The 129,035-nt window shown below is 46.8% G+C and overlaps 4 protein-coding genes and 1 pseudogene across 6 annotated transcripts; 3 read left to right on the plus strand and 2 right to left on the minus strand.

Annotated features, from left to right (window-relative positions):
* Window positions 1-15,315: 15,315 nt before the first annotated feature.
* MAP1S (microtubule associated protein 1S) lies at window positions 15,316-48,323 on the minus strand. Of its 2 annotated transcripts, none has more exons than XM_066635650.1 (7): window positions 48,267-48,323; window positions 34,168-34,269; window positions 26,535-26,617; window positions 25,652-25,792; window positions 20,626-23,863; window positions 17,214-17,428; window positions 15,316-16,796 (listed from the first exon to the last, which is right to left on the minus strand). In XM_066635650.1, exons 5-7 carry the CDS (start codon window positions 23,705-23,707, stop codon window positions 16,641-16,643), a joined length of 3,453 nt encoding a protein of 1,150 aa, XP_066491747.1. In that variant the 5' UTR covers window positions 23,708-23,863; window positions 25,652-25,792; window positions 26,535-26,617; window positions 34,168-34,269; window positions 48,267-48,323; the 3' UTR covers window positions 15,316-16,640. The 2 variants fall into 2 exon arrangements, with proteins under 2 accessions (XP_066491747.1, XP_066491748.1); XM_066635651.1 differs by lacking the exon at window positions 48,267-48,323 and adding an exon at window positions 35,868-35,914.
* LOC136659300 (zona pellucida sperm-binding protein 4-like) lies at window positions 47,653-72,346 on the plus strand. The gene is made up of 11 exons (XM_066636435.1): window positions 47,653-47,728; window positions 48,204-48,617; window positions 58,815-58,936; window positions 59,903-60,002; window positions 63,141-63,296; window positions 65,961-66,156; window positions 67,623-67,709; window positions 68,198-68,325; window positions 69,892-70,081; window positions 71,427-71,574; window positions 72,176-72,346. The coding sequence occupies exons 1-11, from the start codon at window positions 47,653-47,655 to the stop codon at window positions 72,344-72,346; spliced, it is 1,788 nt and encodes a 595-aa protein (XP_066492532.1).
* Window positions 72,347-89,847: 17,501 nt separating this feature from the next.
* Window positions 89,848-89,967, minus strand: LOC136659672 (5S ribosomal RNA; annotated as a pseudogene).
* A 770-nt stretch (window positions 89,968-90,737) lies between these two features.
* Window positions 90,738-112,844, plus strand: LOC136659413 (inactive serine/threonine-protein kinase PLK5-like). Of its 2 annotated transcripts, none has more exons than XM_066636573.1 (12): window positions 90,738-90,942; window positions 97,095-97,202; window positions 97,861-97,977; window positions 98,825-98,954; window positions 101,123-101,210; window positions 104,229-104,324; window positions 105,653-105,851; window positions 107,132-107,270; window positions 109,380-109,453; window positions 110,242-110,344; window positions 110,508-110,588; window positions 112,662-112,844. In XM_066636573.1, the coding sequence occupies exons 1-12, from the start codon at window positions 90,829-90,831 to the stop codon at window positions 112,826-112,828; spliced, it is 1,416 nt and encodes a 471-aa protein (XP_066492670.1). In that variant the 5' UTR covers window positions 90,738-90,828; the 3' UTR covers window positions 112,829-112,844. The 2 variants fall into 2 exon arrangements, with proteins under 2 accessions (XP_066492670.1, XP_066492671.1); XM_066636574.1 differs by having other exon boundaries at window positions 110,511-110,588.
* Window positions 112,845-113,095: 251 nt separating this feature from the next.
* Window positions 113,096-119,649, plus strand: LOC136659414 (serine/threonine-protein kinase PLK2-like). Its single transcript, XM_066636575.1, has 3 exons — window positions 113,096-113,220; window positions 115,833-115,943; window positions 117,473-119,649. The coding sequence occupies exons 1-3, from the start codon at window positions 113,170-113,172 to the stop codon at window positions 117,656-117,658; spliced, it is 348 nt and encodes a 115-aa protein (XP_066492672.1). The 5' UTR covers window positions 113,096-113,169; the 3' UTR covers window positions 117,659-119,649.
* Window positions 119,650-129,035: the final 9,386 nt, after the last annotated feature.

A 129,035-nucleotide genomic window follows, 5' to 3' on the forward strand; every position in this document is an offset into this window, starting at 1 on the left:
CCCTTTAGAACGTTCACGTCCAAGACATCCAATGGACTGCCTAGGGCACTGCAGCAGCTCTTAGGCATGGAAGCAAAATAGAACCTCCATGGACAGGGGCAGTCTACCTTCAAAAACCAGTTTCTGGGGGGACAAGAAGAAGGTGCCTGCTGCCTCAGCCTTTTACTCTGGTCTTGGGTTGCCTTACTGAAGATTGATTGGAGCTTGGCTATTAGGAAGAGGAGGCAAACAGAGCCTTCAGGTTCAGAGGCAGTGTACCTCCAAACACTCTTCAACAACACCCTTGTAGGGTAGGGCAGAAATGGCTTAAACAAGGTGGGGGGTAGCAAGGGAAGATGTCTATCTGCAAGAAGACAAGAGAAGAACTCAATTCTGCTTAGCCCAATTCAGGAGGTTGTGATACGGTTTAAGCGGGAAAAACAATATGATGCTTCTTTTAATCTTAAAAAAACATTAATAACCTGCCTGTCTACCCTCCCAGATGTCCTACAAAGAGATCTTTTCAGGGATTTTTCCATTGCTTAACAAAAAGAAAAACTATTAGTAACATTTCTGCTCTCCCCCCTTCTTTTATGCTCACAAAGGTTATTTTTTTGCTTACAGATTTTGTCTCTGGTCAAACATCTTTTGCAGATTTTGAAAATGAGATTTTTAAAAACTTAAGCATGTTATTAAATAATGGGATTTCAACATTCTGTTGACTAATCAGATCAACCGATTTACAACAAATCATTCAGATCCAGGTCTACAGAGCTTGCGTCCTGAGTACACTTCTGTCATGGACTCTTCACTCACAACAGGAGAGTAAACTGAATGCTTTCCACATGCGCTGCCTCCGACTATTCTCGGCATCACCTGGCAGGACAAAGTTCCAAACAACACAGTCCTGGAACGTGCTGGAATCCCTAGCATGTATGCACGCACTACTGAAACAGAGACGCCTGTGTTGGCTCGGTCATGTCGTGAGAATGGATGATGGCTGGATCCTAAATGATCTCCTCTATGGAGAACTCGTGCAAGGAAAGCGCCCTAGGTAGACCACAGCTGCGATACAAGGACATCTGCAAGAGGGATCTGAAGGCCTTAGGAGTGGACCTCAACAAGTGGGAAACCCTGGCCTCTAAGCGACCCGCTTGGAGGCAGGCTGTGCAACATGGCCTTTCCCAGTTTGAAGAGACACTTGGCCAACAGTCTGAGGCTAAGAGGCAAAGAAGGAAGGCCCATAGCCAGGGAGACAGACCAGGGACAGACTGCACTTGCTCCCAGTGTGGAAGGGATTGTCACTCCCGAATCGGCCTTTTCAGCCACACTAGACGCTGTGCCAGAACCACCTTTCAGAGCGCGATACCATAGTCTTTCGAGACTGAAGGTTGCCAACTACTACTATTCAGTCAGCTAAAAAAGTGCTTCTGATTAATTGGGTAACAGATTTTTAATTTTCTGCTTTTTATACATGCACTCAAAACTGCAGATATCGGAAGACGTTTTCTGAGAAGGCATCTATAGAAGAGCCATTCCCCCTTCTCTCACTTACACAGAAGAGAATACGGTGACACATACTTGTGCCATCTTGCAACATTAGTGGGTGGGTATACTCCCTTCTCTTAACAAAAGATGGAATGCTTCTTCTGAGATGATGCCTACGACAACACACATAATCCCAAAACAGAGTATATTCAGAGTATATGTAGGTATTTTTCCTACATATGCAAATACAAATGTGTAGATTTGATCTAGTCTCAGAGGATTAATCAACTATATGCCTGACAGCCATCTTAAATTGTCATGGCTATGCTGTGGACACAACCCCCATTATAATGTACTCGTTTTCCATTGAGACAATAGATGGCTGGTCCATCTACAATGGCCAAGGTGAACTATAATGTGAAACCAACTCAAGTGAACTAGAGAATGAATGAACATGAGGACTTATGGGAGGCTACAGGGAGGTACAGCAGCACTTGAACAGAAAGGGCTGTCAATGTGTTTTATCATGCAGACAGGGTACACTATTCCATGACTCCCCTAGTCCCTTCCCCTTGCAGCAGGACAGACACAAAAAGTACCATACAGCCTTTAGGTTGTCTCTGTTTTTTCCTGGTGAGAAGCACAAATGCAACAGGTGTAGATTTCCCAGCCTAAAGATGCACTACTGGGGAGAGCTGCATCACTTGAACTGCTGCCTGCCACTTAGCTGTGAAAAAGCACACGCTGAGAACTCTAACCCTCTCCTGGATAAGTGTGTGTTGGATCAGTGCACCTGATCAGTGTGACACAGGGGGATGTTATTTATAATACCATTTCTAATATAATTTCATTACACAAATTAGTCAATTAAATTCTCTTACAATTAACCACATATATTGGACAGTGAATAAAACAATTCCAAGGGGGAAAATCCTCTCTTTTATGCCTACTATGACTCTCACATGCATCATCTCCAGAGAGGCATTCTTGCCTGCAAGAGAGAGAGAGATGCCTCTTCATAAAAAGGTGAGTGTCACCTATTGCTTCCATAACACACAATAACCCCCCTTATATTTGAAAAACAATTTTCTAGTTTTGTACCCAGTTCATTCATGGACACATTTTACGTGAATTAATCTATCCTGGTTACTCAACTAAACATTGCAGTCCTCTTGTGATATATTTTGCACTTCAGCATATTGGGTCCATTTTAGAATCTGAAGTGTCATTAACAAAATAATTAGCAACTCCATATAATGGGAGGAGAGGCGTTAAAGTTGAATCGGCTCTGTTCACAATCCCCAAGGAGAAGTTGTGAGGGAGTATATGATCCATCATTGGCAATCAGTTAAAATCACACCCTGCCCAAACTATTGTTGGGATACTGATTTTTAAATGCATTTACTCAAAAGTAAGTGCCTGTGAATTCAACAGGCCTTCCTTTCTAGTAAGCATGCTTTAAATAGAATCCCAAGCCTCTCCTGAATCAGGCAGACCCTACAAGCGTGGTGTGGGTTGATTGGTCCCTCTTTCTGGGCAGAGATGCACCGAAGTCAGTATCTTTTCCCAGGCTGTTGCCATGACAATGCTTTCTACTTCATCCCTTGCTTCTCCAGTTGCACAGCCAACAGCATCAGTGTCCACTGAGTTAAAAAGGGTGGAGAGAGAGAGAAGGCAGAATCAGAGCTGGGGAAATCATAATCAAACCACAATATCTTTTCCTTTAAAAAAAACAACAAAAAACTCCTGTCCAAAACACTTCACAGCATAGCCATTGCAGCTTCAAATGCTACGGACAATTGCTCTGAATACAGCACTGTGTGTTAATTGTGTTCTGTTTGTTTATAGCTCCGTCAGTGCTGTGTCATTATTTTCAATGCTGTTTTTATAAGATTTATGATTTTTATTCAAAGAGCTGGTTCAAAACAGACAAAAACTGGTTAAAAACCACCTAACTGGCCTAAATGAATTCAAGTCATTCAGGCTAGACAAACAGCATCCTAGAGTACTAAAAGATCTTGCTGATGTATTCTCAGAACCTCTGTCTGTTATTTTTGAAAAGTCCTGGAAGATAGGGGGGGGTGCCACATGACTGGAGACAGGCTAATATCCTGATCTTCAAAAAAGGTGGGGGGACCACAGGAAATTACAGACCCATCAGTCTGACTTCAATACTAGGAAAAATATTAGAAAAAAATTATAAAAACAGTCAGCCTGTACACATCTGGCTATCAATACAGTGATTACTAGAAGCCAACAAGGATTTGTCGAAAATAAATCTCATTTTTTGATCAGGTTATTAGCACAGCGGATGGTGAGCATGCTGTGCAGGTAATTTACCTTGATTTCAATAAAGCATTTAACAAGGTTCCCCATGTCGTCTTGATTAGCAAGCTAATAAAATATGGGCTAGATGTATTCACAATTGGTCAGACAAGTGAACACAAAGCATGCTCATCAATGACTCATTATCAGCCAGCAGGACAGTTTCAAATGGAATATCTCAGAACTCTGTCTTGGACGCAGTACTCTTCAACACTCTTATCAATGACTTAGAGCAGTGGCCTTCAACCTTTTTGTGCCACTACCCCAATAATTTTTTTTTAAACGTACAAGACAGGGGACCCACCATTGATCCTGCCCTCTCCCAGGACTCGATCCACCCACTCCCTGCCCCTCATTACACCCACCCAGCACTGTAAACCATAACCAAACATTCTTATTAGAGAGAGCAGAAAAAGTTGCCATGAAGCCTGGCAGTATTTTAGCACAATTGCTAAGAACCTGAGCAGGACTGGGACACAGTTTCCTCGTACCTGAAGGGGTTCACCAGATGCCTTCCCCTTTTAAGTGGTGGTGCCCCACTCCAGTGGTCTTCAATCTTTCGTTCCTGTAAGTTGCCACAACCCCAAGGTTGAAGAACACTGACTCAGAGAAAAGGAAAAAGGAACCCTTATCAAATTTGCAGATGCCATTAAACTGAGATGATGGATCTTGGTGTTGCAGTTGATAGCAAGCTGAACATGAGTCAGCAGTGTGATGTAGCTACAAAGGCTAATGCAATTTTAGGTTGCATTAGTAGAACCATAGCTTCCAAGTCATGAGGAATAGTGGTTCCACTTGACATTGTAGTGCTCAGGCCTCGTCTTAGAGTGCTGTGTCCAGTTCTTGGTGATGCACCTTAAGAAGGAAGCTACCAAACTGGAGCAGGTTCAGCGAAGGGCAATGAAAATGGTTGGGAGCCTGGAAAACAAGTCCTATGAGGAATGGTTAAGGGACCTGAGTACTTTTAGCATCCCTCTTGGTCCTATGGACCTCTCAGTGGCTTTCAACACCATTCACTATGGTGTCCTAGATTGGTTAACTGAGTCAGGGCTTGAATGCACTGTGCGCTGCTCCTTCTTGGTCGACAAGTTCCAGAAACAATGGGTACACCTGTTTGGCACCCTGATCAATGTCTTGTAGGGTACCGCAAGATTCTGTCTTGTCTTCCTTGCTGTTCAATATCCACATTAAACCACCGGGTGATGTCATCCAGGGATTGGGAATAGGGCGTCACCTGTATGCAAATGACACTCAGCTTTATTGCTTTCTTTCCACCAGCTTTGGTTGATGCAACAGCTGCAGCTGTATCCAAATCAGTTGGAGCTGGCCACGAAAGTCTGTGCCTTCCTTACATCTCCATTAGATTACTATAATGTGTTCTGCGCAGGACTAACCTTGAAGACGATTTGCAAATCCAGTACAGAATGAGGTGGCTTGTGCGATTGCTGGGGTTCTACCTTTTACTCTGCTGGGCTGCTACTCTGGCAACTGCACCAGCTGCCGATTCATTCCCAGGTCCAATTCAAAGTGCTGGTGTTAACCTTTAAAACCCTTTTTAGCCTGGGATCAGGGTATCTCAGAGGCCATCTGCTCTTATATGTTCTGGCCAAATCCTAAGCTCATTAAAGAAGCTCTGCTTCAGGTTGCCACTGTTAGAAGATGTTAGAGGGGAGGGCCTGTTAGAAGCAGGGCCTTTTCTGTGGTGGTGCCACAGCTATAGAACCCGTTCTCTTATGGGTTGGCATTTTTATTTCAGCTAACATTTTAGGGTGGGTGGAGGGCAAGTTATTTTTATACTTGCCTGCAGGGCCCACTTAATGGCCAAGGCCTCCCGCTCGATCACCGAATAACGGCGCTCCGCTGGGGTAGGTTTCCTGCAAAGATACATCACGGGATGGTTGTACGGGGGATCCCCCTGGGCCAGTACAGCTCCCAGACCGACCCCTGAGGCATCCGTTTGCACTAGGAAGGGTCGGTCAAAATCTGGGGCTTGCAGAACAGGCTCAGCGCACAAAGCTGCCTTGATGCTCTGGAAAGCCCTTTTGCAGGGCTCAGTCCACTCTAGCTGCCTTCCTTGCTTCCCTTTTATCAAATCGGTGAGTGGGGCAGCCCTCGTGGCATAATTGGGAATAAAATTACGGTAGTACCCTGAAAGTCCTAGAATCCGCTGCACCTCCCGCCGGTTTTGTGGCCTTGCCTGCCCATTCAGTACATGTACTTTGTCCATTACGGGCCGTACTTGGCCCCCCCACTACATGCCAGGAGTATTGCTTCTGTCTTAGCCCAATGGCACACTTGGCGGGGTTAGCTGTCAGCCCCGCCCATCTCAGCGCCTCTAAAACGGCTTCTAGGTCCCTCAGGTGCTGCCCCCAGTCTTGGCTGAAGACGATAATGTCGTCGATGTAAGCAGCCGCATATGCTTGGTGGTCCTGTAGCACAAGCTCCATTAGCTGCTGGAACGTGGCCACTGCCCCGTACAGCCCAAAGGGTATGCACGTAAACTGAAAAGGCCCTTGGGGGAGGCGGCAAATGCCGTCTTTTTCCCGTGAGGAGGGGGTCAGGGGGATTTGCCAGTATCCATTAGGTCGAGTTTAGACAAATATTGGGCGCCCCTAAATGTTCTAACATTCCTGGGACGGCGGGCATGGGGTAAGCATCGAATCTCGACACCTCGTTGACCTGGCGGAAGTCAATGCAGACCCTCATCGAGCCGTCTGGTTTGGGGACCATGACTGGATGGCTTCGCCAGGGGCTTCACAAGTGTTCAATCACCCCCAGGCGTCTCATTGCCTCTACCTCCTGGCAGAGGGTCTCTTTGAGATGTTATGGCCACCTCCGTGCAGGTACTCTTACCACCCGCACTTCCTCGGTTGCGATGTGGTGGGTTGCCCAGTGGGTACACCCAGGGATGGTCAAAAACACGTCCCTAAACTTGTTCTCGAGGTCCCTTACCTGGTTGATTTGGCTGGTGGTTAGTTCTCGCCCACCTCTGCTCCAGAGGGCCCAAACTCCTCCGCCTCAGCAAGGAGACATTCTTGTTCCTGCCATGCCTTCAATAAATTGACATGATAGACCTGTAATTCAGGATGGTGGTCTGGCCTGTGCAGCTCATAGTCAACGGGGCCCACCTGCCTTACCACCTCATAAGGCCCTTGCCACTGGGCTAACAGTTTGGAGTCTGTGGTGGGTAGAAGCAGTAGCACATGGTCCCCGGGATGAAAGGCCTGGCGCCTGACCCGGCGATTGTATTGACCCTTTTGTACAAGTTGGGCTTCCCTCATGTGCAGCCCTGCCTAATCGGCGAATTGGATCAGTCCTTCCCTCAATTCGGTCACATACCAGATGTAGGACTTGGGTTGCCCTCGTGGTCGCTCCCAGTCTTCCCTCACTACGTCCAGCAAGCCTTTGGGCCTGCACCCAAACACTAGTTCAAATGGGGGGAACCCAGTTGATGCCTGTGGTAGCTCCCGGACCGCAAACAAGGGGTCTAATAACTGGGCCCAACTGCTGGGATGCTCATGGACGAACCCGTGCAACATCCCCTTAAGGGTTCGGTTAAAGTGTTCCACCAGCCCATTTGTCTGGGGGTGGTAAACCAAAGTCCTCAGAGGCTGCACCCAGAGGAGGTCCCACAGTTCCCTGAGAACTCGGCTCATGAAGTTAGCGCCTTGGTCAGTCACCACTTCCCCCAGGAACCATACCCGGGAGAATACCCGTAATAGCGCGCAGACCATGGTCCGGGCCCGTCTTTCGCAGTGAGATGGCTTCCGGGTACCTGGTGGTGTCGTCCACTATCACGAGGATGTGTGTGAAGCCACCCCGGCTGCGGGCAGTGGTCCCACCAAATCAGTGCCTACCCTCTCAAAGGGGACCCCTAACACAGGCAAAGGAATCATCCCCCCTCCCAGTTGGCCACAGGGTTGTACCCGCTGGCATTCCAGGCAACTCTTGCAGTACCACTGCACCTGCCCGTGGATGCCGGGCCAGTGGAACCTTAGCATCAGTCTCTGCAGTGTGTTTCCTGCAGCTAGGTGTCCTGCATTGGGAACGCTATGCGCTATTCTAAGCACATAGGCCCAGAGGGGCTGGGGCACTACCAGTTGGTCCACCTCCCCGTTGACCTGGGGGTCATGGCCTACCCTACACAAGACATTCCTCTTGAACACAAATTTGATTCCCCCGTCTCCCGGGGAGGGTTGGCTGCTTGGGCTAAGGCAGGGCCTAGTGTGGGGTCCTCCTTCTGTAGATCTCACAAGTCCCTTCACGGTGGTAAAGGGGCCTCGGTGGCCCCTGCCACGCTGTTCCTCACCTCCTCTCCTAGCACTCCTTCCTGAGTCTCTTCTTTCACCAGCAACGTATTAAAGTGAGGCCAGTCCCTTCCTATCATGGCCCCATAGTTGAGCTGAAGTACCAGCCCAACCTGCAGGAACTGACACTTCCCTCCCCAGATCCTGGCCCACCTTAGGCAGTAGGGTCGGACGTCCCCATGGATACACCGGACTAACAGCGTGGCATCCAGAGGTTCGCCCTGAGCTTGTTGGACCAGGGTTCTGGTGCACCCCGCGTCCAACAAAGCCCATACGGTGCATCCGTCCACCCAGGCCTTTAACAGTGGGCCGTTTCCTCCCGGGCCCCCTTTTCCTGGGCAGCGACCCATGTGTCAGCCTGGGAACACTCCATCACTGGGCTGTCTCTCCACATGTGGCCCGGCTGGCCGCATGTAAAACAAACGATGGGGCTTGCTCGAGCTGGTGTGGGGGTGCTGTTCCTTTGGAGCCGTTCAGGTCAGTGTAGGGTGGTCGTGTTGTTGGGACTGGTGGTGGATCCCGCTCATCTTGGATCCCCCCCGTGTGCCGCAGGTGGTGGGTTGGCAGATCGCCCGCTGGACAGCCTTAGGTCAGCTCTGCAGCTCAATCCCTGCACTCTGCTGGCGAAGCTGGTGCTGGTATCTGCGTCATAGGTCTCCATGAGCATGACTGCTTTCTCCAACATGGTTGGCTGGTTGCAAAGAACCCAATTCCGGGCTGCTTGTGGCAAGATAGAGAGGAAGTACTTGATCATCATAACCTCAGCCATCTCTTGAGCTGATCGGGTGGCCGGCTTGAGCCATCGCAATCCGTTGCTGCGAATTCGATTAGCCGCCGATCAGACGCTGCTCCCCCAGGGCAGGTCTACTTCTTGTAGCCTCCTTCTATATGCCTCTTCAGAAACATTCAGGGTTCCCAGTATAGTGGACTTCACTGTGGCATAGATGGCCATCTCTGCAAGGGTAAGGGTGTCCATGGCCTCCTGGGCCATCCCCGTGAGGCACAGTGTCAAAATGACCGCCCATTGTGTGAGGGGCCATGGCACTGCTGTCACAATGTGCTCGAAGGTGTTCAGGTATGCTTCTGGGTCATCCTCGGGCCTCATCTTCATTAAGCAGATGGGAGGGGCGCGGTCCTGCCCACCTACAGGGACCATGGGCACTGCAGAGTGAGGTCCGGGCAGAGGGGCTGCAGTTGTCAGGTTTTGCACCAAGGTTTTTCGGTGGCCTGCCAATGCGGCAAGCAGCCGCTGCCACCCTTCAGCCAAGCTCTGTTGCTGAACCATCCACCACTGTATCCATTCAGGTGGTCCCGTCCCTTCAGGTGCCCCTGGGCCCACTGCCCGCATTCTCCACCATTGTAATGTCCATAGCGAGTGAAGACCCCGCCCCCTGGTGTGCGACCGAACGCGGGGGGCTTACCCTGTTGATGATGGGCGGTCGTCGGAACAGAGAAGGATGGGAGACAGACACGGTCGCTTTACTTGAGTCAGACATTTAACGTTCATGGGGCCTTTTACGTCACAGGCCCTTTTGGCTTACATAGATTTGTGCCGTCGGCGCACATCAGGATCGTTCCCCGACCCCTCAAGGTTCCAGGTGGAGCTACCCGGCTGGTGCCTGGTGCCCCGGGATATGGGTGCCCCAGAGGCTGTTCGCCTGCAACACTGGTGTTTGGGGTCAGCCCAGATGTCCTCAGGAGGGACCCAGGTGCCTCAGTGTTTGGACCTTGATCAGCTGGCCAGTGTATTGGAGAGTTGGCTGAGACTCCTCGAGCCTATGGCCTGAGGTCACCCCAGGGGCCCCGGAAGCCCAGGTGGGTCCCAGTCCCAGCTTGTTATCTCAAGGACTGGGGCAGTCAAGTTCCCTTTCAGGTCATGGACCGGCAGCATAATGCCGGGGTTGCTACCCCCTCTGGCCTTCCCTCCAGCACTGCTGCTGCCTCGGGAGGAGCAACCTCTCCCTAGGCTACCCAGGCTGCTTATGAAGCCTGTGTCTGGCTTAGCCGGCCCCACCCTTTCTGGCCACGTGACTGTTTGATGCTCCCAGGAGGCCCTGGGCCCTACACTCCTGGGGAGATGCCCTGCCTGGGGGCCCAGTCCTGGAAGTACTTGTGACTTCCCCCCCCAGGAGGCCCCTACCCATGAGGAGACCCCAGCCACCGGGGCTGGGCCCAGGTGGCAGTGAGATATAAATCACCAAAAAAAAAAAACAAGGGGCAAGCAACATATTATGTAGCAAAGGGGGGGGGGAACCTTCAACATATTTCATATAGGAACTTAAAAAGTCTCATCCCCAATATGAAAATGTAGCACTATTTTCTAGAATGCCAGACATGCACTAACAATAAGCTAACACATTAATTTTCAACCAGTGTGCCATAGCGCACTGTGTGCTAAGCATGGTCTGCAGGTGTGCCTCGGGAGTTTGGGGAGGGTGATTGATGAGTTGGGCCACTGGGAGGATGTCCACTCACCAGCAGCATGGCATGCCTTGTCAATTGTCAAAAAACTGATGGTGTGCCTTGACAATTTTTGTGTCTTGCCAGTGTACCACGAGACCAAAAAGATTGAAAACCACTGAGCTAACACAACTTATTTGCTCAAATGTTTGCACCTGTTGCACCGATCCTTACAAGGAGGGATTTCACACAGACATACCAAGAGGCAAGTTCCCACCTTGATACAGAATGCATGGCGATTGACTCTGGAACAGAAACCATCATTGCGTGGGACTCAGTTCACCATCACCACCTCAACGGCCTTGAAGCAGAGCATGCAGCAGACACAGGGGTCCCCTGTATTCACTGATCCGGTATCCATTCCATTCTCTGCGGTTTTTCACACACACACCCCCCACACACAGTGCCCATTACCTTGTTTTCTTCATTCACAAGCAGGCTTGCTTCTTATATGTACAAATACTAGAATAGGAAAGAAACACGCAGGCAGGAACTCCTGCTTCCTGCCAGTCGCCCTCTAGAGTGCAGGTTAATTTTGATTGCATCCTCCTTCCCTGCCTCACTTTTCTGGGAGTAAGCCTCATTGAAAAATGGGACTTAAAATTAAGTCATACATCCAGTAATATAGAAGACAGCCCCCTCTCTGCTCCCCAGGGAACACTGAAGCACTGTTAGCTTCTTCCTCCATCTCTTTCCCCCTTTGCAAAAAAGTATTTGCAAAGGACAAGCAAAAGCCACCTTCTGTCGTCTCTTCTACTCACAAGTAAGGGGGAGACAGTGACCCTTGAAAGCCAAAAACAAGGAGAGGGCAAGCTGTGGCAAGATTTCCCAGGAGGACAAGTCTAGGACCCCATCTAAACTACATAGCTCATGGGTATGGGGACCTATGTGGGTTTTGCAACATGTGGAAGACTGCAAACTCATGGATTACTGGGGGGGGGGGTGAATGGGAGATAGTTGGATATTCTGCGGAACAAAATCCATGGGATAACGAAACCCATGTGAGTACTGTTTCCGAATATGCAGCTATTAGATGAAAAATGTCCATTACCACGTATATTTCTGAATGTGTGGTTTGGGCCTTAGACTGTACTTTGAGGGAGTGGAATTCTCTGCCTTATGCCAATTTATTATCCAGTTCAAGATTCCTTTATCAAACTGAGCTGTGTACTGCACAGCACTTCATTTTGGGTTTCTCACTCTCTTTCACAAGCTCCAATAAAAGCTGGTTCCCCTGTGCCTTTTAAAGAGAAATCAATGTAATTACCTTTGCCAGCTCTCTTGGTAACAGGTGGAGACAGGTTGGTGAGTCAGCCCTGTCTTTCCTACATTCCTCAAATGGCACTCCACCACCAGTCCTCCTGATGTACATTAAGAGGAGGCCAATCCAGGCAAGTTTCCAAATTATTTCACAGGTTTGCTTGACAGCTCACCAAAAGATGCTTGCTATCATACCACAGCAGGTGACTCTTGCATACACATACACACAGGACTATCAAAACCACAGATTTCACAATACCCAGAATGCCTGAAATTAACTGCACAGCCCCAAGGCTTGCAAATTATTGACAGACTCTTGGCCATGTGGAACACCATACTGGATACGAAGAGTCCTAAGATGGACGTGGAGAAGTGTAATCAACAGCCTCAGATTTTTTTCATACAGAAAGTTTCTTGGGTGCAGGAAGCACTCACACAGGGCAGATTCAAACACATTGCCTGCAGAGTTCCCAACTCCACCATTTTGCGGCCCCTCTTCCCATCCCGGCTTGCCAAACACTTCAGGTCATTTAATCTGCCGCCGCCGCCACCATACAGGAACTGAAAAGTAGAAAGGGGTCAAAAACTGGACATCCCCCCTCCAGTTGAAAGTAGTCCTGAAAGAGGCATCCCTTCCCTTGTTTCTTGGTGAGTGTCCCCCTCCTTTTTAAATGGTGTTCAAGGTCTCTTATAGAGTAGAATGGCAGGATAGTTTTTCTAAGAAAGGCCAGCAGCCCATTTTATACATAGTGACAAACCAGATTTTTCTAGGGCAGGAAGGTCTGACCAGTCCACCAGCAATTGATATTCAGAGGTGGACTGCCTCTGGCCCTCTCCTCCCTGAATTTGTATTACAGGTTTGATTACCCCTTATATGGACGTCCAAAATCTGGACACTCTGGGGGCCATGTCTTTAAAAAAACAACCAAAAAAAAACTGTTCCCATGGCTAGCCAGCAATGCACCACCACTCACCCAGTGAGGAAGCTAGCAAGGATTTTTCAGGTGCCTGGCCATAGCGCAAGGTATTATGGGGCACAAGTCACCACGAACCAGCAGAGGCAGCTAGCTGTGCTGTGACCCCTGAACATGCAGAAGGTGGTGCAGCTAAGTGGACAGCACACCGTGGACTGCAGAAGCACTTGTGAAGTGTGAACACAAGAAGTCTGAATGAAGTGTAAACACACGGAGCACTATGAACACAATTGGGATCCCATCCCCACGATATCTAACTGTATTTATGCAAGTATTCCAAAATCCAGAAAAATCCAAAATCCAGACCACTTACTGTCTCAAGTAGTCCGGATAAGGGATACTCAGCCTGTATCCACATATCAAACCTGCAAATCTTGCAGCAGTGAGTTCCCTAAATCAATTCTGCCATATGTGAAGGTCTCTTTATTCTGGCCTCAATCTTCTGCCAATCAATTCAATTCACAATTCAAGTAACACAGATGAGACATCATGCATGCTTTTTACAAACATGTAACGTGTACCCTCCAATCTCTGTTCTTTCGTTCCCCCTTTCCTAAACTAGAAATTCTCCAACTCTTTAATGTTGGACACAGATACACAGATTAAAGCACTTGATGCTTCCTAGTGCCTATCACTGAAATCTTTCCACAACCCTCCCACCAAGGATAATGCTGAGGACTCCATCAAAGTAATTGTAGGAAGACACTGGAGCACTTAAAAAAATGCAAAATGCACACTAAAGGCACTTTTTAAAAAATGCGTAAGAGCACATAAGGGGGGACAAAAAACAAAGGATCAATGCAATCAGCTAGGTCTAACTAGGCTTGTTCCCTTTGATAGGCAAGTTCCAAACTAAAGCCGTAGTTATACATGAGTCAGCTTTTCAGTTCAGTTTTTTCTCTGGTCTTTTGTTCTGCTTTACCCTTTTCCAAGCAGCAGCAGCAACTGTCTTTCCAAGCCCATTTAAGACCGACTTAAGACCAACTTATATAAGAAGACACTAGATGAACCTACCTGGGAAGAGGAGTCAATCTGAAGTTGAAGTTTTTCTAATGTGGTTTCAGTTTATCACTTTCTCAAAACCATTTTTTTTCCCCAACCAGTACATTAGGCTTCTCTTTCCTGAGCAGACCCACTATTACCCTTTCTGCCTACAGCTGAACTGAAACTTAAAAGAACATCTTTTTCTGGAGGCAACCATTTCACAATGCAATGCATTTGACACAAATACAAAATGGAAGAAGCAGGTATGTTCCTTTACAACCTCTGGTCCTGGTTGCATCCAAAATCAATTACAGCACAGCACAGGCAAAAAGCTCAGATATTTGTTCAGAACTGGGGATTTTGAAGCAGACAGTTTATTTTGACTTAGGAACTGCCACCGCTGACAGGAGGTGCCCGGAGAAGATTGCTGGGAGTGAGGAAGCATTAAGAACAAGACAGAAAGCACTACACAGAGGCCTTTGTGGAGCTATTTCTCTCTTTAATGTTTTTCAATAGGTTCAACGCAGTGTGTATGTGAGTTATGTGCACGCAACATTGTGAATGTGTCGCACAGTTCAGTGTGTCAACAGCTACAACATATCACAACCTTCCTCCCCCAAGAGTTGGGGGCGGGGAGAGAGAGCAAAGAAAGGATCTCTTAGCACCCCAAAAAAGATTCGCAAGGGGGCCAACCACCTTTTCCAACCCTGACCTGATACTCTTAAACAAGTTTCCAAATAAGAATTATATAATGCACTAAAAGGTAATGAAAACATTCATGTCTCACCATTTTTTAAAACACATGGCATACAAACAATAGATACTGCACTGATCCCAAATAGATAAACAGGATGATAAGAGTGAAAGGGAGTTGAAGGGAGGGCAGTAGAGCAATTCTGTCACACCCAACTGCTTCCATCCATCACTTTGTCTAGCTGGGATAGGCAGGCATCTTGTATTTGTGATCAGATAAATTAAAAACCTTCCATATGTAACAGTTTTGGTTTCTTATTTGTTTTTTTAAAAAAAGTACAAAATAGACATTTAACACACAGTTTTTCCTTCCCTAGAAAACAAAATTTAGTGTCACATTGAAAAGGGGGGAGGTTCTCCCCCTAACCTTCCTTCAAATGTTGAGACAAAGGGGCGTGGGGGAAAAGACACAGAGGAACAGGCTGCAGAGAAATAAGGGGTGGGAGAAGGGCGGCTTTGGCTGGCTCTACATTTTCACAGAGTCGTCTCTGAGGATTAGCACATCTACTGGACAACAGAACAGCCAGTTTTCAAAATAAGAGGTAGAAGAAATCTGGAGTGTATGTTTGCAGGCAGGAGGGAGAGAGCACATGAATTCCTACATGGATAAATCTACCTTGCTATATTTCCCAGAACTCTTTACCCCTCCAGAGGGGTGTATTTCCCCTAACCTGTAACCCCTCGTTACCCCGTAACTCACCCCCTCGACAGACAAAGATAGTGTCTACTCCAAATGCTTCACAGGGCTGAACCATCAGGGCAGACAGCATACAGGTATGATCCTAGGATATGGATGAGGAAATCCAGTGGAAAAGAAAGCTGGTGAGCATCCACCCTCCTGATTAGCATAGGCAGCTTCTTAGCAAAGAAAGGGTGTTTAGAAAGAGTTCAAGGAAGGGACAGAATCCCACCCACAACTTATGCCAGCAGGTGAGGAAAGGAGATAGAAAGTTAGCCGTCTACCTCAAGAACAGGGCTTGGAAAAGACACCTTTGCTGAATTTCCCCATACCTTGAAGGAAACAGGTGCAGGTTCTGGAGTCAGGAAGAAGCAACCTGCCATCAGGAAATTATTTTGAAGGCCAAACAAAAAAGGAGGGGAAAAAAATGCTCCTCTGAGTCAGGAGTCGATTGCAAATGGAAATCTATCATGAAATTGTGCAAGGTATTTGAAAATTACATATAAATAAAATGGTACTGCAGTTCTACATTAGAGTTCATCCCCTCAAGAGACTCCTCCAATCAAAAAAAGTTATGGAGAAGAGTAGGGAAGAGCAAAAGGGCAAAACACAACAAGGATGGCCTCCAGGTTGTTTCAGAACTTCAAGTCACATTTCCATCTGAAAAGGCTTCCTAGAACCACGCCAACCCCTAGCAAGGGGCAACAGCAAACTTGCCTACCCTCCCACCCCCAATTCCAGCCTGATTCCCAAGCACTCCATCTGTCCACAGGATGTCAAGGGAGTGCATGGAAAGGCATCCAACACAAAGTGACACATGCACTTGAGCCTAGTTGCTGCATGGCCTTGTGGTTAGGATGAAAATGCTAGGGGCGAGGGCAGGGGGGAGGACGAAGAGAAACACTATCAGATCCATGTGGCAAGAATGGAGTGGAGACAAGGGCGCAAAGCCATTGACGGACCCCTTATAAGGCAATGCAGCCCAACTGCTCCCTCTTAACCCAGTGATGCTTTGTTTCCCACCCATCCCCACACACACCCATTCTACTTCCTAAAATCAGTGCTCTTCCATTCTTCCACCCCAGTTCTGCTATCTCTTTCTCCATGCTTGACCAGGGCTTGCTGCCCTGGCAGTGGACATGCAAAAAAAAAATAAAAAAATTCACAAACCAGACAGTGGATGCTGTTTGCTATACAGGCAAGCCTCCAACCCCTTCCTCAGCAGCCCATGAAGGCAAAAGAATCTCCTTTCCTGCCACCCAAGGAGTGAAACAAAACTTCAGGATGTGCCAGCAGTCATCCACCCAAAGGGAAACCTCTCCTTTTACCAGCAGCCAACAGCACCCAAAGGAGAGAGAGAAAGAGTTTGTGTCACCACTTTTCACCAGCCTCTAGTCAATGGCCCAAATAATCTCACTCATTAGGTGACACTCAAAACTCCACTTTGCATGCTGGGAAGGTCTCATCCTGCATGGCCACCGTGCTGTTGCTGCCCAGGACTGTGACACCCAGCTCCTGCTGCCGCTCCAGGGTCTCTGTGTACCACTCGTGCATTACCAGTGAGTCAAAGGTTGGGATCAGGGTCACCTGGAAGGGAGGAGGATATTGCAATTAGTTTATTTCTTCCAGAGGGTAGTCCTGTAACTGCTATGCTTCGCCAACAGCCAGAACCATATCAAGAGCCTGTCTTCCCTGCTACACTTGCAACAAAGTCTAGAAATGGTTACTTCCCATGATGGCTATATATTGTGTCCAAGTTTAGAGGCAGTATACAGAGGACAAAAATACTGCAGAAGTCTGGTGCCTTGCTTGTGGGCTTCCCAGAGACACCTGGTTTGCCACTACAGGAAACAAGATGCTAGACTAGATGAACACACTATGATCTGACCCAGCAAGCTCTCCTTCTCAAAGCCAGATACACCGGCAAGGTGGTGTCAGATGCTATTGACAAACACATGGCGCTGCCTCTCATTCTCCTCCACCTCTCTTAGCCTCCAGTCTCACCTGGGCGTCATGCACCCAGTGCTGCTTCCCCGCCAAGAGTGCATCCAAGATGCCCCTCATGACGCCTTCTTTGATGTGGTCCTCGCCGCTGATGACGTAACACTGGGACCGAACGCGCTGGAAGAAGTCCTCATCCACTCTTTGGGCACTTGAAGAACCAGGTATGTAGGCTAGCTCCAGGTAGACTGGTGGGAGCGGAAAGTTAGTCTTGGTCCCTAGAAAAGCAGAGCGAGTTGCAAGAGGTGAGGGAGAGTTTCAGTCGGGGGAAAGCAGGTACAAGATGGAGAAACTCCTCAAGAAACACACAAAGCTGCCCTATATGAAGACAAATCATTAGCCCATCCTTGCATATTGTCTTCTCTGAGTGGCAACAGCAATCCAGGGGCTCAAACTAACAAGAGACTTTTCCCTAGCTCTGCTAGCCAAGTTCCCTTTTTAGCCTGATACTAAACCTGGGACTTCACTTATCTAAAAACTCAACCACAGTATTCCAGTGAAGTTCCTAGAACTTCCCACCACCTCCATATATTTTAAAGTAGAGACACAGTTTTAGCAGCAGTGCCTAAAGATGAAGCTTACGGGGGGGGGGGCGGGGGAGGAGAAAAGTAAAGTCTATGGGGGGCATAAAATCCTAGCAAAAAAGTGACAAAGGGACAGATTTTATTTATTTAATTAATTCATAACATGCTGATCAGATGCCTGCGAAGTTAGAGTAAGCAGGATCTGCTACAGCCCCAGACGAACTATAGTCCACACTATACTGCAAGGACAAGGAACAGTGGCAGCCCTTGCCTCTCAAAACACAGAAGGACCCTCCCCCTATTTAAGGAACGCCACCCATCCAGTCTGCATTTCAATTTTCTGGGCATGGATTAAAAATTCATCTCGTCTAGACTCTTTGGGATGTGAAAGGATGTTCTTCTGGGACTAACAATCCAGGAAGATGCCACAACCGAGTGGGGAATGCCGATTTTTCTTCAGATCGTCTAGGCACAATGCAGAGAGGTGTTCCTTTCCTTCACCTGCTCACATTTTACTGTGAGGAACCACTCTGTGAGATAGACTAGGCAGGAGGCAGACAGCTTTTGCAAGTTTGGAGCTAGAACAATAGCTTTGTTCAAAATAACTAAAAAAATCTCAAAGTAAACAAGCATTCAAATTTGTTTGAGCTCTTCTTCAAGTTGAATATTAAGCACAGAACAGCTTAGAATAAAGGAATGATGTTTTGAGTCATAAAGCAATGTTTTGAGTCACAGGGCTTTAAAAGTTTAAAACAGTCTAAAGATGAAACAGAGGAGATATTATGCAGATTCACAGTGCAATCTTATACATGGCTACTCAGAAGTTAAGCTCAGTAAAGACTATTCGCAGGATAGCTTAAAATTCGATGAAGGTTGCAAGCACCAGAGGGAAGGAAAAAGAGGATAGTGGAAATGCACCTGGTGGAACCCTCATGTCTGCAATACGTGACCGTCTTAACATTCAAAAAGTTCTTGGCAGACTAATTAAGCCCTTTGTGACCAAGTGCAAAAGATCTCAGGTTGCACCAAAGTATGCTGGGACCAAAAAGCAGTGTCTGCTCCCGCTTTGAAAATATAAAAATGGCCAGCTCCAGTAATCGCCACACACAGGTTCTTTGAAAAGCAGAAGCAAAGAAAAGCTAGTCGTATGACAGAACTGGAGATTATATCAAGTAGATCACCTATAATTAATGTCTGGAGAACCTGCTTTTGCTCAGGGCCAAGCTGGAAAAACTTCAGGCACAATTCAAACACATACTCTTTGACTCTAGTTGATCCTAATGATTACCCTACTCTTACTTTAGGATTTTTTTTTCTAATGGCCCACATTGCTACCTGCACCTCTGCCCTGACAAGAGACCAGTTTGGCCTTATTATCATCAGGAAAGCTCTGCTGCTAGAGGAAAAGGAGGAATGGGCTTCCCATCCATCATCCACAAGGGAATGCCCAACACTCTGGCTGAATCCAAGAACTGCAGACAAATACCTGAATCCAATGACTGAAAGCTGCTGGATAAGGATGCAGTAGCCCCCTCCAACCAGTAGATGGGGGCCTTGGCATGAGATATACACTCTGCAGCTGAGCCACTTCAGACATTGTCACCGATTTCGCCATTATTTTATTTATCTATTTATTTTTCACATTTTCATATTGCCCTTCCTCCAAAGAGCTCAGGTCAGAGTACAGAGCTGCTCCCCTCCCTTTTGTCCGCACAACAACTATGACTGTTTATAGAAATTCTTTGCACCATCATAAAACTACAAAATTCCCAGGCCAATTCCTGCCCTGGCTGCTTCACTGGTAGCAGTTCTCCAAGGTCTCAGCACAGGAAAGGCCCTTCTCTTGCAACCCACTTATTTTGGCTAGCCTGAGCAGCTGGTTCATTATTTGGGATCAACAGACATGCAAAGAAGATAAGAGGGTAAGCCTCTAACCAAGCTGTGTGAGAGCAGGCTTAGAAACGACTGGGAGGGTTGTGTGCTGAGAAGATGGCCCTTCCCCTGCCCCATTCTTCTGGAAGAGTGAGGCTGTTCACATTGAGCTGGGACCCATTTCAAAAAAATCAAGAGTCACTCATGTGCCAGGGACGTGCTATCCAGAGAACACATCCTTTACCCCTTGGAGCCATACAATGGCCTGCTGGGACAGTGCAAAAGCTAAGCAGCTGTGGACAGAACTAGGCCCCGTAGGGGACACCATTGGGATCCTCACAAAAGCCATGGTGAGATATAAAAGGGCTGTCACCTGATTTAAGAAAAAGGACAAAAACGCATAAGACTGATATGCTTCAATTTACAGATGAGAAAACACTGACAAAACTTTTAAAAATCACATTTAAAAAAATGATTCACTCGTGTCACAGTAGACATCTTCTCTGGTGAGACAGGAAGCCCCACACAGGAGGGAATGGCTCTTCTAAGATGGCACCTGTGGTTTTCACAATCATGTGCATTCAAAATAACTTTTAAACATTTGGTTAGAGTTTAATCAGGAGAGCCTCAGACTTTTAAGAAGCATTTTGACTGAGAAACTGAGCTGGCCAAATGTTACAGTCCTAAAATACCTTTTCACCATTTCCCAAGCCCCCTGCCCCATTCATTCTTGCAACCACAGTGCATGAGGGATTCCCGCTACTCAATCTGAGATGCTTGAGAAAAAATTCTGGTCGCTCCACCACGTTTCCCACAATGGCAGGGTTGCCCTGCCAAGGAAAGCAAGTTATTTATTTGAAATATTGTATTATATTCTTTCCGCTTTAACAAAGAAGCCCACAAGGCAGCAATATAAAAAAACCCACAAATATAAGACGAAATCATTTCCAAATTTATAATGTCAAAACCCCCTCACCCCGCAAATATTAATGGCAACAGATGAGCTAGATCTAAGTTACCTGCTGGACTCATCCTGCCAGCTCCCGATAGCGTCCTGCTGTTTGAGCCCCGGGAGCCAAGGGGCACACGGTTATCCCCACCGGCTCGGGACACAGAAGGTTCGCTTCTCCCCAGGGTGGGTAACCGGGCTTTGTCTCCCAAGCTGGCTGAAGAGGTTTTGGCCCTGTTTGGAGGAGCGGTTTTGGGGGTGTCTGCTTTGGGGGGTGCAGAGCCAACCCGTGTGGGTGTCCTCTTGACCTTGGCAGTGCCTTCTTTCTCTGGGTCCACCATGCAGATGCCTGGTTGGGCAGGGAGGGGGCATGGGTCTTTCAGCGGGGCTGGAAGTGGGTCACGGGTCCGAGCAAGGCTCTCGGGGTCATCGTCTGAGTCCAGTCCACCATCAGCTGTGATGGAAGGGCACTCCTCTGTGGCGGGTGGGATGTCAGAGTCCGAAAGGGTGGGCAGTGACTCACTGAATGAAGTAGGAGGGGTCTCATCCAAAAGGGTATGCGGCTTACGCCCCCGCGGGCCTTTCCTGTGGGCCAGGGGTTTGGTCAGCTCTTGAGAGAAATCACTGCTGTTAGACATGTCCCGGGGGCTGAAGTTGACTGACGGGGACTTTTCCGACTTGGGGTGCTCAAACTCACAAGGGGAGACTAGGCAGAGGTCCACATCATGGGGAGAGTCTGAGCGACGGCCAGACCTAGGCAGGACATGACCATCTAACCGCTGTGCATTGGCGTGATGGTGGTGACAGGGCCGGACAGGCAAGGACATGCCGCCTTTCATCAATGTAGCATCTGGTTCTGGCGTAAGCCTTCCTGGCTGGAAGTTCTCTGCTTCTTCCTGGGGGAATTCGCTCACTGGTGGCAAGACCTGCTCAAAAGAGATGGAGAGTGACTCATCCACCTCCGTGGAGTGAGGAGACCCCACTTCAGCTGGCAGGGAGGGTGTAGTAATGGTGGGGGACACATCTGGGATGTCATCACGGAAGAGACTGGGGGAGAGGCACCCCGATTGCTTCTCCTGGGAGGAACTTGAGTTGTCATGCGACGCTCGCTGCCCAGCAACAGAACCGTCAGGCCTCCAGGTATTGATAATAGTTGCTGGTTCCTCAGCCATGACAACATCATCTACAGGGGATTGGTGGAAGGGGGTGTGGCCAGTGCTGGCTGGAACAGAGCTGGCAGGAGACATCATCTCAAGGGTCTTTTCTTCAGAGCTGCCACAGGCTTCCTCGGCTTCCGGGTAGTGGTTCAGCCCAACCCGGACGTCTACAGGCATCAGTTCAAAGTTGATGCTCCGGTCACTCTTGGGAGTCTTTGCCAATGGGGAAGGGGGGCCAATGCCTTTGAGTGGGGAGCTGGCTTCCATGTGCCGGAAAGGCTGGGGACTCTCTGGATCTCCCCCAAAGCCCAGGCCATTCTTTGCAGACTCCATCCCATTTCCATGGCAATCCATGATTTCAAGCAGCGGAGGCTCCAACTCACCCACAGCAGCTGTGATGCCTTCATTAGTAGATTCCACACCTTGCTGGGAGCCCCCCCTCAGACTCTCCACCTCTTGCATTCCATTTTCTGGTGATGAATTAGACCCCTCCAATGAGAAGTTTCCTTTGGCGCTGCCGGGCGGCTTGTGGGTTTCCTTCAATGGCTTGGTTTTTGGCCTCTCTGTCTCCTTTTTGAGAGTTGGAATAGATTTCTTGAAGCTGCCCACCTTGGTTGAGGACCTCTTTGCCTCCACACCTGAGGTTCGACGTGGGTCTCTCACTGGCTGCTTTGCCATTTTCTCCTCCATCTTAACATCTTTTTTGGCCTCCTCCCTCTTTGTTTCTCTTCTAGAAGCATCTACCTTCCCCTCTTTCTTCACTGTCTTCACTTCCTTCTTTGCCACATCCTTCTCTTGACCATCTTCCTTTGCCACTGGCTTCTTCACATCTTTCTTCACCGTTGGCTTCTCCTTCAGCTGTTTGGGCCTTGCATCTTGCTTGAGTTTCTCTGTCAATGACTCCAATTTGGACCTGGATTCTTTGGTCTTCTCATCTTCAATGCTACCCTTGGAAGTTTCACTGGGTGCCCTGGGTCGGTCTCTGGATTTGGCCAGTCTTAGCTCCTTCTTCTCCTTGGGAACTGACATGTTTGGTTCTGTGAGGCTCAGTCTAGATGCTGATTTGAGGCTCTCCTGACTCTCTGCCCTCTTTTGCTTGAGCTGAGAGTTGGAAGACAGTGATTCCAGATCCTTCTGCGTGACCACTGGATGCTTGAGGAATTCCAAGTGCTTGACTTTCTCTAGTCCTTCCAAGATCTTGCTTTGGGGTGTGCAGCCTGGGAACAAGACCCGAACAATCTTCTCTGTGGGGCTCACAGGATGCCAAACCAGAAGAGCACAGATAGAGGTCAGGCACTGCAGGGGAAGTTCCAGTCCTTTGGGATAACCATTCCCACACCACTGCTGCATCAAGAATTCCAGTTCCTTGCTACCTTTCACTGGGTTGAGTACATACATATCCAGACGCCCAACACCCATCTTTTGGAAGAGGATAGTGGGCTCTGCCTTAGGGCCAATGTCCCTGAAGAGTGGACTGGGCTTAATGCCCAGCTTCTCCAGGTACTGGAGAGTCAAACTGGCCTCATCACAGTTCTTCAAGACACCAGAATCCCCTTCTATGGCCTTCAGTTTCTCAGAGGCATTGAGGAAAACGACACCCAGCTCAGGTGAGATGAGGTTCTTCACCCAATCATCATTCTGGGATCCCTGAGAAGAAGGATCCTCCTCCATTTCAGCAAGCTTTCTCTGTAGCAGACTGTTCACCCCGGGCAAGCTGTCAGTCCCAACGTGAGTCACTAAGATGGAGTCGATGCGGTCCAGGTGCCGCACCAGTTTCCAGAAGGATGACCTAGGGTTGGAGCCCCCATTCACCAAGATGTTGAAGCCATTGACGGCAAAGAAAGCAGAGTCCCCTCTCCCTCCTGGGAAGATATAGCAGCAGGGCTTGGACAGCTTCAGGAAACCAACTGTGTTGGGGGGCTCCAGGAGGTCAAAGGGTGACTGGGGATCCAGGGACTCTGAAAGGTACTCCAAGAACTCCTGCAGGCCCTCCATCTCTGGTAGTACACAGCCAGGATTGAAGCAGAGATCAATGAAATCCAGGAGGTTGTGCTGGCCCAGCCTGGAATCCTTCCATGCGCCAAAGTCTGGGCAGACCACAGTTAAGCTAGTCTTTGCAGAGGGGTCTGCAGAACTAAGCAACTCCCCAACCTGGAGGGAGAGAAGAAGACATTATAGGTAAGATTCTCAAGAAACTAAATTTACCAAGAGCATACTTATCTCTGCACACCAAACACTTATACAGATACCTCACACTCACAAGATCCAGCACAATCTTTAAAAAGTGGAGTGAGGGTAGAGTGGAGAAGCAGCACCAAGCGTTTGTGCAAACAGGTATGGGGTCAAGTGGCACTCTTATCCTTTGCTCTGAGGGCCTCTCAACGCCTTCCTTATCCCTCTGCATTTTCCCTTTAACGTTCACATCATGAACTCATATCCTTGGATTTTGTATACGTTTTAATCATGATTGTCATATCGACAGTTTTGGTCTAAGGGGTCACAGCTTTTGAGGAACAACCAACCTCTTCTGGCATCTAGACCAGAGGTCTCCAAATTGTAGCCAGCATGATCAGCTCAGGCGTGGCATGACGAAGCCTTACCATTCCTTCCCACAGCATTTTGTAGAGGCCTGCACCAGGCAGCCACTTCTACTGCACATCGCCCCAGAAGGCTCTGTGCCATGATTTCCTAGGGGATGCAGCTGCCTGGTGCAAGGCTCTGCAAAGACTGGGCAGAAAGAAAGGAGGTTGTGGAGTGGAATTTGTAAGGTAAGGCTTTGCTGTCACACCCAAACTGATTGTGCTAGTGCACCAGATTCAGTCCACGGGCCTGAGTTTGGAGGTCCCTGATCTAGACCACGCATACTCCACTTTTCAACAAGGACCAGTTCCCAATGTGGCTTACAATTTAAATCAACAAAACAAAGTACAATATATCGGGGGAGAAGTGTAGCCTGCATATTGCACTAAAAACTGGCCAAATTGTATTTTTGAAGAAAAAAGAAAAAACAAGCAAAGGAAAAAGGTTTAAGAGAGCACTGGCTTAATTCTCAGGGAAATGGCGAAACTGTACCTGGGTCACCACACTTCAGACTGTGAATGGTTCACACAGCCAAATACTATACATAAAGTTATTTGTTAACAGAAAGGTAGCACATCAGGAGAAGAGTTCTAGCCCAGCTTTCTCACCAACATGCTAGTTTTCTATGGGCAAGGAATGGGGAGGGGCATTTGGTGGGCCGCTGTGAAATACAGGAAGCTGGACTAGATGGGCCTATGGCCTGATCCAGTGGGGCTGTTCTTACGTTCTTATGAGGGGCAGGAAGATGTGAAACAGTTATGTGAGATACAACCTGCCGTTATGAACTCACCCATCTTCTAGGTCCTACTTAAAGAGCCATGTGTTCCATGAGAAGACCAAAAAGGAGCAGCAGCTCTGAGCCAGCACCAATGTGCTGAAATCCCGAAATCTGAGGCGCCTACTACAGGTCTGTTTTCCTTATTACCTTGATTTGGGACCCATAGATTTAACACACCAGAGGAACCCGTGGTGGAGAGCTGGACCTGAGCTCCCACATGTAACTGGAGGTGTTCTACGGTCATGTCCAGGAGACTTTGAGGCCTGCAGATGCAGCCTCAGAAAGGCCTCTGGAGGTGTAAGAAAGGCAGTACCTTTCCAGCATTTCTGGTGGCTTTTCTGAGGCTTGTGGAGGCATCTGCAGACCTTAGAAACACCTCCAGACACAACTGGAGAACATCACCGGTCACATCTGAAGTTAATATTGGATGAAACCGCAGATTTGCTTAGCCACAGGTTTCAGTATCCGTGGGGGGGGAGGGGTCTGGGAACAGATGCCCCATGGATACCAAGGTCCAACTGTATTTCCTAAGTTGGAGTCCCAGATATGTGAAGCAAAGAATAAAGGTGGTGGAGTCATACCTCTTTGTCAGCAAAGATCTGGATAAAATCCCGCAAGGAAAAAGAGCCTGTCTGGAGCACCAGCTCCCCCGTTTCCTCCACGCAGGGACCAGCAAAAATCAACAGCTTGTGCTGTGAAGTATCTGTGATGAGGTTGCGGAGCTTGGAGTGAAGGGAGAGAAGAGGCAGAGAGAGAGAGAGAGAGAGAAAGCAGGAAAAGATCAACCCTAGGTTCAGCAGTAACACCCTTGGATCTCAACTCCCTATTCACTGAGGCCATCCTCCCATTCACTTCCCACTCATTGGGGTCATCCTCAGCATTCAGCCAATAAGGATTCAAAGGCTAAAGTTTCATATTCCTACAAAGAGGGCCAACAGGTCAATGGCAGAGCATGTGCTTTGCCTGCACAGGAGGTCTGATCTTCAAACCCAAGAATCTCTAAAAAGTATCTCTCGTATTGTCATGGCTGGGAAGGTCTTCTTTGAAAAGCCGTGGCCAGAGAAGACAACAATGGCTAAGTGGATCAGTGGTGTGACTTTGTGGCATACTGTCATATGTTCAGGGGTAGGAAAACCACATGTTCTCCTACAAGGAACACAACATCCAGAGAATTACAGCCTCCTTTCCAGAAGTTTCCAGTCGCAAGAAAGGCACTTCCAGACCACTTATCCTTCAGATTTTTTTGAACCTTCCTTAACTGTCATGGTCAAGCCCATACACAAAAGTTCTTCCCACCCCCACCTATGTATGGCAGCCACAACCCAAAAAGACTACTGATGCTCTAACAGTCGCTAACTGGGATCCATGCACCTCTCATAGACGTATCTTGAAGCCCCCAAATTTGGCATGGGCTTCCAAGGTAGATTTCCAAATCAAGTGAGTACTCCTTGCATTCTCACTCACCTCATCACAGACTGATTTGTCAGAAGGGTTCAGCAAAACTAAGGTCTCCAGGATGTCACCACGATGGTGGAGGGCACGCTGACCTGCAAAAAGCAAAAGAGGCAGCAGAGTTAAGAGGAAAGAAGTCTGGGCTGTTCCAATGCAACATTTTATCCTCCAAGAAGGTAGTAATGCAAATCTACTGCAACACACAGGCAGAGATTCCAACATAGTTGTGACCTCAATGAAGATTAAGAACATATTCAGAGTCTTGTTGGATAAGGCCATCCAACCCAGCATTTTGTTTTCAACATGATCAGCCAAATGCTTCTATTAAGTTCACAAGTAGTACATGTAAGTGATGTCCCATGGAACTGCCTTCTACCAAGCCAGACCAATGGTCCATCTTATCTATTGTAATATCTTCTTATTAGAAAGAGCTCTCCAGGGCTTCAGGAATGAATCTTTCCCAGCCCACCATGGAAATGCTGCAAAGGACGGAACCTGTGGCCTTCTGCAGGCAAAACATGGAACCTGACACAGCTACGGCTCCTTTTTGCAGTAGCATCTGTTAGACATAGAAAGCTGTCCTGTACTGAATCAGATTCCTGGTCCATCTGCTCAGTGTTGCCTGCACTGACTGAAAACAGCACTCTAGGGTTTCAATGGAGAAGGGTCTTTTCCACCCTGGGGTCCCAAAAGAAAAGACCAAGATATGCCATGGCAACCTGACCTAGTGGTCATTGTAATGCCCTAGCTCAGTGGTGTCAAACTCATTCCACACAGCAAGCCGAAACAGCATTCATGATGCCTGCTGAGGGCCACAGTGATGTCATTATGCAGAAAGTGATGTCATTTAGCAGGTGATGACCAGAAATAATCACTTTTTTTAATCACTTAAGAACTCATTAGCTGCAAATGACAGAAAATGAAACATTCAAATCCTGATTATACCCAATTATCATGTGCAATTATACTGCATCTCTCAGCCCTAGCAAATTTGTAGCCATTAAGGCTGCAGAGAAAAGCCTGAGATTTTTTTTTTTTTTTGGGGGGGGGGGGGAGACACAACTGATGACAGACAACTTCTCAGATGTTGTGTGGTGGAACTTTGGATTTCTAGTACAGGGGAGCTGTCTTTCATGGCCTGCACAGTTCTCTTCCCTAGTGTAACTAGAAGCTGTATCATAGGTGAAAACTATACAGGTTTCCTCATTAGCAGGCTATTAAAAACAATATATACTGTACAGCAGTGGTTCTCACACATTTAGCACTGGGACCCACTTTTTAGAATGAGAATCTGTCAGGACCCACTGGAAGTGTTATCATGAATGGAAGTGACATCATCAAGCAAGAAAATTTTTAACAGTCCTTGGCTGCAATCCTACCTATGCTTACCCAGGAGTAAGTGCCATTTACTATCATTATTATAAGAATACACATAGTAGCTTGTTAAAAGTACAGGTCTGTCACATTTCCCCAAATGCATGCATGCATGCATGCATGCATAAATAAATAAATAAATAAACAGATAGATAGATAGCATGAAGTCTTTTTTATGTATATATTTGTATATTTTATATTATGTGTGTGTGTGTGTGTGTGTGTGTGTGTGTGTGTGTGTGTGTGTGTGTATAGCATGAAGTCTTTTTATGTATATATTTGTATATTTTATATTGTGTGTGTGTGTGCGCACGCGCGTATTTATATAATTTTTTATATTTTTCTCAAACTGTGGGTCGGACCCACCAGGTGGGTCCCCATTCATTTCAATTATATATATATATGATTATATAATATATATTCAATTATATAATATATATGAATATAATATATATTCAATTTGGGTCCCGACCCACAGTTTGAGAAACACTGCTATACATGGTTTCATGCAAACATCCATCCCCATGTGGTATCTGAGCTCTGTGTGAGAGGCAACCAAGAACATCCAGGAAGGTACTCAGACTTGTCTAGTGAAGAGGAAGGCCAAGGCTTCAGGAGCCATGGTCTGAATGCATACACAGCCCCAACATCCCAGCTGCAGAAGCTTGTACCTGCCACAGGAAAACAAAGTAGCAGGGAGAGCAGGCCAACAGGAAGCATATTTCCAGCCCAAGGTCTCCCAACTCATCATTCTCAAAGCCAGCAAACATGCACACTAGAGATTCAGAGGGCAGGACTGCAGAATCAGAAAAGCACAGTCACCAGGATGAGTGGAAGGGTAAGACTCATACCGGTACTGCACACGCTAGAATCCCAGCTTCTATTCCTGATAAAGCACTGTTCAACAATAACACAGGAACTCAATAAGACACATGTGAGACAGCGAGTTTCAACGCCAAAATGGACAGGTGGGTTTAGGATACAGCAACAGGGTGCTATGTTATTTTAACTGTCTAGTCTACCTTCTCACCCAGTGATTTCAAAGCCATTTACAATAAAATCAAGTCAAACACAACAATAACAGATTAAAGTCATTCAAATAAAACCAACAGCCAACAGAAATAGCTTTGGGAAACTTAACTGGATTCAACTGGGTCTATAATCCTGAACACAGAATTATAGGAGGTATACAAGAGCCACAAGTATGTGTAGATTTGATTAATGAAGGAGAGGTCTATCAATGGCCATCATAACTAAATGGAACCTCTATGTTATGAGGCAGAGTTTCTAAATGCTAGGTGTTTCTAAGTGCTACGTACCATGTTTCTAAATGCCAAGGAAAAACAAGAAAGAGTTAGTGTCTTCATGCCTTGTGTATTGTGGCCACTATGAGAAATGAGACACTGGATTAGATTGTCTCACTTCATTCAATTCTGCACTGCAGTTCTTACAATGGGCTGAGACCACTGAAAAATCCTTAGTAAGGCCTCCAAGGAGCATCCAATGAAAAGCTCATCTCCACAAAGGAAACCTTAAGTTAAACTATCCCTTGCACCTATTGGAGTTCTTGTTTGTGGTGCTGCTCTCCCCTTCCTGCCTTTAAAAAATGCTATTCAGCAGCTATCTAGACTGGAGAAGGAAAAAAAACAAAACCTTCTGTCCTCTTGACCCCAAGGCAGACCAAAGTTTCTGATCCCATGAAGAATGGAACACTTTAACTGCTGAAAAGAATCCTGGGAATTTTTATGACACTCTGAACAAACCAATCAATGGACAAAGCTGCCATTTCCTACAACTGTTACTGGAAAACACATAGGCCAAGTACCTGATCAGACTTCTGTACCTGACCTGGGGCTCACCTCCCAGCATTACAATCTCTGCGCATGAACTGGAGGTTGTCCATGACTTTGTGTACCTTGGCTCAAAGATCTCCGACACTCTTTTTCTCGATACCGAGCTAAACAAACGCGTCGGTAAAGCAGCTACCACGTTTTCCAGACTCACAAAGAGAGTCTGGTCCAACAAGAAGCTGACAGAACATACCAAGATCCAGGTCTACAGAGCTTGCGTCCTGAGTACACTTCTGTACTGCAGTGAGTCACGGACTCTCCGCTCACAACAGGAGAGGAAACTGAACGCTTTCCACATGCGCTGCCTCCGACGCATTCTCGGCATCACCTGGCAGGACAAAGTTCCAAACAACACAGTCCTGGAACGTGCTGGAATCCCTAGCATGTATGCACTGCTGAAACAGAGATGCCTGCGTTGGCTCGGTCATGTCGTGAGAATGGATGATGGCCGGATCCCAAAGGATCTCCTCTATGGAGAACTCGTGCAAGGAAAGCGCCCTACAGGTAGACCACAGCTACGATACAAGGACATCTGCAAGAGGGATCTGAAGGCCTTAGGAATGGACCTCAACAAGTGGGAAACCCTGGCCTCTGAGCGGCCTGCTTAGAGGCAGACTGTGCAGCATGGCCTTTCCCAGTTTGAAGAGACACTTGGCCAACAGTCTGAGGCAAAGAGGCAAAGAAGGAAGGCCCATAGCCAGGGAGACAGACCAGGGACAGACTGCACTTGCTCCTGGTGTGGAAGGGATTGTCACTCCCGGATTGGCCTTTTCAGCCACACCAGACGCTGTGCCAGAACCATATACCTGGATCGTCACAAAGCATGGACCTTATGGTTTTAGATCTCAGGGCTACATATTAAAACCCAAGGACATGAAGCAGCCCCTGCTTAAAGGTTCTGAAAGCTGTGACCAACAGCCAGGTCCCCCGGAGACTGGGTTGAGAAGTCTTCTGGTCCCTTTTTACCATACTTAATGAGCTAGCCAGGAAAAGCCACAGAACTAGTTGCTGGGTCACATACCAATTCAAGCTGCCTCCATACCAGGCAGGCAGGCTTCAGATGTGATTGTCTTCATAGCTACACACTCACAATTTCAGGAGAGCCAAGAAAGGCATCCATACAGTGTGGCTGAGCTGCTTAGGGTAGGAACACCATGAGGGCAAATTACAACTCCTCATGGTAACCGGTCACTCCAACAGCTGCCGCATGAAGGTTGAAGGACTTGGGGACCCTTCACTATGAGCTGCCCATAGCCAGAGTGGCCCAAAACAACAGAAAGTGCAGTACTTGCAATTCCATCTTCTCCAGCAGCAGTGAAAGAGCATTCCAGCTTCTGAAGCAGCCAGCCACATGGCCCCTTGAAAGGCAGCAAAGACCACAAACTTGCAGTTCAAACCATGGATTCCCTCCCCCCCCCCCCATTTTTTGCTGTTATAAACTTCCCAGCCTGAAGAACAAAATGACAGAAGCTAAAGGTTGCTAGCAGCTCACCCACCAGTTAATCAGACAGGATGGCCTCACTCGGACAGGGAGGACTACAAGCAATCAAATCTGGAAATTTGGCCTTTTGTTCAAAGAAGAAAAGATGATCAGGGTGGGAGCGTGAATAAGATTTAATAAAACTATACTCGGCATGGAAATGTTCTTCTTCCTCTTTCCTAATCCTAGAAAACCTGAGGTCAATTCATGGGCAGCTGGTTCAGGATAGGCCAAAAAAGGGTCTTCTTCACACAGCATGTAATTTAACTTTTTTAATTTGCTACCACAAAAAGCAGTGATAGCCCAAAGAATTAGATGGCTTTAAAAGGGGATTAAACAAATTCAAAGAGAAGGAGGATGGCGCTATTAGCAATTAAGGTTTTATGGACACTCAGTGTTCAGATGCAGCAGCGATGAGGGGAGAACAGCAGGAGAGGGTTAGTGCCTTCCCATACTGGTTGGCTAGGATGGGAAGCAGCACATTAGACAAGATGCGCCTCTGGTCTAGCAAGGATTACACACATCTGCCTGTTTACCTGTTCTTCCAGATCCAGTTCTTTTGTTCTGTTTCATTTTGCAAGAGAGGCAAAGAAAGGACAGAAGAGTACCACAGGCTTATTACTACTATTGTACTGTCCAAGAACAAGGGCGCACTTCACTGGAGAAGAGAAAAGGGAACTACTAGCTTGCAGTAGGCTCAGGAATTCTCATGCCTATTCTCCCAGAGGGGGGAAAAAACAGCTGCCTGCTCTGATCCAAGCAGCAGGCCCATCAGCTCAGCAGGGCAGAGAATGGTCAACAAAAGATGTTCTGTTTCTCCAGCAAAAAATGTTTGCCTTCCAAAGCAAAACAAAAAAAGAACATCACTCTGCCCTGAAGGACTGAGGGGGAGCCCGCCCCAAAACACAACAGCAGCTACTATTCAGCAGCTCCTTCCAGTGTGCCACTAATGCCAAACAAACCCAGACAACATGGAGAATCAAGCTGCGAGGGTGCACAGTTATCCAAGGACACTGCAGGCACAGCCGACATGCCTGAGCCAAAGACCTTTGCAAAGACTGTGAAACCCAAACAGAAGCGTATGCTACCTCCTGGAGGATCAGTGGGGCATCCTGGTTTTTAGTCCAGGGCTAGAACTAAAAAGGACAGAGTTGATTTTTAGCAAGGATGGTTTAATGAAAGCTCCGTATCACAGGCAGGCTGTTCTCATGATCTGGAACGTACTGGTGCTAAATCGCTGTGGATGATGTATGGGGAACAAAGCCCCATACTAGGTCATAGAATTGTAGAATGTTAAGAGTTGGAAGGGACCATTGGAGGCCATCTAGTTGACTCCTCTACTCAGTGGAAGCAGCTTCTACAGCATCCTTGGCAGGTGGCTGTCCTGACAGCTTCCAAGTTTAGCACTGGCAGTGGGCACCAACTCTTATATCTGTTGGTGGTAGGGAACCTTCAATGGCAGCTTCTCCCTTTCTCAGCTTAGGAGAGCAAGAGGAAAAGGAACTTTAGTATTCCACTCCCACTTGCAGTTAGGGATGAAAGATGGGAAAAGCTGTCACTGTGTGTCCCACAGGGTGGCAACACAGGTCCTTCCACTCTCCCTATCAGCCAGTGGGCTTTTCTCTGAAGTCCCTTGTGCTCACTGAAGCTCTTTGGAGAAAGTCCACTGGATGGTGGGGAGCTACTGTCCAAGTCTCATTCATGCAGCAGCTTCTCCTGAACCCCACATCAATGGAAACAACTCCACAATAATGCAGGGGCCTCTAGTAGATTTACGCACCTGTAAATAGCAGTGCTGCGAGAAGCAGCAGCAAAATGACTCAGGCAACCCCTTCCACCAGTAATGGGGGTTCACTTTCACTCTGAATAGGCTTGGTGATATTAGCCAAATGAGGACATGATACTATGTCACATCTGTAATGTGACCTGTGATTGTGCTGCACAACCAGTTGAAAGAATAACCACCTTTAAAAAAAAACATAAATGGCACTAAAGCAGCTGTGGAGAAGAACAGTGAACAAGTCTCCAGAAGCCATCAGGGGACCATGTTCTGGAAATTCCTTGGACTTTGGTGGAATTTAATATAGAGCGCATTCTCCATGCTACTATGATCCACGCTCATTCACAGTACAACTTCAACTAGTAAAGCCACAATTCTCACAAGTCCAACACTGCCTCATGTTGCACAAACACATCCCAGTTCCTACAGCATACAAAAGCTGCTCCTTGTTCTGGAGAGTATACCAGGGCAACGCATGGCCCCAAAAGCACAAAATTCCTATCACCATACACAAGATCTGGTTAAGGTGGCAGGAAGGGATGAGCTAAAGAGGTCTCATATAGCGCAACATTTTCAGTCTCTCACTATGCCTGTCCAATTACGCCCCAGAACAGTGGGCCCTCGTTATCCGTGGGCTTGGTGTTCTGAGGTAGGTTGCATGCAACCTCTGGAGAACTGGACACCCGCCCCCAATAAGTTATTGCAACATTGTGCCAAACTCCTCCTGGACTTAATTATCAAAGATTTCAGTATCTGTGGGAGGTCCTGGAATGGATACTCCACGGATGCCAAGAGCCCACTGTATGCAAGTATGTATTTATTTATATCCTGCATTGCCCTCAGAGTAAACAGTAGCACACAAAGTCTTCCAGGTTTCCATGAGCTCCTTCATGAAGTCCTGACAGCAGCAACAATGTTCAGTTTGTCAACTATTTGCAATCACAGCCCAACAAGAAAAATCAGATGCACCTGTGATATTGGATTCTGCCTATGAAGCCTGAATTCTGCAGCAGGCCATTACAGTTTTCAATGCCATAATTCTAGAAGCCCATCTAAACTTTCCTGGTGTCTTCTGCATATGCCTTCAGAGAACAAATACACAGGGCCACCAAAAGGGTGAGTTGGTACCACCCAGAAGCAACTCCTCTGCTAGCTTCTTACCTTTAACAATATCCGAAAAGGTTGCAGAGTGACGGGAGACAAAGAGCTTCAGCTGCTGGTCCAGGTTGCAGACACTTAGGTCAATATCCCAAGAGCGGATACCTGGAAGAGGGAGACAAAGAGAGGAGACAAAATATGAGAAATCTCAGTTAAGAAGAAGTAGCAATAATGGTGCTCTGCATCTTCTCCTAGTCAACACTGCAGATACTTTACCTGGTCCCTTTAAGGAAGCCAGGAACTGGTGAAGGATCATAAATGATGAAGAAGCAGGTAGTTGCACACTTGGCCCAAATAACTGTACTATGATATCATTAGCCAAAGCATTATGTACCCCAGTATGTACCCAAAGTACCTATGCACACACACCCGAAAAAATGTTGTGAAGGATTTAACAACTATGGTGTTATTCAACAGGTCTCAAAGAGTGACCTCCCCACTGCTTGAAACACCAGAGTGGCCCTAAATCAGACCATCTAGGATACTGTTTCCCCATAGTGGACAAATGTCAACAGAAAGCACCCACAAGCAGGATACGAAGCATTCCCTCCCCCCCCCCCAAGCAGCTGGTATTCAGAGATATTTAGACTGCCTCACTCAGTCAATGGAGATTCCATTTAGCTATCATGGCTAATAGCTGTCAATATATCTCTTCCCCATCTACCCACTACTTTCTTGGTGCTGTACAAACCATAGGCCCTTTTACAGACCCAACCTTAGTCCCCCCATCCCCTCAAAATTACAACCTTAAGCCAAAGCAAGAGAACTCTGTAACACTACGAGGCATATTTGAAGAACAAGGTGTTTTCTCAAAAGCTGCCTCGCACCCCACCTTTAGGGGGTTCATCAAAGTCCAGGCACCTTCTAGATACAGCCCAAAGCCATTTTGACTGGCATTAGCAAGTGGATAATTTTATCCAATCATATATAAACAATGCACGACATTTAACCACCTGCCTCAACATTTCAGACAATCGATTGGATTTTCATAATTGAACAGAGAAGGAGCAAGGGCTGGGGGATGCAGGGAGCTCAGCACTGCTTCACAATATTTATCAGAAGCTGGCACTCAAAAAATGGATTGGTTCAAATCAACAAGTGAATTCAGACACACACAGCCCTACTTCTGGGTTCTTATTACTGCTCTGCACTTTGTCGCCAGGGCTCCCTGCCCTTTAGAGATTTCTTTCCAGTCCTCAGCTAGTCCCAGAAATCTACATCAGTCCTGAAGGATCATGACAAACTCTTGCTCTCAGCTTTCCCATCTTATAAAAACTGCATAGAAAGCATCCCAACAGCTTTGTTCGGTGAGCAGCTGAAACGTCATTCTGGTCCCCGTGGTCATTCTGTGCCAACGCATCAGCTCAGCCAATCATGCGCAAGGCTTTGCTGCTGCAAGCACAATATAAAAGATCCTCTTTCGAAAGTGCCTACGGTAGCAAGGCATGATACAAAGATAGAACACAAGCCCTGCTGGCAACACAAGAGGAACCACGCGCCTGCGCTATCTCTAGAACAAGGAGAAAAGCTGCTTGGTTTGCATTAAGGCCCCACAGCTCACCCATCCCCGCCCTCAATCGCTGCATGACCTGCTAGCTTACACAACATGAACGCAACTTGCGTCAGTCAAGCTGCAAGGCTGCAGTCACACAAAAGCTCCCAGGCATGCATGTTTATTGCAGATACTCTGAAGAGTTGCTTACATACAGTTCCCAGGGAGATCTCCCTATTCAGAGCATACGAGGACACATTCCCACTCCAGCAGGCAAGCTACAGACTTGAGTATGTCTGATAGCCAGCTGGCATACAGGAATGCAGCAAATGCACAAAGAACACAATATGCGTTGATGCTATTGTCCACGGGCCAAGGCCCACATACAGTTGGCTCCAGGCCTATACCTGACAACTGGATTCTGCTGTCATTCCTCTTCTAGCCCTTGTAGTGCTGACCAACAGCCTGAATGGGGCAGGGGGAGGTATTTTTCAGCTCAAGAAAGGGGTCTCAGCCAAAATCGGGCTTCATTTTATTTGATGTTCTCCACCAGCACTAAAATCTCCCACCACCCATGGAGAGCACAATGAAAACTACTGGTAAGCACTTTGTGAAAGAGAAGGGTAAGTACTGGAGATATTCAGCCACAGATGAAAACAAAATATGCTACGTGCCTAGAAACTGGATCTCCATTTTCTATGCTGGCTGGTTATCCTGCTGGAAAGAGTCGGCAGAGGACAGCAAGAAGGAGACTGTCCTATGCAAACTGGAACCAAAAAACTGAAACATCCCAGACCCAAAGGTAATCATAAAGATAATGACAACCCCCCAAACTCTCTTCCAAAGAAAATTACAAGACATAATTAAGTCCATAAGAATGATCCCTCCCCACTCCTGGTGGCCACCAGAACACCAACAGTCCTATGAGGAAGAGGAGGAGGAGAAAGGTAGCATGGTGAAGACCCACCAATGCCATTCCAGTCGCTGCTACCTCCTTAAGCGTGGTCTGTGTCCCTCTCCTGTCACAATAGCCACAGGAAACTAAGGAAGGAGAACAGGTAAGGACAAGGAAAGAGAAAAGGGCAGAAGACAAAGGCTGGTCAGAAATACAGAAGAGGAAGCCACCCCTTGGATCCTGAAAGAGGGCAAGGGAGAAGAAGACAGAGAGACATGGGGAAGGCCAGGCACACAGGAAGGATGGAAGAGCTAAGAAAGGGCAGCCAAGACCAGGCCCAGGGAGAAAGGGATGGTGGAAAGGAGAGGGCAAACTGCATGCAGACACCTGGCAGGAACCTGGGAAGCAGAAGGGCATTGCCCACAGAAACCAATGCCCAACCAGGGCAGAGGAGCAAGGTGAAACCACAGGGAGCCCATCCTGGTTAGGGATCTGGGAACCCTGATCAGTCAGCAAGTGGCCTGGAGTCTGCAATACTCGTCAGAGATCTTTTGCTATAGGAAAGCCTCCATCTACATGGCCTGGAGGGCACTCTCAGAAGTGGGGCAGAGAGAGAGAGAGAGAGAAATACAAAGTAACTGGGAAGGAGGGACAACTCCTCCTGTCTTTTGGTTCATCACATATTGGACTAAATAAATAAACTACAAGTACCCCCACATCTACAGTGGCATATAACTGGCACTGTCAGACTGACTGGAGGTGGAGCCCCAAGGAGAAAGTAGAGATGACACAGCCCCTTAGGGATAGGGCTAAGGCTATTAAAATGCAGGAGGGGAAACCATATGCAACCTTGGACACTTTCCAACGGCAAAGGAAAGGCGAGATAAAAAAATGTTAAATAAAATTACTCACAATGCGTATCCAATATTTCAACACTGTTCTATATGTTCAGCATGTCAATGATCAACTTTAGTTTAGCTTATCTTCTTCACATCTTTCTGCTCCTAGAAGGTCTATGAGCTTTGTGTGCACGAATTATTTCTTGCAATGATGATATTGTAAATCTACTGTGTGAAGTCAGAAAATCAGAAGTAGTGCCACAGAGGCACACAAGTACATCATGTGACCATGCATCATTTCTCAGTAATCTCACTAACTGCATGACTATTCCTGGCCAAGGGTATGGAAACATTGCAGCAAAATCTCAGATTGCCAAAGATGGGCAATTAATGTTAACTGTGCCATTAACTGTTTTCATACATGGAAATATAAACTCCATTATAAAATGCTTGGCACATCAATATTTTTGAAAAACCCTCCTGATTATATGCGAATCTCTGTGATCTACAGGAGTGCGCCAACAAACCTGCAGTTTCTTAGTGCCAATAATGACATCAAGCTCTTCTGGTAGCCAATATCAAAGACTGGAAGTCTGAAGAACTCTTATGAACAAGGCAAAATATAAGATTTCCACAGGCAACAACAAGTATAAACCATAATTCCCAATAAAAAAGCAATATACAGTCCTCTAACTCTGTGGAGCATCGATGTACAGCTACATAACGGAATTAAAGAACCAGATAACTGCTCCTGAGACTGTGTTATGCAACCAGAGGGTTTTTGCCTTCCAAAAGGCAGGCAAGGCAGACTTCAGGTGGTGCCAATGAATTTAGTTTGTTTACTGTGAGTCCTACAATGCAGAGAAAGATCATAACACTTTTCCATGTTTCTAAAACCCCCTTCAATTCCAGTACATGTATGAGGGCTGGCGTTCAGGTGGAGTATTAAAAATTATAGATAGTACATGAATTTGCAGTAAACAATCAGCTCAGAGAACATAATTGGCAAACAGGCGTCACCAGTTAGCATGCTATTAAGCAAGAAACAGACTCATCCTCCATTGACCAAACCACTGTTAACATAAACCACTTCTCAGAGGTTAAGGGAAGTACATTTCCTAATCATCTTAAATGAACTCTCACTGGTTGTAACGTCTAATTTTAGAGGTTTCCTAAGAAGTGCCCCCATTTCTCAATCAGTCATTTCACCACTTCAAAGACAGCTTTTTCAAGAAAGGGGTCTTCATGTAAGAGCAGGTGCTTTGCATAAAGAAAGCTTCAGGATCAATCCCCAGCAGCAACTCCAGCTAAAGCAGAAGGTAATGGGAAAAATCTTCTCTTTCTGCCAGAGACTTTGGAAAGCTGCTGTCAGACTAGACAGCCCTGGGCTAGGTGAACTAATAATAGCCTTACTCAGTATATATGGCAACTTCAGGTGTTTTGTAAGAACAGCTAGAAAAGTCTTCAGCATACAAGAGGTGCCTGGAGGGACATGACTGAGACATCATGCAGGAGATAGAGTGGATAGAGGCAAATTCTTTTCCCTCTCACACAACACCATAACCAGGGAACATCTACTAATGGGTGTGTTAGAGCAGACAAAAGAAAATATTTCTTTACTCAGTAAGTAATCAATCTGTGGAACTCCTTGCTACAGGATGGGATTATGGTGTCTAGCCTAAATGCCTTTAAAAGGGAATAGGTCAGATTTCTAAAAGACAAGCATCATAGGTTACATGCTGTGATTGGTATATGCAACCTCCTAGTTTTGGAAGTAGGTTACCTAAGAATGCCAGATGCAAGGAAGTGGCAACAGGATGCAGGAATTGTTGTCTTGTGTGCTCCCTGAAGCATCTGGTGAGCCACTGTAAGAAAGCTGAACTAAATGGGCCTTTGGCCTGATCCAGCAAGACTCTTCTTATGTGCTTAAGCAAGGTCTTTTCTGCTTGATGTAAACAAATCACACAGCAAAGGGATATAAATCCAGAACTATGTTTCCACAATGCCCACCACATACATGTAGATTGGATGATCCAGGCCTTAAGTTCTCAGATCAAGGCACAAGAGCTGCTGTGAGATGGAGGGAGAACAAGGCTGAGCTCCAGCTTCTGCAAGTGTAAGAATCTCACAACACTTGCATGATGGAATCTGTGATTAGCCTCCCACCCCGCCCCTTTCCTTGACCCTTTGCTTTAAAAACAGAGCCCTGAAAATTAGAAGTCTGCTGCAGTTGTTTCCTATTTGGTGTCAAGGAAGTGCTGCTGAACTAGGAAGAGCATCAACTGACCGGGGAAGACTGCTGCCTCCACAGATTCTTCAAACAAAGCCATCTGCTTCAAACCAAGGACTACAAGAAAAGAAGATTCACATTCTACACCTCAGTTAATTCACTTCTCAAGCTGAATTGTGTTAAAACAATCATACACGCGCAGCTGCGAAGGGTCCTCTCTGCAGACATAAGGACTAGAAACTTTAAAAAAACCTGAAATATAATTTGCTGAGTGAGCCACTTCCTTTTGCTGAAGGTCTAAACAAGCCTCTCCACCTCAGGGTGGCCTCCCCCATGAACTCAAAAAAGTTAAGCATCACAGCTGGAAAAAGCATCCAGTTGTTAAGCTTCTAGTCAATTGAAAGGGTAAGCTCTGCACAGATTCTAAAAAAAACATGGGTAGATTCTCCTTCCTCCCCCAACTGCTTTTGCAAGGAAACAATGAAATTTCACAGCACCAGAAGCCAAGTTCTACTTCACAAAGGCCTCTATCAAAGGATTCATAGCTGCTCCATTCAAAATGGAGCACCTCCTACAGCTTTAGTGAGGACTATGAGATAACATGGATAACTAACCCTAAGGGAAGAGCAGGAGCTGGCAGAGATCAGCAGTCCAGGCACTTAGATGCCTGATCAATTCCTAAGCACTTAAAAATGCGAGGTTTTGCTAACTGTTATGCCACACAAGACTGTCTTTGATTCAATGAATAAACACTAAGTATCATAACTCTGAGAAAATTCTAGCCTATATTAAGCTCCCCACCCACTGCCTCATGGAACACGAGCAAGTACATAAGTGTGTGTGAAAAGTAAAACTAATCCTTGTTTGGGAGCATAGGCATTTCTCCTCCATCTATTGGCCTACCGCCCTCTCAAAATGCCAGGAAAAGAACCCAGGAGACCTCTTGGGTCATTTGGCAGTTTGCCCAACCCACACTCATTTCCAGATGCTCTATGACACATCCTGACACACCAAACAGAGCAGTAATCCCAGCCAGCTTCCAGGGCGCCACCTCACTGGTCAGCAATGACAATTTCCCTCTTCCAGGAAGCTCATTTAAGCTAGTCCTGTGGCAACCCAGCCACACAGTTGATGCATCATCTCCTAACTTCCATCATCTCCTAACTTCTGAGCCTAGGAAGAGCAAACTGGCATCTGTTCATAAATGCCCTGAATCACCACAAGGTTTCAATGCTACTTAGACATAATCTGTTGCTTCTGTAAGGACAGATTCACTTTGCAATGCTTCTGCATCTAAACCCATTTGAATTTATTCAGAATGTATAAATTTTTCAGACAGGACCAGTGAGGTGGCAGGAAGAGCTACAAGAATGAAGTTAGGTCAGTGGTAGGGGAACTACCCCTTTCGTAGCTCTGTATGACTGATATCCTTAAGGCAGCCATTTTCAACCACAGTATTGAGGCACACTGAGGAGCCACAGATGGTCTGCAGGTGTGCCAGAGGAATTGGCATCATTTGTTAGTAGGGTTATCGGGAAATGCAAGCCCCTGCTGTCAGTGCTATATGCCTTGTCAATTGCCAAAAAACTGATGACGTGCCTTGACAATTTTAATGCCTTGTCAGTGTGCTGTGAGATGAAAAAGATTGAAAATCACTTCACAATATGTTTTTTTTAAAACAAAACAAGGTTCTAGAGCACATAACTATGGAAAAAGACTCAAAGGAACATTTCCAACCAACAATGAGGCAGAATACAGTGTGTACGTTCTGTTTTTCAGTTCTGTTTTTCATGATCCACATAGACAGTGCTACACTCAGCTACATGCTCGTCCTTCCAATTCCCTACTCCTCGCCCTCTCCAAAAGCACTCAGTCTTTGGAATTCTGGATTTTGACAGCAGTACAGTTACAGAAAAGTAATGGCCATTAGCATTTGGACCACCATTTCGGGATTCAAATCTTACAAAAAAAATAAATGTTGACTGTACTGTAGGCATACATGTTTATCCCCATATTGCAGATAGAAAGACTGAGAGAAGTAGGTCTATATTGCAGATAGAAAGACTGAGAGAAGTAGGTCTGCTAAGACGACAACTGCTAAGTTTGTAACAGAGGCAGGATTCGAATCAGATATATAATAATATAATAATATACAGTATTTATATACCGCCTTTCTTGGTCTTTATTCAAGACTTTATTCAAGGCGGTTTACACAGGCAGGCTTATTAAATCCACGCAGGGATTTTTACAAATTGAAAGAAGGTTCTCTCTTTCAAGAACCACCACATTCAAGATGTTACACTCCGATCTGGTTTAACATTCTGGCCTCCATCCTCCCACGCTCCGAGCAGATGGAACAGCTCAGCTGCAGCTTGCCGGCTGCTTCAAGGTCGCACGGTGCCGGTGGCCTCGAACTGGCGACCTTGTGGATGTTAATCTTCAGGCAAATGGAGGCTCTACCCTCTAGACCAGACCTCCTGCCCAGCAAATGCAGAATTTGCATTATTATGTCTGACTGAAGCAGCAGGTGAAAGAGGGCGAAAGAAAATAGACCTCCACACAACCCTGAACAGAATGAGGGGAGGACAACTGTGGTCGTAAGACACATGATACTGTCACCATGCAGAAGATACATCAGTCCAGGCAGAACCTTGATAGGAGATCTGGAAGCCCCACATACAGAATCTTAAGAGCTATAATGGGCCAAAGGCAGGACATCAATCGTGGCACAGACTGCTTCACATGAGGCAAAGGACACAAATGGAGGCAGTCGGAGCACAAGATGGTCCATTTCCTGAACACTGGCAAAGTGCAACTAGAAGCTGGGCTAGAAACTGGCTTTCATTTTTATTTATTTTAAAAACTACGATTCTCAAATCTTGCACAGAACTCGAAGCTTGCGGCAGAACTGAAAAAGATGAACCACCCGATTGTGGTTCCGCTGCCAACAGAGGCCTGTCCTGCAAGCAGCGTCTTGCATCCAGGCTGCCAGAACAGACGCTCCCCAACAGGTGCACCTCAGCTGGCAAGCACCTTGTAGAGGTGACTCAGCTGTACTGAAGAATAAAGCATGCCCTTCAGCTACTCTCCTGGGTCTGGATGAGAAGGAGCAATTAAAGCAATTTGCTACTCAAAGACAATTAAAACGAGAAGAGAAAACCTTGCCAGATTACTTCGCCCGCCCTGAATGCTGCCCAGCCCATCTGTTCATCTGTGCTAGTTATGACTGTGGATTGGAACCCTTACGCCCTCCTCCCTTCAGCAGGGGGCTCCCAAGAAAAATGACTTCTTTTGTGTCGAGCATCCCAAGCAGAACACCAGCCACAATAGCTTTGACTTGGTGAGAAAGCACAGCCCTTGGCCCCCAGAGGCCTAAGAAAGGACAACTTCAATCAGACACCGCTCTGCTATAGTCCTGCATTGTTTCAACCCACAACTAAACCGCTGAAATCTCCCTCCCCAAAAGTCACTTCAGAGGACTGAAGGACCCTCTGGGCCCACAAGGGGTGCAGTGGGACTATAAAAGGAAGAGGAGAATCCAACAACAATCGATTCATGGTTTGCACAAAAATAAGTGCTTTACACTGGTGTAACTGCACCCTTGGATCCAAGTCAGTTTTTCCCCCAACCTTAGAAACCAGCATCAAATCTTTAGGATAATTCCAGCAGGGCGAGCATAGCTCTCACTCAGAAGACCCACCTTAAAGCTCACAATTTCCCCATACTATCTATTCCCACTTCCTCCCAGGATCCCCAGCTTCTCTTTTTTCAGGGAGAAACTCAAATGAACTCCAGGATCCAAATGCAGCACCACAAAATGCAGTTGCTTCCATTTGAGGTCACACCAAATTATAACATGGGCTAAGAGCATCAGACGGGCACTGGCTGCTAGATCAAAACAAAGGTCAATCTAGTTCTTTCTACAGTGATCAGATGATTACGGGAAGCTCACAAACACAGCATGAGAACCGTAGCCCTCCTCTGCTACCACTTTCTACCAGGTATCTTTCCTCTGAAAGCGGAGGATCCATGAGCCACCATGATAGCTACTGACAGATCTCTTTTCCAAGAATCTGTCTCTTAACATAAGAACATAAGAACAGCCCCACTGGATCAGGCCATAGGCCCATCTAGTCCAGCTTCCTGTATCTCACAGCGGCCCACCAAATGCCCCAGGGAGCACACCAGATAATGAGACCTCCATCCTGGTGCCCTCCCTTGCATCTAGCATTCTGACATAGCCCTTTTCTAAAATCAGGAGGTTGCACATACACATTATGGCTTGAAACCCATAATGGATTTTTCCTCCAGAAACTTGTCCAATCCCCTTTTAAAGGCATCCAGGCCAGACGCCATCACTACATCCTGCGGCAAGGCACACTGAGTAAAGAAATACTTTCTTTTGTCTGTCCGAACCCTCCCAACACTCAATTTTAGTGGATGTCCCCTGGTTCTGGTGTTATGTGAGAGTGTAAAGAGCATCTCACTATCCACTTTATCCTTCCCATAAATCATTTTGTATGTCTCAATCATGTCCCCCCTCAGGCGTCTCTTTTCTAAGCTGAAGAGGCCCAAACGCCATAGCCTTACCTCCTAAGGAAGGTGCCCCAACCCAGTAATCATCTTCCTCTTGTAAAGCTTGCAATCAACACTACATCTGGGGGCAGAAATGTCTGTAAAGTTACACTGCATTGTTTGGAGGACTGTTTCATCTGTTCTTAATCTGGGGTTCATCAATTGTACTGGATAATACACACACATGAATTCTAGTATCATAAGAGGGAGAGAAATTTGAAGGAATTCTACAAGAGAGGATGATGAAAGGACTTACAAACACCATGTCTGCATGGAGAATGAGACGGAGCAACTAAAATCTCAGCCTCTTTCCATGGTAGAGCACTGCCTCTTTTTCTTCCCCCACCCTCACTTTTTTTTTTTTTTTTTGCTTTGCATAGCACTTGGTTTGTACACAGTATTTTTCCCTCCCAAAATTGTTGCTGGCAGTGAAGTATCTCTCCTAGGTATCAGTACCACCTAAGCCAGAAAACAGTAATCCAAAAATCCTGGCTTCCCCACCTTCAGGGGAGGGTGAAGCTTCTTGCTGACATTTTGACAACCAGAGAGGTGGCCAAACATTCAAGGACAGTTCCAGGAACACAGCTTTTTTCTGAAACTGTCACTCTCTAGACAGCTCTGCAAAATCCAAATCCCACACCAGATTTCAGATGAGATCATACACAGAAACGGGAAAGGCAAACAGTCTTGCTCACAGACACCCTCAGAACCCCACTTCCCTTCCTAGCAGAGCAAAGATCACTTCCTATTATCTTTGCCTATTTCCTTTCAGCAAAGCAGCTTACACCTCCATTCGCTCCCCTCCCCCAGTCTTCCACTGGCCAGGAAACCCTCCTAGATCCTTGCACATGTTCACAGACACCTCCCTCCCTCTCATTCTGCACAACATCCTCCTTAAACCTGAACAAAAAGCAGAAAGATTTTTGCTTCTCTCCAACACAATAAAATTCCAGACACACAAAACACTGCAAGACCACCTCCAACCACAATTCAAAGCTGCAAAGGGAACCAGCCTCATATGAAAACAAAAGGAATCATTTTGTAGGTAAACAACTGAATGGAAAAGACTCGCTACTGAAAAAAAGCATCACATCCAGTTGCCTCCAATATCAGCCTCCAAGTAGCCATTGGGGATATAAATACATCAGCTCCCAGTACGTTATAACTCAAAACCCAAACCCAATTATGAAATGAGAAAATATTGAATCAGTATGTTGCAAGAAGCTGAGCTTATAAGAAACACACAAGAGGGGCAGAATGGAGCAATAGCAGTAGCAGCACACAAGGGCAGGCTGAAGATGATATGCAAGGGCACCTGAAATGCCCTGGCATTCAGGCTTGGCATTCTATGTCACAGGTTCCCAGTTAACATTAAAAAAATGGTGCTCACCTGACAAAGCACTGGACCCATATTAACTTGGCCCAGAATCCCATGTTAGATATGGATTTGATAGGAAGCGTACAGCAATAAACGTCTGATTTAACGAACTTCGGTTTAACACTTTGGGAATAACAGGCGTTGTCTGATTCTTCAAAAACCAGTTATATGCTGTATGTTTTGCACATGTATGTATGCAATGTCATAAATGCATTCCATGTAACAAATTTTCAGCATTAACGGACACTCCCCCCCAGTAGTCTATTAAATCAAGGGTTTACTGTAATCTACATGGGGACAGACAGACAGCAGTAAGTCAAGACAAAGAAACCAAGCAAGCCTTCTAACTGTTCAGAGCTGACAATATGAACCCTGTTCTCAAGCCCTTCTCCTGCACAAAGCTTTATTTTTTAATCCAGTCATTCAAAATTGCCAAAAAGCAACTTGTCAGAGATCAAGAACACAGCAGCTGCAACCTTAAACATAAGCACAGATGAGAGCCCTTCCTACCATTTCAATGTTGAGTTGCGCCCGATTAGTCACTCCAAAGGCACTATGGTTTTGCAGTGCTGAGACCCATGCAAAGTCATAGCCAACTCAGCTTGCCCCCCAACGAATAATTCCCCTCCAGTAGGCATCATAATGGAAAGTTTGGACTCAGAAGACTGGAATTTCAATGAGGTACAATGCAATCCAGAATGCTGCCTGATGCCAACTCAGGTCTGTCACTGCCACCTCTAAATTATTTTTTTAAGGCTCTGACTGTACTCTTCTTGCGGTCTCCTCACATATGGAAGTGAGGAACTTCCAGTTATATTTAAAGCCACCACAGAAATGAAGGAGCTCCTTTGCTTGCACAGTCCCTGAAAATAACACCAGAAGTTCTGAACTTCTGCAGGACTTCACAAGAAGCAGGGTAATGAGGTGGATGATCCATTTTCCACCCATTTTTAGTAGGTGGAAGTTGATCAATGTGGCTTTTATCCATGGAAAGCTAGAGGGAGGCGGTGGCAGCAGACTTGGTGGATTTGGGGTGCCCTTCACTCCATCCTCTCACCTCTCCATAATCCACAAACTGCATTATGTTGCCTCACAGATGGGCTGTCCCTGGTTCCAATCCACCTCAGCTATGCAAGCTCATGGGGTGGCTGTGAGCCAGCCACACCCTCTCAGTCTTATCTCCTAAGGTTGCTGGGAGGATCACAGAGGGAGTGGGGGACACATGCATTGCCATCTTTGAAGAGTACTTTGTTTTGCTGTCTTTTTTTATGGTTTTGTTTTTCTGGTTCTCTGTGTTAAAACCTTTAATTGAACAGCTTGATGAATTTCAAGATAAACAACCAACATAGCATTGTCACTGAATAATATGCACAACATATGGGAAATGCTTAAAGAATTATGACCCAGCCTGGACTGACAACACATTGTCAATCAGTACAAGAGACATTTTTATCCACTTTACATATCAGGTTGTAAACATGTTACTTAGAAAGAAGTTCTACCAAGTTCAGTAGGATTCACTTCCAAGGTGTCAGGTGGACAACAACTCTATTTTACATGTGTTAAAGAATCTTAAAATTAAAGAAGGCTCTTGGAGCTGTGTTAATTGTAGACTTGCCCTTCCACACCTATCTATCCAAATAATTATTTAATTTAAAATATCACCAGTCCAGACTGATATTTTCCAGTCTACTGCATCTGTAAAATCAAAAACAACTTCCAGGGGCTGAGCCCCATTAAGTTGGAGCAAAAGCCACAGAGACTTGCAACATCCATGAGACCAACACATTTATTATAGCACAAGTTTAAGAAATTGAACTCATCTATAGTCCACAAACACTTATGCGCATAAATGTTTCAGCTGCCACAAGACTCTTCCTTGTATCAAAATGAAATGTTTGTTTGCTTTAATGGCTACAAGCCTTATCCCTTGAAAGCCTGGCTTAGGGTGGAACGAACACATATACCAGGGACGTGAGGCGGGGTGGGGAGGCAGGTGAGGCAGAGCCTCTCCACCAGAGTCCTTTGAAAAGCACCACCACGTGAGGCACCCAAGTGCCCACAAACCACGTAGGGAGCATGGAGAGCGTGGAGAGCACAGGGTTGTGGGTGCTTGAATGCCTCACACAGCAGTGGTACCTTCCAAAGGACTCTTGTGGGCAGGCTCTGCCTCCCCACCCACTGCATGTCCCTGGTATATATACAGATACAAATGCATTTTCTTTATTCAATGAATGGAGACGGGTCTCCCCCTCTTCGATGCCTCCCTTATCAGTGTGCCCCATTCCTGCCTCCCTTTTTGTCTCCTCTCAATCTTAAGGGAGTTTATGTGGCTAATAATTTTTATCATTGCTATTTATACACACATAGATATCTATGCACAGACACACACAGAAATGCACACACACATATATGTATATACATATATACACACAAGCATGTGTATATATATGTATATATATGTACACACATATACACATACATGCAGACACATGTATGTATATATATACATGCACACAGATGCATATATAGACATATATCACAACACTGACAGCAATTATATATAGCACTCCCTGCCCCAGAGGGGTCCTTCCCAAGGCCCCCGCCGGACCCCCTTCTGCCCCCCACAGCACTCCCCTCCCCAGCCCCCACTTCCGGCCCCCCTCCCCACTTCCGGCCCCCCTCCCGCTCACCGGCTCTGACGGCCCCCAGTACGGCCCTGCGCAGCCCGGCGCGGCCGCCCCCGGCCCCGAAGACCACCAGGAGGGAGAAGCGCGCCCCTCCGCCGCCCCCCACGCCCGCCGCCGCCATCTTGGTCGGGCCCGAGAGCAGTGCCGCCGCCCGCCCCTCAGACGCCGGCGGCCGTTGGCCACGCCCGCTCGCGTCATCGCCCGCCAATCAGGGCGGGGCGGAGGCGGGGCCGGCCGGAGGGGGCTGGGCTGCCTGTGCAGGTCGCTGCCCCGAGCAGGCTGCAAGGGCGCCGCCGCGCAAGATGCTGCCCCTTTCAGCAGGAGCTGCTCGGCGACTGCAGGCACTCACGGCGTGTGTCGCCCATTGCTATTGTTAATTGCAACCAATTAAGAACAATTAATCCATTAGTAACATGCAAGTAGTAATTGCAACCAACTAAGATCAAGTAATCAATTAGTAATACATGGAATTCATAACTGCAATCAATTTCACTTACTAAATTTGCAACATGCAATTAGTAATTGCAATCAATTTATAGCAACTAGTAGTAATTGCAATCAATCAATCAGTAACATGCAATTGCAATTAGTAATGCATGCAATTCATAATTGCAATCAGTAAGTTAGCAATGCACACAATTAGTAATTGCAATCAATTAATATTAGTAATTGCAATTAAGTAAACAGCAACAGACAAGCAAGACACTCATTTCAGAATTTGGAGTATTACAAAAGCCGACTGCAACAGGCCAGCATCAGATGAATGAGGACCATGTCACACAACGGCATTTTTTGCAGCCCTTCTGGGAGCTAATAGCAGTTGGATCGTCACCCCCAACCTCAGGGAGGAGAAATTCCATCACCTGGATGCGGCAGCTAAGAAAGCCTGTTCCACCCCACCTGTAGCAACTCGGTAGGCAACAGGATACTCAGCTGGGCTTCCAATGATGAAAACCAGGGGTGTCAAACATAAGGCCTGGGGATGCAGCCCACAGAAGCTCTTTATCCAGCCCATAGGCTCTCAGCTGCTGAGCACTGCCGGGGTGTTACTGCTGAAAGGGCAGCCTACATGAAAATTGGGCTCTCCCGTGTCTTGAAATACGATCAAGATTTGCATATTTTCTCTTTTGTCATTTGCAGCTAATGAGTTCCTAAGTGAGAAAAAATGTTTATTTTTGGTTATGACCTGTTTAATGACATCACTTCCTGCCTAATGACATCACTTCTGGCCCCCAGCAGGCATGATGCATGCTATTCGACCCTCTGTATGAAGCAAGTTTGACACCTCTGATATAAACCCTTTTTTGTGCCGCGACCCTAATAAATAAAGCATGAGACTGGGGACCCACCACTAACCCTCTCCCCCTCCTATCTGCCCATTTACACCTCTGTCACCACCATATCCCCACACTTGTTATGTCTTCCCAGAACTGTTCACTATAGCCAAATATTCTTAGAGAGAGCGGGAAACCTTACTGCAAAGCCTGGCACTAATGAGTTATTCTAGCTCATTGCTAAGAACTTGACTGCAAGGTGGGACACCTGGATGCAGGTCCCTTCTTGTCTTATGGGCTCCCAGAGGGCCACTGTAAGATACAGGAAGCTGGACTTTGGTCTTTGGCCTGATGCAGCAGGGCTCTTATGTTCTTATGTCTGGGCCATAATCTCCCACTACCTGAAAGGGTACAGCAGATGTCTCCCCCTTTACCTGGTGCTGTTCTAGTGCAGTGGTCCTCAACCTTTTTCATTCCCATGAGTTGCCGCGACCCCACAACTGAGGCTTCACAACCTGATTGGGGTTCAAAACCCAAGGTTGAAGAACACTGATATAGATGCAGTGACTGTCCATGTAAAGCAGAAAATCATCTTCCAAGTATCCAGGTCTTAAGCCACACAGGGCTTTAAAGGTAATAAGCAGCCCCCTGAATTGGATCCAGAAACATACTTAACAATGCAGATGAAAGAGCACCAGCTTAGTATGGTCAGCCAAACAGATCCTAAAAAGGAACCTGGTTGCCACATTCTGTACTAGCTGAAGTTTCAGGAATATCATCAAGTAGAGGACATTCTATTAGCCCAAATCATGGTTGTAGCAATACATTTTGAAGTGCAGGGTCTTTTCATGGTCCCCTAGCACTAAGGGCCCAATCCTATTCAATTTTCCAGTGAGTTGTGCATCCTTCCTCCCTTAGTCCTAGGCTAGAATCCATCATTTAGGTTTCAGTGCAGGTCTTATGGCTGGTCAATCATGTTTGACCCACAAAGTGAGGCATGCCCTATTTCCTCTCTTCCAGGTGTGCTCAGACTCATTGCTGGTTCTTATTAGATCTTTACTTATAGAGAAGTAACCTCTCCCACATATAGAACAATTGTGTACTCTAGCACTCCTGCAGTAGACTACGGGTATCTATATTTTGCTATAAATACACAGCTCAGGAAACCAAGATATGAAGTATACATAGAAAGAATGTTGCGCATTAAGTAGGGCAAACACCACATATTAAAATACATTCTAGTGAGTAATCTTCAGTCTCTGTAGAAGGCATTTTTGCATTGGCTAACATCTAAGTTAAACCACACCCTGTTGAGCCTTTGATACATATCCATTTTCTCTACTTTTCTATCAGGAACAGCATTGCACATCATCCCCCCTCCCACACACACACACACACACACACACACACACACACACACACCCAAGCATGAACACAGTGTGACAATCCTAGATGAAACATCCTTTGATGTGCTTTGTGGAGAGCTGGTGTAGGCTGATGAGCAAGAATGAGCTACAAACCAGAATTCCTAGGGTTTGAAGCTTGCTTCTACAATGGAATTACTAGATGACCTAAGAAAACCCCTTCCCCCTCAGTCTTCCCCAGCTGAAATATGGGTATAACACTTGATTTGCCTCATAGAATTACTTTATTCTCTTGATGTAATAGATGAAGCACTTTCTGAGCTCACAAAGGTATTAATTTGAACCTGTCTGGTGCTCTCCTTGCACAATGGTTGAGATAATCTATTTGTAAGGAGGGCCCTCATTTCACCTTTTGAGACATGAGCATACAGCCCCTCACACTGCAGCCAAGGAAGTCTGTCAACATATCTATTGGGATTGTACCACTTTTTGTACCAGCTTAACCTCAGGCCCTGCATTCTTTTGTCTTACTCAAACCTAGAGGTACATCTCCAACTTTCAATCCCCCCCCCATTCTCTTTCCACTCTGTTCCTCCTAATCTCACTTCAACCTTCTGTCCTTCAGCTTTGTGTCTCAGCCCCTCCATCCATTCCACTATCACCCGTTCACAGCAGACACACAAATAGCTCTTGGGGAAAAAGCTCCATAACTAGAAGTGGGCTGCAAGCCTTTTGACAATTTGTCAGGAAGAATACAGTGGAGCTTACCAGTCAACCTACAGGTCTTGTTCCATCTACAATGCTGTGTAGATAGCTGAAAGGAAACGCCCACTGAAGTCAGTGGGACTTACATGCCATTAAGCATGTATTGGATGCTCAGAGTGAAAGACATAGTTTTAAAGTACCTCCCCCAATACTGCCTTGTCCACTTCAACTCTGCATTACAAGAGTTAGGTCTCTTGATGTCAGGTGTGCTCCCTGGGTCATTTGGTGGGGCCACTGTGAGATACTGGAAGCTGGACTAGATGGGCCTATGGCCTGATCCAGTGGGGCTGTTCTTATGTTCTTAAGAGCAGCTGGGGCAGACAATTCCCAGTTTGGGCAGCATTTGACCAGAGCCACACTGGTGGGGGAGGCCAGCCAGCTCATCCAAATTTCCCTCTACCCTCCTAATGGAAGCTTTGGTACAACCAGTGCAGAAACTATACACATGTATGCCCCTCAACTTACAGGTAGCTACACCAGTACTTTCTTTAATTTTTTTATTAATTTCCAAAAACAAATATAAACACACAACACTTCACTACATACACACAAAAAAGGGGTGCAGGAAATCATATCATTACTGTATATCACTAAAATTAATAATTGTTATTAATAACAACAACTCCTAATCAGCTACACCAGTACTATCATGCAGTTACAGTACATCCTGTTCTGTGCTTCCTGGTACATCCTGTTCTGGTGCTAGTCAAGGTAGCAAGACAGAAAAGCCAGAGGCCAGTCAACTCACCAATAAGGAGTTCCTGGAGAAAAGGGGGACTGAGGCTGTAATTGCTACACATTCACCTGGGAGTCTCTTTGAAGTCAATGAGACTTGCATAGCTATATAGCAGTATCTTGAACTTTCATTTGTTAGGGACCAGAACATGGATTAAAGTCAAATATTGATGAATGTTAAAAGCATTGCCTTATTTAGCTTGCAAAATACATAAACTAATCTACATAACACATGAACGTGTGCAAAACCCAAAAAGCCAGAAATAAAATAAGCATAAGAATGTTGATCAGATGAAATCAGAAGAGAGGAATGTAGATTGGCAAAATTTGAAATGGGGTGCCAATTGAAAATGGATGAAAGAACAAAGCAGTGAAAAATCAAGTGGCTCAAAGTCAAAGTATTGCTATATAGGGTTGTGCTGTGACTAACATACACTCCACTTTAAAGGTCTTGCTTCTTCCTCATTCTTATCACCTGATGCACAACTACTAGGAAGGTTGGCTCTGGAAGGTTGACTTCCAGTAGAAGTCATAGGAAGGTTCAAACAGTATCCTACCTGGTGTTATCATACTTCTAACTACATGTGTAGTTGCTGCCTTTCTGAGCCAGCCCCAATGCTACTAGAGCATGGATTACTATGGAAAAGTTGGAAAAAAATAGCAGGTTGGTTGGAAGCACTTCCTTTGTAAGGAGTTTTCACTGAAGGTCAGTCTTTCTCAAAGAAGTAGCTGAAAGGATACAGTAATCTGAGAATAATTACAGCAGATACCACAAATTCAAAGCAAAAACATTAAGAATGAACATAATCAGAAATATATAAGCAACAAAATATTCTACCAGTACACCCACAAATAATACTTAGACTATCTAAACTTAGATAGGCCAACAGCCCCAATCCCACTTTAAAGACCAAGATTAACCTCTTTATCTCACCCCCCCCTTCTTGAAATCATAGGACATCATCTCCTCCCTTTATACAGGAAGTGATTTTCTGACACATCTGCAACTTGTAGGCACAATTTTGCAGCACGGTCTCAACACTGCAAGTAACCACAAGGTGTAGCCTCTGCAAAAACTCATCCACACAGATTGGGCAGTCCAATATTCAGTTTAAGCACTTGGTTTGGCCACACTGTTTTAGTCTGAATCTTGTGCTAGTGCAGAGGGGGAGAAGCAAAGAAGAACTTAAAAAAAACCCAGGGGGTGCTCCCCCAGCATCTGTGGCAGCATTGCCAACATGTACCAATCTTGGGGTGGTATGGTCTCTGGAGCAGGCTGCATGCCCAGCCATTTGAACCTATAACTTCCTTTGCATAAGACCTGGACTCTTGTGCCAAAGCTCCATGCATAAACTCTGTGTTCCTGGTGTATGTGCACATGCGCTGTAGGATACGTGCCTGATGAAATGCTGTTTTTCATTGGTATTTCAGGCCAACCAAAGAAAATGTGGATTTGATCATAGTTTTGTCCTCTCTCATGACTGACAGGCCCCAATCCTAGCCAACTTTCCAGTGCCAATGCAGCTGCAATGCAGCCCTGAGACAGGGGAACAAACATTGCCTTACCCTGAAGAGGCCTCCATGACTCCCCACCATTGCAGGATGGTGTGCATGCCCTGTTGGCACGGCTGCATCAATGCTGCAAAGTTGGATAGGATTGGGCTCTCTTAAGCCTCACATCAATGTACTATCAGCCTAGCCTTCTTGCTTGGATAGGACTTGGACCCTGAGTGTATTTGGGACTTTCCTTGTGGCACATCCCAGTTCCTCCCTGAGTGGGGAGGTACTTTCCTGCAGGGGGATCCCTGCTTGTGATTTTGGCCCTTGTTCTGTGTATTTGTTGCGCATCCCTATCGCCTTCCAAGAAAGCTGTCTTCCTTCCCTCTGCCTGCTGCAGTTCAAAATGTACTTCTTATCCGTAAGTGTTTGGGGCGCAGGAGGATTTGGGCTCATATGGGCTCAGGTTCCTGGCTACCCTTACTTACTTTTTTGCAGGCCCAATCCAATCCTATTCACATAACACCAGAACCAGGGGACATCCACTAAAATTGAGTGTTGGGAGAGTTAGAACGGACAAGAGAAAATATTTCTTTACACAGCGTGTGGTTGGTCTGTGGAACTCCTTGCCACAGGATGTGGTGACGGCATCTGGCCGGGACGCCTTTAAAAAGGGATTGGACAAGTTTCTGGAGGAAAAATCCATTACGGGTTACAGGCCATGATGTGTATGTGCAACCTCCTGATTTTAGAAATGGGCTATGTCAGAAGGCCAGAAGCAAGGGAGGGCACCAGGATGAGGTCTCTTGTTATCTGGTGTGCTCCCTGGGGCATTTGGTGGGCCGCTGTGAGATACAGGAAGCTGGACTAGATGGGCCTATGGCCTGATCCAGTGGGGCTGTTCTTATGTTCTTATGTATCCAACTTTCCAGCACTGATGTAGCCATGCCTGTGGGGCTTGAACTGCAATTCTGTGCATACTTTCCTGGGAGTAAGCCTCACTGAACACAATAGGACTTGCTTTTGAGTAGACATGTATAGGATTGTGCTGTGGTAGGGTAGCCCGTAGCAAGACAGACTGATGCTGCTGTCTGTCTTGCTACGCTCTCTGTTTCACTTTGCTTTCCACAGGCAGCTGTCCAGCAGGAGAAGAGTGCCCAGGATCTTCCACATGCCACGTGATCTCAGCAGGGAAGCCATGTGTGTTGGCAGCAGTGACCAGTATGATCTCAGCTGTTCCCTTGTTGGGTTGTTGACCTGCTTCTTCCAGACAGGCCCCTGACATTTTGAAAAATCCATGACAGACAGTGATGTAATTATTACAGTCAGGAGGTGGTGCAACCTGGAGTACTGCCCTATACCAATGCCACAGCTATCACCTCTGCTGTGGCTCTCATAAAAAAAAGGGGGGGAGCTCCTTACTGTGCTTCTTGCACAGTTTCATCATACCCAGATGTGTGAGACTTCTGGTTTTATTTAAAGGGATGGTACAAAGGTGCTCATTTGTTTACACTGTCCCTGTGAGTAAGGAAGCTGTAAGGAAACTGCACAAGGCACAAAATAAAGAGTGGGGATTGTCTGCCTCTCATTTGAGTAAGCCATAAGTGGATTGCTGGACTTTCAGCAGCAGCAAGCTGAAGGGAAGCGGCAGAGACGGGGTGAAGAGCACCCCAAACCCGCTGCCTCGTGAGATCCCTTGCAATCTGCTGCGATGCAATCCACTTCACTTCACCTCAAGGTTGGGCTAGCAGTGGTTACAGACAGACCTCACTGACACCTGCTATTGGACACCTCTATTAGATATTGGACACCTCTATTGGATAATGGATAACCTCTATTGGATATTGGACACCTCTATTGGATAATTTGCAAAGGCACAAGAGCTCTACTGGAATGAGATGGTTGGCAACCTCACTTGTGTTTCTCTTTCAGACCTACATCCGCCTTTTCTTCCTGCCCTGCCCTGTGTGTTTCTAGCCAGTCATGCAAAAGACAAGTGTGATGTGGATTACAGCAATCATCCTGGCTTTTCTCAAATCTGTCTTGCCTGGTTCCCAGCTTGGGCCTCTGGCTCAGTTACTGGGTCAGCTGGGCCACTGTGCTTATTCCTTTCTCATTGTGCTGGATGCACTTAGGATACAACAGCTTTTGCTCAGATGTTGTGCCAGTACATCTTAGCAGGGATGCCAGTGCTACTTGACCATAAGATTGCACTGTTATATCTAAGGAAGCATGTATAAGATTGTACTGCAAGTAATTAAGTAATGTATAGGATTGTGCTGCTCCTGTAAGTAGCCTGGACCTGTAAATAGTCTATTAGGCATATTTGTAAATAGTCTATTAGGCTAGGCCCACTTCACCTGTCTGTCCCCATGATGTTCAGTGATGCTTCCTCCAAGTAAGTGTGCAGATGATTTTGTGCATGTTTACTCAAAAGCAGGCCCTAGCTTACTCCCAGCTGAAACTTTCTCCCAGTTAAGCACACACAGGACTGCAGGCTTGACTTTCAGCAAAGTCTCAACTGTAGGGTGTCAATGAACAGGGTCTGATAAGTGCCCACAGCTGCCATCCAATCACATTTCTCTGAGGGGGAGGGTATAAATATCCTCTGCTGGCCCCAGCAGTAGTTGTGTGTCTGGCTCTGTTTTTCTGTAGACATGGGGGGGCTTGTAAGGTGTAAGCAGCTTTTGGCTGAGCTTGTTTGTTTGTATCTCCTCTGGTGGGGAGTGCAGGTGAGTCGGTGTGATACTGGAGCATTCTGGAAAGCTTCTTTGCCAAGTTGTGACACTTTAAGCCTTTGGTTTCTTTTGAAACCCACATCTGTGGCTTCCTTATCTGATGTCAGGCTCCTAGGTAAGTAAAGTCTTGTTACCTACCTGTTCCTCCTGATAGTGGTTAAAAGAACAGCTAGTTTAAGTACATATATAGCAAGAAAAATGCCTGCTTAAGACTACAACCACAGCTTCCCTTTGGGCTGTAGTCCTAAATGCTATAGGGTGCTAGGAGTGTGTGTTTTTTTCCCCTCTGGCTATAGAGAACTTGAACAGCTTAACATATATGGTAAAGCCTTTGTGGCCAGCATTGGTTAAACTTCTGGATTTAGAGACCAACCTAATGTTCTGCTTGCTTCTATGGCAGGCCTTGTCAAAGGAAAAGGCACACACCAAATGGTCTGTTGAACTCTTCAGTGTAATTTCCAGGTCCTTGTAGATCAGCAGTTTTCAACCTTTTTCATCTCATGGTGCATACTGACAAGACACTAGAATTGTCAAGGCAAACCATCAGGTTTCTGACAATTGACAAGGCACATCAGGCTGATAGTGGGGGGGGGGGCTCACACACACCCCCATTGGGCCTGCTAATATATGGCCTTCCTCCAAATTCCTGTGGCACACTTGTAGGCTGCTCATGGCACAGTGGTTGAAAATAGCTGCTGTAGATCTTAAAGTACTGTTTGCTCTTTTTTCCTCTGAATTCTTCTCTTTCTAAGGCTGCAATCCTAACTACACTTTCCTGAGAGTAAGCCCCATTGAACAAAATAGGACTTACTCCTGAGGTGACCTGGTTAGGGTTGTGCCCTTAAAGTGATAGATCCTGGTATTTTTGAAAACCGGTAACCAGGCATTGCTGGCACACAGAGGATCTTTATAGGAAGGCTGTTGAGATCTGTAAACACCAGACTAATATGAGTGTAAAGGAAGAAACTCTGTGTCAGTAATGTCTGATTGCTTTAACCCTCCAAGTGTGAACTGTTTTGCTGTGTGATATGGTAGGCTGTGTGCTGCATGGGACCTTGTGCTAAACATGGGAGTAGAGTGCCATGTGCTAAGTGCATGTACTTACCTCTAATTGGTAGAGGCCCTGGGGAGGTAGCTGGCTGTTGTAAGGCATGCTTTTGTTTTGCGAGCAAGCATCAACAAGGCAGCAACTTCACCAAGGCATCTTTTTAAAGGCAGCTATAGGAACGCCCCAGAGGAGCCCATAAAATGGGGCCCTGTTAAACAGGGAGTGCTGGTGCGTAGGAGCAGGTGTTCTCAGCTGTTGTGTACTCCTTGCCTTGGGTAGTGAAACTGTTCGGGCAGCTATATCTGGCAAGGTCTGGAGTAGAACAATTCTTCGAAGAGGCTTCGTTCTTGCACTTTGCTATACAACGTGGCAAAATCTGTCACAAGAGATGTTGTAAAGGGCAACTGAAATGATCAGGTGATCAGAGTACTAAGGGGAAGTTTCAGTGAGGTTAACTTTAGAGCAGACAATGGGGTGTATGACAGATCTCTAAAATCATGCAGTGTTTGGAGAGACTGGTGTGGGAGGAGGATTTTTTCTTTCTATTAATAATGTTGACTGGCAATTAAGATAGAGGGGAAAGCATACTTCATACAACGTAGAATTAATTTGTGGCATTAACTGCTACAAGATATGGGGACTTTATACTATACTATAAAAAGATGGACCTCCCACAACTGGTGTGGACAAAGAACTATTGGGTTGTGATGGCTTTTGGAACATCCATGTTCAGGAGCAATCTACCTGAATTCTAATTGTTTGGCAGCCACAGGTGGGAGGGGGCTGCTTCCTTCTTACCCTGTGTGTTGGTTTTCTGGGGGCCTCTAGTTAGCTACTGTGGGAGGCAGATGAAAATCCTGGTTACTGCACATCCCTGTGGCCTGATTTTCTTATCTTAAATGATACAACTGCAGCATGCATCAACTGCTCTAAAAGCTGAGATTTAAATACCCAGGCTAACAGATATAAAAAGCATGAGAACTAGAATGCAGTCCTTCTCTGGGTTGAGGGTTGAATTGGGTGGAAAAGACTGGGAAATGAGACCTGGATTGATACTAGTGGTGTATTAAGATGGGGAGAGGCTTGTCTGGGCATTATTCCCTGCTTCTAATTGAGCTTCTTGCCACCAGATCCTGAAGGCAAGCCCTACCCTCTACAGAATGACACTATATGTGGGACTTCGGTGACACTAAATCAAGACAAGTCGGTAGCAGTAAAGGTGGCATTGGCTGGATGTCTCATTGAAGCTCAGGTAAGATCTTGGCATGGGCATCTCCGATTTGTCTAAATTGGTCAAGGGGGGCAAAGCTGCTTGAGAAGACATGATAGAATGGGTGGAGTGGTAGCTACAGCTTAGCTTCTCTGGAGGAGAACACTATCAAGCTATGTGATTCTAGACTTTCCTGAGGAAGACTAGAATCCTACTTAATAGGAGAAATTTGATTGCCATTTTGCAAATCTTGTCTGCATTGGCTATACTACTTAAACGTGCAAGGCTCACATGGTACCTTGGCTGTTTGGGTCCTCTCTAGTATTGCATGCATGCATAGTAGAACAGGAAGATGCCATAGTTCAGTGATGGAGCATGTGTTTGCATGTACAAACTTCTAAAGCTGATCTTGCCAAGTGCTGGCTGGATCAAGAGTCTAACATGGTAGAAGGCAACTTCACATCATCATGAGAAGCATGAGGGTTGGTCTCCAGAGTCTGGCTTCCTTTAGGTGATAGTCACCAAGGCTTTTAAAATTTGAGACAGTTTTATGTTCTTTGCAAGGGGTCCATGTGGTAATTCTTGGTACCTTTGCTAGCCTTGGTGCCTCTTGAAACCCGTCAAGCATATTGTGCTTCAGCAAGCTTTGCATACATACATACATAACTATCTGAAGGATGTTGCCTGCTGTGGAACTGGGGAGGGGGGCTTCAACTTCATGCCTCTCCTTCTCCCCCATTATGCTGAGCATACAGCCTGAACACTTTATGGCACTTTTGAAACGCACCAGTGAGCAAGCGTTTATTGTCCTGAGTCCCACCCCATGGTACTGTCAGATTGCAACTCTTTAAACAATTTTTAATGGGCCAACAAGCCTACCTGGAACTGTGACAGAAACACCATAGTGTGCACTTAATCGGAAGGCAGAGCCAGTCTGAAGAATATGGCTCTCTGACATGGGGTGAGTTAAGAACTTCTTGACACTAATTTGAGGTCTCTCCTGCCTAGGATGGAAACTACCAACTAACAATTCGGACTGAGGGTCTTGGAGTTGATGGGAAGGTGACCTTTTATAAAGAGGCACTGAGGTGCCCAGAACCTTCACTAGGTAAAGTGCTCTTCTCTGATTCTCTGCTTACTGCTTTTCTGGAATCCCTGCTCTATGTTAAGCAATTGCTGGAGGCTTGACAAAGGGATACACTGGGTTTCCTTGGTGGTAATATCTGCTTTATGGAATTGACTACCTGTTAAAATCTAACTGGCTCCTTCCCTGCCTTCAGATGCTGGCAGCTTCAGGAAGGAATCCGGAGTCATAAAGGATGCTATTTAGGTGAACAGTCACCCCTAACAATGGAGACCGGAGCATAGCTGATCCTCAATCTTGCCAATGAGAAAGGGATACAACCTTGGCTATATTCTGCCTGTTTCTCTCTGCCAATTTCTTAATGGCTCTTGGGCCTTTGAGGATTCCTGCCTTGCTCATAAAGATGTGCTACTTCCTAGTCCTCTGGATCTCATTGGCTCTTAATGAACTTTATGATGACAATATATAGAAGCCAGACCTGTTCTGGTAGAGGCTTTAGAACTACTTGCATAGTGGGAAACCAAGTAAACTCTAACACTTATATAAAACAAGTTCTTGGGAGGGTTTGGTCTGTGGAACTCCTTGCCACAGCATGTGGTGATGGCATCTGGCCTAGATGCCTTTAAAAGGGAATTGGGCAAGTTTCTGGAGGAAGAACCCATTGCAGGTTACAAGCCATAAGGGGTATGTGAAACCTCCTGATTTTAGAAATGGGCTGTGTCAGAATGCCAGATGCAAGGGAGGGCACCAGCATGCAGGTCTCTTGTTATCTGGTGTGCTCCCTAGGGCATTTGGTGAGCTGCTGTGAGATACAGGAAGCTGGACTAGATGGGCCTATGGCATGATCCAGCGGGGCTCTTATGTTCTTATGGGAGGGGGGCACACCAAAGAAATACAACCAAGTAACTTGTGCATTAATAGTTAATTGGGCCGGTAAGTGATAAAATTCAGACACACCAAGGATGCTGTGTTGTAACTAGCTGGAATGATGTAAATTTTTCTCTCTATTCTTGGCATGATTTTTTAAATGCCCTTGGCCTTTAGTCTCATCTAAAATTACAAGTTCGTATTCTTGATTCTGCTGCCCATTGTAATTTTAGTGTCCTTTCCCTTTGCAACTTAACGCTTCCAATTTTAAATGCCTGTACTCCTGTTAATATGCCATGTTCTTTAATGCCCACTGTCTTGACAAGACAAAGACTTCATTTGCTTTTTTCCCCACCTTTTCCTTGGCTGCATATATGGTTGCCAACCTTCAGTCTCGAAAGACTATGGTATAAGCCTACAGCACCTGGTCTCCCATCCAAATACTAACCAGGCCTGACCCTGCTTAGCTTCCGAGATCAGACGATATCTTTGGAATTCACTGCCCCTGACACCAAGTAGCCTACCTCCTGCTGAAAGTGCCTTAAAACAATTCCCCCACTCTAAGTCTCCTAACAACTGAGCACTATTTCTAATCTTTTGCTCTCCCCTTTGTTTGTCTAAAATTGTAAGCTTGTGCAGGAACTTGTTACTGTATAGATGGTACCTTTTAGAGCCTTAAGTGGCAGTGATGTGTTGGATGTAAGGTACAAGTGACAAAAAGCTGAGTTGAGATAAATTGTCCATAGCAGTGGTGTAGCTAATGATCGTGTAGCCTGGTGCCAAGCTCAAAATGTTGCCCCGGAAGTGATGTCACAACCAGAAGTGACATCATGCCCAGGCTTTTTAAAAAGTGAAAATTGGGAGGAACCCACCTCCTCCCCCAGCAGCTCACCACGCACTTGCTCTGCTGCCTCCCCCCAGTCAGTGGCATAGCTAAGGCATCTAGCTGCTCCCTGGGGTCAAAGAATTTGTAGCCCCCCTGCATGATAAAAATCAAATTTAATTAAATAGTTATTAGTCCATGCTGAATCATAATAACATCTCTTTGGCACTCAGAACAATTGAACTCAGGTCAGTTTGGAGTTAAGCAAATCCACTTTCTGTTCCATAAGGCAGGTGTGTTTTCATTTTCTTGTTAATTGGCCATAACTTTTGTTAGAATACAGACATTCCAATGTGTTGTGTTTAACTGCATTCTGCATTAAAGTACCTTTCTAATTATATATAACATGATGGTATTATCCATACATAGCAAGATTTTCACAATTTTGGTCACTATTGTCAAGCTCAGCTTGTTGTCCCCCCTAAAGCTTGATGCCTGGTGCAACTACTACCCCCTGTACACCCTTAGCTATGCCACTGGTCCATAGGTCTACATGTCTTGTTTGTTGGCATGGATTTTCTTAGTTCTAGCTGTCAAGGATCAGTTCATAACAGGACAGTGTATGGAAGGATTCTGCCAATGCTACTCTCTACCTTGTATCCATTGTTTCCAAATACATGGCATACTTACAATTCCTAAATATAGGTTTCAGAGCAATTTTGAGGTGTGGAGACTAGAGATGATACCAGATTCTAATTGAACCACACAAATGGGCTTGGCAAACTTCTAGATGTAGACTACCTACAGCCACAAATACAAGTACAACTTTACAGTAAAGACTAGCACCAGAAATTATCTAGACGGCAGATCCACTTTCCTTAACTGAGGGAGCAGAGATCTTGAGGGAACTGTGTTGGTCCTGCAGGGCTGATCTCAGCTGGCTTGTAGAAAACTTGTATTTTAGCAAGATGTGGTTTGAGAATGGTGCCAGAATTGACAGCTATAGGGACAGGAAGCCAATGCGAGTTTCACACCAGCAGCAAGTTACCTGCTAGCTAGACTAACTATAGGATAGTATCCTGAGATATATGTAGTAGTAGTTTATTTAACAGTCTCAGACCAGCATACCTGAGATATATGTAACTGAACTTGGGCCTCCTACATAGAAAGCTGGAGCTGACCTAGTATCTTCTGAGTAGAGTTTACTCCCCAGAGTTGCTTCCTCAGAACCTGTGGCAGTAGGGGGACCTCTGTGCATCTACCACTATTGGAAGGATGTGCCTTTTCTGCAGACTGTTGCTAGATGCTGTGGCAAATCTATTCTGGTTAAGTATTGACTTGGTTGTCCACTTGCACTGGCTAATAGATGGCCAGCTCCTCATCAGCATTCAAAGAAGTTGTCTACAAGTAAAGTTGGCATGCCTTCAGAATGTGGGGTTGGCATTTTAACTCTTGACTGTTTTTCCCTCCAGCTCTGGATTCTCCTGCCCCCAGTCTGTGCTCAGCCATCCCAGCTTCAGACAGACTACCATGTGTGGCCCGTCAAGTCAGCCAAGGAGATTGTGAGGCTCTGGGGTGCTGCTATGACTTCAGAGACAGGATGGCCACCTGCTACTATGGCAGCAAAGGTGAGTGAAGGTATAGGATAGCTTTGGGACCATGGAGGGGAGGGCAGACATTGTATTCCAGCTCCATTACTGATGCTTTTAACTGACCAATCTCTTGCCCAACTAGGGCATCTTGTACCTTACAATAGCTGCAGGTGGTAGACTCCATCTTATAAAAGGCATTCTCTCCTGTGTGTTAGAAGCAAATGCCTCTTAAGATGGCTTCTGCTGTGATGCATACAGAAGTGCCAATGAATGGCTGCTGCTATTTCCAGGCCTAATGGAGAGGGCCTCCCTGTCTGACATTTACCTTGGCTGCGGTCTGGTAGAAATGGCAACAGGGTCAAAGTTCCTGGAGGGGAGGGGGACAAATAGCAGTTGGTCCTAGTCACGCTGATAGAACACCTTTCTATCCTGCTTCTGTTGGTACCAGATGGAAAAAGGGCTCCATGTATGGTTGGGAGAGAGCGAGAAGCCATCCTTGTAGATGGGGCCAATGGTGGTCATGTCATATGTGGGAGGTGCCTTGCTCTTGGTTCCCCCCTCTCAACTAATTGGCCAAGAACTGCAAATATGTGGGACTGGAGCCTTAAGGTTAGGCCCTGCCCAGTACAAGGGATGTGGCAAGGCATGTTAAGGTGGAGCAGCAATGGTGGCTCTGACAATTAAAGCTAGCAATTGTATATTGCTCTGGCTGTCCTTGAAGTACATGGATAGGACAACCGTGGTAGTTATCCTTGCAAAGCAGGAGATTAATTTTGGTTAGGATGATGGTATCAGCCTCATTTTTGAATTGATCTGCCTAATTATTTTTTTTGTGGTCAGTATTTGTGTATTGGTGCACTTGAGGCCATTTACCAAGCTGACATATTTAGACAGCTTACAGTTTCTGGGACTGTTGCAGCTGAATAAATCCAGCACAGACAGAAGTGCCAGCTGTTGAGCTGGATTGCTGCCCGCACTTTCTCCTCTAGCCTTCACTCCCCCAAACCCAACAGCAGGAAGCTGGGTCTGTTTCCAAACAGCATCCTTATCAGAGCCTGGCAATTGGCCCATTCAGCAGGTTTCTTTAAACCGTCTCTGCAAGGGGGCAACTCATGACTCTCCATCTTGCCCTTATTTACACAGAATAGGCAATATCTTAAATTATTTACGATTGCTGCAGCAGGTTTGTCTGCAGAGATGAAACTTGTGACTATCTTCTGTTTGTCCATCTGTTCTTTGGATCCTGTTCCTCCCCAGCTGACAGCCCAATCCTATGCATATTTACGCAGAAGTAAGTCCTATTAGAGTCAATGGGGAAAGTGGAGTCAATGGGGAAAGTCCCAGGAAAGTGTGGATAGGATTGGGCTGTGAGTCTCTTGTGTGTTTGTAGGGTACTTATTACATTTGTAATATCTGAAATAACTGTATGCAGGCCAGCCCCACAAACACTTCTGCCAACAGCAGCTACTATTTTCTCGAGTGTTGAGAACATATGGGCATGCTTGTGTACTATGTCTCTAGAAGAACACACCTGGATGTGACTCACACCTGCAATGTTGAGTACATGAATGCATCATTCTCACCTGGGAACTGCATCAACCCTTCAGCTGCATATTGGGAAGTCTCCACTTAAAATCTTGTGTACAGCTGAGTTTTCACAAATGGACTTGTGCCTTAACTGCATGATTTCCATGTTGCCTTTAAGAACTCTGGTTTCCAAGCTGCCTGCAATGATGTCTGCCTCAATGAAAAGGCCATGAAAGCCTGCATTCCAAAATCATTGACCAGGATAGATCAGGCGCTGCAAATGGTGCAACCTACACCCACATAGGGCAACCTTTGCCCGTGCCTTCTTTGCCATTGGTCAATGGAGCTTGAACTCCTACCTGCACTGGTGTTCAATTGTAGTGTCTCCAAGCCTGGCTCAAAGCCTCCCATTCTACTGGCTTGGCCAGGGTGTCTGGTTTTGCATTTGTCAATTTACTTTGGTTGAGATCAACTGTTGGCATTTGGTTTTTAATGCACTAAGTTGTCAGAAAAGGGTGTTGCAGTAGCAACCTTCTCTTATTACAACCATGCTTCTGCCTTCACTTGCTTTGCAGTTCACACATCCTTTGCTACCTTGTTTCTTGGGATAGCCCAACTTAACAAATAAGGATTTTGTAGAGGATGAATATAGCCCTTCTTCTCCCTCAACGCAATGTAGAAGTCCTGTTGAGAAATCCAGGAATATGATCAGGGCTGTACCAAAACCTCCTGAGGTAGCATACCAAATGCTTTACCCAATGATGTTGCAACCTTTGCTCCTCTCACTCATGTTCTGCTCAGCATTCTTTCCTTCTGTCCCTTTCTTTTGGGTGACTAACCCATCTAACTAACCTTTAGTGGACAGAGGTGAGTGCCGCACCAATCTGCTGACTGAGGTGACTGCTTCAGTTGTTTTCACAGATGGGCCGGCCCTGGGTATGGCTGCAACTGATCTCTCAGAAGGCCTAAGGAGACACAGGACTTTTGCTTATCATATCACTAGGGGATCTAGAAACATGTTTCTATATTTGCTAAGAAACACAATGAGCATTTGTTCAATTGTCCCCTGGTTTGTAATATGTCCCTACTAGAGAGATAATGTCAGATAAAACCTTGGTTTTCTCTCAAAGAGGTGGTGAGCTTGCTGCAGCTTTTTTGTGCTTTCTCCAACAGTCACAGTCCGCTGTAGCCCAGATGGCCAGTTCTTCATTGCAGTCTCCAGGAACGCAACTCTCCCTCCCCTCAGCTTGGAGTCTGTGCATTTACTGAGTAACCAGGGGGGCAGGTGTGCAGCTGTAGCCAGGACCGCCATGTTCATCTTGTTCCAGTTCCCACTCTCTGCTTGTGGGACAACCTTCAAGGTAAGGGAGTGCAGAGGTCTTTCTTGAAATACACCAGAATATATTGCAGCAGGAATTGCAACACAGTGCTAGAGGAAGCTGACTATTTTGAGCATTTTAGGAAACACACCCCAGGCTTTGAACTACTGCATTTGCCTTCTGGGGTGTATGTATGATGTAAAACTGTTTCATCTAGTTCATGTTTACTTTTTTCCAGACGGGTGTAAGTGGTTGAGCTTGTTTAATCTTCTGGGATGGGGTTGGAACAGCCTTCACACCAAAGAAACCAGCAAGCAGAAAATACTTTGTTACTGTTTCCCCAATCTGTTTTTCATGAGCTTCCCTCCCAGCACCACCCAAGAATTGTAGATGGTTCTGGTGTTGGAAGTCTGCATGCTGAAGTTCAAGCTAGAAGCAAATGGTCTCCACTTATCAGTGGAGACTTGTGACCCTGCCAAGTCAGATCTGGAGGTCTCTTGCCAGCATCCTGCCTTCTTACAGTGCAGATCAGATGTCCCAATGGGACATCATGTCCTGCTTGTGAATAGTAGCCCTGCTGTGCTTGGGGGCTGGAGTTCCTCTGAATATAGACTACTCTTCCTCCATGAACTTGTCTAGTTACCCAAGCCTTTCACACGTAGATGAACCTTTAGAGCAGGGGTATCCAAACTTTTTGGCATCATGTGAGGAGCTGGTAAAAAATTAATTTACATTTGAATACATTTACATACATGCTTTAGAGAAGAAACTTGTATGAATAAAGGTCAGAAATAGCTCAAGGCCTATAAAAGACTTTTGCATAAAGCAAGGCCTGCCTTTCCTTCCATGTTGCTGCTGCTTCACAGATGTAAAACAGCAATCAGTGGCGGGAACCCTTGGCCCGCAGCTCAGCAAAGAGGTTGAGCAGTCACCCTTACGTTGAGAGCAGTTGCAATGGGCCGGCATGGGCTCCAGCAAGTCTCTGGAGGGCCAGAGGCTCATTGGAAACTGGGGGCTCCCTGCAAGCCAGATTGGGGTCCCTGAGGGCTGCAAATGGCCCCCAGGCTGGGGTTGTGGGCACCCCTGCTTTACAGCAAGAGTGCTGTTACCCACTTAGACTGTATCTTACCTGTTCATGTCAAAAGCAACTTTTAAGGTGGAATAGAAACTATTCTAATCGGCTCTCCTTAGCAACTGGAAAGACCTAGTGCCATCTGAAATACTTCTGAAACATTTAATAAATGCCTTCCACTCAGCTTAGTGAGCCCTGTAAAGAAAAGCTCCTAGATGTTGGGACTCTCCCAACTCATGCTGCCTCTTGGTACTCTCTTTTTTTTTTTTTGCATGCTGGCTGCACAGGGATACTTTCAGGATGGCTTTCTTCCCCATCTCCACCTGCTCAACCTGGTGGACTGTGTTCAACCTGTTTGGCAAAGGATGTACCTGATGTTGATGTGGTCTTTGGCGTAGGGCCCCATTTTTCCAACGCTTTATTTTCCATTCAGGAATCCCAGAGCCAGTGGCTGTATGAAAATGAGCTAGTGGCCGACAGGCAGGTCCTCTCATCGCCTTCAGGCTCCATAACCCGGGACAGCAACTTCAGGTAAACAGAATGGAAATTCTTTGGGCACAAAAAGCTATTGGGGGGACACACTCCTGTGTCTGCCACAATAAATCCATAGCATACATTTGTTGTCTTTTGAGAATATGTCCTGTGTCTGACAGTCCAGTAGTCTGAAAGTGCTAATATGCCTGCCCCTCTAGACTTGCATGCATTGATTGGTTGCCTCTGTTAGACCACAGGGTGTCTGTCCCTGCCATTGGCTTGGACTGTCTGGGGAAGGCTGGCCCTATACTGCTTTCAGCACTAGCAAAGCTAGAAGTGCACTAATTGTTAGTGTCTAAACCCCCAGCACAGCATTGATGGGGAACTGGGCATTTAAATAGCTTTCCAGCCATGCCTATACAAGATGCTAGCAAGGATTTAACAAGGGGGCCAGTGGCAGTACAGGTCTTTCAGTTGTGGTGGAATTTTCTTGCCAGTTCTCCATGCTGATGCCAGCTTTGGCAACTCTTGCCTGTTTGTTGCAGGTTGACCATCCGTTGCAGCTTCTCTGCTGAGGATTCCCTGCCTGTGGGTGTTCAGGTTGCGACTCCTCCTCCTCCAGGTGCTGTTGCCCAGCAAGGACCCCTCACCTTGGAGATGAGGATTGCTAGAGGTGGGTGAGCTCAAACTTCATAATCGGGCAAGTGAATTGTGTCTGTGGAGCTGGGAAAAGGTTCTGGCCGTGCAGGGATGTAAAAACTGTCTTGCAAGTACGTCACAGATATAGTAGCTGGTGTTAAGACTGCAGTTGTGTACATACAGTAATAGAAAATCTGGTGTGGCTGCAGAATGGCTCCCAACACAACAGTTCACGAGTGACTCTATCCAGTCTAGGGTCAGCCACAGGAGAGTTGCAAGGGATTTTGAAAGCTCTAGAAATAGGTTGGTAGGACCTACTGAAGTTTCGCTTGAGGCTCTGTTTGCCCACCCCTTTCACATCTATTGCATAATGCTAGACTGAAGCCTTGAGCTTCTTCCCAGTGACAATGGATTGCTCAACACTGCATGTAAAAAGTCAGTTGGCATACTGCTCTTTCAACAAAGTGACAGAGTAAAAATGGGACTGAGCTGGTCTTGGAGGTGGGCAGCACAATCTAAAAGGAAAATGCCAGCAATAGCCTCTAGGAGGCTCTAGGATTTTTCTGGAGGAAAAATCCATTAAGGGTTACAAGCCATGATGTGTATGCGCAACCTCCTGATTTTAGAAATGGGCTGTGTCAGAATGCCGGGTGCAAGGGAGGGCACCAGGATGAGGTCTCTTGTTATCTGGTGTGCTTCCTGGGGCATTTAGTGGGCCGCTGTGAGATACAGGATGCTGGACTAGATGGGCCTATGGCCTGATCCAATGGGGCTGTTCTTATGAGGGATGCTATGCTTTGTTGAAGAGATGGTTGCTCTCCCCTTGCTGAATATAAGTTGCTGCCTGTCACAGAGACGCCTCTTTACCCAGTCTACAAGCGTTCTGTCAAAGAAAGCCCTGGATTGGGCAAAGCTGTATGGAACTAATTCAGCATCCTGCTTTCCCCAGTCAGCAAGTTGCCTCCAGGAAGCCCACAAGCAGGATATGTGACTGAGATGGCGGGGAGGCTTACTGCTCCTTGACATCAAGATTTTTTTAGCCATTACAGCTAGAAGCTATTGATAGCCCTCCTCTGAAGTTATCCATTCTTCTCTATGCCAGTAGCCACTGCCACATCACACACGGCATGGCTTTTGGAATGTGCTACTGTAGGACACTGCACTGTTTTGAATCTACCAACGATTTGACTTCAAGGAGGCTGAGTTCTTCCACCCTAACAGGGGCCTGGACCATTGGATTGTCAGTGGTTCTCAACCTGTGGGTTGCAACCCAATTCTTGGTGGGTTGCAGGGCCAGCACTACTCAGAAGCCACTCGGTCACACTGTGCCCCAAAGGCCTTGCTGCTTCCAGATTGTGCCAGTGCATAGCCAACTTTGTTGGCTGCCTCATGCTGCAGAATGCCTTGCATTCTAGGGCCTACCCAGAAACTGCAAGGCATTCTGGGGCACACTGTGGCTGAAGTAGGTTGGGGCACTAAATGGTTTGAGAACTGATGGGTCAAGTGGTACTCTAGCAACTGAACTACCAAATAGAACCGGAGGCTTCAGTTTTGGGTGCCAAAGAGATCCTTCTTCTAAATGTCTCCTTTTGTCCCTTAGATGAAAAATACACCTCTTACTATGCTGACTCGGACTACCCAGTGGTGAAGGTTCTTCGGGACCCTGTTCCTGTTGAGGTCCGCATTCTTGGGAGGAGGGACCCTGTGCTGGTTTTGGTCCTGCACAATTGCTGGGCCACACCAAGTACCAACCCCATACGGAAGCCAGAATGGCCCCTTCTGGAGAATGGGTGAGTATGATCTGGATAGCCAGGAAGTAGGGCTGAACCCTAGTAAAGGAGGACTTGCTTGCATGCCTGCAGGAAATGGCTCTGCTTAGATATCACACAAAACTATGTTTTGGGCAGTGTGGCTAACTGACAACCAAACCATATTTGAACATCTAAAACTGCAACAATCTGGCTTAGAGCTGTCTTTCTCATCTGTTGGTGCTGACTTAATGTCTGAACCTAATTGGAATTCAAAATAAAAAGCATTTGTTTTGCAAACTGACCATTTAACAACGAGGTAATTAAACAAGTCATTATCTTCTTGCACTGGCCCTATGCAGGTGTTTTGCATGGTACTGAATAGATAGGGTAACACAGCACTGAGTGCCAGTAAACCCTACCCAAGATGGCATGTATCTGAAGACAAATCTGTACCCAGGGTTAGAGACCCTGCAACTGGAGCAAGCAGAACAATGGTACTGTCTAGTGTTGTGCTAGCCCACTAGGTGGGATAAACTTCTTTAACCTTGATTGCTGTCATCAGACAGGGAAAACTTGCCCTAAGTGGTATGGGGGCACCCTAGCTTTGTGCCACCAAAAGGCTGGCTTCCCTCAGGATAAAACCAGATGCCTTAGCAGCCATTTGGGAAGCTACTTGACCTGTCTAACCTGAGCCGCTCTGCACCAATCCTTGACACAGGTAGCAGTAAGCCTGAGGCATTTGGGGATGGGGGGACTCTTAGTAGACTAAGCAAGTGTTTATTGCAAATCAGTAACAGCTCTTGTAGTTAAAGGCAAAAGCTAACAATCTGAATGCGCCCAGCTAGGTATACCCTTGCCTAGGTTAACACTTGACTGAATAATGAAGTGGCAACCAAGCATCTCCCCCAGCCTGTGAGATGGGCTGGAGCTTGCAGTATGCAGCCTTGTCCTGTGATTGCTAACCAACAACTTGTTACTCTAATTTAAGTAACCTTGTCTATAGGTATTCACCTGCCTCTCTTGAGAGGTCTAGACATCTACCTGGACTAGGATTCCCAATAGTGTGGCATATGCCATTTGTGGGAGGTAGGCTGGCTAAAAGCCAGTTATGTCCTGCCAGATGAAAGTGAGCCATACACAATAGCTGAAAGATGAATGATGCGGTCAGTCTTAATAGTGGAGGATCCAGAATGACTCCAAGACCTTTTAGGTTAACCCTACCTGAGTGGTCTCTTAAAGGAAATAGGGGAGGGAACAAAGGGAAGTTGGCATAAGTTCCAGGCTTCTGCATTCATATAAGCTATATACTTGATAACCATTAGGCAATATCAGTCAAGACCTTTATCTGCTGACTGCATTGGTTCTGAAACTTCCTTGCTCTTAGGTGCCCTTATAAAGGAGACAACTACCAAACCCAACTGGTGCCTGTTGGAGTGGATTCAGGGCTGGAGTTTCCCTCTCACCATCAGCGCTTCATTGTCAGCACCTTTACATTTGTGGATGTTGCTTCCCAGAGGAAACTCACTGGGCCGGTAGGATCTGGTGTGGGGGTGTGTGGCTGTGTACCCTTTTAGGAAAAGGTGTCGCTTGCGCTCCATTCAGTCTTCTGAATGGAATGGCAGGCTAGAGATTACTAGGAAAGCCTTGGAAGACTGCCAGAATTGCAATACCCTTAAATCTATGGTACTATACATGGAATACTACATATAGTTCCAGTTGTGGCGCCTGGAAAAGGGAATGGGCAAAGTTATCAGTTAGAAACCATTTCTTGTAGAGAACAATTGGGAGTCTTGGGTGAAAATGACCAAAGGGAAATTCAATAGGCCAGTGCTTCCCAATCTTTTCTGCACCTTCTTACTTTGTTGGCCTGATAGCAACCCAGAATGCCTCGTAGCACCATAGCCAACTTCCAATTTTTTTGCAACCCACCAAAATTGGCTCTCCAACTTTGTCTGGTCCCAAATTGAGCTCTTGCAGTCCTCTTCTCAGCTGGTGAGCCTTGGGTGGGGCACCCTGCCATCTCGGACCCCATGACGCTTCCTCCCAGAGGGAATAGAGGAACTGATGTGTGAAAGAAATAACTTGCCTCTCCCCCTTGGTGCTGCTAACTTGGTCCTTTATCTCTCAATTCAGGTGTATTTTCACTGTAGTGCCTCTGCCTGCGTGCCTTCTGCACAGGACCGGTGCCATGTCCGCTGTGAAGTTAACCCTCAAGGGAGAAGTGAGTTTAATATGGCAGGATGTCCTGCTCACAACTTGGGAGGCAATGCTCTTCTGTCGATCGCTGACATGTTGCCCACTTGAGTACGCACCCAAACTGCTTGGATGACTCCTCTCCTTGTTTAACATTATATATCTTGATCTATTGCATTTTTGTACAAAATGTGCTAAAATCTCTACATCTTTTACTGCTACTTTAAGGGGTTTCACTTGTTTGGATTTCATTGTTGTGCAGTTACTTTGTCTTGAGTTCTGCCAGTTATGGAGACTAGTTTCAGCTAACCCCAGTATGAGAAGCAGTCCACACTGGACTCGTGAAATGTTGGCACAGGCTGTTCTGTTAGAGCTGCACTGGGTTCACTATGGCAATGCAACCTACGTTTAATCTAATCCACCCCAGGACAAAGAGCAGCAGAAGATGATTCTTTGAGACCTTTGACCTTGGTGACATCTGATGGCCCAGTAGACTTTTCTGGCAAAGTGACAGAGGAACCAAAACATGAAGGTAATGGAAGAGGGGACCATCGTGGGCAGCATAGCAAGAAGTAGTGGTACCTGTTCATGGAATTTCATCCCTTTAGTTGAGAATGGTTCCTCTGTTTGAAGCGTTCCACTGAGACTCGAAGACTTCTTGCTCAAAAAGCCTTCAGAACCCAGTAGAGCAGTGCTTCACAGACTTTAGCATCAGGACCCACCCAAAGTGTCACTTTCCCAGTTGCTCAAGCCTCTGGTTATAATGGTGTTTGGGCAACAATTCCTTCCCCCCAGTAGCAGGTTGTTGATCCTTGATGCACAAGTCTTATCTGACTTGATGGTTTCATGACCCACCAGAAATTGGGTTATGACCACTGGTGAGCCACAGCCCCAGTTTGGGAACCACTGCAGTAAAGTTTTAAGGGTGTGCTGGCCGGTGTGGCTGACTTGCGCTTGTTGGCTTTTTATTAAACATCCTTGTAAGCAATGGGTTTTTTTGCTGCTGGTTGGCTTTTAATATGCTGCTATGCATTAGTTTTATGAACGGGGGGGCCCTTGTATCTGTGGATTCCATATTGGCAGGTATGGGCAGCCCCTCTGTGCTCCCCACCCTCTTGAGGCAGGTGAACAGTGCTCCCCTTGCCTCCAGCAGGGCTTCTAAGGCTGTGGGCATTTGCCCTTGGCAGTGTTCAGAAGCCTCCCCTGGAGGGAAGCCAAACCTCCCCTTGCCTACCAGAGGATGCAGGCTGTGGGCGTGGGCATTCACCCATATCTTCTTTGGGACCCCTTAGGAAGAAGACTCCCAGACCAGGTTCTTGCTCAGGTGGACAGCACAGTGATCGTCTTGGCTGCAGTGGCTGCTTTGCTGGCAGTTGGTGTACTGGCTACTGTAGTCCTAACAAGGTGCTGGGGAGGCCAAGAAGGACAAACCTTCCCCTGTGCTTGAAAATAAAAGACTCAAACTTATTCTGGCTTCCTGTGGCTGCTTGACAGTGTGTCAAATTTTCCGAGTTATGTTCTGTTGGACCAGTAGAACTAGGCATAGTTGCATGATCTAAGCAAACACATACCTGGAGGATCAAAAGGGCCGCTTCTTAAACATGTCTGCTTTAAGGTTGCAGCACCTTTTGCCCTTATCCCTTAATATTTTGATTGCCTTCCACCCTCTCTCTGGGCAGAGGAATCTTGCTAAGTTTGACTTTTGCTGTAGAAACGGGCAACAGTGAGTGATTACTATGCCACGGACCAGTGGTTTTCAACCTTTTATATCTCATAGCACACTGACAAGGCCCTAAAATGGTCAAGGCACACCACCAGGTTCTTGACAATTGACAAGGCACACCATGCTGCTGGTGGGGGCTCACATCTCCCATTGGCCCTATTAATGACCTTCCCCCCAATTCCTGTGGCACACCTGTGGACCACTTGCGGCACACCAGTGTGCCATGGCACAGTGGTTGAAAATGGCTGCCATGGATGCTAAAGCGTTTAGTGTTAGGTCAGACATATGGGGGGAGCAGTACATGAGAGGATCATAGAACTGCCTGCTAAAGATAGCAAAAATGCTAAAACAGCAGGGAGAGGTTGCCCTCCTGGATCTTTTGTGGTCCAAGTTTTGTTTTGGACTGCTTCTGAAAGTCAAATTCATGGACAAGAAAGCTCCAGCAACAGCAAATGCTTGCAACAGTTAATGGAATCCCTGTGTTCAGTAGCAGTTAATCTTTTATGGCCTACTTGTGGGCTTCCAGAGTCATCCGGATCATAGTAGTAGTTGGCAACCTTCAGTCTCGAGACTATGGTATCGTGCTCTGAATGGTGGTTCTGGAACAGCATCCAGTGTGACTGAAAAGGCCGATTCGGGAGTGACAATCGCTTCCACACTGGGAGCAAGTGTAGCCTGTCCCTGGTCTGTCTCCCTGCCCTTCCTTCTTTGCCTCAGTCTGTTGGCCAAGTGTCTCTTCAAACTGGGAGAGGCCATGTTGCACAGCCTGCCTCCAAGCGGGCCGCTCAGAGGCCGGGGTTTCCCACCTGTTGAGGTCCACTCCTAAGGCCTTCAGATCCCTCTTGCAGATGTCCTTGTATCACAGCTGTGGTCTACCTGTAGGGCGCATTACATCCTCCCTGCTTTACAGTCTCATCTGGATCATGCATCCACCTAGACTAGCATCCCACCCTGTCTGATTCAGCAAGAATCTTGTGATCCTCTAGTGATGAGGCCCAGACTAGATGCCCCTTAAACTAGCAGTGTCATACAACAGTGGACTAGATTGCCCTATTGACTTTAGTCAGACATATGAAAGCAACTTTGATACAACTTTGTGATGAGCCCCAGCTCCTCTGAGTCAAATGTAGTGCTACTTCTTACCTTGTCAAATATTTCAGGTAATTGATTACTTTGCTCCTGGTGGGAGTGAGGGTATGTGGCTAAGTGTTCTCACATACCCAGCACTGTCTACAGCAGGGGTGTAAAACTTGTTTTGTATAGTGCAGGGGTCGGCAACGTGCGGCTCTAGAGTTGCATGTGGCTGTTTCAGCTGTCTGCTGCGGCTCTTCCCAGTGAAAGTGGCAAAGGGGGTAACAGGAGCCACCTGTGCTGGGAGGGCAAGCTGCTTCCCTCCACCCCCTGAGCTCACTGCCCTCCTCTCCCTTTGTCCCCACCTGCCCCCATTGGTTTCCCTTTTCAATTTTGCCTGCTCTGCAGGCTTAAGGTTTTTCCCTTCCCCAACTCTCCAGCAGGACGCCCTCCTCCTCGGCCATTGCGGGCCCCTGCAGGTCCCCACTCAGTGCAAGGAGAGGCTTTTCCTCCACAGCAGAGGAGACATCCTGTGTGTCTACTCAGTAGTAAGCCCCATTACAGCGGATGAAGCTTACTCCCAGGAAAGGGTGCCTGGGATGGCAGCCTTGGAGCCTGCTCAAGGCCAAGTGCAAGGACGGGTGAGTGGGAGCCTGCACAGGTCTGTTCAAGAGCAAGCCCTGATGTAGTCCCTGGGCTACTCCCAGGAAGGTGTGGAGGGCTGTAGCCTCAGCCCCCTCCTGTGTGGGTCTACTCACAAGTAAGCCCTGCTGTGAGTTTCTATGTGAGAACAAAGTGTTTATTTCTGGTCACCTGCTTAATGATGTCACTTCCAGCCCTCAGCAAGTACCATGAATGCTAACTTTGACCCTCTATTTGAAACCAGTATGACATCCTTGATATAGATGGTGCTATAATGACATATGGTATGCTGCAAGGCTTTAATGCTTTTTATTGTTAGGTTTGGGTTACAGAGATCAAAGGATAAACCAAGAAGTTCCCTCTCACCCACAGCCAAGCAATGGGTTCCATCCAAGAGCTTCTTCAGTCCTCTCTTTCCTGCTGTGTCACAAACACTTAAGGATGTACAAGTTGCACCATGTCCCACGAGGGCAGTTGCAGAGTTTGCCAATGCGGGCTCCTTTCCGCACTGCACACGGTTCACCGGCATCACACTGTAAAGGGGGAAAGATGACATGCATAAGGGCTGCTAATTGTTTCTGTCTCTCTTTCTCTCATATGCCTGTGAAGGGAGAGGCTGCTCTATGTTTAGTTTTTTTAAAGGAATCCTCAGTGAGGCTGCAGGACAACCCTACAGGTGGAAAAATTCAAAATTGTCAATGCTGAGCATCTCTACTTTTCAAACTTTAAAGCCCTGTGCTTGTGGAGGAAAGTTGCAGCTACTTGGAAATACCTGGTATCGCAGGAGAGAGCAAGGGGTACAAAACACATACAGCAACAGTTTAGTTTCCCTTGTGTTCTCACAATCTCAAAAAGATGTACACATTTTATGCAGCTATCTTTAATATCCATTTAAATCAATGCAATGATTGCAAATATAACCACCCTGGAAGGTTGGAAGGAAGAAGTTATCAAACAGTCCCAATTTAGTATACACTTAGATGTTGACTGTCAAATGGATTTTGACTCCCACCTTCATTACTGCCTACTGCCCAGCAGGCAGGCTTTCAGTTCAGCATCTTCCATGGGCGTCTTCATGAATGCATACTGAAAATTACAAATTGAATTTTGCATAAACTGCAGCAATTCTATTTTACTATGACTTCTCCAGAGTAAATGGGTTGTAGGTTACACTAAGTCTCAAAGGCTGAAATTCAATGAACTCTTTCCTGATAAAGTGGCCCAATCCTCTCCAACTTTCCAGCACTGATGCAGCTTTGAAGTAATGGAACAAATGTTCTTTAACCTTAAAGAAGGTGTCTGTGACTATGCCCCCACCACCACTGCAGGATGCAGCACACACCACATTGGCATGACTGCATCAGTGCTGGAAAGTTGGATAGGACTGGACCCTAAGACCAACTGAAGCTCAGTGTAGGAATTCCTGAGTAGGCATACATAGGGTTGGGCTGTAAGGCCCCTGAGTCTGATTTCCTATCACATTTTTTAAACACACCATAGACTGTCTCCCAGAAGAAGAATATTGTACCCTCCCCACCTCTGCTTACCGAGGGCACCCAGCCTGATTTCTTCTCAGAGAACAAGGGTTGATTGTTCCTCAGCTTCTCAAAGACCTCATGCAGGGCTTCAGCCTGCAAACCAAATGCCAGCATGTCAGAGAAACAAAACCTGCTTTCATAGAGCACAGATTTGTCACGGCATAAGCATGAATGAACTCGAGTCCATGTCATCTGGGTCATCTGGGTACCAATGCCAGTTCCAATCTTTAGTGTCAAACAATGCTCTGTTATGCTTGTTGCAACAGCCTAGTGCAGCAACTCTTCTGGAGCTATCACTTAAGAAATACCCACCCCAAACTCTTAGTTACCCCTACCCCTTACCATCTCTTTTTGCTCTTGGATGTCATCAGTGGGGTCTTCCACACCCCAGCTCTTCATTGATTCCTCGCAAGCCACCAGAAGCAAGAGAACAGAACATCCAAAGCACAGATTGTAGAGCCTGGAGCTGGCCATGGTGCTGAACTGGGTCACTCTGGTTTCCTCTGAGAAGCCAAGAGACTGGGGGGCTGCATTATATCAACCTGTCACCCATGCTTGACATTTCATCCCCAAAAAACCTGATTGGTGGAAGTTCTGTGTGCGTGTGTGTGACAGTTTCGGTTGTGCTGGTTGGGGTGAGGGTGGCTGACTTGGAAGACAGGGAAGCCTTTCATCTGTCTAGAACGTCATCCCCAGCATTATTTATTCCTTCTTGCTCCCACCATGGGAATCAGTCCTCTGGCTCAATTTGTTATGAATTTTTCAGCAACTCTATCAACACCGAGCAAATGAGGCAACACAGTTTTCCACGGTGAGATAGATGTATTTTGCCCCCCCTCCCGCCCCCATCCTCCCCAAGGAAATTTCAGAAACAGAATCCATTTGATGGATGGGCTCAGTGGCCTTTTTATGGCAGCACTACTATCACGGTGGGGTCACCCAATATTCTAAAACAAATATCCTCCCACAGAAATTAAAACAAAACTGACGGCTAATTGGTTCTGTGGGTGAGTTGCTTCCCCACCCCCTCCAAGCAACAATCTGGAGCATTTCAACGTACTGTTGGTGGAAGAAAAAAAAAAAAAGCCCTACTGCCTGAGTAGTCCAATGTCATCTTTCCATCAATGGTCAACCAGCTACCCCAATGGGAAATCCACAAGCAGGGCAAGAAGGTAATAGTCCTCCCGTGTAGGTTTGTCACCAGAATCTGGTACACTAAGAGCCCAGTCCTGTCTTTCCCCTCCGCTGATGCAGTTGCACCTAAAAGGTCCCCTAAAACCTTTGGGGGGATTGGGAGGCTTCGGAGGGGAAAGGGGAATTATTTCCCTTAACCCCTCCATAAGCCTCCCACTCTGCAATGAATTTGCTTGGACCTGTACTGGCTCTTTAGCAGGTGCAAATCCAAGAAGAAAGGGATGGGGAGGTTTGAAAAAGATGCAATCAGATCTGGCACATGCCATTGCTGCTGGATCCAGCCCTCCCAATACCGCCCCATCCCATTCCACCTTCCCCCATCGCTACCTGCCCTCCCTTGCCCCATTTCACCCTCCCCCACCCCATCCTGCCTCCCCCATGGATTTACTTTTGTTGGTGGGTCCTGGTGGAAGCTCCACGATGTGTGGTGTGGCTGTGACCTCCCTGCTGGTGCTCTGGCAGCATGTGCCTCCATGTGCTGTTGTTGTGCCCTTTGTGACTGCCAAAAGTCTGTCAACACAGGCAGAACAGCCCTCTTCCTTTGACTGTTCTCAGAAGCTGGAGATAGATTGCACCTCTGCAGGCTTCCATGAATTTATCTCTATAATTCCACAAATGTAAAAGAGGTCAGGCAATCCCAATTTTTCCTTAAGTTAGCCAAAAGATGCTTGTGACTACTTTTCTACCTGCTTCCTTTCTACCTGGCTAATGGTGCAATCCTTTGCTGGCATCCTTCAGTCTCAGAAGACTATGGCGTCACGCCCTGAATGGTGGCTCTGGAACAGAGTGTCCTCTCCAGTGCGCGAAGCCTGGGTAAAGTAGGTATGGAGGATAGGCTGTTACCCATGCAGCAAACCCCCTCCTCTCCACGTTGCTGAAATGGTCCAATGGAAAGGCAGAGGCCAATACGGTTGGTTCCAGCGGCGTCGCAGGAGTTGCCAGAACGTGACTGTGTTCAGCCATGAACTGCCTCAGGGACTCCGGCTCCGGATTTTGCCTCGAGGTTGTCTCCTGAAGCCTTTTCCATAAGTGGATGTAGCCACAAGGCAGTGGAGGTTTGGGATCAGAGTTTTCCTTCTCCTCCTTTGCTAAAGTCGTGCCAATCAGTACAATGTCAGTGCAAGATCTAGCATATCCTAAGCCAATCCAGGGGATATTATCACACACCCCTATTGCTGCTGAAGCTAAGAGGCTAACCCAATGCCCCTACTGACCTTATACATTTGTTGTAAGGATTACCTCAAGATGATACATGTAAAGTGTTTTGCATTTGTACAGAAAGCACTTTTAAAAGGTTGTTGTTAGTCTGAGTTTTATAATAGCTACTGTCCATTCGATAAAATGACTATTGTAATTGACTGAGATGACAAAATCTGAAAATCCATCCTAAATATTATTGCAACTAGTAGAAATCAAGAAAAGCTCTGATGCTGGGAGGCCCGAAACAAACCTGAGAAAAGTTGGTTGAGTTACGGTCTAAGGCTTACAGGAGAGAAAGAGAGAGAGAGAGAGTAAACTATACACTTTTAAAACTCCAAGAGTTAGGATGTGAAGGAAGAATTAATTGTAGAGAGGTTGTGGATTTAGCTGGCTGAGATAACTCATATTGTCATACACAGATAAGTGTCAACCCTGAGCAAGTTAAACCTCAAAGGGGAAGTTGAGAACTCGATGATTCAGAAAGGGCTGCAGAAGAGCAGGAGATAGACACTGGGGATTGACCAACCTGAAAATTGTATCTACGCTGCTCCCAAGGCCCTGAACCTTTTGGAGATGTTTAGTTTCCCTGACTGTCATGCAGAACACAAAACACTGATTGGGAATGCAGTGCAGAAACATGGTCTCCAAGGGTTTCTCCACTCTGACACTTTCATCCTAGCTTAGTTGAACGAGGACACAGCACTACAATCAATTGCTACCCTGGCTTGCATGCTTAGGATGAGATATAGACATCAATCACATGCAGAAGGAAACTAGGCAAGAAATTAGATTGGAGGGTGTGACGCACAGGCCACCAAACTCACTCATAGCCCAAGGAGGCCCAAATTCCACATGTTGCAAATGTGCAAATTGGCTGTATTCAGCTTTTACTCTCTCTTTTTGCATACATTTGGTAACAGAAGGGAGGGCTGGGCCACCTGCATGTCTGGGGGGGGGCAGAGTAAGGGGTCCAACACACGACAGAAATCTACTAGGGGCAGAACATGACCTCTCAAACACCTGGCTGGGGGCATGCTCCATTCTGGCTGCAGGGATGTTCTGCAGCCCCTGGGGCCTCCGGATAAGGTCTGCCACCTCTGAACCTGGGAATGAGAAGGAAGGGCTCAGCCCCCTGCAGATCAAATGGTCTAGCATCTGACAGGGTGTACCAAAGAGTACCTTTGGTAACAGGGAAAAGACCAGGATCTAAGGCTTAGGTTCTATGCTGTTCCCCAACACAGTTGCACTTTTCTGTTTACAACAAAGCCTGAACTGAACTGCAGCCCTTAGCAACAGCAGCCAAACAAAACTATCTGAGCTGAAGATATCCAGAAAGCAATAACTTTAAACCACAGAGCCCCTTGGCATTTCCTCTTAGCTAACACAGTCCTTCATACATTAAGGGGATATTTTTTCACAAGACTACACCCATTCAAGATTGCACCCATTGTACTGATTGCACCCATTCAAGGTGCACCCATTCAAGGTGCATTCAAGACAACATCCTTTCAAGATTGCACCCATTGTACTGATGGGTGCAAAATTCCCATATAACTCCAGCAACTGCTGTAGACAAGGAACATTCCTGCACTCATCAACAGCTCTGGCAGTTTCATGGGATGAGGATAGGGTAGTAGGTACCAGATTGCTCTGAAGGAGATACTTCTGAGGCCACTATACAAATTGATGGTAAAGCCATATCTAGAGTATTGTGAACAGTTTTGGTAGCCACATCTCAAAAACTGTATAGTGGAACAGGTAAGGGTGCAGGAGAGAGTGACCAAAATGATTACTGGGTGGGATACCTCTGTTATAAGGAAAGGTTACAGCATTTGGGGCTCTTCAGTCTACAGAAAAGGTGCCTACGGGGGACATAATTGAGAAGAGTAAAATTATTCAGGGGATGGATAGAGTGGATAGAGGGATGTTCTTTTCCCTCTCACACAGCACCAGAACCAGGTGACATCCACTAAAGTTGAGTGTTGGAAGAGTTAGGCCAGACAAATGAAAATATTTCTTTAATCACCATGTAATTAATCTGTGGAACTCCTTGCAGAGGATGTGGTGATGGTTGTTGGCCTAGATGCCTTTAAAGGAGGATTGGACAGATTTCTAGAGGAAAAGTCCATCACAGATTGCAAGCCATGATGGGTACGTGCAACCTCCTGGTTTTAGAAGCAGGCTATCTCAGAATGCCAGATGCAAAGGAGTAGCACCAGGAAGCAGGTGTCTTGACTTGTGGACTCCCTGAGGCATCTGGTAGGCCACTGTGAGATCCAGTAAGCTGGACTAGATGTGTCTTCGGCCAGCAGGCTGTTCTTATGATTCTTCCATTGCCAAACCGGTCCAGGAAAAGCACCTTCTCCGTGGCTCAATATGGCAATGCCACCCAGCCCATCTACACACTGGATTACTTACTACACTGGATCCATACTTCACATCCACATCACAGATTTCAGCAAGTTCAACCTCCTGCTCACTGTGATTGCAAAGTCTGCATGATGGACTCAACAGCTTTGGGGAAAGCTCCTGTGACAAAATGTGATGAAAGAAATCTATGTTGTGATTATGGAATCACAATCCACTCTGTTTTACACTTACATTCATTGATGTATACCGCTGATGAGCTGTTGATGAACAGTATAGGGGCATTGATGAAACAACGCAGAATCATTGAGGTTCACTGCCATGAAAACAATTGGGGATGGGCAAGATTTTGGGCCCAAGTGTCATACTGGAGTATACAAATTATACAGAGGGCTGTAATGCTTACATTTGTTGTTAGAAGTGTCCTTCATAACTTCAATTCCAGCTCCATAAAAATATATTTTGCATTCCCTTTTTAAAAAAAACACACACACAACATTCATTGTTCATTTTTTGTTTCTTTTTTATGCAACACTCATTTTTTTAATTGGAGGAGTTTTGGGAAGGAAATCAAGAGAGTTTTCTTTTACTGCCCTCTCTCTCTCTCTCTCTCTCTCTCTCTCTCTCTCTCTCTCTCTCTCTCTCAGCTCATGGTCAGTGTCTGCCTGAGGCATACACCCCCCCCCCCAAAGCTGCAACGTTTGGTATCACCAAAACATTTGATATCACCAGTGAGTGGGGGGGGGATCTGACATTTACAGCCCAATCCTAACCTGCAGTGCATCCAAGGCAGGATTGGGGCTGTAAAGCGGCTCAGCCCAGGGCAAGGGGAATTGCTTCTCCTTACCCCCAGTAAAGCCACAGCAGCCCCAATGGGGTTACTCAGATCTGCGCCACCTCAAGAGGTAGCGCAAATCCAAGCAGCCGGGACTTCTTTAGGCCGCCTGGAAATGGGGTAGTGGCCACACCTCCCATTCCCTGACTATCTGCCCCCGGGAATACCCAACACCTGCCCTCCCTCCACCCCAAAATACCTCCCTCCTACCTGCTCCCTGCCCTCCCTACGCCCCCCAGACCCCTGCGTCAGCCGAGTTCAGCCAACGCAACTCACCCATTCTCTGGAATCCGTGGCTGGCACATGTCCATGCAGCGGCCTAACTCTGTTCCGAGTTGTACAAAAGTGCTTTATGGCACTTTTGCGGCACTCTTGGGCTGACGCAAGGGACTTGCACCGGCCCAATAACAGGTCTGGATTGTGCTCTTAGATTGGAGCACCAGAATGGAAGCTCTCCCTGACCAGTTCCTAATCTCACACTTTACCTTGACCACCTCTGCTCAAGATCATGTGATGTTGCGTGATGATGAGACTCCATATCGCGGTTCCTTGGCTACACAGTGATGAGCTTTGAATGGCATATTTACTCAAGGTGACCCTTCCTGCACAATCTGCACTTCGCAGCCTTAAATCTGCAAACGGAGCAATGATGTGACCCTCCACAAACCGAGCAGGGATTTGCTTGCCTGGACTTATCTACAGATCTCGTGGAAGGTGCATTTCCTGTGTTCTGCTGACTCTGTGGCCCAGAATTCTCGGACTACTGGCTTTGGACAGCAGTGACATTAGATGCTGCCCCATTAATTTCTGTGGCATGTGGTGAGGCAGCCTCAGTGGTTCAAGTCTTTCTTGGGCCACTGCAAATATCCAAGTCGGCTCAGGCAGAAGGCATCATTGGAGTGCTTCACTACGAACCCCACTCACAAGGCAGTCCCACAACCTGGAATCTTGGAGGTCCCAAACCTGCAGTGTTGAGAGACATGAGGCAGCTCTGCTATATAAGCAGCAACGCCTGGCACAGACCCATCTCTGCCAGTTTGCCAGGGAGCCTGGCTACACCACTGTGGCCCAAACGTGAGACCAGTATGTGCTGCAAGAAGTGGGCTGGGCGAGATGGCAAACTGGCAGGAGGTACCCAACTCCTGCCTATGACTACCTCCACCCACCACCCGCCTGGCCACTCCCTCGTTTTCTTCTCATGCACTATTCTTGGAGGCAGTCGTGTCACCAAAGGCAGTGGTGCCCTGGGCGGTGACATTTGTTGTGTGATGTCATGACGTCACTTCCAGTTTCTGCCAGAGGAGTGAGGGTGGCGGCTTTGCGATCTGGCTACCACTCTCATTCCTTAAGAGGTTGTCCTTGAACCTTCAGGGAAGGAGTGGGAGGGGCAGCAGGATCAACAGCAGCCAAAACTTGAGGAGGAGGAGGAGGCCTCTACATACCTGTGACCATGGCTGCTGCTGCTGCTGCGGTTTTCTCCTGCTGCTGCCATCTTGGTTGGACCTCACAAGACACCCCCTTCCGGCCTGGTACCAGGGTGGACTGTCCCTCACCCTTTACTTGCTATGCTACTGCTTCAAGGCTTACCTACTCCCTTGCTACCACTGGTGTGGGAAAAGCGTCCCAGCCTCCTCTGCTGCCTTTCCTCTCCTGTTGCATCTGCTAACCTGGCTGGGTGGGGAAGATGCTGGGAGTAGAAATCCCCCCTCCTAGGATTCTCCCCGTTTGGTCATTTTTAGAGCAGAGGCAGGAGCGGAGGAGGACAATGTGTGCTGGCAAGGGGTGGGGGTGGGGAATGCTGGCATATGTGCACTAAGGAGTGGGAGTGGGCTGGCAGGAGTGGGTGGGTGGTGGGCATGGTGAAACTTGGGGGCATGGTGAAATTTGGCACTGCTTCAAGTGCCAGATTGACTTGTGATGCCCCCGGTTAAGGCTCTCAGCTTCCACTCTTGCCAGGGCAGGACGTCAGGGATGCTGTAGTGGTTGCCTGCACTGAGCAGGGGGCAGGACAGGCTTTAAGCCAGTTGGACCAATTGCTCCCAATTGAGCCTTGCACCTAAGGGGCCCCCGAATCTAGTAATCTAGTCTTGTAATCTAGTCTAGTAATCTTGTCTTATATGCAATTTACTTAGATCCATTTGGTCCATTAACTCACATGCACTTTTTAAGCACCCATTTTGATTGCTTTCCATTCTACCATAGATATATAATGTCTATAATAAATTTTATTTATACTCCTAAGATTCGACAGACCTTGGCTGTGAACCTGGGGCCTTGCAAAAAATGTTTCCAAGTGGGCCCCGCAGCTCCTAAGGCTCCTAAGGCCCTGGGGTCAGACCAGATGACCACCAAGGTTCCTTTTCACTCAAACGTTCTATGGTTCTAGGACAGGGGTGCCCAAACCCCGACCCTGGGGCCACTTGTGGCCCTCGAGGCCTCTCAATGTGGCCCTCAGGGAGCCCCCAGTCTCCAATGAGCCTCTGGCCCTCCGGAGATTTGTTGGAGCCCACATTGGCCTGACGCAACTGCTCTCAGCATGAGGGCAACTGTTTGACCTCTCATGTGAGCTGTGGGATGAGGGCTTCCTCCACTGCTTGTTGTTTCACGTCTGTGATGCAGTAACGGCAGCAAAGGAAAGGCCAGCCTTGCTTTGTGCAAGACCTTTTATAGGCCTTGAGCTATTACAAGACCTTCATTCATTCATGTAAGATCATCTTTAATATATTCATTTATGTAAATTTATTCAAATTTGAAATGTAAATTAATTCTTTTTTTCCCTGGCCCCCGATACAGTGTCAGAGAGATGATGTGGCCCTCCTGCCAAAAACTTTGGGCACCCCTGTTCTAGGATATCGGAGGCCTATGGACAAGCGCACATAAGGATAAAGTGGTCCTTAACCAGTGTTCCCTCTAATGTCCTCCTTTAAGCGCATAGACCCTACCATCGCTATGCGGGGGTAGCTCTGGAGAGCTCGTTGATCATCGTTCATCATCACCAAGCTCTGGAGTAGCATCGCCAAGCTACACAGGGCTTCCATTAGAGGGATGTAGCAGCAAAGCTTAGAGGGAACACCGTCCCTAACCCACCCCAATTGGATCCGAGGCCTTAGTTTATTAAACTAGGCTGGAGGAAGGAAGAGGGGAGGGAAAGGGATAATGCAAAGGAAGCAACCAGGTTAGGAGGAGGACAACTCCAGGGGGCAGGGCGAATGCAGCCTGCTGACTGGAGTGTATCTGTTGTGTTGTTGTTTTTCCCGATCAATCACTATCTTTCCCTTTATCATTATGAATTGCAGAGATGCAGGAAAATCTACATCCATCTGGCGCCACCCAGTGGAGGCCTGCTGCATTGTTTAAAGAATTGCAGAGCAGAGGAAGGCACACAAACTCCTAGAAGGAGCAGCCCCCAGCCCATTTCTCTGATACATTCCTCTCTTCCTTCCTTCAGATTCCCTGTCTGACAAGGCAATAGACCTGCTGCAAATCACACAGGTGAGGGGAAGGGTTTGGATGTGAGATCCTCCCGCTCTGAAAATGTCCCTAGTAGAGAGAGGAGATGTGAATTGCCATGACGATCCAGGTGGATCAGTCTGCTCTCTCCAAGCCCAAGGAAAAGCTACATAAAACCAACAGCATGCACTTTGACTCTCTTCCTTGAGCCATCTACGACTCTTTGCTTCACAGGTTTGCTCCTGTTTCCTCAAGAAATATTCTCTGATCCTCACAACATGGACTGATGTGTTGTAGCACGGCTGGAAGGTGGAACATGGAAGATCTGGGGGCTCCCTAACTCCAAACATTAGGCAAGTAGTCCCTCACTGGAAAAAGAAACACAACTCTTCTATTTCTTCTGTTGAACATATTCTGTAGGTAAACCCAGACTTACGGTTCAGGTTCAAGGCCCCACTCACGGAAACTGAGAATCTATCCCCCTGCTGTCCTGAGACAGAATCAAACAAGGCCAGTCCATCCATGAGGCCAACTGAAGTAGCCGCCTTAGGCAGCAAGCAAAAGAACTATCTAGTCCAGCTTCCTGTATCTCACAGTGGTCCACCAGATGCCTCAGGGAGCTTACAAGACAAGAGACCTGCATTCTGTTGCCACTCTCTTGCAGTTGACATTCTGAGGTAGCCTACTTCTAAAACCAGGAGGTAGGATATATCCATCATGACTTGAAACCTGTGATGGCTTTTCCTCCATCACCTGTTCAGTCCCCCTTTCAAGGCAAGACTGGGCTAGGTGGAAGAACGGTCTGATTCAGTTTAAGGCTGCTTCAGGAGTTCAAATACTCACAGGGCAAGTGCCAACTGGCTGGCTGAATGTCTCCCTCCTCTCCACTGCTCAACCTGTATATCTGAAAGTGAGGAGATATTGGAAACACCCAGGGCCAGCCCAAGACCTCCTGACTTGCTTACCCCATGCTGACCCCCTTACCCCATGATGTGCCAGCCTATTCTGATTTTCTAGTTCAGCAATCTCCTCCCCTCCACATTTCCTCTTCTTCTCTGAGCCCCTCATCCTTTTCCAGTTCAAGGAGTGGAGGGAGAAGTGGGAGCAGTGGAGGCAAGTACCTGCAGATGGACAGAGGTGGGCGTCTCCCACCAGTCCGTTGGCCTCAGGTGTCAGCTCGTCCTGGAAACACCCCTCAAGTCTCCAGTCCTCACCAGGGTTTTGCAGGACTCTCAGGCAAAGTCCTGTGTGAAGTTGAGAGAGGTGTGGCCCCTTCACCATCCTGGATGGCTAGGAAGATAGGAGACTGGTCCCTAGTGGCTTCTGTCTCAGTACCCCTGCAGCTTGCATAAGAGAGTGCGGGGGGAGGGTCCAGCAAAAGGCAGTGGCGTACCTAGTGGGGGGTCCAGGGGGTCACATGATCCAGGGCAGCAGATGTCTCTGGGTAGCATCCACTGTCCCCCTGGCGCCCACATGCCACCCCTGTTGGTGCTGTCCCCCTGGGCCCACTGCCTCCCCTCACAGAGGCCTTCTGGAAGCCAAAAATGGTCACTTTCCATTTTCAGCCAAAAACCAGAAGTGATGGTTTTCAGCCTTCAGAAGGCCTTAAAAGGGCAGCACCTCCGGGGGGACACACCCCTGGAGGTGTGCCTCCAGGTAGCACAGTGGCGAGGAACGCTACTGGCACAAGGCAATGCCTGCCTGCCCCTTGACAAAGTTGACATTGATGCTGCGTAAAGCACTTTTCCCCCTGCTTGTGTAGCCATTCTGGCTTAGTCCTGCAGGGGGCGCTTGTTCACCAGAAGGGCCTTGGGGATGAGAGGGGGGGGAGGCTGAATGTACACATTTCAGGTCACGGACCCCTCCCATCCCCTTCTTACCCTGAGCTGGTGTTAAAAGTAACATAAAGGAGGCATGAACTTCTCCCACATCCAGCAGTGTGGATCCAACAAGGGCAGAAGACATTATTTCTCTCTCCTCCCGCCATACACACACACACCTAGGGTAATCCCTGACTGACTTAAAAATGCCCAGCCTACACTAAGGTGAGGTGGGTCTTCTTTGGAGATGAAAAAAACTCAGTTTCATTTGGCTGTGTTATTTGTTACTAAAATGGGGGAGATCCTGCCTCAGACAATTGGATGTGAAGGTTAATTGTCCATCCTACTCTGAGTTGTTGTATTAATTTCAGAACAGGAAGGTTCCTCTAGTCCAACTTTCTAAAGCAGGAAGTCAGATATTTCCAGGAAGCCCACATGCAGGGAATGAAGGCAATAGCCTTCCTCTGCTATTTCTTCCTATCAACCAATCTTCAGAGGTAGACTGCCTCTGGACATGGAGGTTCTATTTCACCAAAAAGTTTAGCAGTGATTAATAGATTCATCCCCCATGAATTTGTCGGCGCTTCCTTTTAAAGCTGAGGACTATCACCACACCTCGCAGCTCCATATCAGCACAAGTCTACGCATGTCTACTCAGAAGTAAGTCCCATTTTGTTCAGTGGGGCTTACTCCCAGGAAAGTGTCTATAGGATTGCAGCCTGAGTGTTGTCTGAAAATGAACTTGTCCTGTCCTGAACTTTATTTATTTATTTGATTTATACTCCACCTTTCTCCCCGAAGGGCACCCAAGGCAGCTAACAATCAATACATTAAAATACAATAAAAATACAGATAAAAACATTATAAAAACAATAAAAAAAATATAAAATATACAGCAGTCAGCAATAAAATGCACAGTAAGAAACATTGATTTGTAAAAGCAGTCATTATAAGGTCTCAAAGGCTTCCCTAAATAAAAAAGTCTTCAGGCCCCACTGGAAAGTTAATAGCGAAGAGGCTGTTCTCAATTCAAAGGGGAGATCATTCCATAATGCAGGAGCCACCACTGAGAAGGCCCTGTTTCTGGCCGCCATCCCCCTCGCCTCTCTTAAAGGTGGCACAACCAACAGGGCCCCCTCCGATGACCTCCGAGAACAGACCGGACTATACGGAAGTAGGCGTAAATAAGCTGGTCCCAAATTCAAAACCAGCACCTTGAATTCAGCCCGGAAGCAAATCTCCTACCGATCAATTTCATTCATCCTTGTACCATGAAAGGAGTGAAAAGCTTCCCTTTCTCTCCACTATTCCCACATTTTGTATAACAATAAGCATAATAAGCTCAAGCTTTATAAACTTAATAAGTTTAAACTGCGAGAGGAAAGATTCCGGTTGGGTATCAGGAAGAAATTCTAACAGTAAGAGCATTTTGACATTGGAACCAATTCCCTGGCAGTAGGTCTTCAAGCAGGGGCTTGACAGGTCCTTGCTGGAGATGCTCTAGAGAGGATTTTCCTGCTTCTAGTAGGGGGTTGGACTAGACAACTTAGAAGGCTCCTTCTGACTCTATGATTCCATCGTCTGCGAAACCTCTATGAAAATCCCTTTCTCCCAGTCATCTTTTTGCTTTGTCAGTCAGTCAGACAGGTTTTGTTCATTTTCAGAGGTGGGGAAGGTGTGTGTTTTGGAGGTGTGAGTTATTCGCTGTGAGTAGAGATCATTTGGTTTGTTTTAACGGTTGGCAACCTTCAGTCTCAAAAGACTATGGTATAAGCCTACAGCACCTGGTATTCCCAGGTGGTCTCCCATCCAAGTACTAACCAGGCCTGACCCTGCTTAGCTTCCGAGATCAGATGAGATCGGTCATGTGCAGGGTAACAGTTGCTGTTTGTTTTAATTCTGATGTATATTGTATATTTATTGGTCTTTCTTTTTTAAAAAAAATTTGAATTTTCAAAAGAGAGCTTTTTTAAAAAAAGAAAGACCAATAAACATACGACGTACTTTGTTAGAATTAAAACAAACCAAGTTATCTCTGCCCACAGCGATAATGTTTTTGTTTCTTAAGAAATCGCCTTCCTCCTGCACTAGATCCTCATCATCTTCCATGTATCCAGTCCACTGCCTCCACTGAGGGGCAACTCAAGAGAAAGGAAAAGCCCTGCTTTCTCTTCCTCCTGGTGCAGACGCTCAGACAACCTGCCAGGTCTTTGCTTCCCTTCTTCACTAAAGGGGAATTGAAAATTCTGCTCTAGTTCTGGACTGGAGCATACCTGCTCAGGGGCAGTCTATCTTTGTGCTAAGGGCTAGAACTAATGGAAGGCCATCACCACCATGCCCTGCTTGGGGTCTTCCTGGAAGCATCTAGTTTGCCACTGTAGGGTTCAGGATAATGGATTAGTATATGTATTCATAGCAAGGAGAGGAAAAAAAAAACCCTTTTGCTTCCCCAATCACAATCTTATATTCTTACAGCAGTTTGCTGAGCAAAGCACAATCTTCCCCATGGCTACCTCTCTCTCTTTCCACAGATCCTGCTTTCCTCACAGTCCGGCAGCCCATTTGGCAAGGCGTGGGCAGAGCAGGGGAGGCCCTTCAGGGTCCCCACCCCCCTGTCTTATAAGTAGCCCTGGCATGTGCTCCTGTTTGGCCAGACACTCCTGTGAGCAGCTGGAAGGAAGCAGGAAGGGGAGGGGGGCACACTTGTGCATATGAATTGACCGAAAAGCTGGGAGGAGGAGGAGGAGGAGGGCATGGGCAGGATGGACTATGCTGCCCAGAGGAAAGCAGAGGGGGAGACTTTAAAGTATTTCATAGAGGATCCAGGCACCGGGACCCTTTACAAGAGAGGACAGCTTTTGGGAAAGGTAAACATACAGTACCGTATACATATATTTGCTCTTTAAAAACATGATCCATGATATTGTTGATTTGCCTTCTGCATTGTGGACTGCAAGTGTGCTTTGCTCCTGTTTCAGTTGCATCTGCTTATCTTGGAAGCTAGTTTCCTACAGAGGCCATGGACTGAATTTTGCCCCTTTCAGTGCTTTGCACATGATCTCAGTGTAAAGAACAGAGGGTCGATTCTGAGTAGGCACTGAAGGTGCTTGCTTGAACTGTGCAGTGATGTCGCTCAAGTGGAAGCAAGAGAAGGACCCTGGAGTAGCCCAAGGAACCTTCGTTGGTGGTTGGGGGAAACTGAGGCACAAGGTGAAAGGGCTACTCAAGGTCACTCTGCAAAGTGGTGAAGAGCCCTCCACTAGTCCACTAGAAGTCTCCTTTCCTTCCAGGACTGAAAAGAGAACCTTTAGTTAGTCCTTACCCCACCACCCCTTTCTTGCCCACCCTCTTGAGCTGGAATAAAACTCCAGGGTAGGGGGAACCCACTCCAGGGTGGGGGGGGGAACCCACACACTGCAACCATCCTCTCCCCCTTTTAATCCACTCTTGTATGGCAGAGCTGGAAACCCCAATTGCTACACCCAGGCAGGAAAACGCTCTGGGATTTCTCGCTTATATTGGAATTTCGTCCTCTTTTCCAGCATTTAAGGAATGACCTTTCCAACTGAGCATTTCAGTGTTTTGTAATACATTCCTCCCAGCCCCAAAGAAAGAAAGAAAGAAAGAAAGAAAGAAAGAAAGAAAGAAAGAAAGAAAGATTACATATAGTGAATGCCATAGGTATCCTGGCTGCTTGACAGAATTTAGTAGGCAAAAGTGACAGTTCTCTGCCCCCAGGAGCCCCCAATCTCAAATAGACTATGTGGAAAAAAGGGAAGAGGAGGTAAGCAAGGAAAGAGGAATGTGGCTAAATGCCGTTAGTATAGTACTCTGTAGTATTCTATTCTATGAGGAAGGGTTAATTAGTCTGGATTCATCCTAGCATGGTACAAAGAGATTATTTGTGCAGCTGGAACAGATACAGTAGCTTTTTGCCCCTGGTTTAGTCTGAAGTTGGGGGGAGGGTTGATTCCCAGCCCCTCCTTTCTCTTTAAAGCTATTCCTCCACACCCAGGAATTCTGCACCCCATCCTGGTTTTTTTCCAGCAAACACCATCCCAGGGAGAGGCTACTCTGATGAGGCCAGACAAATCTGAATCAGGGAAGCTCCACCAGGCCAGCCTCTTCCTTGATTCTTTGCCTTGCTCCAGGATTAGGATGAAGGAACATGCCCAGACTAGTTACAAATGGTGAAGGTGTGGTAGTTATAGTCAGCCCACTCGGGACACCAACCAATGAGTGAATAGTGGCCTGTAATTTGGAGGGCAAACTCAGTCTCCAAAGTCCCATGGAGGGTCTAACCATGAGCATTCCCCAGGAGAACTAAGAATAGAACTTCCACTTGCAGGTGCAATCTACCTCTGAATGCCAGGTGATAGGAAAGAACTATGGCCTTCCTGCCTTGCTTTTAGTCTCAATATTGGGACGTCTTGCTGGCTGCTTTTGGAAACAGGCTGTCCAGACTAAGTTGAACTGATCCAGCAGGATTCCTTGTATATGCTTACAAAGGGTTATCAAATTCCTGCCAAAATGCCTTATCGGCACTTGTCAGCTATGGGTAGCTAAGGATGGAACCTCCATAAGCAGAGGCAGTCTACCTCTATATACCTATGCTGGGGGCAAGAAAGGGGAGAAACCCATCATCATGTTCAGTAGGAAAAATGATGCTGAACTAGATGCAGCCGGCACAGCTATTAGCCAGGGCAGCAAAACAGAAGCTCCTGGCAAACAGTACAATCTACTGCTCAATATTTTATACTGGGTGGCAAACTACAGGGGGGTCACTTTGGAGTTCCCCAGACCACAGTGAAGTCTGGCCACCATGGGAAAAGGGATGCTGAATTTGCTGGGCCCGCCTGGGCTTGATCCAGCAGGGCTTAGATCAGAAGACAATTTCAGCAGGTGCAGCTTGTCATCTGTGTCATCTCGTAGGTGACAGGCTGCACCTGCTGAAATTCCTGCCTCGACACAATTGTTAAAGGTCCAGGAGCTCTACAGTTGAAATGTTGGCCACCCCAGCTTAGATTCTTCATTACCTTTATCCAGGTGGGATTCCTTGGCCTTTAAGAGCAGAAACCCAACAGGTGAGGTCTTTCACTGCATCATCCGTGCAGGAGAAAGCTGCCCCTCTTGGCATTCCTTTCCCTTGTGGAGCTATTAGCAGTTCAGGAGCACTGCCAAGGAACAAGTTGTGGCGACCCCTGTGGAGCAGCCCTGCTGAGCTCTTTTTGGCCGCTCTGTTTTGTAATAGCCGTGAGGTTGTAAGGGGTCCTAGGGGGACTAACCACTTTAATATGGGTAGGAAAATTCTGGGGGGAGACAGGCAGTGTCTGTTGTTTTGCTCTTCCCTGTGGCACTGGTGTTGGGGGTGGGTGGGTGCAAAATGCTAAGTTTTGCAGGCTCCCAAACGCCAATGTTAAGCAGACCCTTCCCCTCACCTTCAGAGCCACTGGTGGCTGCTAATGGCTCTGAAGGTGAGAGGGAGGGTCCACTACACCAGTGTTCAGGAGCCTGCAAAACTTAGTGTTTTGCCCCTCCTCTAGGAGTGTTAGTGCCACATGGTTTCAGGCTGTAGCCATCTCCCCCCTCCTAAGCAACTCCCTTCCAACATGCATGATTCCATTCCAGCTTTTGCAGTTTCTTTTTCACAGTCCTCAAAAGTCTCTGTGCATCTCTCCGCACACTCCTCTTGGGCTAGTCAGAACCCAAAGTCTCTGAGTCCGAAAGAGGACTCCTCCTCATGGGCTCTCCACTCTTGTGGAATCAGCATCTTGGTTATTTAGAAAGTTTGCCACCTGCCCCTGTCACAGGAGCACCAGCCAGTTGGAAGGAGATGCTTCTCTGGTACCGTCCAGGTGCAAGAGTCACCTTCCTGCAGCAGGAGGGAGAGCAGCATCTCCCTGCAGAGCTGCCTGCTCTGAATGTCTTTTAAAATGGAGTACCATACCTGGAAAAGAGAGTTAGCAGAAGGTTCATGATGAACTTATGGAACTCCCTGTCACAGGATGTGGGGGAAGCCATTGGCTTAGAATGACTTTCAAGGAGATTAGAGACAATCTTGTTGTAATATTCTTAATATTAGCTGTAATAGTGAAATAGAACCTCCATGCACAGAGACAGTCAACCTCTGGATACTGGTGGCTGGACACAAACCGAAGGGGGGGCTGTTGCCCTCCAGCTCAGAATGCTGGACTAGATGAAGCTTTGGTGAGATCCTGCACGGCTCTGGTTATGTTCTTTTAACAGAGAATTAATATATGGAGAAGGAAAGGTCTCTGCAGTTGTTATCTGTAATAGCAAATGGAAACTCCATTCGCAGAGACAGTGGTATGCCTCAAAGCGTCATGTTCTGGGAAGCACCACAATGGGCTCTAGTTTGTACCAGGCCTTGGGTTGGCATACTGCAATCCTAGGCATGCCTTCTCCAAGGAAGTCCCATTATGTTCAGCGGGCTTACTCCCAGGTAAGTGAGTGTAGGATCCTTATAAGATCCTAAAGGTCAGCTCTCTAAACTCCTTTCCATGAAGGCAGGACTAACCTGTACTAGCCAGGCGCCAAGAGAAACTGAAACAGCAGTGATTGTTCTGCAAAAAAAGGTGCTTACGGGGCATGGAGCCAGAGCAGAGTCTCCTGCAGTCCTCTGCCAAGTCACAGGAGGAGACCTAAAAAAAGACTCATTTTTTCAGTCCCTGATTTCCCCCAACCTACCTCAGTTTCCTGCTGTGCTCACATGACATAGTTGGTAAGTCCCTCAGGGCAGTGTGCTTTCCTGTGTGTAACTAACATATACAGTATATAAATATGAAACCGTAATGGTAGGAATTCTGTGTTTAAGGATCACAAAGACAAGAAGCCTGCAAGAAGAGTGTGAAGGGGCTGGTGGTCTTTCCCTGGTCCCCACTAAGTGACACACAAACTGCCTTTGTAATGGAAGTTCCATCCTTAGCTGTCAGAATTGATAGACGGCCATGGACCAGTTTATTATGGCCCTGTCTAATCCTTTCAAGTGAGTGTAAGAAGAACCCACTGCGATCAGACTGATGTTAGCTCATTGTCAGCCCAATCCTATCCACAGTTTCCTGGGAGCAAGCCCCATTGACTGCAATGGAACTTACTTCTGAGTAGACATGAGTAGACATTGGGCTCCGTGTCAGCACATTTTCCCACCACAGCCAGCCGGATTTTTCCGAGAAGTGCACAAGTTGGGCATGAAAAGCTCTCATCTGTCTGGTCCCAAAACGTATTGTACGGAGAGGTAGATTGTCACTGGCTATCACTGGCTAGATTGTTTGGCTATCATAACTAATTCACTGATGATACACATAATTTTTCATTGAAAATGAAATCTTTTATGCCATGGAGTATTCCCTGGAATCCCTGGGGTGGGGTGGGGGGGTTAGCGTGATCTCTTTTAATTTGCTTTCAAATTGTCATTTAAATTTGCTTTCAAATTGACATTTTCACCCACCAGGATTGTGTAGGCAGCATTTCTTTTTAACTGTTTGCCTGATTCTCAAGAAAGGTCTTTGGTTATTGTTTTGTTTTATAAAATAACCACTTTCAGTAGGACCACCAGATTCATCATGAGGTCCATGGAGTATTGATCTCTTTCTCCTTAAAAACTCTCAAGGTTTGGATTGGAGAGACCTCCCTTTATTTCTCCCCAGTAATCATTAACAAATCAACATCGGAGAAATAAAGTGAAAGGACATTATGATTTTATTGGTTAGGTTATATGGAAGTTTTTGAGTGTCACAGAAGACCTGCATGCACAACTACCTGACAAAGGAGTTCTGTAAGATTCTAAAACTTGCATACACCTCCACCAACAAAAGATAGTAAAAAAACATATACAACTAGGGTTGGCTTTCTGCCATTTGGACCCTGTACCCAGTGGCATAGATAGAGGGCGGAGCAAAATGGCTCAAGGGATAGAGGCTCTGGCCTGGAGAGCCAGAGATTGGTGGTTTGAATCCCTCTAATAATAATAATAATAATAATAATAATACAGGTATTTCTATACCGCCTTTCTTGGTCCTCAGATTTCTCCTTAGACTTTATTCAAGGCGGTTTACATAGGCAGGCTATTTAAATCCCCGTAGGGATTTTTACAATTTGAAAGAAGGTTTCTATCTTTCAAGAAACCACAACATTCAGATGTTTCTTTCTTGATGTGGTCGCACATTCTGGCCTCCATCCTCCCACGCTCAGAGCAGATGGAATAGCTCGGCTCAGCTTGACAGCTGCTTCAAGGTCGCACGGTGCCGGTGGCCTCAAACTGGCAACCTTCGGATGTTATCTTCAGGCAAATGGAGGCTCAACCCTTTAGACCAGACCTCCTGCCCAGGCCTCTAAGGCCAGAAAAGAAATAAAATAGATGCAAGGGAAGGCACCAGGATGAGGTCTCTTGTTATCTGGTGTGCTCCCAGGGCAATTTGGTGGGCCGCTGTGAGATACAGGAAGCTGGACTAGATGAGCCTATGGCCTGATCCAGTGGGGCTGTTCTTATGTTCCTAAAATGGGAGGGACCACAATGGAGGTGAATGCCTCCATTTTGCTCCCCCACCCGAAATGGCTCTGAAGGGGAGGGGCCGCTTGCACACCGCAGTGAGGCTCCCGGCAAAATGCATTGCTTTGCACCCTCTCTTGCAATGCCGCTGCCTGCATCTAAGGGGTAATCTACTTTTTGAATTTTTTTCTAAACAAAAAATAAATGTAATTTTTTTACAAAATCATTTCTTCTGGTCATCATGGCGACTTCTGGTCATAGCTGGTGGTGTTCTGAGGCCCTACAGCTGTGAATTTCGTTATACTCAGAATTTGGTATCCATAAGGGGTCCTGTGGATCCCCCATGGATACTGAGGGCCCACGTTACATGCATAGGATTGGGTTCTAGGGTATTTCTATTTTTTTTTAACCTTTTAAGGCAAGGGTAGTACAGCCCATTCGTGTCTTCTAATGGGATGTAATCCACCCCTGTCCTGATTCATGACCATCACTCTCCCCTCTTTTCCCCAGGGAGCATTTGGAAGGTGTTACAAGTTCACAGACATGTCCACCAACAAAGTCTATGCTGTGAAGGTCATCTCACAGTCCCGGGCCTCTAAACTGGACAACAGAGGGAAGGTGAGCTGAGATTTTGGGGAGAGGGCGGTGGATCTTGCAAATGTCACACACCCACTCAGAAACCAGCTCCATCTAGTCCAGGCAAATTAGAGAACTTCCTAGAGCTGCCGTCCATTACCCCCATGTTGAAGAACATTGCTTGAAGAACGTTGAGTTGGAACATTGGAGAGTGGGAGGAGCAGAGGCTGGCAAATAATTAAGGAAGGGGGCAGCATTTGGCATGCTGCCTGAGGTTGGGTCTTGGGCTGGTCTATGTGTCATGAAACAGTCCAGCTCTGCTCTGACACTTGTCTGGGATGTTGAACAGCAGGAGGAGGTATCAGGGCCCAAGAGACTTGCTTGAGTGCTCACGAATCCAGAGGCGAAGCTTCTTCCTATATATGCACCAGGTCCCTGATGTCCTCAGGTCCCAAGGATCAGTTCACCCAAACTGCATATTCTTTACCACAGGAAGAACAGTGAATTGTCATTTTTGTTTCTCTCTCTCTCTCTCTCTCTCTCTCTCTCTCTCTCTCTGGATGTCCTTGGAGGTCTTTCTCCAACCACTGCAGAGTTCTAGCTGACTCCAGCACCTGAGCCCTGCAACTTTCTCTCTCTCTCTGTCTGCGCAGGCCCAAAATTTCTGGAAAAATCTTTTTTTTGTTTGTTTCATTTGCAGGTTGAACGTGAAATTGAACTGCACAGCCAGCTCAAGCACAGAAATGTCGTGGGCTTCCACAGGCATTTTGCTGACCAGGATAATATCTATATGGTGCTGGAATATTGTAGCCGTAAGGTGAGAGCCAAGTAACAGCAGTGACGGCAGCAGGGGGGCTGGAGCTTGAAGGCTGAGCCAGGAGAATACTGTATTCTCATTCTCCCTCAAGTAATGCCTAATGAGTGAATGAACAAGAACATCAAAAGAGCCCTGCTGGTTGAGGCCAAAGTGCCAACTGACCAGAAAACCCTAACCATGCAAGCTCCTGTGTCTTTCATTGCAGCTTAAGCTGCAAGAATCAGTGGGTGGAAGCAAGCAGAACCACCTGCCTGTTCCTGTGAATGAAGGCATGAAAGAGTGGCCTGCTGGAAAAGCTGGCAACTCTTAATCCAGGCCTGTAAACATCTTTCATTTGTACATTTTGTTTTTGTCACTGTCACCCAAGTTAACTCTCCAGCTCTCCACCCTCGGCTGTGTTTCTGTGTCTGTAAAGGTCTAACAGGGGACTGAAAATTCAACAGATACTGCTTTCTGCAACACGTGGGGGTAGGGAGGAGATGAATTTTGGCTGCTAAACTTCTTCCTAATTTTCCTGTGTTTCCAAATTCTAAATTTGGCTGGTTTGCCCAGTGCACAGGAAGCTGCCTGTTCAGGATGAACTCCTGAAGCAGATGACCTATAGGCCCAAAATGATTGTAGGACCTTTATTCAGAGGAGTGCATCTGCATCTGGAGGTTCTACCATGCTGTTGTGGCTACTAGCTGAGCAAACATTTGGTGGGAATATTAGAGGCTAAGCAAGACCTCCCACAGTGGAGAGGAGTGGTGACTGCTCCATTCAAGTCCATTCAAGTCCTTTTGGACTCTCTAGGATTCTGAAGTCATGTTCCTTCTCTCTCCCCATGCTCTGTCCCACACATCTGCAGTCCCTGGCCCACATTCTGAAAGCCAGGAAGACGCTGACGGAACCGGAGGTTCGGTTTTATCTGAAGCAAATTATCACCGGTCTGCAGTACATACATCAACAAGGGATCATCCACCGGGACCTCAAATTAAGTAGGTAGCAAAGGCCGCAGTGTGAATCCAGAAGCATGTCTAACAATGGATCCTTGATGATCCTCTGCTCATTTGCTCTGAAATACACCTGACCTTGTTCTAGTGGGGTAAATGTGCACAGGACTGCGTATTGCGGCTCTAATAGCCATGGTTTGTTTCCTCCTCTGTGCATGTGACTAATTTCCTTTTAAAGTTAACTAAGACCAGAGCCATCACTAGGGCAGAGCCTGAGGAGCACCTGCTCCAGGTACTTCATCAAGGGGGGGTGCATGACTGCCCCCAGGCTCCACCCTAGTTATGGAGGAGGCGCTGGCAGCTTCATGTCTTCCTTTCCTTTTCCTGTGAAGGTTTCCCTTCAAGGGAGCCTCCATAAGTGAAGGAAAGGGGAGTGCGAAGCCACTGCAGTGAGTGCCCCTCTTCAGGGGAGAACTGAGAAGTGGCATCATGTGGCACAATGTCACATGTATGGTTGGCAACCTTCAGTCTCGAAAGATTATGGTATAAGCCTACAGCACCCAGTATTCCCAGGCGGTCTCCCCTCCAAGTACTAACCAGGCCTGACCCTGCTTAGCTTCCAAGATCAGGCCTGTGCAGGGTAACAGTTGCTGTATTTAGTAATACAGCACAGTCACATGATGTCACATGATGACATTGTCTGGGCACCAGACTAAATCCATTCCACCTCTGACTAAGTCTGTGGCCATCACTATATCCTATGGCAGTGAGTTACATCAATTCAGCACTGTGTGCTTTCGTTTGAATGCCACAACCTACTGCCCCTTGTCTGTCTGTCTGCCTGCCTGCCTCCCTGCCTGTCTGTCTGTCATTGCCTGCTTGCTGTTTCTCAGGCCAAAGACTGGGCTACCCAAGTTCCAACATAGAATCGGAGAGGGGTCAACACAGTGTCCACTTTCATCCTGTGGCTTGAGCAGCATCAAACATCAGCATTCTAGTTAATGTGATATTATTGAAACCTGGAGTACAAAGGACTTGCAGGTCCTGGCTCTGCTGGAATCACCTGGAGAAATTAGCACCTTGTCATGGGTGCAGATTAAATCTCACACGTGCGCATGTTATGGTACAGGAGAAATGAATCACCCACTGCCCCAGATTTGCCCTTTGTCCTGGGACCCTGCAGGGCTGCTGGAGCTTTGTAGTGCGATTAAAAATACACAGCAGCACAGCCAGCTGTCTCAGGGTAGAGGAGCCTCAGTCGCTCCAGTGTCCGAGTAAATGCCTGCATGGTGACCTCATCGCACGAATGCAGACAGAACTCGGTGCAGATCCAGCAGAGGGAATGCAGTTCTTATTTAGCCTGCATGTGGCGTGCAATCTCTCTTTCTCACATATACAAACTGAGCCTCAATGTTTTCTACAGTCTCGTAGATAAATCATGTGCCTTTCATCACACTTTGCAGCATAAACAGAGCAATTATTTGTCCAAAAAGATAAGAAAGGAAGACTTTTATGTTTAAGTAACCAAGATCTATAATGAAGGCTGCAGAGCCTTGTAACCCTCCATAGCAATTGAATTCCAGTCTTCTAAAATGTTATCTGTTTTTGCCAGATTAATAAACTGATCATCTGAGAGCCCAATCCTATGTGTTTCTTCTCAGAAGTAAGTCCCATTATAGTCAATGGGACTTGCTCCCAGGTAAGTGTGGATAAGATTGCATGGAGCTCCCAAGTCAGACTAACTCAGGGCCCAGTCCTGTCCAACTTTCCAGCACCCCTGCAGCCTCAATGCAGCCCCGAGATAAGGGAACAAATGTTCCCATATGTTGAGGAGGCCTCTGTGACTGCCTCTCCCCACCACAGGATGCAGTGCACACCCCATAGGCACAGCAGCAGCGGCACTGGAAAATTGAATAGGTTTGGGTCCTCAGTCACTCTCTTTAAGGCTTAGCTGTGGTTTGCAGCATGTCGTAAAACCATCCTAGCAGCCATTTAAAAAATGCATAGCATAAAAATAAATAAGCTTCAACTTACATTCCGTAAACGATGATCATTCTGCACAGGTGTGTCGACTTCTATGGCCAGAAACATCTTCAAACTGCAGTCCAATGTAGTCTTTACTTGGGAGTAAAGTCCCGTTTCTTTCAGTGGCTTTCTCTCCTCGGCAAATATGCGCAGAATTGAACGTGACTGTTAGCGCTTTGTTTTTCCAGGTAACTTTTTCATCACAAAGAACATGCGAGTGAAAATTGGAGACCTGGGATTGGCGACCCGAGAAGAACAGGCCAACCGGAGGCGCGGGTGAGTGTTGCAGAGGAAGAAGAGGAGCAAGTGAGCCCGTGGTTTCTGAATGGATAAAGTCTGGATTTTGTTGTTGAACTGCATGTGTAATTCTATGTTGGGGGTGCCTGGGACAACCCTTTCTGGCTCCTTGGAGCTGTAGGATATTGTTCATTTACTTATTCATTCATTTTTGAAGAGAAAGTGAGCAGGCTTCTGGAGAAGCAGAAGTGTGAGAAGACTGTAGAGGTGAGAGAGGAAAAAGATTGACATACTAGCGCTCTTCAGATGTTAAGAACATAAGAACAGCCCTGCTGGATCAGGCCATAGGCACATCTAGTCCAGCTTCCTGTATCTCCAGCAGTGTCTTTTCTAGTTGCTATCTGCTTTTACATCTTTTAGATTGTGAGCCCTTTTGGGACAAGGAGCCATTAGTTATTTGATTTTTCTCTATAAACCGCTTTGTGAACTTCTGTTGAAAAGTGGTATATAAATACTGTTGTTAATAATAATAATAATAATGTCACAGTGGCCCACCAGATGCCCAAGGAGCACACAAGACAACAAGAGACCTGCATCCTGGTGCCCTCCCTTGCATCTGGCATTCTGACATAGCCCATTTCTAAAATCAGGAGGTTGCACATACACATCATGGCTTGTAACCCCTGATGGATTTTTCCTCCAGAAACTTGTCCAATCCCCAGTTCTCAGTCTGCTTACGAGATTGCATGAAGGACCCCTGGAATTATGTGCCCTAGCCCTGCCCCATACTGATGATTCCCCCATTTAGCCTCACACCCAGCCTCTGTGCAGGGCCGGCCCATCTATGAGGCCAACTGAAGTGGTTGCCTCCCTGATAAAAGGGAGAAACTCTGAATTTGTTGTTGCAGATAAAAGTTAACTTCACACAGGGTGGGAGTGGGGCTAAGCACCTGTGTCATCAACAAGGGTGGGGCAAGTGTAGTGGGAGTCTGGTAGCCCTCCTTGCAATAGTACACTGATGGGAGAATGTCTGAAGAGGGCTACTCGAGGTGGCAGTGGAGAGGAGACTGGCAGCTTTCTGCTCTTGAGCAGCATCTGGTCAGCAGGACGGTCTGCAACCAAGAGCAAAAGAATCCTAAGGTCTAGAACAGTGTTTCTCAAACTGTGGGTCGGGACCCACTAGGTGGGTTGTGAACCAATTTCAGGCGGGTCCCCATTCATTCCAATATTTTATTTTGAATATATTAGACTTGATGCTCCCACGGTATGTGACAGCATTTGGGGAAATGTTACAGATCTGTGCTTTCAATGGGCTACTGTGTATATGCTTTTGACAATGATAGTAAATGGAACTTACTCCTGGGTAAGTGTGGGTAGGATTACAGCCTAGGATTGTTAAAAATTGTCTTGCTTGATGATGTCACTTCCATTCATGATATCGCTTCCGGTGGGTCCTGACAGATTCTCATTTTAAAAAGTGGGTCCTGGTACTAAAAGTTTGAGAACCACTGGTCTAGAAACTACAGACAAGTCTGAACGATCTGCTTATTCACCCAGTGGTATGTTACAAACTTGTGGAACTCCTGTGTTCATGTAAGGCATCACCTTAACATTGTACAGCTGTTCATTTTGATCCCCTTGCTTCCGCTTTTGTTTGTTTTGTTTTAGTTTTCCTCCCTGTTGAATTATCCTAGTTATTGTTTCCCTCTTATTTTAATTTTCCTTCTATACCCCCCTCCAGTATCCTTACAGGATATAAGGATGTAGTTGGTTGGAGGCACCCATTTTGGTTTGCACCCAGGTATTATTCCCTCCCCTTCACTCAGTCTGATGCTGTTCAAAATGGAACATACACCCCATATTTCACATCCTCTCACATCCTAAGAGGTTGTTGTTGGGGCAAAGTGGAATTACATATGTAATGATACCACCAGCGGGGAGGGGACATGTAAAGCTCCCTGTGTTATTAGTTTCTGACACTCAGATTGAAACAGTTAAATGGAAGAATACTAACAGCGCAATCCGAAGTAGGACTTAGGTTGTGGCAAGTCACTTGCGCCAGCCTAGCAGGGTCACAAATGTGCTGTAAAGCATGTTTGCGCCTTCTCTAGAGCAAGCCGTGCCAGCGCATGGAGACGCGCTGGCCCATGGAGGCTGAATCCAGCCTTTGTGGCAGCTTGCAGGGCGAGCCTTGCATCGGCCGAGCTTGGCCAACACAAGGCTCTGAGGTGGGCGGGGAGGAGGCAGGAGGGAGATGTTCCGGGGCGCTGTTAGGGTGGGAGGAGGGCAGTCCCAAGGGCAGATGGGCAGGGAGAGGGAGGCGGTGCTGGGACCCAGCTCTAATGCCAGATCCCAACTCCTGTTCCCAAGCAACTTGGCTTCAAGCTGTTCCACTCTCCTCGGACTTGTGCCACCTCCTGAGGAGACCCATAGGGGCTGCAGTGGCTTACCTGGGGCTAAGGGGAAGAGTTACTGTGGAGCCCTATTTCGCGCTGGATACAGCGCAAGCCTCCTAGCTTACCTGTTCCAGTACAAGATAGGATTGCGCCCTAAATTTCCAAAATATACACCCAACTTTTTACTTATGCACTTGAATCACCAAACTTATAGTTTTGGCAAGACAAGCTCATGGATTCCTATCAAGGATGTCATGATTACATTTTCTCCATTACAGCAATAAAAGGATGCTTAGGAATGGAAACTCCTTAGTAAACCCCATCGTGTTTTTGGAACAAGCATTGCAAACAGTAAATGGTTTTCCACATGACTGGTTACTGAAGTCCTGGGTTTGGTGTTCCACTAATCAAGTTTCAAGCAATGCTCAATATTACTGTTAGGTTTTCCAGCTATGTGTCGATTAATACCCACAACATTCTCAGCTTGAAGCTGCCCTGCGCCTGATGAGGTTGGCTCTTGCCTACGGAATTCCATGCCACATGAAAACAATTAAACCTGGTTTGCTTTGAACCACAGCTCTATTTGTCCTTTCTCCTTGTATTTATGTACAGTTTCTTTTCTCTCTCTCCATGCCCCATCCCCCCTTTTCATGCTCCATAGAGTGGTCTGTGGGACTCCCAATTACTTGGCTCCTGAAGTCGTCGCTAAGAAGGGGCACTCCTTCAAATCAGACATTTGGGCACTGGGCTGTATAATGTAAGTAATTCCAGAGGCAGAGAGAATTGGTTGGATGATCTGAATGGCTGTGTGAGTCCCTACATACAGGACAGTATGTAGTATGCATACAGTATACATACAGTATACATACAGTCAGAAAGGCCCAAGCATTCACACAGGCTTCTGCTGCAAAAAGATGCTATTTTCCCATTTTCTCACCTTGCCTTCTCCTCTTAAGGCCTTCTTGCTTTTAAAGAGGCAGTACCCAGCATAGACAGTACTAAGCTAAGTGGAGCTATAGCCTGACTCTATATAAAGCAGTTTTCTATATTCATGAGCAAAAACATACAGTTCTGCTCTTAGCTAAAGAGACTAAAGCTCAATGAGTAGAGTACATGCTTTGTGTAAAGGTTCATTCCCTGGCATCATCAACTGAAAAGGATGGTAATCGGGCTGGGGAGAACCTTCTGCCTGGGATCCCTGGAGAACTGTTGCCAGTCTGAAAACAATACTGGGCGTACAATACAATATGCTGCGTACAATATATGTGTTCTGTACGCAGAAGTTGAAAAGGTCTTGGGGAACCGGACTCCAGACCCCATTCTCCGCCTGAGAACCTGGAGATCCACTGGAGGTAGTGGGAAGATGAACCAATGGTTTGTCTCTGTATGAAAGTTTCATTTGCATGCAAACTCTTGGCTGATAAGGGGATCATCTGCTAAGCCCACACTTGTACTCTGTTTTTTGCCCAACATGCGCCCCTTGGACTGCATGACCCAGGGAGATTGCCTGGGGAACATTGCCCAGGGAGTTAGGCAGACATGCCAGCCTTGAACAGATGAGAACAGTGGGAGGCACTGATCATAAGCAGAGATTCCCCATTTTAAACACAGTCCATTTTAGGAAAGGGATTTCGTAGCATGCAAAATTGTGCTCCCATAAATGGTTAATGTCAGTGTTGTGCTGGAGATGGACGGACCAGCAGATTCACAAAGGATTCCATAAGTGCCCAGGAGCAGTCTCTTCCTTACAATGTCTTCCTATGTTTCAGAACCAAACCCAGCTAGTGTGCCTACTGGGCTTGAGTCCAGACCCAGCTGAAGTAATTGATATGAAGCTGGGCCCCTCCTTTATACATTACGAGGGCACATCACCCAGGCATTATACCAGAACACCAAAAGCACCCTGTTGGATCAAGCCGAAAGCCCATCAAGACAAAAGTCCAACATCTTTTTCCAACAAAGACCAGTCAGATGCTTCCGGGAAACTGCACTGATGCCATCCTTTCTGCCAGCAGGGCTAAGCAGACTGTAGGCTTTTGGATCTGTACAGAAATGTCTCTGACTGTCTGTATCTTTCTTTCCCAGGTACACTGCCCTAACAGGCTGCTCCCCTTTTGAGATCTCACACAAACAAGAGATGTACCGGTGTATCCGAGAGGGGCGCTATCCCATGCCCAGCAACCTCTCACCCAGCGCCCGGGAGCTGATTGGAAAGTTGCTGGCACCCAACCCAGCTGCTCGACCTAGCTTGGAGGAGGCCCTCAACCATCCTTTCTTCATCCAGGTCTGGGGAAAGAGATCACTATGGTCGAAACCATGTTGGGTGGAAGCCTTCCTATGGTTCATGTGCAGAGAAGGGCATGAGAGTTGAACTGAGAGAGCAGATTAGGTCAAAGGAGCAGTATTGCACATTTGCATACCAGAGAAAGGTTTTTAACAATTATGGGGTAAGTGATGGAGAGTCTCTTTCCTGGGGTTGTTTTCAATCAAAAGTCATCACCAGATTCTAGAAGGAACTAGAGGCATTTAGAGAAAGAGGAACATGATAGGAAGTTTAGAGAAATTGGATAAAAAGACTCCCCCCCCCTCATGTTTAGAGGTGGGAGAAAACTGTTGGTGGTGGTGGTGTTGATTTCAGTGCTTTCCAAAGGCAGAAGTGCAGAAAGCAGTGTTATGTGTTTCTATTCAAAATTTACATTATAATTATAATAGCTTCAAAAGTTTACTAGGTAGGAGATGTAGGTGGTATAGTGTCAGCCGATTAAGCCATAGTCATTACCCATGTACCCCCATTAAATGATAAATGAAAACCAAATAAAACTTTTTTTTTTTTTGCAAATTTGAGGGTTTTTTTTTTCCAGAAATGAAAAGTGCAGAAAATGGTGTTATGTGTTTTCATTTCCTTATCACTGTTTTCTCCTATCTGTACTCATGACGTTAGAACTTGGGGGCACCAAAGAAAGCGATGGTTAGCAGATTCAGGGCAGATAAATTAGAGGACTTATTTATGCAATGTTTAACTTATGGAACCTGCTGCCACAAGACGTGGTAAACAATCACTGGTTTAGGTGGCTTTGGAAAGGGGATAAGACAAATTGATGGAGGAGGGAGAGAAAGAATAGAGATCTTTCAATAACTATTAGCCAGGATGGCTGAATGGAAGTTCCATTAGACCAGCTTGCATGCAGTTCACTGGCCCCTTAATAACTTCCTGTCTGTCCATTCCCCTTCCGGTCTTGTCATTAACCCCTCAGTGATGTGACCTCTCAGCCCCCTTTCCCATTGGGGCCCACTCCTCACTCTGCCCCACATTTCTTCAGCCACTTGCTTTCTGGACTCCCTGAACAGCTGCTCTGTTATGGGTCATCTCCCTACCCACCCAGCACTCGCACCTCTGCTAATGCCCTTCCTACCCCCAAGTCCTCTTGTGAAGCTTTCTTCTGCTATGCTGTTTGTCAGCATTCTATAGCTGGCCGGTTCACCTTGAGTAACTGGGCTGTTAGCAACCTGGAGCTTATTTTTGAGAAGTGGGGATAATCCGGTTTCTTTCATATCTCCCACCAGGGCTTTACTCCTACTAGGCTGTCCTCCCGAACATGCCATTCTGCCCCCATCTTCTCCCTTGCCAACCCTCTTAGGAAATTCTTCCAGAAAGCTGCGAAGGTTCTTTTCCGGGGCTCCCCCTGCCAGGAATCCAGAACTGGTGAGTATTATTAAAACAAGTATTCTTAGATGGATGAGAGTGGAGTATGGGAGGGTGCAAGATCAGGGATCTGTGCTTGGTGGGTGGGAAGGCACAACTCCCTTCCAAAACAAGAGGTGCCTTTGGGCAGAGCCTACTTCCACTTGACACCTTCAGGTCTAGAAACTCCTTTGGCAGAATCTCAGCCATACAGAGCCTGGACAGTGCTCTCCATGTGCTCAGAGGCAACCTCACTTTTTATTGCCCATCAAACCCTGGATAGAAGGGAGTCAAACAGCTGTCGGGGTGCAGCCAAAGAAAAATAAATGTATCATTCATTCATCATAAATTGGAGTGAATCCAATTTGAAACAGATACAGCACAGTCCTATGTATGTCTACTCAGAAGCAAATCCCATTGTGTTCAATGGTGCATTCTTCCAGGAAAATGTGTACAGTATTGCAGTCTTACAACCCAATCCTAACCCTGGCAGCATAGCTGGGTGCAGCAGCACCAAAATGACTACCACTGTATCCAGCAAAACCGCTGGGGCCTCCGGAGGTCTTCTCGGGGGAAGGGGACTTTTGTTGCCTTCTTCCTGGGGAAAACCCAGGCCCTGCAATAGGGCTTTTCAAGTTTGAGCCAGCTATTTTGCCAGCATAGACTTGAGAGCCTCTGTGATGGGCACTGCAGCCCAACACGGAGGATAAGATATGACGGAGCAGGTCTCCACTGGTCCCACCTCTCCTGCCCCACACTCTCCCTGCCACAGAACGCCTCTTCCCCGCTCCCAAGACACTCACTGCCACCCGGAGCTCTTACCGTGCTCTGGGCGGCATCCATCCATCTACACTCCTGGTGTCGCAGATGTGCTTTAAGGACATTTGTGACCCCCCAGTGCCAGTGCTGGAGCTCAGCTCTGGTGCTCAGAGCCCATAGAATTGGGTTCTTGGTTTCCTCATATGCACAGTTTTTAGTTTAGCTCCCAAAGTAGTTTCACTGCAGTTAGGATCTATCATCGAGGTACCGTATAAGATGTTAATGATAAAACTTTAGGGGTTTGTTCTCTCACTTGGTCCAGATTCTCCCTTCCAGGGGGAGGGAGCAGGAGCTGCCTGTGGACTTGGGGAGTGACTAATGGTAAATATGTACAGTAATTATGAAGAGCTGGTAGTGGGCTAGAATTCCACCATTTGATATGATGTGGGAAATACTGATCATGGATAGGATCTCTTCCAGATTAAGACCCTGGTTCTATCCTTCCCCCTTCCCCCACTAGTGCATCCATGCCGAAAAGGAGTGCACTGTATCCAGTAGTGGGGGGGATCAGAAGGAGATTTAATCCCCTTACCTTTCCTTAAGCCTCCTGGATTTATCTTTTCACTTTCAGTATTTGTTGTATATTTTTTGTTAAACAATTTAGCTTTTACAGTGTCAAGCCATGGAAGCAGATCCTCTGTTCATCTGCAGAGTTTTCAGAATATTATGACCCAATCCTGTCCTCCACCAGTTTATGCCATGCAGCTGTGCTATTGATGTCCAATCACATGCTGTGTTTGGGGGGGGGGTTTGACCAAACAGTCTCGTAGAGCCACCGTAAGCCACCTGATTGCTGATGGGTCTCCTCAGACCAACCACCAGCCGTTTTGCTGGTGTGAGTCCAAGGACACTTTTGGGGGTGGGACTGGGTCAGGAAGGGGTGATGGATAGACGCTGGCATGCGCTGCTGAGATCCTCCCCTGAACTGCCCCTAACTTACCCAATCCACAATCTTACCTGTTCTGGTACAGTGTCCAGAAGCCACAGGCACAGTTGTGGGGCTTTCAGGCAGTGATCTCACTGCATGTGATGGCACGCAACTTTTGTAATGCTGTAGGAGGACTTACAGTAGTGGATCGTAAGATTCTCCGTAGGATTGGGCTGCGCACCTGTTTTATTCTGAATTTTATCCTTGCCCTGTATTAATGTTCTGCATAAACTCTCTTGGTGGATCACTGATGAAAGGGCAGAATCTAAGGCCCTTAAATGAATAAAGCAGCATTGTGTCCTTGATGAATCCAGCAACAGAGAAGCCTGCAAAACTTATGCGCACAACCTAACCCCTGTGCATCTCTGCCTTTCCTCACATAGTGAACCTCTTGCCCCAGAAAGAAACTTTGCCACAAGGATTGCCCCAATGCCCAGTTGTAGAGCATCCCAGCCTGGTAAGAGACACTTTGATGATGTTTGAATGGTTGTGAGATTTACAACAAGATAAGAATAAGAAAGTGTGTTCTTGTTCAGAAAGGCCCTGAATGCATGAAAGTGGTCTGTTAATATATGAGTGTATGTGTGTGTAGTAAATGTAAAGCACTAATTATTACAACTGGGGCCTTGGTATCTGCAAGGGATCCGTTCTTGGACTCTGCAGATACAGAAATCCATAGTTTGAGGCCCCTTTAAAGCCTCCAAAGGCAACTGGAGCTAAGCTCTGGTCCCCTCTGGAGGCTTTCTGAAGTCTGCAGAGGCCATGTGTGTCCATCCACAGCTTCTGCAGGCTTCAGAATGCCTCATAGAGGCAAAAAAATGCAATTCCCAATTTCTGGGAGGAAAACGCAAGAGACATTTTTAATGCCTTATAAGCTATTGAGAAGCTCAGGGAGGTGACTGCAAGCTTCAGAAAGCCCTCTGGAGGTGACTGGAGTACAGCTCCGGACGCCTTCAGAAGGTTCAGGTGGAGCCAAGTCTGGCTCAACACGGGTCTGGGGGACCCATGTTGAGCCAGATCTGTGGAAATAAAATCCGTAGATAAACAGGCTTTACCTGTATCTGCATGGTTCTATATGTTTACAAAGGAGGAGGTGGGATTCTTCAAAGACTGAGAAGTAGAAGAGGAGGCAAATTGGATACCCTCTTTCTGGTGTTTGTATGGGATGTGGAGATTTAATTTTCTCTGTTCGTTTGGATTCATGGATTCATGTTGCTTCTCCCTCTCCTCCCCCCCCCCACCAAGGAAGAAGAAAAGGGGAGTGTGAACATCACTGAAGATCCCAGCAATTACCCCATTCGTTTGCTCATGAAGGGCTCTTTGAACAATAGCTGGTCTGCAGCAGAGGGTGAGTGGACCCAGGGGAGGCAGAGAGCTGGGAGTCAGCTGGGACTGCTTGGATGCTGAATCTTGGAGACTCCAAGTCTCTGCTGGACAGCTGAGAACCCAACATTCCTCCCCTCTGCCTCCGACCCCTGCTTTGCTCATGCCAACCCTCTCTTTCTCTCCAGCAGATGCCAAGTGGACCCCTGGCAGTGTGATTGAGAAAGCTGACCAAGTGCTGCAGACTTGCCTGAAGACTATCCCCCTGGGTGAGGCTGGGAAGGAGGGGTGCTACAATCTGCCACCTGCTTGGTCTGCTCACCTATGAAATAACCAGTTTGACTAGATTCTGGGGTCTTGCTGGTCTTCCCTGTGTCTTTACATGCAGCAACTGTTACCCTGCACATGCTGGATCTTGTCTGATCTTGGAAGCTAAGCAGGGTCAGGCCTGGTTAGTACTTGGATGGGAGACTGCCTGGGAATACCGGGTGCTGTAGGCTTATACCATAGTCTTTCGAGACTGAAGTTTGCCAACCAACCATTTTATCCTGCCCATGAGATATGCCTTTGCTGTTCACCACGGGGCAAAACTTGATCATTCTTTCTCTAGTTCAGGATTCAAAGTGCTACCATGATCACTGAAAGGCTGCGCCCATACTAAATTTGCCAGCCTTAATTTACACACTTTTTATGGTGAATCCCAATGACGGTGTTGCCAAATCAGTGCAGTCCAATTTTTGTCTGTGTTGTCATGTATTTTTTCAGAGCTGATTTGTGGCCATTTTTGTCCAGTAACCCATAATTGCACTGTCAGCTGTCCAGGCTGGGGCAGTAGACAACTGAAGTCTTTTGGAGCTCCTGTGCCTCTAATGAGATGCTTCTGATTTGCAGGCCCGCCCTGGTTATTGCTTCCTTTTGATCACAGCTGAGAAATTAATGATAAATAACCCCTTAATTAGACACCTTCAGTTCCCCACATGGGGAGGGGGAGTTTAATTACTGGTTTTCACATTATTTTTTTCTTTGCTTCTTTTAGTGCAAAATAGTACTATTTTGTTATAAAAGAAAAAAATGAAAGTAAGCCAGTAATTAACCCTCCTCCGTATGTGGGAATAGAAGCTGATTAATCAAGAGACAACAAAGGGTGACTTGCTAATTAGACCTGGTGATACCGAGGATTCAGGCCCGGCCACCACTAGCAGTTGCTCCACTGACTGTGATGCTCCTGCCCTCCTTGTTCTGGCGCCCTAACTTTTAAAAAGTCAGGAGGTGGGAGAGGAAAAGAAAAAATAGGAGAGAAGCTGCTGTAGCTCCATAATCTTATCTCCTTCCTTCTTCCTCTCTGCCTTCCCACCCTTTCTGCCTTTTGAAATGGCAAGAACATTGGAGGAGGAAGGAAGGAAGGAAGGAAGGAAGGAAGGAAGGAAGGAAGGAAGTTTGCAGGGAGGCATAAGGGTGATGTGAAGGGAGTGGGTGGGGTACAAGAGTGATGGAGAAAATGTGGGGAGTGCAATGTGAAGGGGGGAGGGACAGAATGGGGGCTAAAATTTGCACAGTGTGTTTCATCCACTTGGGGAGGTGTATAGACGAGTTCAGGTAGTATAGGGTTCAGTGGTGGACCTGTCATTAAATCAAAGGGGCAAATGCCCCAGGCGTGGAGCCTTGTGTGCTGTTAGGATCACACAGAAGCCTTTCCAAGGTTCCCAACACGGTTGGAAACTGTGCTTCCGGTTTGCCAGCAGCACAGTTTAAAGTATCAGGGAAGCTCCGGGGGGGTGGCATCCCAGGGGGGTACCATCTCAGACCTTTGACCCGGGGCACGGGGCAGGGGAGGTCCACCACTGATAGGGATTGGATAACTCATCACTAATCTTCCCAATATGATCATTGGGAAGCAACACTAGCAGTAGGGCCTGCAAACAGGTAACTTAACTAGTTTTGGAGGAGAACTTTGTTAAAGAAGGCTTAGTTGGGTGCATTGTCTTAGGTCTTGGCCACAGGGGAAGTGTTACTGGATAATGTGACGCTATACAAAGTATGGGACCTGCTTTTTAATTCAATTTTCATTCCAGCTAAGTGCAGAAAAGGGCTCTACGGCACAATCCTATGCATGCCTACTTCAACTGTGTTACCCACCTGAAATGGGCTCGCGACCCACCTAGTGGATCCTGACCCACAGTTTGAGAAACACTGGTGTATAGGATTGCAGCCTTAGTGTGAAAGCAACCACGGCTGAGCCATATTTGAGAAAATGAAAATAGATTGTGTTAATTAAATAAAAAGAAGGGGGAAATGGGAGTTTTAAGGTGCTGAGTTCTTCAACAGTATCTCCCCTTCTGCAGTGGAGCAGAACCACAGGTACCAGCAACAGGCGAGTTCCGTCCGGATGGTCACAAAATGGGTGGACTACTCCAACAAGTACGGCTTTGGCTACCTGGTCTCTGATGGATCGACAGGGGTCCTCCTCGCTGATGGGACACACATTGCACTCTGCCCTCAGCGCCAGTGAGTATCTCCCCTCACCTTTTCTTTCACGTTCAGTGCAGATGAATAAACCTTACTGCAGAAGGCTCAGGGCAGGTTTAAATTTTAGTCACTAGAAGCAAGTTGCTGGGCTGGAAAGAGTGTGAGGAGGGGTCACTGGTCCTTGGGCCAAAATGCCAAAGACCCCAGCCTCTTCACAGGCTCTTCTTGTCTAAATGAGAAGCACTGTGAAGATGACTGCTACAGCAGATGTGATTTGATGGTGCTGTCTCTTATTCCCCCTCCAGGAGTGTCTGCTACTGCCGGGAGGCCCACAAGCCTGCATCCTTCTCGCAGAGAAAGGTCCCGGCTTCCTTGAATGTCAAAATGGACATCCTTCACTTCTTCACGCAGTATATGCAGCAGTGGCTGCTGGAGGTGAGGGGTGGGCTCAAGTAAAGCTGGGAAGGGGGAATGGAGAAAAAGGAAGAACTTGTTTGAAGTTTCAAAAAGTTTCTCTCTTCCCTCTGGCTAAAGTGGAGGTCCTGATTGAGGTGACTATTAGAATGAAGAGATATTATTCTCTCCCAACCTTAAAGCATGAGCAGGAAACCCGCCAGAGAAGCGGTTGGCCCCCTGGATGGGGAGGGAGGGAAAGGGGAGATAAAAGGAGACTTAGAGATGGCAGAGAAATTAAATGAGTTCTTTGCATCTGTCTTCACGGCAGAAGACCTCGGGCAAATGCCGCTGCCCGAATGGCCCCTCCTGACCAAGGAATTAAGTCAGATAGAGGTTGAAAGAGAAGATGTTTCAGACCTCATTGATAAATTAAAGATCAATAAGTCACTGGGCCCGGATGGCATCCACCCAAGAGTTATTAAGGAATTAAAGAATGAAGTTGCTGATCTCTTGACTAAGATATGCAACTTGTCCCTCAAAACGGCCACAGTGCCAGAGGGTTGGAGGATAGCAAATGTCACGCTGATCTTTAAAATGGGAAGAAGAGGGGACCCGGGAAACTATAGGCCGCTCAGCCTAACATCTATACTGGGTAAGATGGTGGAATGCCTCATCAAAGATAGAATTTCAAACACATAGACGAACAGGCCTTGCTGAGGGAGAGTCAGCATGGCTTCTGTAAGGGTAAGTCTTGCCTCAGGAACCTTATAGAATTCTTTGAAAAGGTCAACAGGCATGTGGATGCGGGAGAACCCGTGGACATTATATATCTGGACTTTCAGAAGGCGTTTGACACGGTCCCTCACCAAAGACTACTGAAAAAACTCCACAGTCAGGGAATTAGAGGACAGGTCCTCTCGTGGATTGAGAACTGGTTGGAGGCCAGGAAGCAGAGAGTGGGTGTCAATGGGCAATTTTCACAATGGAGAGAGGTGAAAAGCGGTGTGCCCCAAGGATCTGTCCTGGGACCAGTGCTTTTCAACCTCTCCATAAATGACCTGGAGACAGGGTTGAGCAGTGAGATGGCTAAGTTTAGATGACACCAAACTTTTCCGAGTGGTGAAGACCAGAAGTGATTGTGAGGAGCTCCAGAAGGATCTCTCCAAACTGGCAGAATGGGCAGCAAAATGGCAGATGCGTTTCAAGTAAGTGTAAAGTCATGCACATTGGGGCAAAAATCAAAACTTCACATATAGGCTGATGGGTTCTGAGCTGTCTGTGACAGATCAGGAGAGAGATCTTGGGGTGGTCGATGAAAGTGTCGACCCACTGTGCGGTGGCAGTAAAGAAGGCCAATTCTATGCTTGGGATCATTAGAAAAGGTATTGAGAACAAAACAGCTAATATTATAATGCCGTTGTACAAATCGATGGTAAGGCCACACCTGGAGTATTGCGTCCAGTTCTGGTCGCCGCATCTCAAAAAGGACATAGTTGAAATGGAAAAGGTGCAAAAGAGAGCGACTAAGATGACTACTGGGCTGGGGCACCTGCCTTATGAGGAAAGGCTACAGCGTTTGGGCCTCTTCAGCCTAGAAAAGAGACGCCTGAGGGGGGACATGATTGAGACATACAAAATTATGCACGGGAAGGAAAGAGTGGATAGAGAGATGCTCTTTACACTCTCACATAACACCAGAACTAGGGGACATACACTAAAATTGAGTGTTGGGAGGGTTAGGACAGACAAAAGAAAATATTTCTTTACTCAGCATGTGGTTGGTCTGTGGAACTCCTTGCCGCAGGATGTGGTGATGGCATCTGGCCTGGACGCCTTTAAAAGGGGATTGGACAAGTTTCTGGAGGAAAAATCCATTACAGGTTACAAGCCATGATGCGTGTGTGCAACCTCCTGATTTTAGAAATGGGCTATGTCAGAATGCCAGTGCAAGGGAGGGCACCAGGATGCAGGTCTCTTGTTATCTGGTGTGCTCCCTGGGGCATTTGGTGGGCCGCTGTGAGATACAGGAAGCTGGACTAGATGGGCCTATGGCCTGATCCAGTGGGGCTGTTCTTATATTCTTATAAATTCAGGACAGCCAAAGGAAGACCTCCACACATCGTATAATGAACTTGAGAGCCAGGATAGCATAATGGTTTGGGAGTTGGACTTAGAAGCTCCAAGTTCCAATTCTTGCTCAACCACAAAGTTCCTGGGTGACCTTGGACCAGTCACTATCCCTCAGCCTTACCTACCTCACAGGGTTGTTGTGAGGACAAAAAGAAGAGGGAAGGAACTACACCCACCACCCTGACCTCCTTGGTGGAAATGTGGTATAAAAATGTGGAAAATATATAAATTAATAATAACTTGTGAAACTCACTTCTGCAAGATTTGCTGATGGTTTAGATGTCTAAGGTGGTTAGATGCATTTCAGCCATGAAAGCTAAATGGTTCTTCTGTACACCAGACAGTGGAAGCAAATAGGGGAGGTCTGTTGCTTTCATACCCTGCTTTTGGACATCGCAGCGGCATCTGGCTGGCCATAGGGGGCTGATGAGGTAGATGGGCTGCTCTGGGGTCTCTCTAATCCTGCTGTCCTGGTCTTTTCTATGTCTGGGTTGAACTCTTGACTCTTTGCTCCTTCACAGGGTGGGCACCAGCAGGCCAACCCTGGGAGCTCAACAGATGATTTGTACCTCTTGCATTTTGCAAAATCCGATGAAGCCCTCTTGATGCTTTTCAACGATGGAACTTTGCAGGTAATTCTTTGCCTCTACATCCCAATGTGAAGGATCCCCTGATGTGTTTTCCTTTCTCACGCAACACTCGCCTGCATGCACACAGTGCCCAATGGGACCATTTTCCTGCTGTCCTGTAAGCTACAGGTACCCTGGCAAGACATTTAAAAAGAGGCATGGGTGGAGCATCTATGGCTTATGAGTCAAAAATAAATAAAATAATTTTAAACGACTTTAAACGGCACAGGATCAAATCTGCAAGTAGCTGAAATCAGCAGCAGCATCAAACTAAAAAATTTACAGAGCAGTCCTATGCAAATTTATTCAGAAGGAAGCATCACCGTGTCTAAGTGTACATTAGGGTTATCCCTGTAAAAATTCATAAAATACTTAAATTTGAAAGAATAAAAACAACTTTGCCTGGCATAGAAAAAAAAAATGAAAATATGTGCCTGGTAAGTCTCCCAAGGGAGAGTGTTTTATAAATAGGGTGCCACAGCCAATAAGTCCCTTTTCCTGGTCACTACCCCATGATATCTGATGGGAGAGGCATTTGGAAGTGGGCTTCATTAAACACCTTAATATTAATATTAATAATAGATTGCTTTTCAACAAAAAAGTTCACAAAGCAGTTTACAGAGAAAATCAGATAACTAAATGGTCCCCTGTCCCAAAAGGGCTCACAGTCAAAAAGGCTGGTGTTCCTTCTGCATCTAACAGCCACTAGAAAAGATACTGTGCTGGGCTGAAGAGAACAGTTACTGCCCCCCTGCTAAATATAAGAGGAGCACCACTTGAAAAAGTGCGGCTTTGCCCAGTTTGCAGGGGTAAATTTAACAATGACCTTAACAATCATGCATGTTCCCTGGGAGCAGAATTTCTCCCTGCAGTTGGTTAGCAACCTCAAGACACGTACCCTGTCCCACTATTCCTAGCTGAACCCAAACCTATGAAATCAGAAAGCGAGGATGTCACATGATGATGGTGTGAATATGACCCTCACTTGCCTATTATGTATGAAGCCATCATGTACTGCCGGTCCCAGCTACCTCAGTAAAGTTATAAGCTCTCCCTCACTGGAGGTTTTCAAGCAGCTGATGTTGTCAGTTGCGCTGAGCAGGACTAGATGACCTCCAAGGTTCCTTCCAGCTGTTACATTCTAGGATTCTTGTATTGCTTGAACAGCCTGGCAGTGATTCTCTAGGAATTCAGACAGAGAAGAGTCTTTCCCAGACCTCTCTGAAGAATCTGTCAGGGATTTAACCTGGGAATTCCACATGTAGCACTGAATAATGGGGCCTCTCCCTGAACATCTGATGGCAGGATGGAGGTTCTTGAATGGAACTCCATGAGGCATATGCCACCCTGAAGAGCTCCAAGGGCCAAGGAGAAGCTACTCAAGCAGCCTGACCAGGATTAGACCTTCCTTGCTGCAAAAAAAACCCGTGTGATGGGGATGCCCCATGCCCCTTTGCCCCATTCACCCCTGCCCAGCTGCTGTCTGCCATCCATCCATCCATTCTCACCCCTTTTTGGCTTCCTCACTCCAGGTCAATTTCTACCACGATCGCACAAAGATTGTGCTAACCCGCCCAGCTGGGAAGTACCTCTTGACCTTCGTGGACCGCCAGCGAATGATCTCGACCTTCCCACTGGATACCCTGATGCTGCAGGGGTGGACACTGCCCCTCCGAGAGCGGGTGGAGTACGCCCTGCGCATGTTGCACTCTCTGTAGCAAGCCCCACGCCCCTCTGATCGCTGGAGACAGATGGGGGCAACGTGAATGGATTCTCCTTCTTCCAGGACTACTTCCAGGAATCTTCTTCTTGCAAGCTTTGGAGCCCTGTCCCATTCCATTTCACTGCGCATTTCATTTTTCCTAGTGGAGGAAAAAGATGGTGTTGAGGATTAGGAGTTGAGCATTTGGATCAATGGCATCCAGCTGCTCAGAAGAATGGAAAGTCGTGGAGATTGTATCACAAAGCGGCACGTGGGTGTCTGAGTGTTGGGAAGGCAGGGATTATTTTCCAGATGAGGTCAAGATCCTTGACCGGAATAATGAAGGACAGAGGCTGGGAACAGGGAGGAGGTCAGAAATTGTAGTGAGGGGACAGAGAGTGCAGGATTGGTGTTTGAGAGGACTAGGGCAGTGCTTCCCAATCTTCCAAGGCCTCCAGCACCCCACATGCTGCAAATGCAGCATGTGGCTCCTGGAAGTAATGGGCATTGATGTAATTACCGGTTACTTTCAGGTTTGGAGACCATGACATGACGCTGCAGAGGATGGTAAGTGGCTCCAGCTGGACGGGCAGGCCTTTCCCAGCATGCAAAAACCAAGTGCAGGAGCTTGGTTGGCTGAGCAAGCCTCTTACTGTCCTTTGCAGCATTGCATTGAGATTTTGCTGCTGGCCAGCAGGTGGCCTGCGATGCTTCATGAAATGCCTCGTGACACCCTTGAGCATCGTGACACACAGTTTGGGAACCCCTAGGCTAGGGGGTAGAAGGAGATGGCAAAGGAACATGAGAGAAGAAAGTGACATTAGACAGAAGATAGTGACATTAGACATTAGAGAGAGATGTCTCTTCATTTTCCTCCAGGGCGAGAGTTAAGGGGGGAGGGGGCTCAGCCTACATGCAGAGAAAGTCCTATGGGGCTTTGGCCAATGGCCTTCTGCAGAAACCTCTCCCAGAACATATGATGCTGCCTTCTGTGGAGTCAGACAGCTGTCCATCTCCCCCAGTGCTGTCTACTCAGACTGGCAGGGGCTCTTCAAGATTCATGGGCTCTCCCAGTCTTGCTCCCTGAGATCCTTTTGAATGGAGATGCTGGGAATGGAGCCTGGGATCTTTTGTATGTAACGCATGTACTCTACCCATTGAGTTACAGCCCCTCTCACTAAAAGCAGAAGAACACAGCTGTAGATTTTTGCTCATTAAGCTCTCGGACCACTGGTCCATCCAGCCCAGTCTTGCCTGCTCTGACTGGTAGCAGTTATCCAGGATCTCATGCAGAGAATGGCCTTTCCTATCCCTTGTTACCTGAGGTCCATTATTATCTGGAGAGGATCTTGCATGCCAGGGACCTTCTGCATGCAAAATTGCTCTGTTATTGAGCTATGGGTAGAGGTGTTTGAAAATATTGTTTATTTTACTCAGAAGTAAGCCCGTTGTTTTTAGTAAGACTTAAGCTGTAAATATATCTTATCAGAAACAAGCACCTCTAGCTATGGGCCTTCCATTGTGACAGAGGAATATCTGTCAGACTCTGAAATGATTGACAGAAACTACCAAATGAGGAAGACTCCTCCTCGTGGGGAAGGGCATTAAATCTTGCTGAGCCCCCGTAAAATGAAGAGGCTGTAATAGGATGTAATAGAAGGCTGTAGGGGTGGCAAAGTGAGGTCATTTTCTGAGTGAACAGGGATGTGTGGATGGTGGGGGGAGGAATGAATGTTCATTGGCATCAGTGAATGTGTCCATGTGGATGTTAGCAGGAGAAATGTGTTCTGGTGACATGAGAAAAGGGAGAGCAAACACAGCTGAAGGTGTTTCATGGTGAGTTCTGTAGGTCGTGGTGGGGTTGCTGGCAAATCCAGAAGGTTTTATTGTGATTTCTATTGCTGTTTGTAAGCCATGTGGGTCCCCTGGAGGGAAAAAGGCGAGGTGTAAATTCTTAAAATAAAAATAGAAGAAAATTGTGGGTGTTGCAACATCCCTGGAAAATGCCATGTGACTCTTGTCTTGCCTTTTGCATACCACTTTATGAAATGTGAGGTTGTGTATACTTCACTCCCATCACTTGTATGCTTTCCTCTCTTCACAGAGGGCTCACAGGTCATCTTCCCTGTCATGGGGGAGTCTTCTTCCAGCTACCATCTCTTTGCTCCAAATTGCTCCTCTCCCAACCTGGGCTGTAGCTAGAAATGGTACTGAGGAAATCCACAGGGACATGTTGGGGTGGGGGTGGAGAAGTGATATGAAACAGGCCAAATTAACATACAAGTCCCCAAATCCGTTCAGTGTTACTTAACTGTATTAAGTAGTAGATGATTTTATAAGATTCATATGAGATCCCTAAGGCACTAGTCCCTGTGAATTTTTGTGGCAGGCTTGCATTCATTGGCTCAAAAAGGGCAGAAGCTGATTTTAATCCTGCCTGTATGGTTTTCCCTGTATTTGCACAAGTAAAAAGATGACACAAAAAGAAAATCTGAAAATTCAGAGGGCTGAAATATCCCTGAGTGCCCACCCCCTTTGTAGTTGTAGCTCTGCCTCTATTTATTTATTTTTTTAAGTTTGTTATCCCTAGCTGATCCTTCTTCCCCTCTTATCTGGGGAATCTAAGCTGGAAAGTTTGTTGGCACTTCTGAGCAGAGGGCCTCTTGCCACGTGCAGATTCCTCCCTCGCCATCTTATTGCCACTGACCCCAAGCTACCCTTGTGATGGAGGGACAGGACTTCTAGACTACAGCGTGTTGTGTTTCTCCAGAATCAAGCCCCAGCACCTATCTTTTTGAGAAATTAGTCTGTGCTTAGCAAAGCAGGAAAGATCAGGACTGGAAGCATCAACGTTGTGCCTAGGCATAGCTGTTGTATTAGCAGGAGAAACTGGCATTTTCTAAAGGAAGGAAGTAGAGCAAAACCAGGACACTGTGCATTACCCCATCACACCAATATCCCTGCACTGTTGTCACGTGCTGCTCTGGGGTGGGTGCAGTGGTGTTGTTGGAAGGTATCAAGGACTGTTAGTTATGGTATAGAATGCTTATCTGATCTGTAAACAGCATGGTTTTTGATCCCTCTCTCTGAATGTCCAAGCAAGTTCAACTTGAGTCTCACAAGCATTTGGCTGGGATTGGGCAGCCTGCCACAAGATGTTCTCTTAGAACAATGTTGATACATTTGAATGAAGTCTTTGTCTTCAGAGCACAGAAAAAAAAATCTAGCAGTTTGAATTCGGCTTGAAGTTTTAACATTGCTTTAATATCCAATTTGAAGACTTTTAGAGCACTAAGCTGTGCACACACATGCTAGAAAGCAAATATTCACACCAGCTCTCATAGAAGAACACTAGTAAGCTTAGCTTTCTTATATTTCCTTGTTTTTCATTTTGAAATCAGTTTTGGGGTACACATAAGTGCGACTAACAAGTAGTAATATTTTAACCGAGTTTTAGTGGACTAACTGCATTCTAGAGTTTAAAGAGACATGACATCAAAGCACTTCCGGATTAACACATTGCAAAGGTCAGATTCCCACAGAAAATCATTTCGCAGTGGTTTTCAGATGAACACACACACCGTGACGTCAATAGCAAGTATGTTGCCTTACGAAGGCCACAGTACATCATCCGATGGTTATGGATGAGGTCAGGTTTGTGTGCAGTGCCATTGGCTAACTGCTGGGGGTATATTGTATATGATGGATGTATAAGATGGCCTATTATAAAACAACGGATGTTTTGAACCCACCAATGAATTGTCTCCAAATGTGTTTCAAGGAGGGAACCCCAGATTGTAATAAAAGTCAGCTAAAGGAGGCGTTACATGCTTCTCTTCTTCACACTTCCTATGCTCACAGTCTCCTTTGGGGCTTCTCTTCTCCCCACTTCTGGTGCAAGCAGTTTCCTTTGGGGTTTCTCTTCTTCACACTTCCTATGCAAGCAGTCTCCTTTGAGGCTTATCTTCTTCACACTTCCTATGCAAGCAGTCTCCTTTGAGGCTTCTCTTCTTCACACTTCCTATGCAAGCAGTCTCCTTTGAGGCTTCTCTCCTTCACACTTCCTATGCAAGCAGTCTCCTTTGAGGCTTCTCTTCTTCACACTTCCTATGCACACAGTCTCCTTTGAGGCTTCTCTTCTTCACACTTCCTATGCAAGCAGTCTCCTTTGAGGCTTCTCTTCTTCTCACTTCTGGTGCAAGCAGTCTCCTTTGGGGTTTCTCTTCTCCCCATTTCTGATGCACACAGTCTCCTTTGGAGATGTGGATGGATTTACAATCTTTTGCTGATGGATTTACAATAAAAGCCTGGATTTGATCACTGTTGTCTACTGAGTTTGCTTTGGTACCTGGGATTACAGTGCAACATCTGAGATCTCTTGTAACATCTAGGATCCCTTGTAACATCTTGGTTTTTGCACCTTGCAACAGTGTGAGTGTGCAATGCTGATAAGGCAAGGCCTGCACCCTCACCATTTTGGCTCCTACTTGTAAATTACCTGAGGACATCCCAGGGCATGACTTTGTGTGTGGGTGGGAGGGAGTCACCAGAAACACATCACCCCAAAGCTCTAACTGCACATCCAGCCTGCAAACAGCAGATGAACCTAAGAGTGGGATAGAATCTGAGTAGCATCATAGTAAATGCTGATGTTCAAATCTTGCCTTTCACTAGGAGGTGGTCTTAGGCTCTCTTTCTCTCTCAGCCTCAGCCATAGGGTGGGGAATCAGCAGCAATACCTTATCCTGCAGCCTTACAAGGGCTTTCTTACTAGCTGAGTGCTCTGATATGGACTGGTCAGGTGGCTGAGTGGCCCTTGCTCATCTGTGTTCCTCTTTATCCCCCTCCCTAGTTCCAACCGTGAAATATGCGTCTGTGCATGTGTAGAATGCCCTTTTCCATAGACGGGCACTCGGCAACTAGATTTTGACACAGCCATGTCTCCAACCACAGGATCTCTCAAAACAATCTCAAAAAGACTACCCCAAGGAGCCAGTGCCCATGATCAGCTACCCACCCCAAAAAGAAATATGGTGAGCAAGGTTTCCTAGAACTCTGCCATGTTCCTGGGCTGTCCCACTGCCTGCTGGCTATATCAGGTAGGTGAGGCCAGCACTGGACAAACCAGATGCCGTGTGTACATGTAGAGTTCCTCTGTGGGTCTCTCTCAAGCTTTTTTCCCCTATAGGGCAATGTTATGCGCCCTTTCCAGCAGTCTATTGGTGCCAAGATCACTAGGCTCATCCCCCCCCCCCCATTTGAAGATTAGGCCTCTGAGAGCAACAAGGTCTTAGGGAGAAGCATGTCACCACCTTTCAGAAAAACATGGCTCGAGAATGTCGCACATTCCATGTCACTACAGCAAAACGCATCAGGTGATCAGCTGGTCCAAAGATGGGGAGGCAGGAGCTGGCAGTGTCAGCCCAGTCCTTCTCATCGCTCTCCCCCGCCCCTCCACAATTGTCTTTCTTCCGTGCGCCACACAGGATCAGTGCTTGGCCCCATCGATCGCACCTTCCATTGGTACCCGATGGTTTCTGCCCTGCCTGCTGCTGCCGCCTCCTTCTCTTAACCCCCAAATGAACAGTTGGCTTCCTCTACTTGACTCAAACACAGGTTGCTTGCCCATGAGCCCTTTTCCTTGGAACTGCCATCCTTCGTGTGCTCGTGTTTTTATGGAGAACCCAAACATTGCCAATAGCTTGCATCCCAGTGTTTGCTGTATCATTATCCTCAATTTTTTTTTCAGGCCTGATGTGTGATTATTCCCCCCCCCCCCAATAAAACCTAATTTGGCATCAGCAGTATGAATGGGCAAAGTGCTCTTGAGGCTTCCTAGATTTGTAGTGCCTTTAATTAGAAGCTTCCTCCTTGCAAGTTCTGCTCCTTTTATTGCTTCCTGTTAATTAAAGCTGAGGGCTTGGTGAGAAATCATCCACTGACTGCTCACTAATTGCCCAGTCAATTTCTGACCTCCAGGAGTGGAGAATTAATTACTTGTTTTCTTTCATAATATGTTTCTTTGTTATTTTGCTATGTGTCGGCATCCTTCAGTCTTGGAAGACTATGGTGTCACGCTCTGAATGGTGGTTCTGGAACAGAGTGTCCTCTCCAGTGCGCAAAGCCTGGGTAAAGTAGGTATGGAGGATAGGCTGTTACCCATGCAGCAAATCCCCCCTCTCCACGTCGCTGAAATGGTCCAATGGAAAGGCAGAGGCCAATACGGTTGGTTCCAGCGGCGTCGCAGGAGTTGCCAGAACTGGACTGTGTTCAGCCATGAACTGCCTCAGGGACTCCAGCTCCTGATTTTGCCTCGAGGTTGACTCCTGAAGCCTTTTCCATAACTGGATGTAGCCACAAGGCAGTGGAGGTTTGGGATCAGAGTTTTCCTTCTCTCAGATGAGCTGCCTTCCCAGGCTGACGAGTCCCATCTACCCGGTGGCTGTTTAGTAGCCTCTTACGACAAGTACAGCCAAACTGAGGGCCTATTCTTATCCCCAGCCCCCAGGGGAATAATAATATTTGCTATAAAATAAAAATAAAAAGAATGCAAGGCAACCGGTAGTTCATCGATGGGGAAGTTGACTAATACAGAGGTGCTACGTTCCAGGTATGCTCAACTCAAAGCAATAAAAGAAGCCAAACTTGCAACTAGAATTAATGTTTCAGGGGACTATTGCTGAACAGGGCTGGCTTTGCATTAAACATACCACTTTAGCCATGGAGACTGCATTGGCAGATCATCTAGTGCTATATTAAATGGTGTTTGGACCTTTGTGTTAAGATCGCTTCTGGGTAGCCGTGAAAGAGCAATGTCTCTGAAGCATTCAGAGGTTCTAGTATGAAAACAACCTTGAAGAGCAGAAAAAGTTGGGAGGAGGAACCATCAACAGAACAGCGTGATGGCTGAGTGAAGCGACTATTATCCTTGTTCACTGCCAGGGTCTGAAGGACAGCATCATTGGAGACGATGACATGCCCCTTCTCAATCCAGCCTTCCCCAATTAGTTCAGGAATTCAGGAGTCTCAAGACTCACTTCCATGTGGCTCTGCTAATGGCATGATCTTTGACCCAGCTCCAAGGAATTAATCCCCCTACATGATCAGATGGATGAACTTGGCCAGTGGACACGTGTAAGCGCAACCCAGCAGTGCGCTGTTGTTTTCCTCCTGGCCTATTGTTCTTCCTGGGCCGGCTGGCAGCCTCATTGGCGCTGGCAAACATACACCTGAGGTTACGGCTTTTCCATGGATGTGCACATTTCAGAGGACATAATGGTATGGCAGATTAAGGCAAGTCGGTATTGCAGAAGGGCTTGGCAGGCACTGCATCTGCTGGGCAGATGTGGCTGTGGGGTCTGTGAGGCAGGGCACTCCATGGTGGAGGGGCGGCCATGACCACTCAGAACAAAAGAAAAAAGGCAGGTCGTGTGGCGGGGTCAGAGAGGAGCAGAATGACAATGTCCACCCTCGGAAGCGGTGCAGCGCAGTTGATCACGGTGGGGGTGGTAGTGCTGCTGCCCCTCCAGAGTGCCGCCCAGGATCACAGCATCCCCCCATCAGCTACACCACTGGTACCATGCTACATACACATGGGGCTTTTTTTATTGGCATGAAGCATTCCTGTGCACACATCTTCCTCACCCCATAAAGTCCTATTCCCAACTTCAGATGGTATAAGAGCCTTTTCTGTCAAAATCATGGCTAAAGGTACCATAGCATTCTCCAGAAACGCGTAAGAATCAGGGACGCCATTCGGAGCTGCAGGGCCTAATAGGAAACTGTTTTTGCGGGGCCCCAGGTTCACAGCCAAGGTCGGCAGAACCTTTGAGATATCAATAAAACTTTTGACAGACTTTATGGTAGAATGGAAAGCAATCAAAATGTGCATTTAAAAAGCGCATGTGATATGCCTTAGTCTTTTATTTACCCCTGCTAACTGGGTAAGAGGCACTTTTTCAAGTGGGTGCTCCTCTTTTATTTAGCAGGGGGAGAGTAACTGGCCCACCTCACCCCAGCACTGTCTGTTCTAGTGGCTGTCTGCTGGTATTCCTTTGCATCTTTTTAGACTGTGAGCCCTTTCGGGACAGGGAGCCATTAGATATTTGATTTTCTCTGTAAACCGCTTTGTGAACTTTTTGTTGAAAAGCGGTATATAAATACTGTTGTTGTTGTTGTTGTTGTTGTTATTTATAGGAACCCTAGAAGGTTCTCCTCTATGGAGAACTCATGCAGGGAAAGCACCCTACAGGTAGACCACAGCTGCGATACAAGGACATCTGCAAGAGGGATCTGAAGGCCTTAGGAGTGGACCTCAACAAGTGGGAAACCCTGGCCTCTGAGCGGCCTGCTTGGAGGCAGGCTGTGCAGCATGGCCTTTCCCAGTTTGAAGAGACACTTGCCCAACAGTCTGAAGCAAAGAGGCAAAGAAGGAAGGCCCATAGACAGGGAGACAGACCAGGGACAGACTGCACTTGCTCCCAGTGTGGAAGGGATTGTCACTCCCGAATTGGCCTTTTCAGCCACACTAGACGCTGTTCCAGAACCACCATTCAGAGAGCGATACCATAGTCTTTCGAGACAGAAGGTTGCCTACATATAGAATCCTAAAAAAAAATGCATGTTACACGTATATTTACATATTTGTGTTTTAAACTTTTTCAGAGAAATACATTTTTGTGCTGTTCTATAATTAACATAATGAATTACATATGAACATGATCATTCAAGTACATTAAAATAATTCTAAATATAAGAATTCAGAAGAAAATTAAAATAACTTATCTCTATCAAACCTGCCGTGGGGTGTTAGGTGTCAGCTACGATGTGTTGCTGTATGGATTGGAGGCTAGATTACCCTAGTGCTGGGGGCCCTAAGACATGGGGCTTAATAGGGAGCAATTGGTTCAACTGGCTCAAAGCCAGCCTTTGTAAGAAGGTAGCTGTGTTGATCCATAGAAAAACTCCGAAAGCCCCGGTGCAGTAATACCTTTATTAGGACCAGCCAAAATCCTGTGCAAAATGACACAACTTTTCAAAGTTGCAAACTGTTTAGCAAACTGGATGTTAAACAAAACAAAATTGGGAGGCGGGAGCAGGGCGCAAAAGCTTAGAAAGTTTGTGAGTCTTCAGCGGAAACAGAGGCAGGGAAGGACACAACATTTATACCTAGGAAATAACTCTCTAGTGAGAGGGAGGTTGGGGAGAGACACATTTTGATATCCAAGCTTCTAGGGCACACAGATTCCAAACACTGTACTGTACACAGGCCCAGCTTCCCTTCCACCACCCCTTTGCAACCAAGATAGCCAAAGTTGCTAAATGCAGCTGCGTTGCAAGCTATTCTAAAATGAGCGCCAGCAGATCCATGGTGAGATTAAGCGAATTTAAAAAGGGAGACTGTGTGTGAGTCTCACTGTGTGTGTTCACTCGTGGCCATTTTTGCCTCAGAAGCCAGTGCAGGACAGGCTATTGTACAGCAAAACAAGGCCACAGTCACCTGGTGACTTCAGCCGTGCGCAATGGGGAAGGGGCCAGTGGAAGAAGAGGAGAATGTTCCAGGTATATAGGAGTGCCCTTATTAAAGCTGCTTGGTTTCGTTTTGCTCATTTAAAATACGTTTATCCTCGCATAAGAAGAGCCCCGCTGGATCAGGCCAAAGGCTCATCTAGTCCGGCTTCCTGTATCTCACAGTGGTCCACCAGATACCTCAGGGAGCACACAAGGCAACAAGAGACCTGTAACAAGACTCCCTTGCATCTGGCATTCAGAGATAGCCTAGAACCATTGCATATACCCATCATGCATATACCCATCATGGCTCTGAGATTACATATACCTGAGCTGGATTTTTCCTCCATAAATCTGTCCAATCCCCTTTCAAAGACATCTAGGCCAGGTGCCATCACCACATCCTAAGGCAGGGAGTTCCAGAGATTAATTACACACTGGGTAAAGAAATATTTTATTTTGTCTGTTCTAACTCTTCCAGCATTCAATTTTAGGGGATGTCCCCTGGTTCTGGTGTTGTGTGACTTTCCACTTCATCAACCCCATCCCCCAAGGTAGATTAGAGCAAGAAATAAAAGAAGTCACAGGGCAGTCTGTACTAAAATACAAAGCCATTTCAAATCAAAACAGCCATAAAGTCAGCCACAGGACATGTGTACCAATTTTGCAAAGGCCAGAGCAGGTTCAGCACTCATCTAAAGGTTGGAAGATACACATGTCTGCTAAGATTTTGGGCTGTGAGAACCTTGGGGCAGAGCAGTGGTGTACCAAAGTCATTTGGCAACCGGGTCCATAAATTTTTGGCACTGTTGACATCACACCCTATCTCCTCAAGGAACCTTGTGCATTTCCATTACACCAAGTCAGCGAACCTGCGACTCAATTTGCGAGTCATAGCAACTCATGAGAAATTTCAAGTCTTTCGACTTGAGTCACAAGTCGTTTTGAGAAATGAGTTGCCTTCTTCCTCCCTCAGTCCCCCCAGCCCCACCTCTTGAAACCAAAAACCCACCCTACCACTACAACTGCTGCTGCCATTAGTCTGACGAGGTTTTCAGAGCAATGCGGAAGCAGCAGAAAAAAAGGAAGCAGGAACAAACACACACACGTGAGGGTAGAGACTCAAGTCATTTTGAGTCCCGTCTCTTTTTTCAAGGCACCAGCCCCGATTCAAGTCGGGGCCAGCAACGTCCATGACTCAAGTAGTCAAAAAACATGTTTTTGCATGACTCAAGTTGAGTCAACCAGAGTCAAGTGTCCATCCCTGGTATTTAGCTACGTAAACAGCTTACATATTTTTTGTTTGTAACTACTTTTTGTAGAAAAGTGGTATATAAATATTGTTGATAATAATACTATTACTGCTACTAATAACTTATTTTGCAATGTAAACTGTTGGTGAACGACATTTGTTGAAAAGCCCTATACAAATATTATTATTATTATTATTATTATTATGGGATCCGCAGGATTTGACACACACCATGTCTGCAAAGCAGCTGGCTCCTGAAAGGGGAGGGGCGCAGGGGAGGGAGAGAGCAAGCAGGTGGCCACAGCCCATCATGAATTCCCACTGAGCACAGATAATTTGGGCGCTGCTATTTACATCAGAGACATACATGAAGGGGAAAAAAGACCAGACATGATAAATTGGGCTCAAGATTGACTGGGGAGGGCAGAGAGAAGAGACAGGCAAGGTAGCCTGATCGTTAGCGAAGCACCCCATTCCCAGGAGCCTTGAGAAGTACATTCAAATCTCTGTACTGTTCTTGGTATTTATTTGGGCTGCAGTGCTCGTACCAGAAGCTAATTCAATCACAGAGGGTTGTTTTTTTTAAAACAAAATTCAATACAGTGAGACCTCCTCATCCATGGATTTGAGC

Source organism: Tiliqua scincoides, chromosome 8 (genome assembly GCF_035046505.1).
Source record: "Tiliqua scincoides isolate rTilSci1 chromosome 8, rTilSci1.hap2, whole genome shotgun sequence".
Lineage (NCBI taxonomy): Eukaryota > Metazoa > Chordata > Lepidosauria > Squamata > Scincidae > Tiliqua > Tiliqua scincoides.

Coding starts and splice junctions, on each gene's coding strand:
- MAP1S (XM_066635650.1), bottom strand. CDS start 23,707: ATGGAGGGCCTGCAGGAGTTCTTGGAGTACCTTTCAGAGTCCCTGGAT. Junction 17,429..20,625: donor TGGCAGGATGAGTCCAGCAG/GTAACTTAGATC, acceptor CTGCTTTTCTAG/GGACCAAGACTAACTTTCCG. Junction 16,797..17,213: donor ACTGGGTGCATGACGCCCAG/GTGAGACTGGAG, acceptor CCTCCCTTCCAG/GTGACCCTGATCCCAACCTT.
- LOC136659300 (XM_066636435.1), top strand. CDS start 47,653: ATGGAGAGCGTGGAGAGCACAGGGTTGTGGGTGCTTGAATGCCTCACA. Junction 67,710..68,197: donor ACCCGGGACAGCAACTTCAG/GTAAACAGAATG, acceptor TGTTTGTTGCAG/GTTGACCATCCGTTGCAGCT. Junction 70,082..71,426: donor TGGCCCCTTCTGGAGAATGG/GTGAGTATGATC, acceptor CCTTGCTCTTAG/GTGCCCTTATAAAGGAGACA.
- LOC136659413 (XM_066636573.1), top strand. CDS start 90,829: ATGGGCAGGATGGACTATGCTGCCCAGAGGAAAGCAGAGGGGGAGACT. Junction 97,203..97,860: donor AACTGGACAACAGAGGGAAG/GTGAGCTGAGAT, acceptor TTTCATTTGCAG/GTTGAACGTGAAATTGAACT. Junction 107,271..109,379: donor CTGCCAGGAATCCAGAACTG/GTGAGTATTATT, acceptor TTCCTCACATAG/TGAACCTCTTGCCCCAGAAA.
- LOC136659414 (XM_066636575.1), top strand. CDS start 113,170: ATGGACATCCTTCACTTCTTCACGCAGTATATGCAGCAGTGGCTGCTG. Junction 113,221..115,832: donor TGCAGCAGTGGCTGCTGGAG/GTGAGGGGTGGG, acceptor GCTCCTTCACAG/GGTGGGCACCAGCAGGCCAA. Junction 115,944..117,472: donor TCAACGATGGAACTTTGCAG/GTAATTCTTTGC, acceptor TCCTCACTCCAG/GTCAATTTCTACCACGATCG.